This window comes from Odocoileus virginianus, chromosome 10 (assembly GCF_023699985.2).
Source record: "Odocoileus virginianus isolate 20LAN1187 ecotype Illinois chromosome 10, Ovbor_1.2, whole genome shotgun sequence".
NCBI lineage: Eukaryota > Metazoa > Chordata > Mammalia > Artiodactyla > Cervidae > Odocoileus > Odocoileus virginianus.
Genome location: NC_069683.1, coordinates 23,659,353 through 23,803,531, shown reverse-complemented (window position 1 = coordinate 23,803,531; position 144,179 = coordinate 23,659,353). Strand labels below are relative to the sequence as shown.

General features: G+C 41.6%; 1 protein-coding gene, 1 long non-coding RNA gene and 1 pseudogene across 4 annotated transcripts in view; 1 reads left to right on the top strand and 2 right to left on the bottom strand.

Annotated features, from left to right (window-relative positions):
• LOC139037098 (uncharacterized) overlaps positions 1–7,277 on the bottom strand; it is a 7,475-nt gene extending 198 nt beyond the window's left edge. The window contains exons 1-3 of one of the 2 annotated variants that reach the window (XR_011489907.1): positions 7,167–7,277; positions 4,591–4,882; positions 964–1,134 (exon numbers count right to left, since the gene is read on the bottom strand). This is a non-coding gene — a long non-coding RNA (uncharacterized lncRNA). Of the gene's footprint in view, positions 1–963; positions 1,135–1,319; positions 1,397–4,590; positions 4,883–7,166 lie in introns of both variants that reach the window. The other variant, XR_011489908.1, reaches the window with a different exon arrangement.
• EHF (ETS homologous factor) lies at positions 1,873–45,143 on the top strand. Of its 2 annotated transcripts, XM_020912253.2 has the most exons (9): positions 1,873–2,090; positions 23,659–23,758; positions 27,139–27,384; positions 30,114–30,176; positions 33,482–33,550; positions 33,670–33,738; positions 39,068–39,130; positions 40,829–41,024; positions 41,128–45,143. In XM_020912253.2, the coding sequence occupies exons 2-9, from the start codon at positions 23,662–23,664 to the stop codon at positions 41,225–41,227; spliced, it is 903 nt and encodes a 300-aa protein (XP_020767912.1). In that variant the 5' UTR covers positions 1,873–2,090; positions 23,659–23,661; the 3' UTR covers positions 41,228–45,143. The 2 variants fall into 2 exon arrangements, with proteins under 2 accessions (XP_020767912.1, XP_070329293.1); XM_070473192.1 differs by lacking the exons at positions 1,873–2,090; positions 23,659–23,758 and adding an exon at positions 25,750–26,208.
• Positions 45,144–70,194: 25,051 nt separating this feature from the next.
• Positions 70,195–122,108, bottom strand: LOC110149676 (protein kintoun pseudogene; annotated as a pseudogene).
• Positions 122,109–144,179: the final 22,071 nt, after the last annotated feature.

Below are 144,179 nucleotides of genomic sequence, written 5' to 3'. Positions count from 1 at the left end.
CTGGGACTGGATCTGAGAATCACATCACTTTTGGAGTTGTTTTTGAAGTTAACCACTTTTTGATCACACACCCCCTGCCTCCCACATATGTCCCTGCTGTCTCAGGTTAACCTCAGGCAAAACTGTAAAGAAGATCAAGTTTGCTTCCTGGAGTTACACTGGTACTCAATAACACCCTACCACCCCTTCCCACCAACACACACGCACACCCCTGCACACACACGCGCGCGCACACACACACACACACAGAGCACCCCCCCTGAAGTGGGTGGGGCTGCTAGTTCAGATTGCTCCTGATTCATTCTTTAAGCAAAACCCAGTCTGTTCCCTGAGGGCCCTGCTCTCAGATCTGGAGCTGATAGACTAATTAGGGCTAATGTGATAATGGGCAATAATGACATTTACTGTGTTTATCAGATATGTGTGTTTTAACAAGGCCTTTGGGAAACACGAAGGTTGAAGGTAGGGAATGGTGGGAATGTTTAGCGAAAGCCAGGGAGATAGAAGCATTTTTCAGAGCCCCCTTAAATTAAACTTCTAAAACCTTCAAAACCTTCAGGACCTGCCTGAGTTCTGAGACCCTCCTGGACCTACCCTCCCACCAAGTCTTTTACACCCTCCAGAACCTCAGCAAACACAGCGCCCACACAGGACAACCAGCAAAAAAGGAGTGCTATCGTCCACTCACTAGCCCACCTCCTGTTGGGCAACGGCTTACTTTTTGTTTTATTCAGTCGTTGCCCATATACAGACTTTCCTTTTTTGCACAAGGAACTTCTTGGTTTTGATCACAAAATCTTTGTCTCTTTGCCAAAACTCAAATTCCCTTTCCCCTCCCATAGAGGGGAGGCCTGGTGAGTTAAAGAAATCTGCTTAGACACTTAGCTCATGCCAGGCCAGTGTCCAAGGAGACCCAAGGGAGAAAGTTCATATTATTTTTCCTTGCCAGGAACTGACATTCACCTGTATTGGAGGAAGGGCATCTGTGAGCCAGTGAAGCAGGCCTTTGGCCATGGGGGTGGGGATTGTGTGGGTATTTGAAATCCACGGATCCTCCCTCAAGTTCCATCTTCTTGCCCAAAGTGTGTTGTCGTATTTCTAGTTTCAGCATCTTGGTTTTTCTCTCTCGAGCACCTATAGGGAGGGTTGATATATAGTTAAAAAACAAAAGACCATGGAAGTGTCAAGAGGAAGAATCTGGCTAAGCAGACAACCAGAGTCAGGCCTTTGCGTTGTTGACAGCTGACTCTTACACTTTTTCAACTCAGGGTAGACTCTCCCTCCCAGGACTCTTCCTTCAAATTTTCCAAAGCTCCTACCTGGGGCCAGGGGGGATGGGCTTCTCAAAGTCCACTGAAATGTCCAAGGGTCCGTGTCAAGGAGGTAATGATGGCGCCTGGAGAGAGAATTTATGTTTCCAGCAACCTGGCCGGGAGCCCCATAAAAACCTGGTGTCTGCGTGGCCAGGAAAAAGATCTTGATTTTGAAGCAGAGTGGACTGAACACAAATTAGTACATGAAGACAGAAGTTTAAGAGAGCCCCTGAATCCCCTATACCACCATCTCCTCCAGATTTGAGCTTCTGCTCACATCACTTTTACATTCTCCCCTCCTGGTGGTATCTTTGGGGAGCAAGCCTGGTGTTTTTCACCTGAAACAGCCTCTAAGCTGAAAAGAACAGTCACCACCAAATCAATTCCTCATCCATTAACAGGTTGTCTCTCTGTTCTCGAGACACAGGCATAACCTGGTTAGACCTGTTTTGTTTGAACACTAACGTGTGAGTTGGCCAAATGCAAATGAGCAAATGTTTGTAATCCTTTATTTTATTTTTTTAAAGGGCCCGGCAGCCAATCAGAAGAAGGGGAAGTGACTTAGGGAATTCCCGGTTGGTGGCTTATTGCTTAACATCCTACAAAATGATTTAAAATTATTGTCATGTGCATTGATCTTCACTCTGATGAGGGCTCAGACGTGATAACACTCCTGGTTCCCTGTCCCCGTACAAGCTGGCGTGAGTGCTTCCAGCAGTCTTCCCTCCATTCGCCACAGCTATTGGATTTCCCACCCAGAATCTTTAGGTAGATGAGGTAAGTCCTTATTTTTAAACCTTCTTTGGAGTCTGGAATTCAAATACCTGAGTGGAAAGAGAAACCTGCCTTGAATCAGACAGAGGAAAATAAAAGAGACTCCCGGAGGCAGCTGGCAGGAAGTGAACGCGCCTTAGCTGTGTTCACCTCACTGGGTCGTCTTAGGACTTGATTTTGGAGGGTGGCAGGCTGACTTTGAATGCTACCTGAAGGGGCTCCCAGTCACTGAATTTAAACGTCCCCTGGTTTCCCTCTCTTTTTGTGACAAAGCCATTTCCCTGGATTGAATTGTGAAATTCTGAAAGCTGGGGACAGGTTCTTCTCAGTGAAGCACTGATTGGCTAAATTGCTGTTGGGGCTCAGAACACACATTTTCATTTTCTAGAGATGTTTTCTGTTGGTGATTTTCCTGACTCATTCCATTAGTTGTAGGGAAAGGCAGATTCATCTTCAGTATATTCTGGTGTTGGAAAATGGCTGGAAACAGGCAAAGTTGTAATGCACCCACATTAGAAAAAGTGTTCAGGCAGCGTGGGTAGGCAAGGGTATTGGGGAGCATTGCACACCTCTGTCCAGAAAACAAACACAATTTGGGCAAAGAGTTTCGCCATATCACAAGGGGACAGACTAGCCCTTTGTTCCATGATGGGATACTGTGACTAGACAGGCAGACGTGAGTCAGCAGCACCAGATGTCTTCTAAGAGAGGGGTTCTTTTGATTTCGTTTGGCCACAGTGCAGAAGTATTGGCCTCCAAGTGGCTAGAACTGGAAACAGTGGGGAGATAATCTTCTTGTTGGTAAATGACAATGCCGAGTCAGAAAAGTGACATTTTCACCATCCGTCTTTACCAAGATTTAGGATACTGTTAGGATTGTGGGAGCATGATCTTGTTAAGACGAAGCGTAAGCTTCTGGGTCTAAGTTCACAGGTGTCTCGCCACACTGACCTTAGTAACAGGGATAAAGTGAGGGAGTGTTTGAACTGGAGAACTTTTCAATGGAAGGTCTAATTCAGGAGTTTGTTCTGTAGGCATGGCTGAGAGGATGTATTTAGATAGAGCTTTTCACTGCATAAAAGTGTAGTTGGGGCTCATGAGTGGCCATGCGCTAATTCCACTGAGGTCGAGGGAAGAGTTGATTTCCAACAGGAGAGATGAAGTTGTGTTATTAGGAAGAATTTTAGGGGTAAGGGATGCTACCAGGAAAGGCTATTAAGAGATTTTAAGAATGGCTTTATGTATCCCTATAAAAGTGAATACTCTTTAATTCTGAGAAAAGGAGAATGACTTTAATAGCTATGTTTGGATTTTGTAAAAGGCTCCATTTATCTTCTTTTTGAGAACTTGAGTCCTGAAACTCTGAAATAACTCATCAAATTCATCTTTTTATAATCTGAAATTGTGTAGGATTACATTATTTCTGCACCATCGCTAATGGCTTATGTGGACAGACTTTAAAAGTTAGACAGTGGAATGTGAAATGAAGGTCATTCAAAAATGTGTGATCACATTTGAAAAAATAATAAATATAATGGAGATAATCCTCCATATTTCTAAACTGTTTTAGAGAGGCACTTTAGAAGAAAGTAACGTTGAGGGAATAACTGTGCTTTCAGTTTTCTTGCATTACTGTTCAAGATAGCGGCATTATTTGGAAATTTTTAGGGTGATTGTGGGTAGTATGATGCCTTAGATCCAGGCCTCATACATATGAAAAATCTCAAATTCAATTATATTTTTTTTCTTTTGAGTTAAAAAGCATCTATTTGTTAAATTCAAACAATGCCCTTTTGATTTTTTTTCTTTTTTTTTTTTTTTCTTTTTAAAAAAAATATACTCTGAGTGCCCCCAGATGGAAATGCCTTGTGCCTTTCTGGACCTCTGAGAAGTCCTATGTTCACACTCATGAGTCCACATCTGTGCTCCCTTTAATTTACTAACTTCATGCAGATTCTTTTTCAGTACGTTTTTGATGATTTCAAAGGCCGAAACAAAATGGAAACTGAGAGGCTAAAATATTTACTCAACTGCATTCAGTTAGCTAACCAGAAACTGGAAGGAACTCATATCAGGTCCTAGGCCAGAATGTGAGTGCTGTGGGTCAAAGTTCACTTCTAGGAAGTAGAGTTTAATGTTGTGGATTCTTGTAATGTTTTATTTCTTCCTCATCCCCACCTACTCCCCACCCCTAAATTAAGGTTAGCCCTGAATTGTGTTCTTTAGACCATCTTGCTTTTTGAAAACTCAGTGTAGGAACCCTGTTTAATGTTCAAGCATCAAGCCCAGTCGTAGAGGTTTACACGAATCATTCAAAAGTGATTCAGTCTTTGCCTCGCTTCCTCTAAGTCCTTTGGAACAGATGGGATTTTCAAAGACCTCTGGGAGATGGGGTGGGGTGGATACCGAGAACGCCGTGGTAGAAACTGCTAACATACTTGAGAGGCAATGCCATGGTTTGGAGGAATCAAATACAAGGTCGGAACCTGATTTTCGGTGATACCTTTTTCTGCCGTTTCAGACCATTTCTCTTGTTAAGATCCCTCTCTGGTAGAATTGAAGTGACAATCATTTCTGTTGTGGGAGAGGCCCCAGTTGGGAGGCTTCGGCTCCATGCGGCTTTGGCGTTGGAGACTTGGCTTCTCACCCTGGTTGTGTTACTGGGTAACCGACCGCGCTGAGCTCTCAGCCGGGGGTGAGGCACGCCGGCAGTGCTCGGGGGATGGTCGTCTGAAGACTGAGGCAGGACAGCAGCCGTGTCATGGTGGGGTTCTCTTAAATCTGTTGCACAATCACTGAAGGGACAGGGAAAATAATAAACTTTATTTAACATTTTCTTATCTAATTTTTCATAATAGGATTTTAAATCATATGATTTGTTTTGAGGAGCAGCAATTGTGCTCTTATTAGATATATGTGACTATTATGTTTATTTAAATCGGACAGGGCTTTAAAGGTCCAGGCTATTAAGCTGTGCAGAAAAACAAAGAGTGCAGTGAGGGAGAATGGGTCATGTTAAGATGGAACATATATTCAAGCCAAGTGGCTTTGATGTCAGGAAGCTAAGATATGCCGGAGTAGAAGTTTTCATGGGTCCCTCAGAGTTATTTGATTAACGAATTATCGGACTTCAGAGGGGAAAATAATTTCTTTACGGATTCTCCTTGAAGAATTCCAGACTCGTGTTTTTGAGTGGCGGGAGCACGGCGTAGACCAGGCAGGGTGCCGGACGGCCCCCTGACCGGCAGTCAGGAGACCTGGGTTTGTAGTCCCAGCAAAGCTGTGTGCCCACAGCAGCACACTCCATCTCTCTGGGCTTTTGATTCCCCATTTTGAAACCTGATCATCCTTAAGATACACTTCGGTCCTCAGACTCTGGTGACTGGGGAAAGCTAGCTACGTCTAGAGGTCAGCAGGTTTAACTTGGGGCTGTGAAAGCTGAGAATGGGATGAGAGATGCCCTCATAAGGATGAGACAGGAAGGAAGACCAGTGGGAGCCCTTAAATGGCTTCCTTGGGGTCTTCAGAATTTTGACCCAGGGATATGCCTTGTGGAGGTGCTGCAGACTGGATACCGGGAGACTTTCCCAGGGGTGCTTGAGTCAGTTCCCACGACAGTATCCCATCTTAATTCATTGTCTCATTTATCTGAAGTCAGCGTGGGTATAGCAGCAGCTGCAGCTGACTGTTCCGTGGCTGCTGGCAGCCGCTGGCACACCCCGGTAGGCACTCTAATGCCCTCTTCTGTAAAACCCCGAAGCAGCTGGCTGAAAAGTGGATATTCAGGCCCCCATGGAGGCCACTCGGGTTGTGTGGTGCCGGTCAGCTCACTTGACTGACTGTCCATGAATTACTGGGTGGACTGGATGGGTGTGGGCTCACCTCCTATAGAGGAAGACCTGAGGGGTCATCAGAAGAGGAACATGGCTGGCCTAGCCACTGGGCAGCCCACCTGGAGACGCCAGTCTTTCCAGAGGCCCTTGGCCTGAGTCTGGAAAAATCAGAGCTTGTAATAGAATCAAGCAGGATGGCCCATTTAAAGAGGCTCCCAGGGCTTTAATTGGCCTTGTTTTAAAAGAAATACCCTGTAAAATACTCCTTTGAAAACTGATTTCACTAGCACCTAACCACATTCTGTCTTTGGTCTGTTTTACAGGGCTGAGCCCCTTGTTCTGGTTCATTGGATTAATATTATGTCTTCTCTTCCAATTTTCCCCCACACCCTGGCCCTAAGAGTTTCCTTCCTGTCCTTTTTCAGCAGCATCTCCATTATTATTAAGGATATCTATTTATTTTAAATATGACCAGCATTTTAAACATGCTTCGTACATTCCAAATGTGCCTCTGATGAAAACCAAGTCCCAAATCAAAAGGAGCCAAAAGGCCTACTATAATATTTTGATTACTGGACTATTAGACTACTTCATGAACCCCACTATTATAATAACTACTTATTTTTACTTTTGTAGGTCCTTGTCCAGATGCACACTTGTTTTTTGATGTTGTGATTGTGGTGAATTTAAAAGTTCCTATTTAACCATGTACCCCTCACTCTGTATCCTAGTCACCACATAAATGGCCTGGGGGGCTAGGCCTTTATGGGCGTGATTGTGGTATATTTAAAAGTTCTTATTCAGCCACATACCCCTCACTCTATATCATAGACACCACATAAATGGCCTTTGGCGCTAGACCTTTATTGGTCCAATTGTGGATCTGAGAAATTTTAGCTCACCTGCCATCCCTTTCTTGACCTGATGCAGACTTCTTCCAAAAGTCTATCAAGACTTTGTTGGACTATGAAAGAGGTCTGCTACTTTTATATATGACAATGGGGCTTGGAGCATATGACTCTCTCAAAGAGGTTTTTGAGGGTTCCCTCTGAGGAACCTTTAAAAAAATTCTGTCATAAGGACTAATGATATACTCTATTGGAGGTAAAGATTATTTCAGCCTTGTCTCCGTGGTAACTACTGACAAGACTTGTTTTGTTCCTTGCAACTGGACTTTAGATTTGGCCTCAGTTCAACCTCTGTCTCAATTATGTCCACTGAGAAAATCAGAGGACACCTAGCTTACCTTTCTAACTCCCTTGACCAGAGGCTGTGGCTTGAGAAACATGGGTGAAGTGTAGACTTTGGCTGCTTGTGTATCTCAAGAGGCAGGAGGCTATGGGTTTTTGTTGCCTGGAAGCAGTTGGAATGTGGTAGAAAGAACACAGGTGTTCTGGTAAAGTCAGGACACCTGGGTTCACATTCAACTCTGTCACTGGGCAGCTGAGTGATACTGGGTGAATTATCTAAGCTCCAGAATATTAGTTTCCTCATCTGGAAGATGGGGGTAATAACATCTGCACAGGTTGTTATAAGGATTAAATTAGACAAAGAATCTGAAAGCATCTGGACCCATGCTTGTGAGTAAACAATTAGTAATTGTGGAATGGAATTGGAGGATCAGTCCTCAACCTGGGTGTTTTCAGGGAGTCTCTCTTGAGGAGGAATGGCTGGATAATTCTGGGATTTTGTTTAGTCAAAATGATTGATGTTGGTTCTGCGTTGTGACCTTGGGTAAGAAAGGGAGCGGAGTTTTCAGTGGGGAAGGTAGGCAGCAGGGAGGTAGGATGAGCCATGTGAAGGGGGATCTCTTAGTGGAGCCTTGTGTTGAGCTGGCTGCAAACCACCACCCACGGGAGCCTCAAGGAAGACCTGGGAAAGGTACATAGCACTTTTTTTTTATCCTTTCTTGATGCTTGGCATGTAGAAGCCTCTAGAAGAAACTGATCTCCTTCCCGGCAGTCCACATGACTAATCACAACTTTATATGCATTGCCCACCCCTTAAATTCTTGAGTGTCTCCAGATACTTAACTGGCCACAGCATCTAAGGCATTAATCACTCTGGGTATTTTAGAGGCTTTGAAAAAAAATGCTACTTATTTTGGCAAGGCACGATGGGGTCTCCTCCTGTAAGTTGTTCTAATGAGGCTTCTGGCCATGTAGAAGTGGTAGCTAGAGGCTCTTTGAATTTAACAAGCAGTCCTTGCTACAAAAACAGGATATGTTCCTAACCTGGGATCCAGGGATCTTTTACTGTCCATGGGGAGAAATCAGAGGCTTTGTGGACTTGGATGTGAAAACAAATAAAATTTTTATTTTCAGTAATTAAAAATTCAATCTTCAATGTGAATTCAATTCAATTTCAGTACGAGTGTAGCGTACTGAACTCCTCAGTAGCAAGAGCTGTAACTGATTGTCACCCAGAGAAATTACAGATATTTCTGTATCACATTGCACTTGTTACAGATATCTTAAAATATCAATATTCATCACTAGTTTGATATCATGGAAGTTATTGAACCTGCACTAGCTATTCTTGTTTAATGTACTAATAAAGAAGCACATGGCATCACTGACTCAATGGACATGAGTTTCGGCAAACTCCGATGGTGAAGGACAGGGAAGCCTGGAGTGCAACAGTCCATGGAGTTGCAAAGAGTCGGAAATGACCGAGCAACTAAACAACAACAACAACAAAGAAGCACATATATTTTTATGTTATCACACATTTATTTCTAAAAGTATTTTGAAAAAAATTGTATTTCAATACAAACTTCCTTTCTAATCTTAGTATTTTACTTTGTCATTTCAAAAGTGTTGTTTTGAGGAGTCCATAATCCTCAGTGGACTGCAAGATGGGTTCACAGTATAAAGAGAAGGCTAAGATTCCCTAACTCATAGCACTCTCTTACACACAGCTGATGAAATGAACAGCAGTAGCTAATAAATAGTTTCTATCAGAGTGGGGTGTGTTTTCTTCCCACCCATCGTTCTTGTCTATGGGTAGCTTTGGAGTTGTCAAGGGACCTTGGCATCATGAAGATAATAACAACAATAATAATCATGCTAATAACAGCTAAACTGAGTTGAGTGCTGCCATAAGCCAGTTACTATTACAGGCATGCTCCATGTCATATTTTTTTTTGATTCTCCTAACTACTTTAGGAGCTTTAGACAGCAAAATGTCCCCTTGCCCTCCATGGCGATAGAGCAAGGGCATAGGTAAAGGCAAGAGCTGGGACTGACCCCCTGGGATAGGGCTGCGGAATACAGCCACCGCAGTTATACAGGGTCCAACACTTAGAAAGCACCTGTGATTGGTTTAACACTCTGTTGTTGCTGGCTTGAAGTTCTTAACACATTTGGGACAAGCGGCTCTGGATTTTCCTTTTGCACTGAGTCCTGCCAGTCACGTAGCTGGGCTCCCTTTGATATGATGAAATTATTCAAATGTGTGACAACTCCTGATGCTGGGAAGCTGCAGGGAGAGCCCCGGCTCCTTCTTATCATGTTCATCTAGCTGACCTTGGCTGTTTTGATTTGATCATTTGGAGTGTCAAAGATGTCCACTGAAGCAAGGGGAGGAATACCTGAATAATCAGCTGGAAGGGATTTGATCCCTGGGAAAACCTTTCTGATTGGAAGTCCCTTGCCTTGTTGAGGAGTATTTTCATGTGTTATTTTCCAGAGGGCTTATTCCACAGGTCAGAGAGCTAGAGGAAGCAGAATAAAATGTGTTCTGGAAGGGAAAATGAGACCCAGTATGCCTAGAGTCTATCAGTCTTGCAGCAAAACTCTAGAAAGGAACACGACTTTTTTGTCTATGGTTGTTTAATGATTGTACAAAGAGAAAACCCTACTTCTTCTAAAGAGGAGATGCTCTAACGCATGAGAAAATTCATTTATTATTTGTTTCTTAAGTTGCAAAGATGGTGAAGTCCTGTCTGTTTTATGGCTACGTTTTTACAAACAGTTGCAGGGTCATGGGTATGACAGAAGTCGGGGAAAACTTTCCTAGACTTCTCAGAGGGATGGAATGCAGGCTCCCAGACCCCTCCCCTCATCAGCGTGAGGTCCATGACACAGTGGGTCTGACATCAGGACCCATGTGTGATGGCTTAGTCGTCAGATGCTTTTCTAAAGGAGGCACAATTTCCCCTTAATTTTTCAATTTCCTTGTTATTATTACCGCTCTTTTATCATGGCTAATAAGTCTGAGGTGACTTCAAGCAGCCAAGCCCAATTGCTGAGTCAACCTGGGGCTTTCAACTGGAAGCCAGGCTGAAGTTTTGACAGATGAGTTTGGGTGGACATGAACGGGTATTTTGGTAGCATCCACACGGATGGACACTAAAATAACTTTCAACTCAGGGCACAAGGATGCTTAGTATGCTTCATGCTCACATTTGGGGGAAAAAATTATACAGCTGTACTTAAAGGAGCTCAGCTTCAAAAATAAAAGTGTGTGATCCTAAAAGAGAATCACCTTGACTTTGGAAATACAAGGGTCCATTTTCAAAGCTACGAAAAGTTATATGGCACTTTCCCTCCACACCCCAATACAGTTATTATAATACATCCAACCATTTACTAGCTTTATGTCTTTGAGTAAGTTACTCAAGTTCTCTGTGCCTCCTTTTCTGTAAAAATGGACATAATACTAATATCCACATCTGGGGTTATTGCAAAGAGTGAATGAGACAATTCCTGTAAAGTCTAACTCAATGCCTAGCACATCATAAACACTCAATAAATATAAACTGTCATCCTCATCATAATTTTGACTGCTGTTTTGTAATTATACCATCTGTGAGATCCCAAATTGGCGGCTGTTGATTTTTCCCTGGCTGGGGCATCTCAGTCTTTCTCTGGGAAGAAACTTTAATCTCAACCTGGTCAAATCCATTGTCCCAGTCCATCCCAACCCTTCCTGGCTCCAATTCCAGCCTCTTAACCTCCCTCCACCCTTCCCGCATTCCTGCGTCTTGGGTCTTATTTATTTTTCAGTCAACTGAGGGTGTTGTTAAATCTTTTATTTTTCTGGCTGCCCAATTTGGTTCTGAGGCAGTCCACTCCCTGCCCTGCTCATGACAAGAATGCTTGGGAATGTTCAGCCAGCCATATCCCTCCTCTTGTCAGAACACCCTGTTCTTAATGCTCCTTGAGAAGAGGCGTTTCGGAGGCTTCCCCCCCACTGCTTGTGACCTCCCCTCCCCATTAAGCCAGTGGTCTGGTGATAATGAAAGCCCAATGGCTGAGAGAAAGCTGCGGGGAGGTGGTAATCTCGGGGAACATCACGCATTGCCCGCACATCCCAGGTTTTCTGCTCAAGGCTTAAAAAAAGAGATATTAAGAGGCTCCGCCTGACAGTGTGTTGAAGGCTGGGTGATGATGCCACCACTTAATTAGTGTTGTCATGATCTCCATTTGAGTGATTTGTTTAGCTCTTTGTACCCTTTTCTGGCTTGAGCACATCATGTGATATCGACAAACTGTTGGGAAATGAGAGCGTGGTGATGCTTGAATTAATGCGGGTATCATACAGTGAACATCTTAGGTCCTTTCGACAGGACACCTAGGATCTCAAGTCACTTGGCAAGACATGAATGAGTCTACACAGCTTGCCTTGGAGGTAGGTATGGCTAACCTCCTTTCCCCATTGGGAAAGCTATGGTCCAGGGACCGGGGGTTTTCAAATTATGCTCATCGCCCAGGACTGGATGAAAGAAGCCTTTGGGAGAACCACGCTGAGTCTCTGCTTGGGGAGGTAACCCAGAGACCACACCTACTCCCCAAACTTACTGACTTTCGGAAGTCAACCATTTGGAAGAGTGTGGTTTGGGTTATGATCATACCCTGGCAGCCCCTTCTCTGGCCTTGTTAATCTGATTCAGGATCTTAACCTGGGCTGGCTGGAGGCTGGCCATGTCATTCTGCAGATCTCAGATACCCCTCAGCGCCCTCGTAGAGCCAGCCAATGGAACAGTACAGTGTCTTCTGGCTCCTGGGCCCTGCCAGCTCTGGCTGGTCTCTTCGATACCACCTTTTCTTCTCAGGGAGTGGGAGGATAGCATTCAAACTGAAAGCGCTGGTTTTTCTTTGGTTTTTATAGGAAAAACAAATTGGCATGAATGCTCCGTCAAACCAGCTCAGGCTGTTTGGGCAGATGCCTTTCTTTGCTTTTTTTCTGTTTATTTTCCAACAAATCAATGCTTAACTGAGTTGTTATTGGAGCAGAGCAACAGGTGCAAAAAAATAACTCTGCTGCCAACTCAAACGAAAAGGTAGGGCTTATACCCTCTGGGAGGTATTCAGAAGATAACAGAAGCCCCTGCCAGCAACTGAATTAACAGCTCTGTTTATGGTGGGTTTTATGTTAACCTGCCCCTAACCCTCCGACACATAAACACGCTATTGTCTCAGGGAGAGACATGCAGCCATCCAGACAACCAGCTGCTTTATTCTGTCCTGCATGGAGATTGGTTTTGGCTGAGGCTGCTTTGTGAAACTCATGGCTGCCAACTCCAGGTCTTGATGAGGGTTTCCTGTCAAGCCAAGGGCTTGGGGTTGTTGGAGAAAGGAGGACCAGTCCTGGTTTTATTTCTTAAATTAATTAATTAATTTATTTTTAATGGGAGGATAATTGCTTTACAATGTTGTGTTGGTTTCTGCTGCACAATGAAGTGAACCAGTTATATGTAGACACATGTCCCCGCCCTCTTGAGCCTCCCTCCCAATCCCCCGTTCCTCCCGTCTAGGCCATCACAGAGCCCGAACTGAGCTCCCTGTGCTCTAGAGTAGGCTCCCACTAGCTATTTATTTTACACACAGTAGTATATATATATGTCAATGCTACTCTCTCAATTCGTCCTATCCGCTCCTTCCTCCCCTGTGCCCACGAGTCTATTCTCTACACCTGCATCTCTATTCCTGCCCTAACCCTGTTTTTTAAGGGAGTTGAAGTTCTTTCCAAGCGTGGTCATTTCCAAATGCCAAAGCAGGTCACCTGGCTCTCTCTGCTCTTGTTCCACTGTAACCCCAGCAGGAGATGGCCAATGAGGCCAGATGACCTTGGAAAGAGCTATTACATCATGTTCAGAAGGGGTGCCCTTGCTGGACAGTCCAATCGAGCAGGGCAGCTTCTGTGTTTTGTTCACTCTTATGCCCCCAGCACCTAGGATATTGCCAACATCTAGTAGCTCGTCAATGAATATCTATGAATTGGAAGGGATCAATATCTATACTAGCAGGGCAAACATTTCTTGATGATTGTTTCTCTCCACTGAAGGCTAAAATACCAGTTTTCTTCGGTATGAGGTCTAAAAGCCAGGGTGGTTAAGTAATCTTTGGAAGAGCTGTTATGGGGGTAGGATGGAATAAGGGGTGACTCAGCCAGCTATGAAATCCCCTTGATGGAAATAATCATTACAAAAACCCTCCGCAAACGCTGTGTTCTGAGGACTTTGTTTGGCCTTCACAGACTTAATGCTTGTTAAGTTGCTGAGCACTGTTGCATTGAACAATTTGGTAGTACTAGATGTTAGGAACTGCTTTACTTCAAGTTAGGCAATAAGACAGGGAGAGAATCTCCGCAGATGAACTGAAGCTTGAGTTCTTTGAATTGAAATGTGTTGCCTCTGACTTTACGAGGACTTCCTGGTGTTTATGGATGTTTATTTTAGGGCCAATATCTGCTGGAGTTCGTTATCTTGTTGTGGGAACTTGAGGGAACTCAAGTAGATGAGTCTTTAACCAGAAGCTCTTAATGGCAAGAGTGCTTAAGGATTGGTGAAGGTGGGGTCTTAAAAGCATAGATTCTGATTCACAGGTCTGGGTAGGACCTCAGGAAACTCTAAGTTTAACTTCTTCTTGGGGGCTGATGATACAAGTGGCCTGTAGACCAATCATGTGGCCTCTTCGGTCAAGTAGGAAAATAAGCATTGTAAAATTAATCTCCCAGTTCCCATACCTATGCCTTTCCAAAGACTTATGGAGACCTCGGTTGTAAAAGTAGGCTGGGTTTTGTTTGTTTGTTTTTGCTTTTATTTTCTGCTATGTGTTGTTTATGGTTACTTTGTTTTAGAAGGGAGATCAAGGATTAGTCAGGAGAGAGATACTGAGGTTCAGGGTGGTGGGTAGACGGTGAATTTTTTACTACATTGCCAAGCAGAGGTCTAGAATGGCTGTCTTGGATGCAGCACAGTCCTACTTCAGCTGCTGATAGAGTGGGACAGGCCCTTCCTGCTGCCATTGTAGGAAAACTATGCAACACTCATGTCAAGTAAGAGCAAGAATAAAAACTCTCAGGGCTTCTCTCAGAGGTCAGGGTAGGCTTTCTTCTGACCCTGACTCCATTACAAGTTTTCTTTTAATTTCAACCCTAAAGGAGTGCAACAGAGATTTTGTTTTAAAGATCCACGGTGTCAATAGATCTGTAGGGGGTCAGTGGATGGTCTTTAGAGGGCCTTTTGCACAAAATATGTGCAAAACTTGGTGTGAGTATGCAGTTTGGGGAGGAGAGAACCATAGTTTCTCTTGAGATCTGAAAAGACTCTGTGACATTCATGTTTCAAGGCTTGCCCTATTCTTAGGTTGTCATAGCTGAACACAATTGATAAAGGCCCCTGAGGTCATGTAAGGGAATCTTGTTTTTTGATCAATTTTGGTTCCTGTCCCCTGTCAGTGTCTGTTTCTTGTTTGAACTGTCACTGAGACTGATAAAAATCAGCATAAGATGCATATTTTCAACTGGCTTATCGTCAGTAAAGTGTATCTATAATGAATCGACTCTCAGGCTCCCACTATAGCATCATGGCTCAAGTAAACCCTTGAAAGCCCAGGAATAATGCTTCCAATGTTGCCCCTGGGAACACGAAATGTCTGTCTTGAAACACATTATGAGGGTATGAAATTAACCTGTGATGTAATCCCGAGAGGATCAAATACATTCCCCAAGCTTGATTCACATTTTGATTCATTTGGAAACATGAATTATCATCTTTGTTACATTCAGTTAGATTTCACATGTACTTGAATTTTCTTTTCTCCTCACTGGGAGTAGTTCTCTTGAAATGACAGTCATATTGAAACAGGAAGTCAGTAAGCAGTTGCAACATCCTTTGGCAAATGCTGTGAATTCACCTGCTGGTAACTTTGATTAAGGACCGAGAATGGTCTGGATAGTGCTGTCATTGCAAAAGCGATTATTGAAAATGCCTAATTGCTCCTTGGGCTTGAGGAGTAAAAATACCCACATGAGGCAGTATTCTGAGGCAGTTTGGGGATGATGTGGTTGAATGAATCAGGGATCTGGGAAGAAGGCAGACTGTGGCTTTGATGCTCAGTCCCCTAGGGCTGGGAACAGAGAATGCAAGCAAAGCCCTGCTTATGATTTGCCCTGTGGCCCTGGTGGCTTCCAGTGTATCTTCACCCTCCCAGCAGAAGAAAACCCTACTTTTTGAACTAATTCAGTTGTAATTCAGATGAAGCATAAAGCATTGTGGATTGGTTTATTTCTAAAATATAAACTAAAAATCATTTTACTGAATCATACACGGAATATTCATATGTGTATGCAAATATATTCATGTATTTACATGTATAGATTAATATATTTGCATGAATATATAAATACTCCTTTTATGATACCCGGGTTTGATCCCTCGATTGGGGAAGATCCCCTGGAGGAGAGCACAGCAACCCACTCCAGTATACTTGCCTGGAGAACCCTAGGGACAGAGGAGCCTGGCAGGCTACACTCCATAGGATCGCAAGGAGTTGGACACGACTGAAACAACTTAGCACACATGAATCTATTTTAACGGCTAAAAGAGTACCATAGATAAAACTGGCCCTAAATATTCCTATCTGAGTATATTGTAGGTATGGAAAAATGATAACGGAATTCTGCCCTTTCATTCTAAAAAGAACTCTTGAATACATTGAGAAGAGAGATGACTTCAGGTTGCTCTGGAAAAAAAGGAAACGTGTTTCAATCAGGGTCCCTGCATGATTGAATGACACAGAGAACTTTGGAATCTAAGAGAAACCTGGCAAAGGTGTGAGGCCCCAGGCGGCACAGGGAGAATGCTGTGACTGTGTGTAGGATGGGGCTGGGGCTGAGGATGAGCTGAGGGTATCTTTCTTCTTTGGCAAAGCACCCCCATCTCAGCAGAAAGTGCCCAGGGTTTGTTGCTAGACACTCAGAGTTTGAATTCTCTGCTAGTTTCAGTTCTTTCAAAACTGTGTGAGCTAGAACAAGTGACACAACCTCTTGGAGCCGCAGATGAACCATTTGCTGAGTGACATAATGCCTTACAGAGCAATTGTGAGTACTGACTGAGATAATGGATTTAAAACTTCGAGCACAGAGGCAGCACATTTAAAATGTTCAATAAGCCCTAGCCACTATAGTGTGTAGCCACTATTATTATTATTAATTCAGCACTTGGTCTTAGGTCTCAGTAGCCCCACCAGAGAGCAAAAGACACACCTTGCTTTAGATGAGGGAGCCCAAGCTGGGCTGTGTTTGTCTTTGCTGGCAGGTCCTCTCTGTATGCTTAAGAGAGACCAGTGGAGCAGGGCTTGGCCTTGTTAGGAGTCCCGAGACTGGGCAGAGCCTCCTGGGCTCCAGAAGGCATGGCTCTGGGCCTTTGCCAATGTTCCAAGGGAACCTCCTTCTGCTCACTTTTCTGTCCTATGAGCTCAAATCCCAGACCCCTTTCTTCTAGTAATTGAGCAGTTCGTGTGCGAAGAGACTCTGTAGGACAGAGATCTGCAGGCCGTCTTCTGCCGGGAGCTCCTATCTTAGACGAGCTGCTGTCTTGTGCACCTGCAAACCAGCTATGGCGTGTGGGAGCAACACGCTGGGGCGGTAACCCAGGGCCTGCGGAGGTGTGCCCTCCCACTGCCGCTGGCAGTCTCAGGCAGCATGTGTCTGGTGGCACGGAGGGGAGCAGGCAGCGGGCGGAGGGGCAGAGCGCGGCTTCTGTGAGCCGGGGCTCAGAGACGTGCCCATCGCTCAGACTAATGGTGTTCCACCCTGCAGAGCGGGATGGGGCTGGGGAGGCCCGAGCCAGCCCTAGGCTAGAGTGTGGCAGCTCACTGGGACTGCTGAACATTATGGAGATGGTAGAAGTTAGAAGCCTTGCTTGAAATGAACTTAACCCTCAGTTTCCACCTTGGAGGCTCAATGAAATAATAAGTCACAACACAATAAATAAAAGATAATAATAATAATTAGGGACTTCCCAGGTGGCTCAGATGGTCAAGAACCTGCCTGCAATGCAGGAGATCTGGGTTCAATCCCTGCGTTGGTGAGATCCCCTAGAGAAGGAAATGGCAATCCACTCCAGTATTCTTGCCTGGAGAATTCCATGGACAAAGGAGCCTGGCAGGCTACAGTCCATGGGGTTGCAAAGAGTCGAACACTACTGAGTGACTAACACTTACTAGCTCGTATTCACCAAGTACTTAATATGTATATTGTGATATGTGTAATATGTATCAAGAATTCTACTGGTATGGTCTCATTTTGTCTTTCAACAACCCTTTTCATATCACCCCCATCCTATCAACAAGGAAACTGAGACCCAAAGAAATTGAATTACTTGTCCAAGTGATTAGTCAGTTGGCAAAGCCAGGCATTGAACCATGGCCATTTGACTCCACAGCCTGGTGCTTCTCACCATTGCACCATCCTGCCTCTGAAGAGTCTACCTCAACCCTAAGAATATTGCCCAAGTCAACCAACGCAGTTCAGAGAGAGACTTCTGGGCAGGGACCACGGTGACAGCTAACATTTCCTGACATACTATGTGAGAATTTTACAAATATCCTCATTTGATCCACACATCAACTCCAATTTCTCCCACCTTTTATCATAGGGGAAAGTGAAACTTTAAACAGGATGGTACTTCCCCAAGGTCAACACAGCCTGCCAAGGAGCAGAATCAAGATTTCAATCCTCACCATCTGAGTCACCATGAGAACTGCCCTTCAGAATAGCAATGTTGGGCTGGGTTTGAAGCTCCTCACACCTTGCGTATGTCCTTTCAACCCAGATATTAGTGAGATTGTGTCTCTGTGGCTGGTCTCACCCAGTATGTCCTTTCAACCCAGATATTAGTGAGATTCTGTCTCTGTGGCTGGTCTCACCCACTCCCAACTGAGCTGCTGAGCAACAGTTAAAATGTGACACCCTTAAACTTTAGGGTCAGGCTAGGTGTTCTGCTGGCCCCCTCCCCAATCCATTGGTCTTCCTGGTGCATGGTGGTCAGGCTGGGGCTGGAAGGGAATCCACCCTTGATGAAGGTCTGGTAGGGTGGGTACAGACGTGCTGGGTTGTCTCTATATGTGGGTGGCCCAGAAATAGTCTGAGTCTGTAGCAATTTAGGGCACTGTGGGTGCTTGTGTTTAATCCCAAGGGGCCCCTTACCCAAGTGGGGAATAAAGAGTGATTCTGGCCACCCCAGCATAGCACAGTGCTGCCTCTCTGCCAAATTGGGTTTGGATTGGCCAGACCCTAGTGGCCCAGGGAGTTGCTGCCTATGGTAGAAGAATGTCCAACTGGACGGCTGGCATGAGGGACCATCTGCTGTAATTGATTGGATCCCACCCATGGTTCCTACTCTTGAAATAAAGAGCAGACTTCTATCATCCAAAGTGTCAGTCTTAGAATTGTGGTGCAAAGGGTGATGTCTTGGGCAAATGTGGAGGAATCAGTGAAGAGAATGCAGGTGGAAAAACCTTGTATATCTCAGTGCATTTCAATCTTTTGGTTTGAATTAAATCTTACTTTTTTCTTTTTCTGATATGTAGTTTTCAATACTCCAAGTAACAATTTATGCTGTGTTCCCAGAATACATACTATGTGAGAATGGACAAAGGGGGTCCAATAGTCAGTGCATTTTCATAAACTTCCACCTAGGAGGCAGTTACCGGGTATGGGTATGATGAGGCATTGTGCCAGGGGCCCCATAGTCCTAATCTCCTCTGTCCTCCAGCAAGCCTAGGTGGCAGTTTCCCAGGAGAGGATATAGAAGCTCAGAAGGGCTAGTCCAAAGTCACCACACCAGCAAGAAAAATATCTGCGCTGCTGTCTCCATAGGCTCTGATTTGACTGGAGCTCATGACGAGGCATGATCTGACTCTGGGACTTTTTTCCCAGGGGTAATGCATGAGTGCTGCTAGAATCTAGTAGGAAGAGGCTAGGATGCAGCTAGGCATCCTGCAGTACAAGATAGCCCTCCCAACAAGTACCATCCTGGACCAAAATGCCAGTCACTCCCAGGCTGAGAAACTCTGCTTTTCACCCTAGAATTCTCTCTCTAGCTGGAAATGAGGTGAAGCGGATCCTTCTCCAGCTTGCTTTTAGCTCAAATGGTGGAGCTGTTTTTGCTTAGACTCTCAATTTACTGCTTCCCATCTTGGAAGAAGTAAAATGTGTTAGAGAAATACCTTGAGAACTGATGTTTAAGAAAAGGGAAAGAAACATATTAAAAGAGCATGTTTGCTGGTGCTGTACTATGTGCTGTGCTTACTAGCTCAGTCATGTCCGACTCTGTGTGACCCCGTGGACTGCAGGCCGCCAGGCTCCTCTGTCCATGGGATTCTCCAGGCAAGAATACTGGAGTAAGTTGCCACGCCCTTCTCCAGGGGATCTTCCCAACCCAGGGAGTGAACCCAGGTCTCCCACGTTGCAGGTAGATTCTTTACCATCTGAGCCACCAGGGAAGCCCAGGGATCTTTAACTTCGTAGCATTACTTATCCTTCCAAATAGCCCTTAAGCTTGGAGGACATCCACGGTCCCCTGACTCCCTCTTTGGGATCAGTGAAGATGCTGAGCTCGGAAGGAGTAACAAACTCAAGGTCACATAGCTCAAAGACAAAGATGGGGAGTCTGGGTTCCAACCCAGACCTCAAAGTCTCCAAAGTCTCAACCTCCCATAATTGATACTTTTTTTTTTTAAAGAAAATAATAAAAGTTATGCTGAAGGTAAAGTAAAAAGATGAAAGAGACGCATTAATACTTCTGAATTAAAAGGATTGCTTTTCATACCTCATCAGGTAATCACCTGGGCTTCCCTGGTAGCTCAGCTGGTAAAGAATCTGCCTGCAATGCATGAAAACCCAGTTCAATTCCTGGGTCAGGAAGTTCCCCTGGAGAAGGGATAGGCTCCCCACTCCAGTATTCTTGGGTTTCCCTGGTGGCTCAGATGGTAGAGGATCCACCTGCACTGTGGGAGACCTGGGTTTGATCCCTGGGTTGGGAAGATCCCCTGGAGGAGGGCATGACAACCCAATCCAGTATCCTTACCTGGATCCCATGGACAGAGGAGCCTGGCAGACCACAGTCCATGGGGTCACAAAAAGTTGGACACACGACTGAGCGACTAAGCACAGCAGAAGGTAATCACCACGTACCACGGAAAGTCTACATTTGTATATGGGAGTGTGGGTGAGTTGGTTATAATAATGCTTTTTCTTTCTTTTTTTTAACCATTCTCAAAAGGCACATTTATTATCTATTATCTCGTTTGATCTTCTCAACCATCTTGTGAGGCTGTTGGGGGGCAAATGTCCTCATTTTACACCTGAAAAGCTGGGCCTCCAAGGTGGGTATAACTTGGTGAAAGGCCTTCAGCCGTGCTGGCCCCAGGGGCCTTCTGTGCCCACCCTGAGGGCATGGTCCCTGCCGCCCCAAGCTGGGTTGAGAACACTGACCTTCTCTCCTCAGCAGCCTGGGTGAGCTCAGTGAACTCTGACTCACTGAGGAATAAGCCACATAAACTCTTTTATGGGTGCTAACCATTTACTGGGCCCTGTAAAAAGGGCCCCTCATTGTCCTGGCCGCTTTCCCTTGGAAAGGGGGTGCCAGCTGGGAGTGCACTCAGCCTCCTGGGGGCCCAGATGGAAATGGGGCAGCTGTGACCTTGTAGTCCTCAGGACTTCTCTCTGGCTGAGAGTAGTTCTGGATGCCTCATGGCGAGAAATGATTCCCGCCTGGAGGAGAGGGGCTCTTGGGGCATTTGGTCATAAGCGGGAGTCTGGCCCCCATGTTCCTGCGACATTTATTGAATTCTTAGTACCCGCTGAGCTGTGTGCACAAGTTCATTTGATGCCCACAGCCCTTTGAGTTTGGGTTGTTCCCGTTTTACAAGTGGGGAAAGTGAGGATCAGAAAGATTCAGGTCAGACAGACTTGAACTTGTTCAAGGTCACCCACGGGGAGCAGGAGAACTAGGATCTGAGCCCACCTCTCCCCAACTCCAAAGCTGGGTGTTTGGTCCTCACCCCACCCTGTCTTCTAGATTTTGGGGAATTGGTGAAGAGAAACCCTGAGCCAGCTGGCTGAGGAAGTAGGTCATAGTTGGCCCCAGCGGGCCTGACTTCCACTGAAATAGCCACTTTGAAACAGCCCTGCAGGCAAAACCTTGTGAAAGAATTTCAGGGAAGCCTCCCCTGCACACCCCACCCCCACCCCCAGCCTGGAGGGCACATGGACTGCGCTCTGAGCTTCAGCCCTTTCAGGGTTAAACAGTAACCTTTCTACTGCTTGTAGTTGAGCAAATGCTGGCAAGGGACAAGCCTAGCCTTGAGCAAACAGGAGCTGGTGCCCTGTCCTCTCCCTCTCCCAGCCACCCCTCTGGGGACCTGGAAGCTTTCTTTTGCCTTCAAGTACCCCATCTGATTTCTTAGCTTAGGGCTATTGCTCTAGAAAGCTCGATGGGGAAAAGAAAAGGAGGTTTGACTTGGGTTGGTTTTCTCTGAGAGTGAGAATCCAAGACATTTCTGGAAATGAGCTTCAAAAGCAATTTACTAGCCCTTCACGTTCCACCTGGGGAAACAGGCCCACGGTTACTTCTGGTTCAGGTTGTCCAGAGGCATAGTGTCCCTCCTCATCATAACATACCTGCTATGCAGTCATGTCCTATTTGGTGCCAAGTGCTCAAGGTATGGAGACTCACTTAAGCCCCAACCAATACGTACGGTGGGTATAATAGTCTGCATTTTACATAAAAGGAAACTGGGGTTCAGAGAGGCTAATAACTTGTTTGACTTAGTACAAACCTTAGCTGGTATTAAGTGGTGGAACTTGGGATAAACCCCAGCTCTTTCTGATGTCGAAACTCATCTTTATGGCACCACCACATATAACTCAGCTCGGCTACCTCCCCTCCCTGTGGTCTGTTACAGTGCTCATCATTCCCACCCCATCTTGCCTTCTACCTTCTATTCAGGCTGGATTCAGGTCTAGTTATTTGCCAAACAACCGGGATGATGATGTTAATAATCATCATAAATGTTCCTGTTTAGCCTAATTCAACTCTTAATCACTGCTCTACTCCCTGTTCCTAGAACTGTGCCCAGCCCATTGCAAGGTTAATAAATATCTGTTGAATGAATGAATACAGGAGAGAATTTTCATGCCTTTTCCAGACCCCTTTTCTCCCCTCTTAAACCCTACATTGACCCAAAGGAGCAATAGTTAAATTAGAAGAAGGGGTTTTGAGGGAGTGGAATGGCTCTGGCTGGGCAATTTCTATCCTGGGGATGTTGGTGACACATGAAGATGCAAGTTTTCGCCCAAACAGGCAGGGAATTTTCCATGACCTTCTATTGTAATGGTAGCTTCTCCTGACTCCAACATTTAGAAAGAGCAGGTTACCCTTAGAGGTCCCGGGTAAGGCTCAGTCACCTTCTAGAAACAGGCTGCTCATCCTTTGAATGATTGAACACACTTCTGAGGCTTTGAGTCCAGCATGAGGGTAAGAACGTTGTAAGTGCTGGAGGACTGAGGTGAATAATTTCTAAAGCGTAAAATTTTCATACGGTTCAAAAAAATCCAAAAGCAGGCTCATGGAAGAAAGGCTCTTCTCCTTGATCCCTTACTGAGAAAACGAGCCCCATACTGAGAAAGTCCCGTTCAGATCACCTGTGAAGCTTGCAGTATTCTCCAGATGAATGGCGTCATCGACTCAATGGACATGAGTTTGAGCAAACTCCGGAAGATGGTGAAGGACAGGGAGGCCTGGTGTGCTGCAGTCCATGGCGTTGCAAAGAGTCAGATATTGACTGAGCAACTGAATGGCGACAACTAAAAGGAAAGGGAATGTGAGGCTGAACTTCTTACCAAGAAGGAAGGGAAGGGTCAGTGTCTTGGGGAAACCAGTTGATTTATAACATTATCCCAGAGCGAAGTACTTGAAAAGCTCTAGGTCAAATATGGCTGAGGTCCCCTGAGACCAGCCCATCTCTTGGCAGATATCCTCGCTGAGGAAATTCACTGGATGCCGAGGTGCAGGCTGCGCAGGTGTGTCAGAACTGGTACATGTCTGATGTCAAGTCTGGGTTCCCACACGGCGATTCCTCTTTCAACAAAATCTCTCTGACATTTTCACTTTTGTAGAAAAAAAGAAAAAAGTTGGCTGCTAGCCAAACTCACCCGGTGAGCAGGTATTACATTTTCCTCCTGTTTCATTCCCGAGCAGAGATTATTCATTTATGAATGGGTGGCTGTAAAAACTTGCCTCATGCATATGAAAATTGAACCTGGAAATTTTTAATTGCCAGTCAGTTTTGCTTTTACTGAAAGGGCTGTGGCAACATGCTTGGCAGGCAGTGGATGGGAGGACACGTTCTTTCTTCCTTCCTAAATTTGCTCTATGATCCATACTCTGAAATGACGTTTGTCCCAGAGGCACTGACGGAACGGCCTGTTTGATCCCCTTACAGATCATGATTCTGGAAGGAAGTGGTGTAATGAATCTCAACCCCAGCAACAATCTTCTCCACCAGCAGCCGGCCTGGACAGACAGCTACCCCACATGCAATGGTAAGGGGGCTGCGCATGTCCTTCCCCTTGCAGCTTCTTCCAGCTTCTTCCTTTGCTTTGATTAGACTTCATTCCCCAACTTCATGAAGCATACAGGGGGAGTGGGAGCTAGGAGGCCTGTGGGAAATACAGGGGATGTGGAAGCCAGGCGACTGGAGAAAACTCTTCATGCAGGAGACCCCCAGAGGTCCCCGGAGCCCCAGCCAGAAGCCCACTTGAGATATTACGTGGTTTCCTCTCAATATTCAAAGTTCCAGGTTGGCAAGCTGACAGAAAGGGTGAGAGAAGAGATACCCCAAAGTAAGGCCACTTTAATAGTGTTGGCTGGGATATGAAGATGGGATAGGAGAGAAAACTCTGTGTGTGTGGGGGGGGGTGGGGGGCTTGGAAGCATGGACGTTAAGGAGAAGAGAGTTAGAGCAGCTTCATTGCTCTGTTTCATCTTCCGGTGACTTCCCTCTGTAAAGGGTGGGTAGATTTGTTAGGAGACCATGTGCCTGCCTGTGGTGCTTTAATCTGGGATTGGTGGATTAGAAGAGGGAGGGCTTAACTCTGGGGCCTACAGAGGGTTTGGTGGATCCAGCCCATGGCTTACTGTAGAAGCCAGATTGAATACAGTCGTTGCTGATCAGGGCCGTGCACCTCGTTGTGAAGGCAGTCAGTTGGGGCAGACTGCTATGCACTGGACCGCAGCAGGCATAAGGATGTCCGGGCCTTCTCCCACCCTCTGCCTGCTGCTAATTTCCTCCCCGGAGACTCTGCTGCTCTTGCTTCCCGTGAACATCATGAAAGTGGCTCTTGGTGAACAGTGTCTGGGAGGCAGGAGTGGGATGCTAATTGTAAGGGTTGCATTCTCCAAGAAGCCGCCGATTCCTGGGCAGCTCCACATTTCAGTTTGGAATCCCCAGCCACACAGCATGGAAAACAGGAAGGGGAGACCTTCTCTTATTTGATCACCTGTCCTCCTGAACTGCTATCTTTTCTGGGCATGAACTTCCCTATGGGGACCTTGAAGGATAATTCTAAACAGGGTAAAGCTCTTCAGGCCGGAAAGTCTTTTGCATCCCAAGCCCTAAGACCCTCCATTATGGCAGCATTCCTCTTTGCTCTGCAGGGAGTGGAATCCACTCATCATTGTTACATTCTCACTTCCAGAAGCTCCTGGTCTTGATGAATGGGGTTGGGGAGACCAGTTGAATGCCAGAGCGGAGCTGAACTCATAGGCTTTTCAATGCTTCTCCCCAAACTTCTGGAGGCTAGTGGGGAGTCTGCCCTGTTCAACTTCAGACAAAATTCTCTGGTTCTGCCAAGTTCTAATAGGCTGCACTGTCAGGAACCCTCCTCTCATCTGAATCATGTGACATTGAAAGAAGAAAGTACTGGAGGCCCGGTGTGGGGTTATTGAGAGTTGTCTCTTGTTTGCAACCTCAGAGTTGCACAGTTAACAAAATAATTAATTTAAAGATAAAAGAACAGAGACCTGGGGAGCTGCAAAAAATATAGCCCACCCTTCAACAGCTGTATTGGTGAGACACCAAAAACAGTGGAGAGAATGAGAGACATCCCGTCTAGGCTCAGTGTGTTAGTATATTTGGGAATATTTCTATGTATTTAAATGTGGGGACTAGACTCTTCCAATCCTTGTCCCTTCCCCCTTCAGTGTTGGCTTCCCCTTTAGGACCCCAGCTGAGGGTTCAGGCCTGCTTTTGTGTGGTTGTGAGAAATGAAGAGTAAGGCATCTAATGTGAATGGCAGGTATGACCCAGGACAGTACCTTTGTGCCCATGTGATCTTGACCTCCTGCTCTTAGCAATCCTTAAGTCTGGAGCAGTGGATGAAGTCCAAGAGGGTGAGCAAAAACAGGAGTGGGTTGGAAGCATTCCCCCTTCAGCTTCTCCTCGGGGAGTGTTGAGGGCCAGGCTGTGGGTATTATGGGGATCAGACCTTTTGGAGCTCTGTATCTCCTTGCCATGCAAACTGTGTCCACCGACAATCATCATCATCATCCCCATCCCTGGGACACTCACCAGGAATGCAGAATCTCAGGCCTCACCCCAAGTCTATGGAATCAGAATCTGCATTTGAACAACATTCCCTGGTAATTCATAATTACTTTAGAGTTTAGAGAAATACTGATCTAGCAGGACCTTGAAGAAAAAGTTAGGGACCATTTTCTCGTGCCACATTTTCCTTTATTGGTCTGTCCTTCAGTTGGTGGGAGTATCTGTGTGTTATGCTCAGTTAGATTTCCCCTTCTTCAGCTTGGTGGGCTATAATAGGGTCTTCCCCTTGTCCCTACCCCTAGCCTTTTCCAAGACAGTGCTCCCTTCCTTGGTCCCTGCTTTAGAAGGGATTGTTAGAGCTCGAAGCCTGGTCACATGCCAACAGAAGCTGGCTCTCTCTTCTCCATCCCTCCAGCACTCTGGGTTGATTTAGTGATGTTCTCTTAAGTGAGTATGAGAGTCACATGCATAGATGGTTAGTTCATAGTGAGCTCAGTAATATTTATTGGCTTGAAGGAACTCTTTTTCTTCACTGGTACTTGAATCAGCCATCCTGTGAATGAACCTCACAGCTCTTCCAGGTTCCAATGTTATTTCTTCTTCAGCAACAAATTTACTGATGAAATAGAGAAAGCACCTATGATGGCAAAAGCCCTGAGTAGTTTTTATGAGATACAAAAATGGGTAAGATGGATACAAGGATGGGTAAATTGAGCATACAATTTACAAAGAAGAATAGGACTGTAAAGACCTATTAAAAAAGGCAAAAACAGGACAGAAGTCATGAGAAATGGGAATGTTTCCTGGAGATTTAGAGATGGCAGCCCTCGTAGTCGGTCAGGCTTTATGGGTGATGGCTTTATGGGTGGTCGGAGTCAGTGAGCTGGGCAGGAATTCAACAGGGAGCCATAGCTAAACCTCAAACTGGCCTAAAGGACAATATAGAAAAAAGGCAAAAGGTCACTTGAGGGATAGTGAAGAGCTTCAGTACCTGACTTGGAAGTATGTGGGTGTGGGCAGAAAGCCAATAGGTTGCTGAAACTGTAGCAATGCTTTAGCTTTCATGGTACTTTGTGGAAGATGGGGAAGAAGCTCATGATCTCAGGGCGTTTCAAGTCTTGTGTCCTTATCCAGAGCCCAGGGATAAGTATACAAGGAACAACAGGAAGATGTGGGGAGGCTGAATGATTGGCTCCCACCACAACTTGGGAAGGAATTGCATTTCCCAGAGCCTCCTCTCCAGAGCCCATCCAACCTCTGCTGATGCATGCACACCTCGGCTGCCATCCCTGTGACTTCTGGCGGTGCACCTCCGCGTCTGGGATCATGCTCAGAGACAGACACAGGTCACTCACGGGGCTGCCTCCTCTTTTGCAGTTTCCAGTGGGTTTTTTGGAGGCCAGTGGCATGAAATCCATCCTCAGTACTGGACCAAGTACCAGGTGTGGGAGTGGCTCCAGCACCTCCTGGACACCAACCAGCTGGACGCCAGCTGCATCCCCTTCCAGGAGTTTGACATCAACGGCGAGCACCTCTGCAGCATGAGCCTGCAGGAGTTCACCCGGGCGGCGGGGACGGCGGGGCAGCTTCTTTACAGCAACCTGCAGCATCTCAAGTGGAACGGTGACTCTCTCACCCTCTCTACCCTGCTGGGAGCCAGCTGGGAAGGGCAGAAGCTCCACGACTGGCAGGGTTCCTGCGTAGGGACATCTGAGGATGCTCTCACCTCCAAATGACTGTTTCCCAAGACAGGGAAGTAGAAGGGAGGTGAGAGGGGACAGGCTTGAAGCCTAGGGTACAAGGTGTGCCAAATCCCATACAAGTCTAGGGTAATGTAATTCTCTCCTTATGGTTAATTCCCAAGGAGACAAGGGTTAGCTGGGTGTTCACAGAATACTTGGTGCTCTCAGAAAACCACTTCTTTCTCTTACAAACGGGGTTTGATTGTTTCATTCCCAATCACTTGCTGGTTAAGATCACCATGGCTATTTTAAAAAACATTTCTATTCTTAGGTTCCTACAATGGGACATAAGTATGGTAAAAAAAAATAGGTGAAATTAGATCTAGTTTGTTTTGGGGGAGGAGAGAAACCTTATGTTATTACAACAGATTCTTGCTGCTGCTGCTGCTGCTGCTAAGTTGCTTCAGTCGTGTACAACTCTGTGCGACCCCATAGACAGCAGTCCACCAGGCTCCCCCGCCCCTGGGATTCTCCAGGCAAAGACACTGGGGTGGGTTGCCATTTCCTTCTCCAATGCAGGAAAAGTGAAAAGTGAAAGTGAAATTGCTCAGTCATGTCCGACTTTTAGCGACCCCATGGACTGCAGCCCACCAGGCTCCTCTGTCCATGGGATTTTCCAGGCAAGAGTACTGGAGTGGGGTGACATTGCCTTCTCTGACAACAGATTCTTAAAAGGTCCTAAATAAAAAACAGGGTGAGAACTAATGGGCTGGACCGGTTTGGGATGTTTCTGCAGTGACTTTTGGGGTTGGGGCTATCCTAGAGCCCCAGATATCTCTTCTACGCCTCACCCAGAGCATAGACAGGAAGCATTCAAAGGCTACCCACCAGTGATAGTTGGTTCACACACGCATGCATGCTTCACTGGCTTGGAAGACTTGGTAAGGGAGACAACTATCTTGCAGAATGCCCATGACACTGGCCTAAAGTTCTGATAATGCTTATTTAAAAAACAGCTCCTCTGAGAACCCTTTTGGGAAGCAGTGATATGTATGAATAGTGGGCTGGCCTGTCTACTTTGGAACGGGCACATCTATCCAGGCAGAACCTGTGTTTGGACGTGGAGCTGGGGCTGTAGGAAACATGAGCTCCAGGGCTGGGGACCAGATTCAGATCCCAACAGCTGCCATCAACCCTGAAGAGACCCAATGCCTGGCCGCTGAGCTGGCAGCAATGGTGGCCGTTTGAGATGACCTCATTCAGCTCCAGGGCACTCCCTGCTTCCCGCCCTCCTCAGAGGTGGTTGCTCATTTTTCTTTTACTAGAACCAAACCAAACAAGGCTCTAAAAATAACGCCCAGTAGTCTTCAGAAAGAGCAGACTTATACCTGAAGAATTAAAAATATTTACCTCCCCACCTCCAATTAAATCCACTCCTTTAAAGCTTTGCTCTGATTGAAGCTTAAGACAGGGAGGCGTGGGAGGGGATGTGGTCACCCTTGACTTCCCAGCTCTGGCCTTCCATCTTTGGCCTTCCATGGCTTGTCTGGTCCACGGCATACCGCTGGTGCCTCTGACTGCCTCCTGGCCAGATTTCTCGCCTTGTTTTTGCCATTTGCCTTTTTGTAGACATTCTACTAACTTACATTTATTGAGTATTTATTTATACAAGGACTCCAAGTAAATGGATTCATTTGATGACCTTACGAGAAAATAAACATTGCGCCCATTTGATAGGGGAAGTTTTCATCTGGGAAAACTGAAGGTCAGAGACGTTAAAGCATGACCTCTGCTCCTGAGATATCTGTAATCTGGCTGTGGAGGTCAAACATACAAAATGAATTTGCATGTGTATATGTGCTTTAATGGGGTGCTTCCAGGTGGCGCTAGTGGTAAAGAACCTGCCTGCCAATGCAGGAGACATTAGAGATAAGGGTTTGATCCCTGCATCAGGAAGATCCCCTGGAGGAGGAAGTGGCAACCCACTCCAGTATTCTTGCCTGGAGAATCCCATGGACAGAGGAGCCTGGCGGGCTACAATTCATAGGGCTGGACACATCTGAAGCTACTTCGAACATGCATGCATGTGCTTTTATACATGATATGTCTGAAGAGAAGTTGTAAGGCATACATAAGAGAAGAATCATTGCACGTACCCAGATGTCTCACAGATTAGATCTAACCAAAAGGGGTTTCATTTAAGATCAAAAAAGAATTAAGATGGTTTTGTGTTTTTGTTTGCATTTTGTGTCAGATCTTAGTATGGGAAAGCACCTTAGAGGCCATCTAATGACTTTATCTAGTTTAATCCCCTAAATTTACAGTTGAGGAAACCAAGACCGAGAAAGTTGAAGTGACTTGCAGCTATTAGTGGAGAAACTGGTCTTCTAACATCTAAAGTTCTAGTTCCCTTATACTGGATGTCTTCTCTTTGAAAGGCCAAATAATTCCATCTGAGGTGGGTGCCTCAGCTATTGATTTTCTGGGCCAAGGACCCCAGGCTTGAGATTACAGATGCAGAGAGGGAAGCCCCCTCTCAGAAGTGAAGGATAATGATCAGGCAGCGGGCTTGGCAGAAACTGTTCCATGAAGCCAGCTTCGTCCTTGGCCAAGCAACACATTTTGGCTCCGTGTGGGCCTGCTCTGACTTTCCCAATCTGCCCTTCACAGGCCAATGCAGCAGTGACCTGTTCCAGTCCACGCACAATGTCATTGTCAAAACCGAACAAACCGGTGAGTCGTGGTAGATGAAGGGAGCCAACTTGGGAAGCAAAGGCCTGGGGAACACAAGCTGGGAGCGAGTGTGAGGGAGAGTGTGGGAGCAGGATACAGCCAGTGTTTTGGCAGGAAATCCAGGGATGCCTCTTCCCTGGCTGTCTCCAATGGGCCTCCCACCTGCCACGAATCTCATTCCTTGTCCTTGGGACCATGACTGCCAACTGTTTCTGACTTCTAGACTGGTGGTGAGCCTAATTCCTCCCACACGTCTCTGCTTCCCGTGGTTGGTCAGCGGAGCATCCAGGCTCTGATCCAGGAGCCCAGAAAAATGCAGAGTCTAAGCCGGCATCCTCCTCACCACAGAGAGTCAGGGGGATGGACTTGGCCGAGTCAGGAGAAGCAGGAGGAGAGAAGAGGAAGCGTCAGTGTCTCCTCTCCCTCTTCTCCCTTGGAGGGAGTGTGTTTCATAAAGAGGAGGAAGCTCCGGACTGGGTGTCGTAGTTACTCTACGAGGAGATAACAACAGGTGTATGGGGTGACCCAACGAGGAGAGAAGGTGTTACCCCAAGAGACTGGACTTGGGGAGAGATTGGGGACCTTGGAGTTTCTTTCTTTCTTTTTTTTTTTTTGGAGTTTCTGTAGGGATATCCAAAGCAGCTGGGGAACTGACTCCTGCCTTAAGAGCACTTTCAGACAAAGGCTGCTGTTCTGAGCTCCGAGTAGAGTCTGCAGTCCCAGAGCCATTACATTCATCTTGTTCTCCTTCTGCCCGATCCTCCCTCCTTCCTCTGTCCTGAACTCTCTCTCCTGGGGACTTTCTGTCTCCCCACCTCCCCCACTCGCCCCCCTGCCCCAGGGGACCTGCAGAGAACAGTAGCTGCCTCCAGAAGTTGTGCCCCAGAGCCTGGTATCAATCAGAGTTCCCTGTCATATTGCCCTTCTATGACCTCTTAGTCTAGGGAGAACTCTGCAAGTCCCCAAGTCCACAGGAACTGCCCCTGCTCCAGGGTCTCTCCCCATGACCACATCAGCGAGAATGTGGGTCACATGGGCCAACCACAGAGTCTGCCACAGGTCTCCCTGAGGCTTTCGTGCCAGTCACCAAGGACAGAATTTGACCTGGGGTGATTTGTGAGTCACTAGGGGCAGAAACTGGCCCCATGCAGTTATTTACTCTTGTATAAGGGGGCTGGTCTACCATTATTAAAGAAAAAACAATAGCTGCTAAGCATGTTAATTAGGTTTTCCAGCCCTGCCCTTTCCTCCCCCAAGAGACCAGGGGTTGAGTTACCCAGATGGTTTGTGCTTTATGGGCCTGACTGCCTTAGAAGCAGGAATAGAACTTGGCCAAGAGGATGGTGGCCCCTCACCTCTAACCCCCATTATTGACCAGACAATAGCCCCAGTGGAAGAGCCAGAAGCTGGTACCAGTGAGGTCCCAAGTACCTGACAATTCCTCCTCGACCATCCAGACATTCTTGTGTTGCCAGTTCAGGAAAGCTGAGCTGAAGGGTGGGGAAGAAGGTGCACCCTGGGAGGAGGGGAGAGGAGGCTCACACAGGGGCCAACACCCCCAAACCTTGTTTGGTTCAGTTTGTTTTCAGAAACAACAACAGGTGTACCAGGTAAGCCAACGAGGAGAGAGGGTGTAACCCCAAGAGATTGGGCTTGGGGTGCCCAAGCACGTAGCTATTAGTTCAAATACCAGCTAAATCCCTATGTCATAAACAAGAGGACTTAGCCAGTGAGTCAGGTTTTATACCGTTTATGCTATAAAAACAAAATGAAACTTGGCCAATGGCTTACCACTCCAGCCCTGAAATTCAGATGCTGGGCAGGAGGGAGCTGAGGGCATCTCCATCTGTGAGGAGGGGAGAGCAGGAAGTTCCTGGTGGGGACAAGGTGACAGCTCCTGCCAGATCGCTCAGCTCTTGGCCAGCCAGGAAAAAAAAGAGATCTTCTGTTGGAGATCAGCCCAGATGTGGGGGGTGTGTAGGAGTTGGGCTGCTTTTGGGGAAGGTGGAGGGGAGTTTCTGTTGAGTCTGAAATCTAAAGAGTCAAGAGATGTGCTTAGCCAGCACTCTGAAGAAAGAAAGAACTTCTTTTCCAAGATGAGGCAATGAAGCCCTACTCTTTTCTTTTTTTAATGTTTTATTTGGTATTGGGATATAGCCGATGAACAATGTGATAGTTTCAGGTGGACAGCCAAGGGACTCAGCCATATATGTACATGTGTCCCTTCTCTCCCAGACCCTACTCCCTTCCAGGCTGCAACGTAACTTTGAGCAGAGTTCCATGTGCTATACAATAAGTCCTTGTTAACTATCTATGTTAAATATAGAAATGTGTACATGACCATCCCAAACTCTCTAACTATCCCATCCACTCCTGGCAACCATAAGTTCATTTTCTAAGTTTGTGAGTCTCTTTCTGTTTTGTAAGCTCATTTCAGATTCCACATGTAAGGGATGTCATATGATATTTCTCCTTCTCTGTCTGACTTCACTCAGTATGACACTCTCTAGGACCATCTGTGTTGCTGCAAGGGGCACTATTTCTTTCTTTTTAATGGCTGAGTAATATTCCATTGTATATATGTACTGCATCTTCTTTATCCATTTTAATGAGGCTCTACTCTTAAAAGCTGTTTATTTGATTCAGTTACAATCTCCTCTTCTTCTCTTCAGTTTTATTTTGAAAACTTTATGTCCACCCCTTAAGACTATTGAAGATGTCCTGGAGGGAGGGGGCTGTCACCCAACTTAAGAAGAGTTTCACTCTGGATTTTAGCAATAAAGATTCTATGATAAGACTGAGCAGACTTTTTATGAAAGAAACATAATTAATTCTCCCAGGAAGATATTACTAGGAAAAGATGCTCATTCATCATGAAATTGTTTGTCCTTACCATTTTTTAAAACTAGTATAAAAGTATTCTGGTGACAGTACAGTAGAATGTATGACAATGCCAGGCCCCTGAACTCCCCCACCCCCAAGTGCAGACTGGAAATATCCCCAGGAAAGCACTGGCCTAGGATAGGATCCCACTGTTGCCACTGCTCTCACGTCCCTCAAAATGCAACAGGTGTAGAACACCTGGATGAGGCTGTAGCAAAGTCCATCTCCCCCAGGGCGCTGGAAGAAAACCTGGGCTAACATTGTTGTAAATCAACATGTGACTAAAGTAGAATCTGATCTCTTCTCTCTGAAAACCACCTACTTGTCCCACACCTTTTTGATAATGAACAGTGAGTAAGAAAAGGCAAACTCCCCACCTGGGGAAGGTGACTGCTGACATTTCCATTTTCTGTCCTTTGTAGACCCTTCCATCATGAACACCTGGAAAGAAGAAAACTATTTATATGACACCAACTATGGTAGCACAGTAGGTAACTAACTCCCCAACACTTAAGACCCCCTTTACATTCTGATTCTGTTTTTCTAAAAGCCAAAATTTTATGTCATAAGGAGGGGGATCTTAATGCTCCTTATGTTTTCACTGCCACAGATTTGCTGGACAGCAAAACTTTCTGCCGGGCCCAGATCTCCATGACAACCACTGGTCACCTTCCCGTTGGTAAGTTGTCCTGACACCCAAGGCTGAGTGTACCTTATACAAGTGCTTACTGAGAGTTAATGAGAGTTACCAATGCTCTACATTTCCAGCTTCGCTGGAGTCTTTCCCAAAGAAGGTCTGGGAAAGGTTTATAAAAGAACTGCTTTTGAGTTCATATTTATCTATTGAAAATGACCAGCAAACATGTGTCTAGGAAAAGTGTTTTTCTCCTGTGAAACCAAATCACTCTCTTGTGACAAGAAAAACTCTCTTTTCAATAAAAACTTACTTTTGTGAAATTATCTGATAAAATTATTAATAAATGGGTATATTTATGGGGGAGAAGGCTCTATTTAGTTTTCAACAAGCTTTCTTTGGCTTTAGAAAAAGAATGTCTCACAGTGGAATCCAGAGGTCAGTCAACTTGGGAAGATGGTCTCTGGGTTGAAGGTGCAGCTGCTAAAAACTTCTAGAACCTTGGGAATCATGGGTCAGTTTTAAAGTCTGCACTTGAAGGTTCATCAGGACTCTCTAATTAGTCAGACCACCTGCACATTATGAGTTATGTTCATATTAGTTGTGTTCAAGATTGGATGTATCCGAAGGTTATCCATGACCCAGTCAAAGTCACAGTGAGTGAGAGGGTGGGTCTGTTGGGAGTCTGGGAGAGGGGCTTTCAGGTTATTCCTCTCCATCCACTTACAAATAGGTCTATTGGTAGGAATGAATGCACTGGGAAGTTGAAGAGATGGTTTCTTGCCAACTCTTGATCTCATTGCGAACTTGTGACTCTGTCTGGCTTTGTAAAATAGACCTTAGACCTGTTACAAGTGACTCTATCTTTTCCTGGAACTTAATTTGGGGGCAGCTTCAGAACTGGGATTTAAAAAGAGTGTTTGTGAAAGGCAAGAGTCAAACAACAACCCTTTCTCTTGCTCTCTCTCTCTTTTTTTTTTTTGGCTTTTGTTGAGTGTGTTGTTGAGAACTGAAAAAACGAAAGCTTTTGATTTGAGGTTTTGTTTGGTTCAAGCCCCTTGATTGAGACAGGGCTGGAAGCCAGTGTAAATGCTTCTGGAATTGAGGTGAAGAGCGAAGGCCAGTTCGTTTTTTGACTTCCCCCTCCCCCACGGTGACCCCTCGCATTATGTGTCACTCTAAATATTTGTTGAAATTAGGGAACTGGAAACGTTCTGCAGTGGATTTGCCATTCTGGGGGAATTGAGCTAGTCAGGGTAAAATTTTGTTGCCACTCAGTCAAGACTAAGGTTTTCAGAGCTGAGGAAACCACCCCTGTCACCATCTAACTTCCTGCCACACTTCCTAAGGTCTCGCCTCCCATGTCCTGAGTCTTTGGCTTAGGGCAGAAGATAGCAACTAAGGATGCAGTTGAACCAACCACTGCCCGAGCCTCAGTGGTGGTTAGCTCTCAAGGCACCTGGGAAACCAAAAGCAGAATCACAGCTCTGCTGCCCTCACGCCAGGCGACCCTGCTCTCTTTTGCATCCTGACTTACCTGCTAGAATCTCAGAATCAATAGCGACCAATGCCCGTTTTCATGTTTGTGGGCTTCCCTGGTGGCTCAGGAATAAAGAATTCACCTGCAATGCAGGAGGCAGAGGAGACGTGAGTTCGATCCCCAGGCGGGGAAGATCCTCTGGAGGTAACAGGGAACTCACTACCTTCTGAGTTCACTTACTCTACTTTTGAATAGTCCCTCTTAAAATGAGCTTTATAAATCCACTCTCCTTCACACCTCTTGATTCTTTTTTTAAAAGTTGATGTGTTGTACTTTCATTTTTATTCAGTTCAAGAAATTTCCTTTCCTTTTTTCTGGTATGGGGCATTTTGGATCTTAGTTCCCTGACCAGGGATTGAACCCATGCCCCTTGCTGTGGAAGCACCGAGTCATAACCACTGAATTGCCAGAGAAGTCCCTTCATTGATTCTTAATCTCTTTATCCTGGATTCCTATCCTGAAATTGTAACACAGGCTGAAAAAAGAGATAAGCCATTCAGGAGGTCTATCAGAATGATGACTTAATCAATTCAGTGTCTGGGTTGGTAAATTCTTTGGGGTAACAAGCCCTCCAGGTAGGATAGTTAATTACAGCCTTGTAAGGATCAATCCCTTTCAGAATAGTTTAGTCTCTACCGAATGGGACCAGGACCCCCCAACCCCCCAGCCCTGCCCCGAAGACCTGTCATTCATCTGAGTCTTCAGATTTCCAGCTCCCATGAAATGGAAGGCAGTTAAGTATCTTTATGTGTTTTAATGCAAGTTACAAGCCACACTGAGGCGAGGCCACACATAAACTGATGCCCTCGCTGATAAACACAGGTGGGGAAGCGGGCCGTGTTTTGATTTCTCTGTCATCTGCTCATTTCATAAAATGGCTGCCGCCAGTGTTCCTGATCTGCCCGATAGTCCCCAAGCCAATCATGCCAACGCAGGCTTGATGTGTTTATTCACCGACTGGCTGAGCCTAGAGCGAGGGTGGCATGGTCTATTATAACACTGAAATTTGTATATCCCGTAAAGAAATGGCTCACAGCTGAATCATATGCAAATACTTCTAAGCTTTGCTTCTTGCGAAGCAGCTTAGCTGAAGTCATGCTCTGGAACTCTTCATAAAGTTGTGCCTTGGTGCTGCCCCGGTCCAGACTGGACCTTGGCCTGAGGTGCCTGGAAGAAGAGCAGGAGAAAGCCAAGCTGGACAACTTCCTCAGAGCAAGCTATTATTTTATAAGGATGAGTCACTTAACCACACGGCTAACTTCAAAGGTTCTGACTTTTATTTGAGGGCCAGGGGAACAGCCAGGGGGAGAGGCCATCATATTAAGGTGAAGTTTCAGATCAAAAGATTTTAGTGCTGAGGCAGGTGGGTGATTCTACAGATTGACCCCCATGCACTGGGGACTGGACGAAGAGGCTGGAAGAAATTTGAGGTGTTTTTTTTTTTTGCCTGTGGCTGCATATTCTTCCATACAATGATGGTCACATTTTTATTGAGGGGGTTTTTTTGGCTGAGGTTCTTCCTTAAGATGGATGGAAGTCTAGCTTGGGTAAATGGTTGACATCTCAAAAAGAACATTTCCTCTTGGTGTAGCCGGTCTGGGGGTTCTTAATCTGGAATCCATGGACAGCTAAATGGCCCACAAACTCCTGAAATTGCAACAGAATTTCATGAGTGCACACACATATATGTGCCTTTTTCTGGGGAGAGGGTCCAAGGTTTCCAGTTTATTCATAAAGGTACTTTAATCTCCCAAAGTAATTGATTCTTGCATTACATGTGTTTGCAGCCCCTAAGTAAGGATTGAGGCCAGTAAGCTGAGGGACACTTACACTTGGGTTTTTCTGACTTCAACCCTGGCTCTGAAATAATGGCCCTGCACCACTCCTGGATGCCATTTGAAAATAAGCTTTGCTTGTGGCCTGCTGGGTAAATGCCACTCTTTGTCTGCAGAACAACGTGGCCCTGTCAGAGTGATGCATCACTTGGAAACCGGAGTGGGTGCCAACCTGTCGCAATATTGTCACATCCTGATGGGATGTCGCAACCTCACTGTGAAACCTACAAAGAGGGAGAGTGGAGTCTCCTTGCATTTTCTGTGAATTTGTTTTTCCAGGTTTCAGAGAAATCTGAGTCAGGTGCAAACCCTCCTGCTGACATTGTTGTAGTGGGGAGGGAGTGGGGGGGGGGGGCGGAGTGGAGGGTGGCGATGCATTTAACCACCAGAAAAAGAGGCTTCTCTTCTAACCAGATCTTATTAAAACTCTTTCATCCACCCCACCACGACTTTCAAGCTGCTGGGAGCTCCGAGCTGTGACAGTCTGGGTGCTCAGATAGGTGAATGCGTCTATGCACGTTGGGAAATACAGAATCATCAAATTGGAATGATTTCTCCCCACTGACTAGAGTGTTGCAGAACTGAACCTGATTCTTGGCAGGGAAAGCATTTATGAAATCTGTTATGTGGCACCATCTTTGTAAATGGCATAGAATAGTGGTTATGAGTAAAACCTCTGGATCCTGCTAGTACTTTCCTCATAGGGTTATTGTGTGAATCACATAAGGTGCTTCATGTAAAGTATTGACCAAGTGCCTGGCATATAGTAAGTGCTAAAGAAACAAGAGTTAGTCTTTACCATTTTCATAGGAGCTAGTGGTGTTCAAACCTTACTGAATAGTTGACCACTCCTGCCAATCTCGAATGCTTGGATCCTCTTCCTTTGCCAGCAGTGTTGGTCTGATTAAAATGCTCTTGAAAGCCACATGTGGGTCAGCAAACCCTAAGTTAGGGAACTCTGATGTAATGCCCACAGAAGAGATGTGATATACTGGCCCAATTTCTTATTGGGATTGGCTACCACTTACGAGCAGTTCTGTATTCAAGTTGGCAGATTTTTGATGGTGGGATTTTTTTTTTTTTTTTTTTCGTAAGATCTGCTTTAGTTCTCCTGAAACTGGACATGCCCACTGACATAAATACACACACACACACAGAGGCACACACACACACAGGAATACACACACACACTGCTAAGTCATTTAGTTTTATTTTTAACAAGTTTTATTTCACAAATTTGCCTCTGTCATTTTCTCTTGTTGATAATTTCAAGGGTCACCATAATGAGTCATTTGTTAAACTAATTTGTGTTTCCACAGTCCACTGTGGCCCTCTGTGCTGAGCTCAGGCCAGTCAATGGCACCTTTGTCTGGCTGATTAAAATGTAACTTTGCATGCCAAAAAAGGCACTCCTTTGGCTTAAAAGTCATCTTTCTTTGTTTTAAATGTTTACATTTTGGTATTACATTAGAAAAAAAAAAAAAAAAAAACTGTTCGATGACCTAAATCCTTCAATGACTTCTTATCTCTCACAGAATAAAAACTAAAATCCTCAAAATATCCTATAAGGCCTTAGTGATCTGAACATCACTGTTTCCCCTCTGCCCCTTGCTCACAGCCACACTGGCTTCCTTCTATTCTGTGCACATCAACCTCAGGGTCTTTGCACTTATTCTCAGGCATAGAAGGCTCTTCCACAAGTTCTCTGTGTGACTGTCTCCCTCACACCCTTCTGGTCCCCTTATCAGTTCTTCTGTGACCACCTTATATTTAATTGCAAATTATTCCCATTCCCACATGTCTACCCTTTTTTTCTCACCCTGAGATTTATTCTCTGGAGCACTTATCATCTCTGCTCTGTTTTGTTCACAACCAACTACCTGAACAGTGCCAGGCATGTAGTAGGTGCTCAATAAATACTGGTGAAATGAATGGATGAATGAAGACGATAATTGTAGGAAATAGGGAAATGAAGCAGCTCTCCTTTTTTTCTCTTTAGCAGAGTCACCTGATATGAAAAAGGAACAAGACCACCCCACAAAGCCCCACACAAAAAAGCACAGTAAGTTGGCTGGCTTTCAGTTGCCTCCTGGCCTTTTATTCCGTACAATGGAGGGTTACTGGAGGCCACCAGTTTTAAGGCAAACACTGTCTCTTCCTGCTGCCTGCGTTTCTTCACCTCAAATTGGGTGGGGAGTGAAAAGAGAGGCGTCACTTGCTGGCCAAGCAACCCCCACTGCAGTGGTTTCTCAAAGTAGAGTTTCAATGGCTATTTCCTCCTCACTCTGTTCTATCTGTTCTAACACTGAGACCTCTGTGAGTGGGAACTTCTTACAGGCCTGGGGTGGGCTATCTCCCTTTCTCCAGGGGAAAAAGAGGGGGGTGGGATGAGGAGAAAGGTGGGAAGAAACAGCTGAGGTGCATTCTCTTTTTCTTTTGCTGAATGTTGGCGTCTTACTTTTGTTGAGTTACTGTGCTAAGAGATATTGTTTATTCTTAAGTGTCAGCAGTGCTTTTGCGGGGCTGTATTTCCCCCAATAATAAAAATCTTATGAAAGTGTATGAAATATCGGAGATGTGGAGTTGGTGGGGGAAAGAGATCAAGGTGGGAAAATTTGGAAATTGTAGGGGCTGGAATCTTTGCTATCTTCTACTCCAGGGCATCCTGAAGGACTGAATGAACACAGCCTCTGTAATTGGGGCTTGGGGAGGGAGCTGTGTGTCACAAATCCAATGGGGATAGAATTGAATTTGGTTGCTAATGTCATTACAGTCGCTGTTTTATTTTTAGATCGATTCCCTCAACCCCTGTGAGACCCCACGGCAATATATCCTAGGCCTAAGAGTTCTAGAACCCTGTGCATTTGGCTGACACACAATTGTTGAGTTGCAGCTGTCTAAGTGGTTGAGGTTCTATTAATCAATAAGAGTGGCTGAGCATTGTTCTTCTGGGAAGTAACAGGCTGAAACGAATCCCCAGCAATCTGTCAACCATATTTTGAAGATACTCCCACTAGCCTAGGTGATCTAGACTGATTTTTTAAATTTGATTTTTTTATTGAAGTTGATTTACAATGTTGTGTTAATTTCTGCAGTACTGCAAGGTGATTCAGTTATACATATATGTATATATCTATATACACATTCTTATTTATTATTTTATTTATTTTTTACTGGAGGATATAGCTTTATAATATTGTGGTGGTCTCTGCTGTGCATCAATGGGAATCAGTCATAAACACACACACACACATATATATATATATATCCCCTCCCTCTGCATCCTTTTTTAAAATATCTTTTCCACTATGGTTTATTTATAGGATATCAAATATAGTTCCCTGTGCCATAAAGTAGGACCTTGTTGTTTATTCATTTTATCTATAACAGCTTACATCTGCTGACTCCATCCTCCCACTCCATCCATCCCCCAACCCCTTTCCCTTGACAACCACAAATCTGTTTTCTAGGTAAGACCTATTCTTTTGTCTTGACTTTGCCACTGATTTGCTGTGTGACCTTGGTCAAGTCAGTTAACTTCTCCATGCTTCAGCTTTCTGATTTGTAAAACTAAAAAACTGTGTTAGTTCATTCTTAAATACTCAATAGTGGGGATGCTGCGATGTGGTGTCATAGGTGGGTAGCAAGGTACTGAGTATCTCTTACTTGATGGAAGATGTTTCGGCTCTAGGCTTCCTCAAGCTGTTCTTTGCTGTGACTTGAGCTGCCAATAAACTCTTTCTTTTCCACTTGGCCTCAGATCCGCGAGGGACTCACTTATGGGAATTCATCCGCGACATCCTGCTGAACCCAGACAAGAATCCAGGGTTAATCAAGTGGGAAGACCGGTCTGAGGGCATCTTCAGGTTCTTGAAATCAGAGGCTGTGGCCCAGCTGTGGGGGAAAAAGAAAAACAACAGCAGCATGACCTACGAAAAACTCAGCCGAGCCATGAGGTTAGGAGTTTCACGTCTCCAAACATGAGAAGGCCACATGACCATTTATTCCCCCAGCCGTCTTAATTAGACCAGCCCCCTTACGCAATGTCTTTTGTTACAGATATTACTACAAAAGAGAAATTCTGGAACGTGTGGATGGCCGAAGACTGGTATATAAATTTGGCAAGAATGCACGTGGATGGAGGGAAAATGAAAACTGAAGCTGCTGACACCTTTGAACACAAAGCTAAACACCCCCCCAAATGATAACCAACCATGAAGTTCCCGGACGTAAATATTTCAAAGACTACTTTTTTCTGATATTTATGTACCACAAGGGGGAAAAAAAATACATCTACTTCTAACAGGAAGAAGGAACATGACAGTTTATAAAATTATTTTGTTACTTTTGAAGTATGTCCTATATGGGGAACAAACGTACACAGTTTTCTGTGAAATATGACACTGTGTCTGGTTGTGATTTGTTTTTGACTCTATTGTGAAGTTCTTTTCTGCTGCAAGAAGGACAGTGTCTTGTGCTTCTTGCTAAGAGAAAGAAAAATAATCAGAGGGCATTAAATGTTTTTATATGCAAAATGATTTAGGAAAAGGTGACGTGTCCTCCACACGTAAGCATTCACGTGGCCTCCTCAAGTGAGGTGGATGTGGTCCCCCGGATGAACTTCAGGGTCTCAGATTGATGGGATGAACCAGAAGGATGCTGGGATGTTTACCCTGACCTTCAGGAGTGAGTGAGTAGAGACTGAGGACTTCTGTGGTCCAGGCTGGACTGTAATCACTGCATAATCACATAACTTGCCTGTTTAAATCAGAGAAGAATAATGGTGCAAGGGGCTTTATACTCATTCAGGAATGATTTACCTGGTGTGAAGTCTATCTTCCCTCCTCCTTCTCAACTCATTGGTGAAAAACTTCAATTGCCACCTCTGCTCACCTTTGGTTATTTAAGAGAAGGCCTGGCCTTGGTTATTTTTATATTAATTGCTTAAAAAAATCAGTGGGAAAAGGAGATGATGAGTTTTCTCTTGTATTCCCATTATCTGTGGTTTCAGAATTGGCACAATTGACATTTTTGGCTGAATTCTTCTTTGTTGTGTGTTATTTTGGCTGTCGTGTGTATTTTGAGATGTTCAGCATATCTATGACCTCTACCTGCTATATGCCAATAGCACTGTGGTCATCAAAGTTGTGACAACCAGAAATGTCTCTAGACATTGCCAAATGTCCCCCAGTTTGGGTAGGTGTGGGGATTGCCTTTGACTGAGAACCACTGGTTTAGCCAGTCAAGATGAAGATGGTGATTTACTCTCAGAACAACAGCAACAATATCCCTGGAGTGAAGGCTTTAAAGTCAACCTATTTTTCATTTTTAAAATGTTGGGACAATGGGTTGAAATCTCTAGAGGGACTTCTTTTCAGAACCCCAGATGAGAGCTAGAATTAGATAACTTAAACAAGAGCTAACAATGCAACACATTTTCAGTAGCATGACAAAACAGAGAAAAAAATTATATGGTAGAAGGAAACACAGAAGAGAGAGGAGACAGAGAGAGGTTATTTCCAGGGAAATATATTTGCAGATATTGCTTCTTATAATCTTTCCTCTTTTGGATAACCTTCCTGTCTCATTTTAACTCATTCCAAAGTGAATGATGTCTTGTCTAGATTTGGATCTAGAGGAATGTTAAAACAAACAAGCAAACAAAAAAAGGCTAAAGAAAGGAAGGATGAAAGAGAAAAACAGAAAACTCAGTTCAGAAGCTGTGGTCAGGAAGGAGTTAGAGACTTGCCTCAGTATCTGTAATTTGACAATGCTGAGTAGTACCTCTGGAGGTTACCAAGCCAGGCAGAAAGAAAAACAACTCAGTTGTACCTTCAGAAGGTCATTCATCTCACTAAGCTGTGCTCCAAGGTCACTGGCCATAACGGCTATCATTATAAGGACGATGAGCAGCCCAAATCTGAGGCATTCCCACAAGAAAGACAAACCCTGCTCTCCAAGCAAGGCTATAGAACCGAGGCTTTCCCAGCAGTTGACCATACTTCCCACAGAAGAGATTTAACTTCCAGATATTTGAATTAATGTAAACATGTGAATGTTTGCATGTCTGTGTGTAGTTATTAAGAGACATCTGCTAATTTGCTCTCTGCTGTCCTCTGGCTTGGCCTGTTCATCATCTAAGCTGCCTGGATCATTCTCTGAGCTCTCCCTTCCTCAAAACTGTAAGTTTCTCATGTTCCTCCAAATTGGTCTTGGGTCTTTCTTCACCCTCTCTGTTGAAGAGCAACCCCTGCTAGGTAGTGAGTCTGGGGCGTACTGACTGGAACACTGCAGATAATTAGCAGATTGTGTTATTTGTTGAAAGTGACGGTTTCTTGGCACCTGGTTCCTACTTAAATAGGTTGGCGTATTAAGTTCTCAGCATATCTCTCTATTGTCTTGGCTTGAGTTTGATGCACTTTCTATGTGCTATTCGTGACTTGGAGAACTCAAGGTAATTGAGCCATGCCAACTTGGGGTGTGAACAGAATCTTTCCCACCCCAGTGTTGCAAGGGAGAGCAAAATCTCAGCAACAAGCCAGCAGTAGGTGAAGCCCCCTTCTTTTGGCAACTCACAGCTTCTCACTTAAGAAGCTCTCATCTGAGCCAACACTCCTATGGTCACTACACATGGCCTTCTGAAACCCCTCTTACACTAAAGGCTTGGGCTCTTATTTTATTTTTTCATGGGAACCCGAGGAAGGAAATGTATTGCTAAGACTTTTCTAGATTCAGATCATCTTGGGGCCTCTAGTTAATTGACTTGATGAAACAAGCAAAGCCCTGATTCCCAGTGACGTGCCTACAACTTCTGGAAGTTGCTTTCTGAGCAGCACAGACCAGGGCAGTGAGTTTTTCTTTGAAATGTGCTTGTTCTTCTTCAAACTCTTCTCATGCTAGGCTGTAAGCTCTGTGAGGGCAGGGATGATATCTTAGCAATACTGTTTTTTCAGTACCTACATGAGATAGGTCCTTAGTAACTGTATGATGAGTTCATGAATAAATGTCTTCTGGAAGACTCCTCGGATTGGGAGCCCATATCCATAATCGTGATGTAAATTGTTTCTTTACTGGACAAAGAGCACAACAGCCAAAACTTCAAGGACTTACTATCGGTCAGATGAACATTTTACTGTGAGATTCTTTACTTTGCTTTCCTACCTGAGCTGAAATAAAACCAAAACAGGTTATTTGGTTCTGCAAATCAACCTAAGTTGTGTGAGAATTCTCTCACCTCACTGGGAACTGTGAGAATTACCTGGTATATGAGAAGCCAGTCGTGAACCTTGAACCTGTCTTAAACGATGAAGATTATGAATGTTTATACGATGTAAATTTCTATTTAAGTGTAAAGCAGTTCTAAGTTTTAGTATTTGGGGGTTGGTTTGTATTTTTTTTTCTTTTTGAAAAATATTGAGGGATCTTTTGATAAGGTTAGTCGTGCATGTTAGATTTTAGTTTTGCAAGTGTGTTGCTTTTCAAATGTATAAAATATAGGAGAAGTTAAAATAGTAAGAGGGAAAGACAATTATATTATTCTTCTATCGTTAAAAAAAAAGTTGAGTGGCTACCTGTGTGCACAGCATGGAACCATCTTTGGGAGGAGTGTATCTAACCACGTAGGGTGTAAGAGATGATCCACAGAAGCCCACGGAATGGCTACTTCCTGTGTGAAAGAAAGTACGTGAGCTGAATTAGCCTCAGCATTGCTTCTCGGGATTCCATTTCTGGAATAAGAGAGAGAACATTGAATAAAAACGTGTTGAGACTGGGTGTCGCAAACCACTGAAATGTGTAAGCCTTCACGAGTTTAGCTTAATTGGGATTAGCCTTTCTGTAACTGTCTGCCTAATTCTTGCTTTTGTTCCCATCTGGCTTCTGGGTTGACATTTTTTGGGGAAGCAACCCCACTGCCACTATTTTTTAACAATCAGAAACCTTGCCCTTGAAACTGTGTTAAATTCAAACTGAGTATTTCTGTTTTATGAAAGAATTATTTTTTTTCAAAATACAGTTTTTGTTTGTTTGTTTGTTTGATGGGTCCCAGAAAACACTAATAAAAACTACAGAGACCAGCCTGTAACTGTGTGTTTCATGCTTCAACAAGCCATCCAGAACTGGGTTAGAGGAATGCACTTAGTCTGTAGCAACACAACTTAGGCAGTTTCTGCATGTGTTTACTCAATAATCATTTACGAGCATCTGTTCCTACGTGCCAGGCATTGTCCTAGGCACTGAATTATGGCAGAAAATGAAAGAGACAAAAAAAATTCTGCTCTTGTGATATTTATGTTCTATTGGATGGAAACAGACAAGAAACAAAATATTGACAAGCACGACATGGCATATCAGATGTGTCGTCAAGAGATGTAGAGCAAGGAAGAGGAGTAAGGTATGCTGGGTATGTAGGGGTGATTGTGAGTTTTGGCAGGGTTGAGAAAGATGGAAGGAAAGGATCCGTGTAGATAGCTGGGGTGGGGAATGGTACCCTATTGGAGGCACCAGCAAATGCAAAGTTCCTGAGGTTCTTGACACCTGTTCCTGAGATGTCCAAAGAACAGGAAGATAGTCTGTTTGCAAGATAGACTCAGCAATAGTAGGAAATAGCGTTAGAGAGCTTGGAGGCCATGCTGAAGGCTCTAGTTTGAGTGAGATGGGGAGCCAGAGAGAAATACCATGCTCCACTGCTGGTGTGAAAGGGTCTTTCTAGCTGTTCTGTTGAGGATAAATTGCAGGAAGCCATTCAATGCTTAGTGTACATTCCTAGTGAAGGATGAACAAAGGGAGGCAGAAAAGATCACTGTCACATCCAGCTTTCCAGTACCACACTTAAAAATATTTCCAGGCAGGACATACGTTCTACCAGTTCATAGCATATTTCTCCTGGGGGCGTGGAGTCTTCAGTCCTTCACTTAAATTCTTAAGTCACAATGAAAATAACTTGGGGAAGAACCAGTTGATCCCAGGAACTGGGATGCGTTCTTTGGATACGTGATTGCATTTAATCTACATGCATCTTGTTATATATAAATATTATCTCCAATTTTCAAATGAAGGAAATGAAGGTCAGAAAGCTTAAATGACTTTCTTAATGTCACACAGTTAGTAGTAATTGGTAGAACTGGCATTGTTCACCCAGCTCTCATTTTCCAAAAGTCCACATTCTTTTTTTTTTTTTTGGCTGCACCAGGCAACTTGCAGGATCTTAGTTCCCTGACCAGGGACTTAACAGGGGCTATGGCAGTGAGAGCACCAAGTCCTTACCATCGGACCACCAGGGAATTCCCCCCAAGTCCATACTCATAACCCTAACATTTCTTTAGTGTCTCAGAACACTAATGTTTTACACACACATACACACAGAGTTTCATGGTTAAAGACATTGAAGAAACTGTACTGAGTCAAATGATGTATTACAGAGTTATTTACTGTAGGCTTTTCCAGAGCCTTTGTGTTATGACGTGCATTATGAGTCTGTAAGAGAGGTAAACAAGTGTTCCCAATTCTCCAAGCCCATTTGACAATGGAACTTTTTCATCAAAGAAGACTTCATGAAATCAGCACCCTTTGGAACACTCTTAGGGAAATGATGATCTCTTGAGATTACCTCTCTGAGCTACAAGAAGCAGTATTTTCATTTTCAGGCCAAATTAGTATGCTGATAATATTCAAGCATATCAAACTCAGCCCACTTAATATAAATCCCAGTTTTTTTCCATGAAGGAGAAATTCCCTCATTGCCTTGGGAATTATTTGCACTGACACATGTCTCAGTAATCATGAAGAGTTTGCAGAGTATCTCCCCTTTGGGAATCAGGAACTCTCCTGAATTTTAACTTTTTAGAAATATCTGTCTGTCCAAAATTATAACTGCTAGCCACATGTGGTGATTAACATTTAAGTTAGTTAAAATTATAGAAATGAAAATATAGCTTGTTAATTGCACGACCACATGTGTAGTCACATTTGGTTAAAGGTTTCTCTATTGGATAAACAGATATAAAACATTTCCATAATCAAAGAACATTCCAATGGACAGCACTGCTCTAGAATCTGACTTGGGGGAGGATGGGGTAAGGGTGGAAAGGGGAAAGGGCAGTGAGCAAAACTAAGCAACAGTGAAATAAGATCCACTAAGCCTGAGAAACCAGAGGTGACCCTGAATTCTAGAGAACAAAAAATTAATAAAGATCCAAAGCAAATATCTCTGTGTTTGCTGGAATGGTGACAGTTATCTACGAGTGCAAACAAGTTCCATGCTGTCAGTAGAGTCTTGGAGTGGGAGGAATTGACTATGCTTATCTCCAAATCCCACAAATACTTTATAGTTATTAATGTGAACGTTCCAAGAATGTGGATCTCTGGTTGAAAATTTTGGTATTGAGGAGATATCACTGAAATGGGAAGGGAAACAAAACATCCAAAATAGGAATAGCTGGTATTGCCCACTGTTGGCTATAAATGTCATGAACACATTTTCCTCCTACTTTTCAGGACTGACTTCTTGAGTGAGTACTTGACCAATGGTGGTGGTGGTTTAGTCACTAAGTTGCAACCCCACGCACTGTAGCCTGCCAGGCTCCTCTGTCCACAGGATTTCCCAGGCAAGAATACTGGAGTGGGTTGCCATTTCCTTCTCCAGGGGATCTTCCTGATCCAGGAACTGAACCTGTGTTTCTTGCCTTAGCAGGTGGATTCTTAACTGTTGAGCCGCTAAGGAAGCCCAGTTGAATTATAGACTATTTTCTTATGCCTCATTTCTCTTCTGTTAACCCATATTCTGGCCTCTGTTCATATCAAGTCACTGAAAATGCCCCGTGAAGATCACAGTCAAACTCATCCATGTCTCAGGGACTTGGTTTCAGTCGTTGCCTTCACCTAAAATACACTTTTGATGGCCTTGTGGTTGGCAGATTCCTAAAGCCACCTTTGTTAATCACTTGAGCTTCAGCTGCTCACCCACTGTCTCCACGACTTGCTATTGTACTATCCTCATTTTATCTTCTTTTTAGAACTATCACTGCTTGAAATTACATTTTTAGGTCATTATGTTACTCTTACAGTATTTGTATTCCCTGCTAGAATGGAAGCTTCAAGAGAGCAGGTATTTGTCCACCACATTCACCAACATATTCCTAGCGTTAGGACGTGCCTAACATATGTATCTGGCTCAATGAATATTTGTTGAATAAATGAAAGACTTTTTTTGTTTTCAAATTCCAAGATCTTTCTTTTGACTTCATGATTTTTGATATTGCTGACCTCCCTCTCTACTTTGGAAAAGATCCGTTTCCTTTGCTGCAACAGTTTTCTTCTCCTGCTTTCTTCTTCCTTCAGTTCTTACTCGTCCCATCCTTCTAACGACATGTGCTCCCCGAGATTAAATCCTTAGCCCTTACCCTCCTCTCTTTACACTCTCACCCTCAGAGCTTAGGCTCTTGAAAGCCCAGTTTAGAGACTTTGTGATGATATGAGGGATGAACAGGCTATTTTCTTTCTGGTCCTGGCTTCAACTCTAACTGGCTGGAGACTGCAGCCATGTCATTTAACTTCTCCATCCTTTAGTTTCTTACTTTCCTAAATGGAAATACACACTTAATGCCCAGCAGTGTTGTGGGAATGGAGTGGACAGAATCTAATATTTATGGAGGTTTTATACAGATAGGCACTATGCTAAACACTTTGCATTTGTTTATTTATTTGTTTCTTTAAATCTTTGCTCATGAGATAGGTTCACTGTTATTTCCATCTTGTAGTTGAGGAAACCGAGGCTTAGAGAGGCAAAGAATCTTACCTGACTTCACCCTGCTAGTGTGTGGCAGAGCTGAGATTTGAACCTCTGTCTGAGTGGTAAAGAACCCACCTGCTAATGCAGGCAGAGGTAAGAGACACCAGTTTGATCCCTGGGTCAGAAAGATCCCCTGGAGTAGGAAATGGCAACCCACTCCAGTTTTCTTGCCTGGAGAATCCCACGGACAAAAGAACCTGGCATGCTGCAGTTCATAGGGTCCTGAAGAGTGGGACACAGCTGAAGCCACTTAGCATGTCCAGAGTTGGTGTCTCAATCATGATGTTCTATTGTCTCTCTTGGAGACTGTTATGAAAAGAATTAACCACTAAACAATGTAAAAAAATTAATACTAAATTTGTGACAACTATAAGAGAGGTATTTAAGGTCTTTAGTCTAGGAACACAATGATATCTAACCAACAAGGTTGTTTTCAAGCCATTTTACCTTGTGTTAAAGTCATACTTGATCATCCCTAGCCAGAGATGATGATTCAAAGTGTATTCAGCGTCGGATCTGCCTTAAGATCTCAGCCCCAGAGATGGTTGGAGCTGGAAGATCATTTGGTTTAAACTGCCGTCAGAAACCCCAGAAGAGGAAATGGCAACCCACTGCAGTATTCTTGCCTAGAAAATCCCATGGAAAAAGGAGCCTGGCAGGCTACAGTCCATGGGGTTGCAAAGTATTGGACGTGACTGAGCAACTGAGCATGCAAGCACACACACTATAATAAAAGTGCAGAGAGCTTGATGTGCAAAGCCAAGATGGTCACCCAGGCTCTTAACTAAGAGCAGAAGGCAGTCTTCCAGTTTTTCTGTTCATGAATCTTTTCACGCAAATGTGAGCTTTCCTGATTGTGGACTCCACCATCCCCCGCAACATGGAGATATCCTTTACAAAGTTTTTTTCCTCCGGACCTCCATGGTGATGCCATATGACCTTCTTATGTTGATTCTTTCAGTCTTATGCTGGTTCTTCAACATCACCTCCCCTCTGAGTCCCAGACAGGTTCAATAGGAAAAATTGCACATCCTGGATATCAGTAGAAGAGCAGATGTGAAACCAAAGGAACCAAGTCAGAGTTGCTAAAATGTGATGAATGCAGAGATCCCTCGCGCTGGGAAGGAAGGAATATAAGAGATTATGAAATCTGGTAAAAATTCCATTAATCACCTGCTCTCTGACGTTGCACGTCGGCATCATTGTGTGTGTGCGTGTGTGCGCTTACGCACGTGTGGGCACGTATATGAGCCTACCCTCCTCTCTTTCACTGTCTGTATCGCTTTCAGAGTCCCTGTTTCTTTCCCATACCTTCCCTTCCTCTTGGTCACCAATCCTTTTCAGACTCCTTCCCTCTCCAAACCTGTCTTTCCAGGTTGCTGAAAGACTGAGGGCTGACAAGACGACAGTTCCAGTCCAGGGCCCGGAATGGTGCCATCTCTCTGAAAGCCTCAGTGGTGACAATAACAAATGGTATTTACCTAAGAGTTATTAACACATCAACTGTTCTCCCCTTGACTATTTAGTCTTGTCATTCAGCACTAATGGACTTTTCCAATGGCAAACAGAGAGAGAAAAAGGAAAACAAACAGTGTATTCACACTTGATAGAGCCGGTGATCCCTGCTGAAGCTGGGAAAACAGGCGATCTCTTCATTTTGACCTGAGGCCACGCCTCACCTGAGTGGGGAGGGAGAGACAAGATTCCGGGCTTGTGAGGGACTCTCCACTGAGGTGTCCTGCGAGAGGGAAAACAAGAAGGAAAGAACGTGGCTATGTGGTACTGGGGGAAAAGGGCTTCCCAAAGTCAACAATTTTCAGCTCCATATGGATCAGAGCCCAGGTGCCATACACTGCACTAGAGGCTGCCTCAGTCTTGCTGCTCAAGACACAGTACAAGGCAAAGTCAGAGGACTGGTCCAAGTTCACGCAGCAGGTCAGTGCATGAACCCACCTGACTTCCTGTTCTACACCACTGTTCTGCATCCACCGTTGATGTTCATTCTTTCTTGAGAAAGGAGATATCTTTAAGTCACTGGATAATAGGCTATTAGAATAAAAAGTACAGGCTTCTGAATGGGAACAATCTAAGTTCCAAATCTCATACCTTCACTGACAAGCTGGGTGACCTCGGTGACCAATGACTTAACCTCTAAACCTCACCTTCCTCATGAACAAGCAGGTATTCTAAGCTGGTGCTTATACTTTCTGGGGGAGACAGCCAATTAACCAGCATATTACATGGCAAAGCAATCCATAATAGGGACATGCAGGAAGACGGGACCTGGGTTCCAGGCAAGGCTCCATTACTAACTAGCCATGGGCCTTTAGGCAAGTTTCTTAAACGCTCTTGCTTTGGTTTCTTCATTTGTAAGTCAACAGGTTGGACTAGATCACATCTGAGGTTGCCCCAGATAGAAAGTTCCAAGAATTTATGAAAGTAAGTTTGAATGTAGTCTGAAATATATTTAAGTATTTATGACTCTGGCCTGGGAAGCATTGATGAACTAAGGTAAACGTGAAATTATCTCTGATGGTTTTTTAAGGCCGTGGAAGTGGGAGGGGAGTCAAGACAAAAGCAGCAGAGCCTGGATCCTTGGACATACGTGGTCAACTCCAGGGAAAGCTGCCCTTCAGGATCTAAGAACTATGTCTCCACCTGGGAAAGCAGCCCCTGGGAATATGACTCAAGGGTAACAGTGAGGGCTGATATTTATGGAGTGCTTACTCTGATTGGGAGAGTACCATGCACTTTACTTATATGATCTCATTTAACTCTATGAAGTAAGTAAACAGCACTGTTACCATCTTTCCCTTGGGAGGAGGAAGTGGAGACTTAGTATGGTTAACCAGTTTGCCCGGGTGGCAGAATTGGGACTTGAACACAGCTCCCAAGCAATGACATTTCTATTGCAAGAACGATTAAGCTCCTAGAGGAAGAACCTCCTGAAATTTAAACAGCTGAGCAAAGTCCCTTCTTTTGTTGAGTAGGCTTTCTTAGAGACAGGAAGTCAAATTTTACCAAAAATGCAAAAATAAACAGCTTCCTGGGGCGCTGAGTGTAATGTGAAACTCAAAACTCATGATAGATATCACCTTTTCTTGAGGTTGATTGGTCCCTGTAATGCTAACTGTGGAACCACAGATTGGACATCCAGGGAGCTGCTACAGCAGGAATGCATTGCATGTCTACAAAGAGCATCAGTCTCAGAGAATATGTATATGGCATGCGAGTGCTGCAGAGTAAGGGGTATGGATGATGGAGAAGAAAAAAGTAATTTCTGGTCCTGACAGTCAGCAAAGTCTTCACAGAAGAGTGGGATTTATATTATATCTTATCACTATTTGAAAAAAGAAGTATGGAAAAACATGAAGAAATTAAAAAAAAAAAACTCAAATCCCACCACTCCAAATAATCATGTACACATTTGGTGGATGTCATTCCAGGCTTCTAGACTAATAAAAAGATAGATGAATTAAGGGCTGGGAGTTGGGAGGTTGGAAGGTTTTGGTGAAAGCATGATTTCACACTGTAAAATCTTACATATAAACTTTACTAATGGATGAGCTATTCAGTAAAAAAGAATATATAAGTTATATAGATGGAATTGTTTTATATTATTTTTATAATTTTAGTTATTTTTTGGCTACACTAAGCCAAATACTGAAAGGAATTCTTCGGGAACAAAAAAAAATTATTTCAGTCTGGAAAGAGCTGAAAAGTCTAGTCTTTTGCTCTGTCTCTGGGAAAACAAAACTCCCTGCTTTCAAGTAGTTTGGAGCCCAGAGATAATCCATGTAATGTCTGCACATTGCATAGAGTAAGCACTCAATAAATGCAATGAAGAGTTGCACGGTCACTATATTTTATCTAAAATATTTACCTTTCTGGTCTCACTGGATGAAGAATAGCAGAAAAATGTCTTTGTTCTGGTACATAAAGTCTTGGAATTCTACCATATCTAAGTTGGGAGGGTGATGGTCTGGTTCACTGCTTTGGTGTTTTTCCTGCTCTGACAAGAACTAGAGGAGGGATTCCCAGAATTCAGGACTTCAAGCTGCTTCACTGTCATCATTTGCCACACTGGGACGAGTTTGGAAATTTTTCCTCTGTGTGTGTGTGTGGTTGTACACACACTGGACTGTAAGATCTTCCGGGGCAGATGCTAGTCATATTCCTTGTTGCATCTTGGTACCCCACAGTTCTGGGCACACGGAAAATGTTGAATGAAGGCAAGGATGTGCATTTAAAAAATATTATTTATTTATTTGGCTGCACTGGGTCTTAGTGGCGGCACACTGGATCTTCAATTTTCGTCGAGGCATGCCGGATTTTTAGCTGAGGCATTCTGGATCTCTCAGTTGCAGTGTGTGAACTCTTGGTGCGGCACTCATAATCTAGTTCCCTGACAAAGGATCCAACCTGGGTGCCCAGTGTTGGGAAGTCTTGGCCACTGGACCGCTAAGGAAGTCTCAGGATGTGCATTTTTTCAGGTTTTGTGATTATATATGCTTTTTTAAAGGTATATTTTCTTTATTCATTTTAACCCATAAAAATTTCTTCTTCCTTTCATGAAAAGTAAAAGAAGCAAAACCTCAGATTGGTGATCCAAGAGCTAACAGTTGTTTCCTTTCTTTTCTGTGTCTTTTACTGTTTGAGGCCGTTTTCACCAATTATTCCATTTTTTCTCAACAACCTTCTCAGATTGGGATCAGGGCTCCATTTTACATGGGACAAAACATGCTCAGAAGGATGATTTTCCTTGCTCAAATCACACATGGGTTAAAGAAGGGAGATGTGATGAGAACCTAGGTCTATCTGATTTCAAAGCCCCATGCACTTTGCACTGCCCATATTTTCTCCATCCATATGCAGATGGCATGGTCCTTTGGTCCCCAGATGCATGACCTCCTTTCTCACAGTAAGAGGTGCATATGTCAGAGTTTCTTGGAGGAGGTGAGGCTCTGGCCCTCCCATTCATTTTCAACAGAGTGGTTTCACTTTTGTTGACTTCACACTTCAGGCTTTCCTATAAAATTTCATTTGAGCAAAGCGTTCCAAAGCAAAATCAAACCAAATCAAACTGGAACACACAAACCAGTCTACTGACCTTGAGATCAGGAAACCTCTAAGGATTCTCCTGTAAAAACCGAGTTCAGTTCTCTCCCGAGCCACCAGCCTTCGGTCGGAGAGGCTCCTGCAATGCAGAGGAGGGAGCCGGAAGGCCTGGCATTTGCTGCATTCCTGCTGATCTGTTGAGGGCTCAGCACAATTTCCCCCGGGAAAGAGGGACCTCTGCCAGCATTACACTGAGACTATGTGTTACACTGAGACTATTACTATGAGCTACTATGTCCTAATGGTTAAAAGCACAGGCTTTGGACTCAGATATATCTGCTTTAAATCCTGATTTCTACTGATGGTCAGCTTTTTGTCTGTGACCAAGTTCCTTTATCCACTAAGCCTCAGTATCCTTAATGGTAGTGTTAGTCACTCAGTCATGTCCGACTCTTTGAAATCCCAGAGACTGTAGCCCATGAGGCTCCTCTGTCCATGGAATTTTCCAGGCAAGAATACTGGAGTGGATTGCCATTCCCTTCTCCAGGGGATCTTCCCAACCCAGGGATCATACCTGAGTCTCCCACATTGCACGCAGATTCTTTACTGTCTGAGCCACCAGGAAAGCCCGGAGACTTTGATAATAAGCAATTTATAAAGTCATTGCAAAGCTGAAAGGGCGCTGTATGTAAAGTACCCAAAGCTACCATGAATCGAACACTTACTGTGGACCACTTGCTCTGGCCAGTGCTGTAGACACGTTGTCTTATTGCATCTTCACAACAACCTTGTGAAGGGACATGTTTGGCTTGTGACTGGCTACACGGGAAGCAGTCTGTAAGTGGGAGCTGTCATTGTCTGGTTGTTGCTGTTACAGTGACAGGGTCCTGGATCAGCAGTGCCGGGTGACTGCAGGGCGCACACACACGTGACGATGCTGGGCTGGAGCCTCCATGTGCTGCCTCCACCTGGTTCACTGGCTGGGGAAGCTGACAGCAGCCCCGAACTAAGGGCTCTCTCAGTGAGCGCTTCCTGTTGGATTTTCTCCTCCCTTGTCCCTAAGAATTTGTGCTCCCCTCCTCAACTCCGGTTCTGATTAGGCCCCTACCAGTTGGCATTGCTTGGCAAGAAGGCAAAAAGAATTTTCAGAAAAATGCATTTGATTTTATTTTTGTAAGCAATTTTATTTATGTTGTTTTCCACATTGCATGGCATCTGGGATTGTAGTTCCCCAACCAGGGATCAAACACAGAATTTCAACCACTAGAGCACCAGGGAAATCCCTTGATTTTAAAACAGGAAACTAACTAGATTCTAGTCCTAGTTCTCCCACTCTCCAGACAGAAAATGGAGGTCACCATTCATTCACCATTGATGTGGGAGACCTTTGCCAAATCATAGAATCTCTCCTAGCCTAAATTTCCATACTTGAATAAACTGGAAAGAGAATGGATAAGGAATGAAACATTCACTGAGCACTTCCTATACGCCAGGAGATTCATGTAAACTCCCTGAATTATCTCAGCACCCTGGAATTACTGCCACCAGCTTACAGATGACGAAACTGACAGTCAGGGAAATTAAGTGACTCCCGCAAGATCATACGATCGTTAGATGAGGGAAGCAGAACTTGAATGCAGGCTTTCTGAAACCAAGTCACAAGTTGTCTCTGCCACACCAACCAACAATTCCAAAGGCCGTTCAAGAGCCCCCTCTCTGGGCACATTGAAGACAATATCTCTTCTTCAGTCTTTTCATAGGGAAACATCTCTCTGCCAGCTACCCGAGACACTTGGGGACAGGTGTCTGCAGTCTTTCAGTGGAATTTCAAGAGCTGTCTTATCTCCACCTGCAGGCCGCCTATCACTGTCTTTTGCAGGTAATTTGGAATAATATGAGCCTCTGGTTTTTTCCTGAGATTTTTTTTCTTCTCTGAATCTACAAGCTTGGAACAAATGTAGCTTTGGTCCCTGTAAACAAACAGTGACACAGCTATATGACTCACTCACCAGTCATTTCCAGTGGCTTTCCACAGCATGGGCATGGCCTGGCCCTGACCACCTGTTCTCATGTTCTGGGAAACTGGCTCCAGGACACGTCTGGGAGGACTAGTCTAGTTCACACATCAGGCAGAGTGGGCTGTGCTATCCTGGTAGAAGAGGTCTGAAGAGGTGAGGCACGATGTCTGAGAGTGAGGGGAAATTTACGGCTTTGCTAGGAAGGGAAGAAGTCTTTTTGCTAGAAGAAATTGATCACTGGGCAACCAATTGATTTAGCATCTGCCAAGAGCCAGGTGCCTGGGATATAAAAAGGGGTGAGTTCACAAGATCTTAGAGGTAAAACCAAAGTTGGAGCACAGTGCCTGACCAGCACAAGTGGTAGAACATTCAATAGTAAGACTGCTTAGGGAAATCCAGAATCCTGCCAGAGGTTTAAGGACATGAAATTCTGCTGGTAAGTATGTAGTCTTTTGGTAAAAGAAAATGAAGGTGCTGTGGTTGAAAGGTCCTTCTTTCCAAATCTCCTTTCCCCAAAACTGGACTCCTAAAATTCCACCTTGATTTTTTTCTTTTTTGTCTTGAGCCTGAAGTTTTGATCTAGTGATCAAATATGTTAATAGTTAATGTATAAATATCCTGGGGAGGAATAATGCATGAGACAAAAGATAGGCTTTACCAGTTTGTGCTATTTCAATTGATTAGAAGGAAAGAGCTGGACTATTGTTATAAGGATTGTAAATATCAGGTATTAATAGAATCCAGGGTGAGAGTCACAGGTTTTGTTTAACTAGCACTGTCCTCAGGCTAGAATAAGAAGTGGCAGGACTGATGCTTTGTAGCTACATTGAGGGTGCATTTGTTTCCTCATTCAATGGTGGTACCCAAGTATGAAAAAAGCATCTAGGAATAAATCATAAAAGTAATAGAAGAACTTTTTCCCATTAAAATTAATTTTATAGAGAAGTTAGGAAACCAGGAAAATACAAAAAGAAAAAAGAATCCATAGTTTTACCTTCCAAACATGTGTTATATATGTTAACACACACATGAAAATTTTTGTATATTTCTTTTCAGTATTTTTCCTACACATTACTTTTAAAAAATATAGTTGAGATTATAGTAATGTTATCTCTTGTTTTTTCATTACATTATACTATGAGCGCATACTGTATTATTACCAACTTTTGGGGATTCCCTGGTGGCTCAGATGGTAAAGAATCTGCCGCAGTGCAGGAGACCCGAGTTCAATCCCTGGGTCAGGAAGATCCTCTGGAGAATGCAACCTACTCCAGTATTCTTACTGAAAAATTCCATGGACAGAAGAGCCTGACTGGTTATAGTCCATAGGGTCACAAAGAATCAGACATGACTGAGCATGCTAACCCTGTGAGTGCAGTCTATATTCTTACAAACTTTTCATTCATCCTAAAATTTCTAATATATTTTAAATATCAGTGGTCATTATGTACTAGTTCAGTTCAGTTCAGTTGCTCGTCGTGTACTACTCTTTGCAACCCCATGAACTGCAGCACGCCAGGTTTCCCTGTCCATCACCAACTCCCAGAGCTTGCTCAAATTCATGTCCATTGAGTTGGTGATGCCATCCAAACATCTCATCCTCTGTTGTCCTCTTCTCCTCATGCCTTCAATCATTCCCAGCATCAGGGTCAATGAGTCAGTTCTTCGCATCAAGTGGCCAAAGCATTGGAGTTTCAGCTTCAGCATCAGTACTTCCAATGAATATTCAGGACTGATTTCCTTTAGGATGGACTGGTTGGATCTCCAAGGGACTCTCAAGAGTCTTCTCCAACACCACAGTTTAAAAGCATCTATTCTTTGGTGCTCAGCTTTCTTTATGGTCCAACTCTCACATCCATACATGACTACTGGAAAAACCATAGCTTTGACTAGATGGACCTTTGTAGACAAAGTAATGTCTCTGCTTTTTAATATGCTGTCTAAGTTTGTCATAGCTTTTCTTCCAAGGAGTAAGCATCAATTTCAAGGCTGCAGTCACCATCTGTAGTGATTTTGGAGCCCAAGAAAGTAAAGTCTGTCACTATTTCCGTTTTTTCCCCATCTATTTGCCATGAAGTGATGGGACCAGATGCCATGATCTTAGTTTTCTGAATGTTGAGTTTTAAGCCAGCTTTTTCACTCTCCTCTTTCACTTACATCAAGAGGCTCTTTAGTTCCTCCTTGCTTTTTTACATAAGGGTGGTGTCATCTGCATATCTGAGGTTATTGATATTTCTCCCAGCAATCGTGATTCCAGCTTGTGCTTCATCCAACCCAGCATTTCTCATGATGTACTCTGCATATAAGTTAAAAAAGCAGGGTGACAATATACAGCCTTGATGTACTCCTTTCCCAATTTGGAACCAGTCCATTGTTTCATTATGGTTTAGAAACCATGCTAAACACTGTGTTTTCTTCTTGTTTAATCTCTACACAGACTTCTCTACTGTTTTTTCACTACAAATGCTGACACTGGGGCTTAGAAAGGTTAGTTCATGTGTTCACAGCCGTGTAGCTAGAAGTAGAAGGGTTGGGACATACACTCCAGCTTTCCAGACTGCTGTATTGTTTTTTTAAAGACTCCATTATGTCATAATTACATTGACACTATTTTTCTTACTTAATGATACATAAAATAATGGAGTATCTTACACTCAATTAACATAGATGAAATCAAGTAGTGCTATGCCAGAATTACTTATGTTGCCTCTACAAATCTCTATGCCCTCATCCAATCAGTCTTGAAAAAATATTTTATTATACATATTTTTTCCTGCATGATCTCCCTCTGTCAGCAAAAACCATTCTGAATTCCTAAAGGATTGGTTGAGGTGTGGAATTTGTGAAATACTGCTTGCAATGCAGATGAGACAAATCACCAGAGATTCCAGCCAGATCAACTCATGGGGAGAAACTGAGATCTGCCTGTGGACCTATGTTTCCAGCCACAATGTATCATCCCCTCCTTAGTGCTTGTTCTTCCTCTTCTACTTTAACATAATTTTCATGAGTCTATAATAGTCTATCAAGTGGGAAACATCATTGGCTTAGCTATTCCCCTATTTGGGGGGCATTTTTGTTATTTCAACCTTTTTACCATTTAAATAAAGTTGTTATTGTTGTTCAGTCACTAAGTCATGTCTAACTCTTTTAGACCCCATGGACTGCAGCATGCCAAGCTTCCCTGTCCTTCTCTATCTCCTAAAGTTTGTTCAAATTCATGTCCCTTGAGTTGATGATGCTATCTAACCATCTCATCCTCTGCTGCCTCCCTCTCCTTTTGCCTTGAATCTTTCCTATCATCAAGGTCTTTTCCAATGATTCGGCTCTTCACAGTATGTGTCCAAAGTATTGGACCTTCAATTTCAGCAACAGCCTTTCAATGAATATTCAGGGTTAATTACCTTTAGGATTGTGAATCAAGTGAGTGAAGTGAAAATCACTCAGTTGTGTCCAGCTTTTTGTGACCCCACAGATTATAGCCCACCAAACTTCTCTGTCCAAGGAATTCTCCAGGCAAGAATACTTAAGTGGGTAGCCATTCCCTTCTCTAGGGGATCTTCCCACCCAAGAGATTGAACCTGAGTCTCCTGTATTCCCGGCAGATTCTTTAGTGTCTGAGCTTCCAAGGAACCCCAGTAAATCTTTAGTATTATTCTTATTTAATTAAAGTTGGAAAAGTATTAAAAGATAATGGAGAAATTCTAGAGGTGGGAGAGAAAAGAGAGCAAAGGAAAGGTTCATTTTCTTTGTTGGTACTTTTTTCTTCTGTAAAGTCATAACATCTAAAAACTTAGACAAATATAAGTAATAAACAGTTTATTGATACTGCAAAAGATATAGACTCACATTTCTGTCACTTATTATCCAAAGTGCTGATGAAGACTGCAATGCCTTAATGCATTTCCATCAATTCCCACACATGCATCTCTGATGTGTTGTGCTTAGATTTTTATTGAATAAACTGTTCCATTAATATACTTCCAGAAGAAGATACCTAGGGTCTTCTGTCTGTAAAAAAAAATAGATGTTAGTCACTCTATATTATGCTGTGATACATCCTATATGATGGCTTTTATTACAGTCTGCCTGGCTTAAATAGGAGCATCTGTATAATGAGTATCTCTTCTTTGCCAGATGGCGTGTGAATTCCTTAATACATACACAATTTCTTTAACATTTGTAGTATCTTTTTCCCTATGAGAGTATAAGCACTTACAGGGCAAGTGTATCTTCAGTTGCAGAGTTAATCATACTCTTCTGTTTATGGGACATAATTATTAGTGGCCCCTCAAGGTTTCTTTTTTATTTAATTTATGTATTTATTGTCTTTTTTTGTTTTCATATCCACTTCCATGAACAACCATTCTGTTCTATGTGTTTGTTGTTGTGGTTTACATTTAGGTTTTTTTTTTAAATATGTGTTCTTCAAATATACATTGTATGTGTACTCTTTCAATTTTATGTAAATTATGTTTGATTATACAGTAGGGCTTCCCTGGTGGCTCAAATGGTGGAGAATTTGCCCACAATGCAGGACACCTGGGTTCAATCCTTGGGTTGGGAAGATCCCTTGGACAAGGAAACGGCAACTCACTATAGGATCCTTGCCTGGAGAAGTCCAAGGACAGAGGCTACAGTCAATGGGATCATAAAGAGTCAGACACAACTGAGCGACTAACACTATGTGTATTATTTCTGTTTTATGTAAATTATGTTTGATTATATACCTCATTCAATTTTTTATTTTTTACACTAGGTATGAAAGTGAAGTGAAAGTGAAAGTCACTCAGTTGTGTGGGACTCTCTGTGACCCCATGGACTACACAGTCCATAGAATTCTCCAGGCCAGAATACCTGGAGTGTGTAGCCTTTCCCTGCTCCAGGGGATCTTCCCAACCCAGGGATTGAGCTCGGGTCTCCCACGTTGCAGGCTGATTCTTTACCAGCAGAGCCACAAGGAAAGCCCAAGAATACTGGAGTGGGTAGCATAGGTATAATAGCGTTTTAAATTCTCTCCATATTCTACAGTTTATTCTGTTAATTTTATAGTTTTAGTGCTCACATTTAGGTTTTTCAGTTCAGTTCAGTCACTCAGTCATGTACGACTCTTTGTGGCCCCATGGACTGCAGCACACCAGGCCTGCCTGTCCATCACCACCTCCTGGAGTTTACTCAAACTCATGTCCATTAAGTAGGTGATGCCATCCAAACATCTCATCCTCTGTTGTCTCCTTCTCCCGCCCTCTATCTTTCCCAGCATCAGGGTCTTTTCCGATGAGTCAGTTTCTTCACATCAGATGGCCAAGTATTGCAGTTTCAGCTTCAGCATCAGTCCTTCCAATGAATATTCAGGACTGATCTCCTTTAGGATGGACTGGCTGGATCTCCTTGCAGTCCAAGGGACTCTCAAGAGTCTTCTCCAACACCACAGTTCAAAAGCATCCGTTCTTCGGTGCTCACCTTTCTTTATGGTCCAGCTCTCACATCCATACATGACCACTGGAAAAGCCATAGCCTTGACTAGATGGACCTTTGTTGGCAAAGTAATGTATCTGCTTTTTTAATATGCTGTCTAGGTTGGTCATAACTTTCCTTCCAAGGAGTAAGCATCTTTTAATTTCATGGCTGCAGTCACCATCTGCAGTGATTTTGGAGCCCCCCAAAATAGTCTGTCACTGTTTCCACTGTTTGCCCATCTATTTGCCATGAAGTGACAGGACCAGATACCATGATCTTAGCTTTCCGAATGTTGACTTTTAAGCCAACTTTTTCACTCTCTTCTTTCACTTTCATCAAGAGGCTCTTTAGTTCTTCACTTTCTGCCATAAGGGTGGTGTCATCTGCATACTCTGTCTAAAATCTACCCTTATTAATGGGGTTAGTAATCTAGCTTCAGTATTTTTTCCTATAATAGTCAATTTTCTAGTTTCTCAATGTTATTTATTAAGCAAGTGTCTCAATAAATCTTTCAGACTATCTATCTGTCTTTATATAACACTAGTTTCTTCTCTTCCACTGATTGATTTATCTGTTTCTGTTGAATACCATACAGTTTCTATTATTGGTCTTCTAATGTGTCTTAAAACTAGTAATGTCTTAATTAGTTGTAAGCTAATGTAAGTGTTAAAAGATAAAGTTCCTAAAAAACAATCTGACTGAAATTTTTATTGGGATTGCATTACTTTTACAGTCTTCACCTGAAACCTCATGTGACCTCATGACCGTGGGCAATGGGCTGGATGTGGCACTAGGTGTTGGGGAAGGGTTGGTGATGCTAGCACACCTGGTGAAGCCAGCACTTCAAGGCACTCCTCAGACTCCTGGAAATCTCCACCGATAGAGATGACTCATGGTTTCGTGAAAAGCTGCTGATCTCATTAGTTTCAGAAACGATTTCAAGGCTGGGCAGGGCCTCTCAGGTAGAAGCGGTGCTGACTGGGTGTCTCTAGAGCAACACCTCTCACCTCTCCTGAGATGGTGAAATAGCCAGAAACCGGTTCTCATCCAAACCCTGGAAACCACCATGGGTGGGGCCATTCCGCACATGCCACGACCTTTGTGAGGTTACCATCTGCATGATCCAGAAAATCCTTTTCCACCAAGCATTCTAGAAAACTGATGGAGAAAAAAAGTCTCCAATTGTGTTGTCATTGTTACTATTAAGAAATATGTGCAGTATCACACATACACACATATATACATGTTATATCACACATACACACATAGATGTATGTGTATACACACACACATATGTATTCATATACACATCCAAAATATTCAGGTAGGGGAAAAGCCTAATTATTTAATATTCAGAAAGAAAAGAATTTCTTTCTTTGAACAACAATGAAAAGGAGAAATCCTAAAACAACAATAAAATAAATTCATATAATTCAGAGAGAAGCACTGTCAACTCCTTGATTTTACTTTTCCTTCTGAATTTTTAAATCATTGTGAAATATTTCAAATATAAAGAAGAAGATAGGCTTTTTCCTTTTTGAGAAATAGAGAATTACATTGACAGATACAAATGGAATCCCCTGGGTGCCTATCCCCTATTCTATTAGCTTCTTTCTCTTCTGAAAGATAACCACTCTCCTTAATTCCCATGCTGAATTTAATACTTTTGCTATCTATGTATACATCTCTAAGCTGTAAGTAGAGAATATTGCACAATTTAAAATTTTATATAGATGACTTTATGCTGTCTGTATCATCCTGTAATTGATATTTTACCTATATATATGTGTATGCTACTCTCTCAGCTTCATTTAAGGTGCTGAATGATGTTCCTTTATATAAATGTATCACAGTTTATCCATCCTTCTGATAGATATTTAAACCATTTCCAAGTTTTTACTCTCATGTAAAAGCTGCAATAAGTATTCTTGCACATGTTTTCTTGCACTCATGTGTTAAAATTTCTCTAGAATGTTGTATTGGAGAGCACAAATATCTTCTGTGTTCCCAGGTGATGCCAAAATGTATTTTCTCAAGCAGTGGTATCAATTTACCATCCCACCAACAGGCATGAATGTTACCATTTTTCCACGTTCTCATCAACACTAGGCACTGCCATAATTTTGAATTTTCATGAACGTGAGGGATATGAAACTATATCTCATTTTTGTTATAATTTGCATTCCACAAATGCTAATGAGGTTGAGCATATTTTCATTTACTTACTATCATTCAAGTTTTCTTACCTGTGAATTGCCAGCTCATTTACATGAACATACTTCATTGCATTGGTTATTTTTCTTATTGATTTGTAAGCATGTTAAATAACATGCTGGATAGGAACCATTTGGGGTTATAACTGCAAGTATCAATGTATTTATAATCAGTACATGCTTTGCTTTTTTTTTTAAAAAAAAAGACAATATTTTTAGAGCAGTTTTAAGTTCACAGCAAAATTGAGAGGGCAGTACAGAGATTTCCCATATACTTCCTGACCCTACACATGTACACCTTCCCCCGTTATCAACAACCCCCTCTGGAGTGGTACCTTTGTTACACTTGATGAGCCTACATTGACGCATCATAATCACTCAAAGTCTATTATTTACCTTCAGATTCACTCTTGGTGCTGTACATTCTATGGGTTTGGACAAACGTATAATAACATATGTTCATGATATTCATTATCATACAGAGCATTTTCACGACCTTAAAAATTGCTTGCTTGCCTATTTACTCCTCTCCCTCACTTTAATCTGGGCCAACTGTTTTTCAAAAAAATTTTTTTATTGGAGTATAATTGCTTCACAGTGTTCTGTTAGTTTCTGCTGTATGATAATGTGGATCAGCTGTATGTATACAAATTCCTGTTGCTCCATAGACTTGTCAGCATCTGGTGTTGTCAGTGTTTTGAATGTTGGCCATTCCAATAGATATGTAGTGATATCTCATCATTTTGATTTGCATTTCCCTAATCACAACACATAGACTGGTTTCAAATAGGAAAAAGTGTACATCAAGGCTGTATATTGTCACCCTGCTTATTTAACTTATTTGCAGAGCACATCACAAGAAATGCTGGGCTGGAAGAAGCACTAGCTGGAATCAAGATTGCCGGGAGAAATATCAATAACCTCAGATATGCAGATGACACCACCCTTATGGCAGAAAGTATAGAGACTAAAAAGCCTCTTGATGAAAGTGAAGGAGAAGAGTGAAAAAGTTGGCTTAAAGCTCAACATTCAGAAAACTAAGATCATGACATTTGGTCCCATCACTTCATTGCAAATAGATGGGGAAACAGTGGAAACAGTGTCAGATTTTATTTTTTGGGGCTCCAAAATCACTGCAGATGGTGATTGCAGCCATGAAATTAAGACGCTTACTCCTTGGAAGGAAAGTTATGACCAACCTAGACAGCATATTAAAAAGTAGAGACATTACTTTGCCAACAAAGGTCTGTCTAGTCAAGGCTATGGTTTTTCCAGTGGTCATGTATGGATGTGAGAGTTGGACTATAAAGAAAGCAGAGCGCCGAAGAACTGGGGCTTTTGAACTGTGGTGTTGGAGAAGACTCCTGAGAGTCCCTTAGACTACAAGGAAATCCAACTAGTCCATCCTCATTGGAAGGACTGATGCTGAATCTGAAACTCCAATACTTTGGCCACCTCATGCGAAGAGTTGACTCATTGGAAAAGACCCTGACGCTGGGAGGGATTGGGGGCAGGAGAAGGAGACAACAGAGGATGAGATGTTTGGATGGCATCACCGACTCAATGGACATGATTTTGAGTAAACTCCGGGAGTTGGTGACAGACAGGGAGGCCTGGCGTGCTGCCATTCATGGCGTCGCAAAGAGTCGGACACGACTGAGCAACTGAACTGAACTGAATGTCATATTATGTAGAGCATCTTTTCATATGTTTAGTTGTCATTTGTATATCTTCTTTGGTGAGATGCTTGTTAAGATCTTTGATTCACTTTAAAATCAGGTTATTTGTTGTTAAGAGTTCTGTATATATTATGGATAACAGTCCTTTATCAGAGATGTCTTTTGCAAATGTTTTCTCCCAATGTGTGTTTTGTCTTTGCAGTCTCTTGACACTGTTTTTTTTTTTTTTAGGGCAGAAGTTTTAAATTTTAATGAAGTCCAACTTATTAATTATTTCTTTCACAAACTGGTCTTTGATCTTGCATTTAAAATGTCATTGCCACACCCAAGGCTGTCTAGGTTTTCTTCTATGTTATCTTCAAGGAGTTTTACAATTTTGTGTTTTACATTTAGTTCTGTGACACATTTTGAGTTAATTTTGGGGAAGGATATTTATGTCAGTTAAATTTGAATTTCAGATAACAATGAGTAATTTTTTAGTGTAAGCATGTCACAAATATTGTATGGGACACATACTAAAACTTGTTATTTTTCTGAAAATCAAATTTAATGGGTTAGCCTGCAATTTATCTGGCAATGTCAGTTTGAAAGCAGAGGGGAAAAAAGTCATGAAGTAGACAATGGTTCTGAAACAGAACCACAGAAAGTTCCTTTCAGTGGTTCTGAAAGGTTCTGGAAGTAATGTATATTATTACCAAATACATTGCAATGGCCAAAGAAGTCCAATGACCAAGCCTAATGTCAGTAATTCAGAGAAGTATTATTATTTTAAAAGCAGGGAAACCTCACAAGAAGCATAAATTTTGTTGAATAGAATTACAGCTTGCCATATATACACAACTGTAAATTTTTTCTGACAGTCCAAAGTTAATCAATGCCTTATATGTCTACTTTTTCATACACAAGACTCAGAACTTAGCATGCCTTAAGTTTATCCACTGCATATTCCTCATCTTGTTTGTGTTGTGTGAAGTTTTATTTTTACCTTCTAAAATAAGCAAAATACAATTTTAAAATAAAGTAAAGTATGTAAAGTCACTCAGTTGTGTCCGACTCTTTGTGACCCCATGGACTATAGCCTACCAGGCTCCTCTATCCATGGGATTTTCCAGGCAAGAGTACTGGAGTGGGTTGCCATTTCCTTCTTCAGGGGATCTTCCCGGTCCAGGGATCGAACCTGGGTCTCCAGCATTGCCGACAGACACTTTACCGTCTGAGCCACCAGGGAAAATAAAATAAAAGTTATTAGTTAATTTAATTTATTGGCATATTTTACAAGTTTTGTGTTTGTCAATGCCATTCTTTCTATGGGTTTGCTTTACTTCTTGATGAAACATATCTTTTAATAGTTCTTGAGGTTGGTGAGGTAGTTTCTCTTGGTACTTTTAGGTCTAAAAATGTCTTAATTTTGCTTTCACTCAAATAATTGTTAACTGTTTATAGAATTTTAAATTAATGGTATTTTTCCTTATTAGTGTGAAGAAATTACCCTATTGTTTCTGGAAATCAGTATTGCAGTAGAGAGTATTGCTATAGACTGTTTTTCTTTCAGTAGCTTTTAATATTTTTAGTTATCATTAATACTATACAATTTTACCACATTTTGCCTAAAGGGTAGATTTATTTTTATTTATCCTGCTTGACTTCAAATCTCAAATGTGAAGATTTAGTTTCTTCTCCAATCATAGAAAATTCTTAGCTTATTCGTTCAAATATTGCTTCTCTACTATTACCCCTTTCTCTCTCCTTTTTGGAGGCTTGACAACCTGTCTTTCATGTCTCTTATCTCCTCTCGTAATTTTTCAGATCTTTGTCTCTTTATGCTATGTTTTCGAAGAGCTTCCCAGCACATTATAGTGAACTGATATTCTCTTTGTGTTAACTTAGAGTTGATTCTATCTTTTGCATTTCTTTCCTTTATGGCTATATTTATTTTTTTACATTCTATATTTCTAACTACAGTTGACCCTGAACAACTCAGGGGTTAGGAGCACTGATTTCCTACACAGGAGAAAATCCACATTCAATTCTACAGTCAACTTTCTTTATCCCAAGTTCTGTATCCTTGGATTCAACCATCTGTGGATTATGCAGTATTGTGATACTTATTAGATGAAATTTTTGCTCCTTTTACCTCCCAGGAACAGACTCTCAGCTGTTACTATGTGCTTCAGGATCCAGAGCCAAGTGCATCTTTGACTTTAACTACACTCATAACTTTACATTTGTTGTGTTTCTAGTACATCTTATTGTTGAGCTCAACAATGTCTTTTCAATAGTTATTTTTAATATGAAAAGTCATTGTTCTGGTCTTGAATAAGATGGTTCCATCAAACGTATGGAAGTCACTGAGATTCTTTTCTGTTTGTACACATATATATATTTTCCCCTTTAAGAGATACTCTTTATGACCCGATATTTTCCTCCAGTCTCTTTGCTAATGTACTTCTATGTAAATGGACACATTTCTACAGCATCATTTTTTTTTTTAATTCAATCTGCTAGAATTTTGTTGAGGATTTTTTATGTATGTTCATGAGAAATACTTATCTGTTGCTTTTGTTCTCTTTTCCTCTTTGAAATATCTGTGTTTGAAATTACGGTGATGCTGGCTTCATAAAATAAATTGAGAAGTAGTTTCTCCTCATCTGTTTTCTGAAACATGTTTATGAATCAATGTGTTAGTTACTCAGTCACGTTGACTCTTTGTGACCCCATGGACTGTAGCCCACCAGGTTCCTCTGTCCTTGGATTTTCTCAGGCAAAAATACTGGAGTGGGTTTCCATTTCCTTCTCCAGGGGATCTTCCCTATCCAGGGACTGAACCTGGGTCTCCTGCATCGCAGGCAAATTCTTTACCATCTGACCAGGGAAGTCCTTCTGAAACATGTTTTTGGTTGATACACTTTCTTAATTAAATGTTGGAATATAGCAATGAAGCCATCTGGGCCTGGATTTTAAATGTGGGTACATTTTAGATTACAAAGTAATTTTATTTGATAGTTACAGGACTATAAAGATTTTAAAATTTCTTCTTGAGATACTCTTGGTAGCTTTAGATTTGTTTAAATTTATTATTACAGTTGGTTATTATATGAACTTGTTATAATTTTAATGCCTGTAGGACTTGCATTATTGCATCTTGGATTGTTGATATTGATAATCTATACTTTTTCTCTTTTGCCTTGATCAGTACAGATTTGCCAAATTTATTAATCTTTCAAAGACTCGGATTTTGGTTTCATGATATTCTCTATTGTTTGTCATTTTTCCATTTCATTGATTTTTGTCTTATCATCATTATTTCCCTCCTTCTTGCTATTTTGGGTTTAATTTACTCTTATTCTCTAGCTTCTTAATTTGAAAACTGAGACAAATAGCTTTGGATCTTTCCCCTTTTAATATAAGCATTTAATAATGTAAATTTCATTTTAGTGAAAATGAAAGTGTTAGTCGCTCAGTCAAGTCTAACTCTTTGGAACCCCATGGACTGTAGCCCGCCAGGCTCCTCTGTCCATGGAATTTCCCAGGCAAGAATACTAGAGTGGGTTGCCATTCTCTTCTCCAGGGTTATCTTCCCCAGCCAGGGATCAAACCCAGGTATCCTGCCTTGCAGGCAGATTCCTTATCTTCTGAGCCACCAAAATTTCATTTTAAGCATTACTTTAATTATATCTGACAGGTCTTAATATATTTTGTTGTCATTTTTACTCAGTTAAACATTTTCCAGATTCCTTTATGACAGCTTATTTGACCCATGAGTTATTTAAAATATATTTTAAAATTTCCAAATGCTTTATTTCCAAATGGCATTATCCATATATTTTTATTAGGATTTTCAATTTAACTCCATTTTGTTCAAAACCAACCTCTGTATGATATCAATGCTTTAAAATAAATGAAGCAGATTTCTGACCAGGAATGTGGTCTAGTGAATGTTTCATGAATATTAGAAAAGAAAGTATATTCTGCTGTTGTTCTATAAATCCAAGTTAGTTCAGGTTAGCTTGATAGCATTATTTAGGTCTTCTTGGAAATCAGTCCTGAATGTTCACTGGAAAGACTGATGCTAAAGCAGAAACTCCAATACTTTGGCCACCTGATGTGAAGAACAACTGACTCATTGGAAAAGACCCTGATGCTGGGAAAGATTGAAGGCAGAAAGAGAAGGGGATGACAGAGGTTAAGATGCTTGGATGGCATTCCTGACTCGATGCACATGAGTTTGAGCAAGCTCCGGGAGTTGGTGATGGACAAGTAAGCCTGACTTGCTATAGTCCATGGGGTTGAAAAGAGTTAGACACAACTAAGTGACTGAACTGAACTCTGATGATTTAGGGCTTTCCTGCTACCTCTGCTGGTAAAGAATCCACCTGCAATGCAGGAGACCCCAGTTCAATTCCTGGGTTGGGAAAATCCACTGGAGAAGGGATAGACTACCCACTCCAGTATTCTTGGTCTTACCTCATGGCTCAGCTGGTAAATAACCTGCCTGCAGTGCTGGAGACCTGGATTCCATCCCTGGGTTGGGAAGATCCCCTGGAGAAGGGAAAGGTTACCCACTCCAGTATTCTGGCCTGGAGAATTCCATGGGCTGTATAGTCCATGGGGTTGCAAAGACTCAGACACAAATGAGTGACTTTCACTTTCTGATGATTTGATCAATTTTATAAAATAATTCCTATTTGTGCCTGGTAATATTCCTTTTCATACTGCTCATGGAGTTCTTAAGGCTAGGATACTGAAGTGGTTTGCTATTCCCTTCTCCAGTGGACTACGTTTTGTCAGAACTCTCTGCCATGACCCGTCCGACTTGGGTGGCCCTACACAGCATGGCTCAGAGTTTCATTGGGCTAGACAAGGCTGTGGTCCATATGACCAGTTTTGTTAGTTTTCTGTGATTGTGGTTTTCATTCTGTCTGCCCTCTGATGGATAGGGATAAGAGGCTTATTGAAGCTTCCTGATCACTACCATTTTGCATATTGGGTTCTTTTATGTGGTCAAAACCAGGTGTACTATGAACAGTGGTTTTGTTCAGTAATGAAGATGGGTGCTTTCCATCCAATTCTTTCTCTTCAGTTATTACTGGTTCTTTTTAAATTATCTTTTTCTTTTCATTTGAATAAACAGTACTTTTGTTTTTTTTATAAATTCAAGTTCCTTTTCTGACTTAGGTTGCTGAGACTTTGCAAACCACTTTTGAGAAACATCAAGAGCCCCTTGTTGCAAGCATGCAACTGAACCACGACTATCTGCTTCTAGTACTGTGACCACTACAGATGAATCAGAATCTGTTGTTGAGGTGGTAGCATGTTCTAGATTTTCTTTTTCTATTAGAGGACTTCCTTCATTGACTCTTTTTTTCTTTTTCATGAAGCTGCTCAGAGTTACTGCATTCTTGCAACTTTGCATGTATTTCAGTCCTACTATCAGTAACTTGAAGAACTTCAATTAATGGTGGCATCAGGGGCATTGTCTCTGAATGGAGGGCTTAGGACCTCTTCAAGAAACTCATTAAAGTTGTCTTCATTGACAAATAACCTTTCCTCCAAACAATCATTGTTTAAGCAATCATCTCACATGCTAGCAAAGTAATGCTCAAAATTCTCCAAGCCAGACTTCAACAGTATGTGAACTGTGAACTTCCAGATGTTCAAACTGGATTTAGAAAAAGCAGAGGAACCAGAGATCAAATTGTCAACATCCATTGGATCATCAAAAAAGCAAGAGAGTTCCAGAAAAGCATCTACTTTTGCTTTATTGATGCCAAAGCCTTTGACTGTGTGGATCACAGCAAACTGTGGAAAATTCTTAAAGAGATGGGAATACCAGCCACCTGATCTCCCTCCTGAGAAATCTGTATGCAGGTCAAGAAGCAACAGTTAAAACTGGACATGGAACAACAGACTGGTTCCAAACTGAGAAAGGAGTACATCAAGGCTATATATTGTCACCCTGTTTATTTAACTTATATACAGAGTACATCATGAGAAATGCTGGAAAAGCAAAAGCTGGAATCAAGATTACTGGGAGAAATATCAATAATCTCAGATAGGGAGGTGACACCACACTTATGGCAGAAAGTGAAGATTGATGAAAGTGATGAAAGTGAAAGAGGAGAGTGAAAAAGTTGGCTTAAAACTCAGCATTCAGAAAACTAAGATCATGGCATCTGGTCCTGTCACTTCATGGCAAATAGATGGAGGAAATAATGCAAACAGTGAGAGACTTTAGTTTTTGAGGTTCCAAAATCACAGCAGATGGTGACTGAGCCATGAAATTAAAAGAAGAAAGTTATGACCTTGGAAGAAAATTTATGACCAACCTAGACAGCATATTAAAAAGCAGAGATGTTACTTTGCCAACAAAGCTCCATGTGGTCAAAATTATGGTTTTTCCAGTCGTCATGTATGGATGTGACAGTTGGACTATAAAGAAAGCTGAGCACTGAAGAATTGATGCTTTTGAACTGTGGTGTTGGGGAAGACTCTTGAGAGCTCTTGGACTGCAAGGAAATCCAACCAGTTCATCCTAGAGGAAATCTGTGCTGAATATTCATTGGAAGGACTGATGCTGAAGCTGAAATTCCAATACTTTGGCCACCTGATGCGAAGAACCAATTCATTGGAAAAGACTCTGATGCTGGGAAAGATTGAAGCTGGTAGAAGGGGACAACAGAGGATGAGATGGTTGGATGGCATCACTGACATGAGGGACGTGAGTTTGAGTAGGCTCCAGGAGTTGGTGATGGACAGGGAAGCCCGGCGTGCTGCAGTCCATGAGGTCACAAAGAGTCGGACATGACTGAACCACTGAACTGACTAAATATTCCTATTGCAAGTTCTCTTTTGCTTGATGAAAAGATAGCCATTCCAGATATCTTTTGCTTGGTGCTTCATGATGTACCACTTTCTGGCATTTTACTTTTAATTTACCTGTGTCTTTTTATTTAAATTATGTTTCTTTAGACATAGTTTAGTTGTGTCTTACCTTCTTATCTATTTTGAAAGACTCTGCATTTTAAGTCAAGTGATTAGACCAGTTACATTTAGTATCATTATCAATTTTATATGTTTAAATCTACTATCCTGTGATTTATATTCATGCCATGTCTCCTTTGTTCTTCTTTTCTCTTTTTGCTTGTCTTGCCTTATTTTGGGTTAAATGATTTTTTTTTTAGGATTTAATTTCATCACTAATACTGTTTTACTACTTATACTTCTTGGGCTTTAATTTTAGTTTTCATTTCTCTTCATTCTTTAAAGTAGGTCCAACTTTTCTTCTAGTTTCAATGTCCTTCCACTTGATAAACTTCGTGTATCAATTCTTATAGTGTAGATGTGATGACAATAACAGCTATGGTTTGCATAAAGGAGATATTGAAATTCATAAAACTAAATGAGATCATCTGAGGTGTTAATGTAAATATAGAAGACATTTTGAAATACACAGGTCATGGTTTTACCAGTGTATCCAACCTGGCAGTGTTGGAAACTGCTTTCCTCTTTGTTACCACTGTTAGTACCTAGACCGTAGTCACTTTCTATGGTACTGACCTTTAGTTGCAAGTAAGAGGGGTTCCTGACCCAGCCCCTACCCTTTGGAAGACTTTACTCTGGCCCTTGTCTGGCTAGGACACCTGGTCCACGAGACCAAAGGAAGGAGCTCACCTGAAGCCCAAATCCTTCCTTCAAGACGAAGCTTCTAGACCCAAGAGGTCTTGAACTTGCTTCTGGGGATTGCCCAGCCTTCTTCCCTAGTAAGCACTATTCCTGAGGATAACCTCTGCCCTTGGGAGAGTTAATCAATGGGCACCACTTTGTGAGAAGTATGGTGCAGCTTGAATGCGTGGGCTAGGATATCTACATTTATGTGTATGCAAGACACTCTTGGTGTAGGATGGAATCAGGGGGAGGAGGGTTCCTGGAAAATACCAGGGACTGGTTTTTCTTGAGCACCATGTTGCAAAGTGCTGGAGTATTCCAAACTTGAACCTAGTCTTCTATGTTGTTCTCAGGGTTTATTCGTCAAGGTAGGAGGATAGAACATATTTTAATTAACTGTGTATGATTATAATTTACAAATTTTAAATATTTAAAAATACGGTGTGTTGGTCTTCATTTTAAATTTTGCTTTGATTTTACCTAAGTGTACACCCACCCAAGATACCTTGTCCTCCAACCCAGCATGGTTGGGGCAGATAGTACTTGGGATCTATTCCTTATGGAAGGAGCAGGGAAAAGTTAACCATTTCACACTAACTCCTTGCCTGCAGACCTGGATAGTTGGTGTTATCCAACATGACCAAATCAAGTTACATAGTTTGGGGTTTTTTATTTCATGCCAGATCAGGGGGTTCATAGTGCTAAGGAAGCTTGAAAAGGTCTTAGTCTTGGCTACCTGTCCAAAATGCTGTGAACTTGTGGTTTGGCATGGTTGGTTTTTAAAAAAACTCTTCTCTTGGTAAACCAGTTTGAAGTTCTTTTCTGACGTTATTGCGGTTTCTGGTCTGGCACAATCTGGTTATAACCTTGCCACAGAAGTAAACTGTGGCCAAATTGAGATTTTACCAAGCACAAACCCATCAAGCTGAATAAGACATATTGCTTGCCCTCACGTAGTTTGTATACAGAGATAAGTGAATTATAAGATAAACACCATAATTGGAGATACCAAGTGGGAACAAGCAGCAGTAAAATCATTTCCAGACCAAGGGAGACCGCAGGGACAAAAACCTTTAGGAAAGGAATAGGATCCTGATATGTTGACAGATAGAGGTGGAGGGGGATAAATGAGTGATAAGGACAGGTCAGGCAGAGGGAACAAGTTGAGCCCAGATATTACTGTGGAGCTGTTTGGGGAACAAGGATCGTCCTTTGCTGCTGTTGCAGAGTCGGTGAGAGGGAGCAGTGGGTATATTCACCAGGTGCTTTCTTGTTTCACAGCCTTCCCACCTGGGATGCTCTTCCCACATGCACATCACATTTCACTATCCTGTAGGGCTCCTATCTCTCCTTCACACCATTTATCACAATGTAATTTAGTATCATGTAACTACATGTTAATATTTGCTCCCCTTTGCTAACATATTCCACAAAGACTGAGATCATGAAGATATTCCCACTTCTGGGCATGGAGTCTTGCCTATAATAGGCACTCAAAAAACACTTGGATAATGAACAAATGTATGAATGAATGAGTTAATAGAGAATTGATGCACTCATTAATAATGCATTAATTGAATAATAAGGCTGGAAGTGTGGGTTGCAGTTAGATTGTGGAGGTACCTGAATGATATGCTAATGAGTTTGGACATCATTTGGTGAATAAAGATGTTTTATTTATTTCTTTATTCACACTCAAATAAATATCCATTCAAGTGTTTACTTTGTGTCCGGCATTGTGTTAAATACCAAACGTAAAATGATCATTAAAACACTCTGCCAGGATCTTGCAGAACAGTAGGAGGAAGCAGATAAGCAAATCACTATAATAAAAAATGTGGGAGATCTTTATTAGACGTATGTTCCAAGTATTTGAGAACATAGACAATGGGCTCATTTATTCTGCTTTTGGAGTGGGGGAGAGAGAAAGAGAGAGTGAATGTTACCCAGAAGAGATGACATCTCAGTGAGAAATTTAAGGATAAGTGAGGGTTCTACATCTGAGAAGGAGATGGGAATATGTTATGGAGACTTCTATTTCTAGAAATAGAGGACTGGATAGTGTAAAATCCTTCTGACAAAAAAAAAAAAGAAAGAAAAGAAAAAGAAAGGAGGGGGAAAATGAGAAATGCTAGCTAAAAGGTAAAATTAAAAAATTATACAGAGTGAAGTAAGCCAGAAAGATAAAGAACATTACAGCATACTAACACATATATATGGAATTTAGAAAGATGGTAATGATAACCCAATATGCAAAACAGAAAAAGAGACACAGATGTACAGAACAGACTTTTGGACTCTGTGGGAGAGGGCGAGGGTGGGATGTTTCGAGAGAACAGCATGTATATTATCTATATGAAACAGATCACCAGCCCAGGTGGGATGCATGAGACAAGTGCTCAGGCCTGGTGCACTGGGAAGACCCAGAGGGATGGGATGGAGAGGAAGGCGGGAGGGGGGATCAGGATGGGGAATACATGTAACTCCATGGCTGATTCATGTCAATGTATGACAAAACCCACTACAATGTTGTGAAGTAATTAGCCTCCAACTAATAAAAATGAATGAAAAAAAAATTAAAGCAATCTAGCAGATTTTTTGAGAAAAGAACCCCTCAGAGGCTAAATCCAAAGTTGCAATACAGTCCCAGAGAGTTAAGCACTAAATCTGGCAGCTTCTCCAACAACTTACAACCTACAGTGTTTTGTTTGTTCTTGACAACTATCCTGGTAACACATGAGGATGAAGACAGGACTCGAGAATGCTCAGAGTAGGAGTCAGAATAGAGATTCCTATATAAAATCAGGACCCCAAGAGGGCTGCTCCCTCAGAGAAACAATATCTAGGAAAACAAGACCCACCCAGTAAGCAGGTTGGCAAGGAGCAAGGTGTATTTCATCTATGACTCTGAGTAAAGAGAAAAATTGCTTCCTCCAAGAGTTTCTATTCATAAGTAAGTCATCATATGAACTTGGATTCAAATTCATACTACCTGTGTGTTTACAAAAACACCTCAAACCAAATATCAAAAGTAGTTCCTGAGTTCATTCTCTCGAGTAACTGGCAGGAGAAAATACTAATTTTCTGTGGTGGATTGCCATTTAAACCCGAGCACAAAGGACACCCATAGGTAATGTTTTAATATCGTGTAAATAAAACTTCCAATGTACATGAGAAAACAAGCCACAATAAATGAGAACTAGGCCCATATTTGGCTCATGCTGAATAAAAATTAAATATTAAAAGCCTGATGAATGGTAGAGACGAACTTATTTGCAAAGCAGAAATTAAGTCACAGATATAGAGAACAAACTTATGGATACTAAGAGGGGAAGGGGGTGGGATAAATTGGGAAATTGGGATTGAATTAAACACACTACTATGTATAAAATAGATAACTAATGAAAACCTACTGTATAGCGCAGTGAACTCTACTCAATGCCATACAGTGACCTAAATGGGAAGGAAATCTAAAAAAGAGAGGACGTATACTTATGTGTAACTAATTCCCTTGGCTGTGCAGCAGAAACTAACACAACATTGTAAAGCAACTATAAAAATTAATGAAAATATTTTTAAATGTGATGAATGAATATGATGAACAGGCAGGTTTGGATAATAATAAAATAGAACTTCTAGAAAGTAAGAAAACAGCAATGAGTCAAAATCCTTATAGAATTAAAGACAGATCTAAAGAAATTGTCTTAACACATTATTGACTGAGGGATCTTTTTTTTTTTTCAGAAACTAATGCCTTTGGTTGGCAATTTACTATGTAGGTGAATATTGAAATGTCTCTGGTCAACGAAGTTTGGGTAACAAAGGACATATTAATACACCTCTAGTCAGTAAGTTGTAAATAGCCTACAGAGATCAAGATGTGGAAAATATGAAAAAAGTAGAGACACAAAAGGATGTAAGGGGAAATTCGGTTAGTGATACATTGGGAAAAGCTAACATATCTAACTGGAGTTGCAGTACAAGAGAATAGAAAGATTTGTAGAAAGCAATATTAAGAAGATATTGAGGATTAAAAATTTTCCGTATTTTAATAAATAAACCAATTAGATTCAGAGAGTTCTATTTCAATAAATTACAAGCAGGATAAATATAAAGAAATTAATAGCTAAAATGGTTGTAGTAAACTTCAAAGAATCCAGGAATTAGAAAAGATAACAGGGATTAAAAAAAAAAAGGAAAAAGACCTTAAAAAAAAGTTAGAAATAACAAAAGAGGACCAAACTGAGATGCATCAAAGGCTATGATGATAATAAGACAAAGTTGATATTGTAGACAGAATGGACCAAAATTATAAATACCAAAGAATACAGATCAACAAAACCATTTATGAAGAAATTACAGATCTGAACAGCTCTGTGACCATTAATGATAACAAATCAGGTGTTAAATTTTATCCCCAAACAAAAAGAAATTTGATACAGATGGTTTTACAAGAAATTCTATCAAACATATTCAAGGAACCCATCATTTTAATTCTTGTGCAAACTCTTTTAGAGGGTAGGCTAAGAGGTAATATTCATCAATTGATTTTATGAAGCTGGTATAACCATTAATATCAAAACCAGGTACATGCAATATGAAAAGAGAAGTACAACTAATTTCACTCAGTGTGGAGGCAGTATTTTAGTGAATCACATGAATAAAAATGACATGACTCTATGCCATGAATGCAAAGCTGATTTAACATTAGGAAAACAATATAACTCACCACATTAAAAGATTTAAAAAGAACTTATATCTTTAATAGATACTGAACAAGAATAGGTAAAATTTAACACATAGTCATGTAAAAATATCTTATTAAATTTAGTCTACAAGCAAATTCATTATCCTAAAAAAAAGTTTATCAAATTAAATCTATAACCTAGATCCTATATAATGGTAAAATCAAGAACAAGACAAGGCTGCCCATCATCACCACTTCTAATGAACTTTCTGCTGTTCATCCTTACAAAATGGTAGGTCAGGAAAAACAAATTTTAAAAAATATAGAAATATTGAAAGACAGAAACACAAATATTACTACTAGTCAATGATATGATTGTCTGGGCTTCCCTGGTGACTCAGCAGTAAAGAACCTGGCTGCCAAGCAGGAGATGTGAGAGACACAGGTTCAATCTCTGGATTTTGAAGATCCCCTGGAGAAGGAAATGGCAGCCCACTACAATATTCTTGCCTGGGAAACTCACGGACATAGGAGTCTGGTGGGCTACAGTCCATGGAGTCAAAAGAGTTGGACACAATTTAGTGACTAAACAACAACAAAATCTTTGTCTCCCAGAAAACCCAAAAGCAGTTACTAATAAATTACTAAAATTAATGAGAACATTAAAAAACGTTGCTGTGTTTAAATATTTAAAAAATTTTAAAGATAATATATAAATAATATTATATAATTTCAGAGTAGCAGAGAATGTCTTAAGACACAAAAAGAAAAACCCTTTAAAATCTATTAATTTAATATAGTAAAAGTAAAATATGTTCATTGAAGGGCATAATAGAGTGAAATGCCAGCCACAAAATGAGAAAAAAAAATATGCTATACATATAATCCACAAAGAGTTGGTAGCCAGATTATCTCATATATAAAGAGCTCACACAAATCAAGAAAACAGATGATCCAAAAGTAAAATTGGAAACTATGCATAGGGGTTTTACTGAAGAGGCAACATGATGGCCAAAATCCATGAAAAGTAGCTCAGTCTTATCAGTCATCAGGAAAATACAGATGAAAACCACACTGAGACATCATTTTACTCTACTAGACTGGAAAAAATAAAAACTTTCACAAAGCTAACTTTTGCCTAGAAAGTAGAACAAGCAATTTTTCTCTCTCTTTTTTCACAGTCTCTCAGGGTAGCTATTTTAGTCGATACCACTTTACTTAGTAAAGATGAAAATGCCCTTCACTAGAGGAAACAGAAATGCTGCTTCTAGATGTATTACATAGAGAAAGTCTCGTTCATGGGCCCCACTAAAACATGGATAGAAGTATTTATAAGTAAAAGTCGCTTCTAAGGGTTTAGTTTTCATAGAAATTTGAGAATAAATAGCTTTTTTTAAAAAATAAAAAGATACCAATTGATAGCTTTTGTGTACTGATGACAATGCCTCTTACATGGGCTTTAAGGACTGGCAGACCGGGCTTGAATCCCGGCCCTCCTCTTTGCTGCATGCTCATGTCCAACTCTCTGCGACCCCATGGACTGCAGCCTGCCAGGCTCTTCAGTCCTTGGGATTCTCCAGGCAAGAATACTGGAGTGGGTTTCCATTTTCTTCTTCAGGGGATCTTCCTGACCCAGGGATCAAATATGCCTCTCTTATACCTCCTGCATCAGCAGGTGAGTTCTTTAAACTGTTTTGACCTTGGGCAAGCTGTTTATACCCTGGAAGCCTTGGTCTGTGCCTCTATAGACTGAGGATATGAGACCTATCTTAAGGATTATGGTGAGAATTAGATATACTACAGACAAAACACCCAGCACATAGTAATGTTCCAAGGATGTCAACTACTATTATTATTCCTCCATTGAACAGATTGGACATGACCTACTAAAAGGGAAAGGAGAAGAAAGGAGACAGCTACTTACAGAACATTCCCAATGTTTCAGTCATTCTCTAAGAGGTGGACAGATAAAATCTTTAGGGCTGGGAAAATTGAAATTAGACAAGAGTATTCTCTCCAGGTAAAGTGTGAAGTGCAGGCACGAGGATGTGGTGGAAAAGCACAGACTTAGGGACTCAGGACCTGCATCTGAGTCCTGTCTCCACCGTGTATTGGATCTGTCATTTAAGCTTCTAGATCTTAGTTTATTCTACTAAAAGGAAATAATAAAAAGAAATTCTAAAAAGGAAATAATTCTAGAAAGGAAATATTAATAATAATGTACTAGACTCCTGTGAGGATTTGGAGAGAAAATATGCACAAAGGCTCCAGTTTAAAAGGTTATACAGAAGTCTTTTGCTTTAAAATTTATTTTTATTTGTAGGAAAATTGCCTTACAATATTGTGTTGGTTTCTGCTGTGCAACAACATGAATCAACTATAAGTGTATATATGTCCCTCCTTCTTGAACCTCCTTCCCAGCCCTCACCTCCATATACAAAAGTCTTAATAGTATTAGCAACACATGTTTCTATTTTTCATCCTTCTCTTTATAGGATTCTCCTCTCTGAACCTTTTGGGCACCAAGCATTCTTGCTGTTCTATTGTTGCTGCTTCCTTGAGCTCTTCCTCCCATTCATTAAAAGTTACAGATACCAAGTCCCATAAGTCAGGGTTATGGTGAAAAACTGGCTCATCTGATGAACCTATTTGTATTCATCTATACCCTGCCCACAATGCGGGAGACCCGGGGTTTGATTCCTGGGTCAGGAAGATCCCCTGGAGAAGGAAATAGCAATCCACTCCAGTACCCTTGCCTGGAAAATCCCATGAACGGAGCCTGGTAGCCTACAGTCCACGGGGTCGCCAAGAGTCGACATGACTGAGCGACTTCACTTTCACTTTCACTATCAATAGATAGGGACTTCCTAGGTGGCACTAGTGGTAAAGAACTCACTTGCCAATGCAGGAAACATAAGAGATGCAGGTCCAATCCCTGGGTTGGGAAGGTCCCCTGGAGGAGGGCATGGTAACTCACTCCAGTGTTCTTGCCTGGAGAATCCCATGGACAGGGGAGCCTGGCAGGGTACAGTCCACAAGATCTCAAAGAGTCGGACAGGACTAAACATGAATGCATCAGTAGATAAATATGGATTCTCCCACTCCTCCTCCATCTTGTTGTCATGTTGGCTATTAAGCAGGCATTTTAAAGATGAAGCTTCAAGAGGGAAAGTCCTTTAATGAAAACACAGATAAGTGCTCAAAATTTTAGGTGGTCATGAAAGACAGTTGGGTGAGATTCAATGGATCAAATAAAACTTCACATGATACCCCTGAGGCATCTTCTTCTTCATTGATTCATCATGTCAAACTTAAAGACTTCTCAATCTCCAAGTAAAATTTGATAAAGCTTCTGGAATAAATAGGTACAGTTTCAGACACTGATATTAAAGATCAGTTATAAAGATGGTATCCTACTAGCATTTTATGCTGCATGATGAACTTTTGTATCTGTTGTCACATTTGGTCTTAATATCAGTCCTCAGAGAAGGGAAGTAAAATGGGGCTTTCAACTCCATTTTGCAGATGAAGAAGGTGAAGCACAGAAGTTTAAGGAAATAATTTGCATAAGATCCTACATCTCTTTAGTGGCTGAGTTTAACCACACCTTTCTTGGGCTCCACCTCCCTGTCTGGTCTCTGCAGTACTTGGTCACACCTACCACCTGGGCCATCCAAAAAAGGATGGTGGTATGAGTTGCTAGGACCAGTTCCTCCTGTTAAGTGCTTGGTATTCCTAATTCCTGGGAAAACTAATTGCCAGGGAGGATGGTGGTGAAAAGACCAACAGCCAAACCAGAAGTCTAGAAAACTCATTGCAGACTGCTGGTCCTCATACATCCTGATACATACTAACATGAAACGACAATCTGGTTACTCTGGATGCAGAAAGACCAGTTTTCCATCATAGGCTGAGAGCAAGTGGTGAGGGCTACACCTGTATCCCTTCCATCTTCCCATCCCATAGCCTTCTCAAAGTTTTTCCCATGGAGTGCAATAGGTGGTTGTCCCTTCCACTACCAACTTTTGAAATAATAATTAGCCCATCCTCCTAATGACTTAATAATCATGCCTTGCATGTCAAAGAACCTGGTGTTTTCAGGTCCCTTTCATAGTCATTAATTAATTCTTCACCCAGCTGCCTGGAGCTGTAGGTCACCTCAATCACCTTCAGGATGTGGCTTAGTCACCAAGACAGGCCATGGATCTGCCGAAGGTCACCCAGCAGTGCCTGCAGCTCAGTCACCCTACCAGTCAGTGGAAATCAAGTTTATGAAGTCAGCCCTGCTCTCATACCTTCCTCCCCAGGGTCCAGTGCTCTCCTACTGTCTAACTCCCCATTCCAGTTATCCTGGTAAAGCCTCCCATTCAAACTTCTGTGTCCTGATGCCCTGAGGGCCATGTTAAATAATGAGGCCATCCAATGCAATAATTTACATGAATGCATTACTAGTTAATAAGCCTTACATTATTCCCCCACAGGTATGTGCATCTTATTTTATTTATTTATTTAGGCCACACTGTGGGGCATGTGGGGATCTTAGTTCCCCTACCAGGGATTGAGCCTGTGCCCCCTGCATTGAGAGTGTGAAGTTTTAACCACTGGACTGCCAAGGAAGTCCCAGTATGTGCATTTTAACAGATGATATTGTGCTACTCTGAAGCTTTCAACCACAGGGATGAAGTTCTAATGGTAGAACTCCAGGCATCAGTAGACAAACCATGTTAGCAATGCAGCTCTCTGGGCAGAAGTTCCTCACACAGCCCCACAGGCCATTAAACATGAATTTTGTCCTGGTGCGGCCTCATTCCCCTTGTCTTTCTTGGACTTGGTCTTGGTCTAAGAGGAGCAACACATTTGGATGCAGGTGTAACACATTAAGAGCCAGAAACTGGGTCTCCCTTAACCTTAATTAATTCCACCTGACTCTACATCCCTCAGACAGCCAAGCTGTGTGCCAAGTCAACCTCTACCTGGTATGATCTGGACCAGCCCAGCGTGAGGTGCCAGATTTTGGGAGACTCAGACACATGACTCGAGTGGCTCAGTGTGTGCATTTGTGTGTGTGTCTTTGTGTGTGCACATGCACCCATGCACGTGTATCTGTGTGTGAGGCAGGTCAGCAAGGGCCACACCTGCCCAAGTCTTTCTAGCCAGGAGGCCTGTGGGAACCCAACAAATGAAATCTAATGAACTGCAGATGGATGACAATGATAGTTGAATTTCCTCTAAATCTGTTCTCAACTTTGTGTTCTAATGAGGAGATTGGGAGATGCAAGAGCTCAGTTGTTAATTCCACAGCATTTCCAAGGGGTTGAGGGGGGACTGAGTGGTTGCTGGAAGATCTCTTATTTATGGTGAAGTTATTAATATCAAAAAGGAATTGACCAAAGCTAGAAGTTAAGAGAAACAGGCAATAGTGGAGGTGACTACAGTTTGGAAAAGCCGTCTTGAATAGTTGTGATTTTCTTGCAGATCCTTCTCTGAATGGAAGATTTGGAGCAATTAATCTGGGTGGAAAAAATTGGCCATGAATTAGTGCAGCTGATGAAAGAAGATTCTGAAGCAAACTGTCTTATCCTAGACTAAAAAAATCTCCTGTGGAATATTTGCTCTCTCTTTTTCTCTTTTAGGGAAGCACTGACTTTGGGTTGTAGATCAAATGAATTTGGGTTTTTATAAATTCACTCCTTCCAAGTTATATACACTGATTACATGACAATTCTCCAAGCCTCTGTTTTTTTCTGTAATGATTTGGCAGAGTTTCTGTAATGATTAAGCAAGACAATAATAGTTATGATTCTTGTTTATGATATGATCATTGTTAACATGTATTGACTATGTTTATATTAGTAGTACTAGTTTACAAATACCTTTGAGTTACAGAGCAGGAAGCTAGGGTTCAGGAGGTGACATACAGGTACTTAATAAATATTCGTGTTCTAAAGATAGCATATGCAAAGTCATTCTATTCTGGTAAAATTGAAAAGTATTTGTGTGGAAATAAAATGGAAAGGATATTGTAAAATACTGTGATTTATCTAGGAGGTAGGTCAGTGCATAAATTTTTTCTTGTTTAGTAACCTGTATCTTCTAAAATGATTACCTATTACATTGTTAGGATGAAAACAGTCATCCTTCATCACGGGGTAGAGGGTTTGGGTGGCAAGGATTAAAGGCTTTGCTCTCATCTACTGCCTGCGTCATCCGGGGCAGTTTGGGCTCAAAACCCTGTTCTGTTCATTTAGCAAACCATCACCACAGCCACATATGAGCTATATAGCCTTGCAGAAAAAATTCAAAATTGGGCACTCACTGTTAATTCTGCTATATGTGTTTTCCCTCTTTCACTTGCTTTTTAGCTTAGAATTACAAAGTGTATCAAAATCAGTAATTCTGCAAAGCACATTTGCTCTCTTTATGTACACATACATACATACACAAAAGCCTATTTATTCCTTCCCCACTTCTCTGAAGATGTGTTCTGAACATTTGACCAGAGTTCAATTATCTGTGACATCCATGTCTATATTTAGGGTCCAGAATTTTTAGCCTGAGAAAAGAAGATCTAAACACAAGCTCACTGCCTTGGATCATAGAAGAATGAATTGGTAAAAGCATCTGGGCATTGAAGAGGTGCCTAAGACCCCTTTGAGGACATGGGAACATGATTTTGTTTGAGGTCTGATCTTGGTACCATCTTTTTGTCCATCATAGTTAACCACAGTATCAGGGCAAGTTCAGAGCATAAAAAGAGAGAGTTCTTGTAGAGGTGGGCTCTCTCCTTAAGGTATAGTATGGGCATCTGGTGAGTGGGAAAGTCATCCATGCAATCCATGGGGTTGGCTTTAGTGGTAGGAGAGGAGGCTGGGAAAAATTCTCCTGCAGCCCACCTGTCCGGTTCTCCCACCCTTCAGGGCAGGTGACCCAACCACAGCCAGGAAAGACATGGCTGGTAATATTAACAATGGTACCCTTCATTAAATTTTAAACACCTTAAATGTTATCATAAATAAGCCTCTGAACAACCCTATGAAATAGGCATTATTGTTAGCAGTTTCTTTTCACAGTTTAGGAGTTGAGGTTCACAGAGGTTAAGTCAGTTTGCTCATTATGAAACAGCTAAGTGATAGAGTTGAGCCTCAAACCCAGGTCTGTCTGATTTCACAGCCCCCGTGCACTTTTTCTAGCAAGTCAGCCAGTCAAGTCTGCTTCAACCTCCTGTCCTGCCTTATGTCTCCTGAGGCTTCACTCCTTTGCTGCAGGCACCCACGTTCGGTTCCTTGAACACAACAGGCACAGACTCACTGTTCTCTTAGTGTGTGCTTGACCCTCAGCCTGGAATCCACCACCACAAAATATACTAAGTTATAAATAAATATATATACATGTACATATGCATATATATACAATTTATATTTATGTATATATAGCTTTTAAAACTCCCTGTGGGAAGAAGAAAAATAATCCTCCAAAGACATCCATGCCCTTTTCCTTGGAACCACTGAATAAGACACCTTACATGGCAAAAGTGACTCTGCAGATACAGTTATGATTAAAGACTTTGTGATGTGGGGATTGTCCTGAGTTATCTGGGTCATCTCCACATGATCACTGTGTCTTTAAAAGCGGAAGAGAGAGAAGAGTGAGTGTAAGGGATAGTTAGGGAGTTTGGGTTGGACATGTAGGTAACTGCTCTTTTTAAAATGGATGACCAACAAGGACCTACTGTGGAGCACAGAGAACGCTGCTCGATATTATGTAACAACCTAAATGGGAAAAGAATCTGAAAAAGAATAGTACAGGTACATCCAGGGGGCTACCCAGGTGGCTGGGTGGGTAAAAAATCCACCCGTGATGCAGGAGATGTAGGAGACGCTGGTTTGATCTCTGGATTGGGAAGATCCCCTGGAGGAGGGCCAGAAGCCCACTCCAGTATTCTTGCCTAGAGAATCCCACTGAAGGAGGAGCCTGGCAGGCTACAGTCCACGGGGTCACACAGAGTTAGACACGACTGAAGCAACTGAGCGTGCACACACACAGGTATAACTGAATCACTCTGCTGTACATCTGAAACTACCATAACATTGTTAATCAACTATCCTCCAAAATAAGACAAAAAGTTTTAAAAAAAGTAGAAGAGAAAATCAGGAATGTGGGATGTAGAGCCGTGAAACAAGAAGGACTAGACCCACCACTTTGCTGGCTTTGAAGGTGGAGGAAGGGGCCTATGAGCCAAAGAACATAGTAGTCTCTAGAAACTGAAAACTGTCCTCAGCTGACAGCCAACAAAAGGTGGTACGGCAGTCCTACAACCCCAGGGAACTAAATTCTGTCAGCAAACTGAATAAGCAGGAAATGAATTCAAGATCGTCCAGAAAGGAATGCAACCTGCCAACACTTTGGTTTTAGTTTAGTGGGACCTATGTTAGAAGTCTGACCTACAGAACTGTAAACTAACACATTTGTGCTATTTTAAGCTGCTAAAGGTGTTGTTATAGCAGCCATGGAAAACTAACATACTTTCATAAGGTGTAATAATTTTATTAGAGCACGTGGGTCACCGTAGCCACGTAAATTGCTTGAGCATGTATATATTCTCTCACTAATATTTTATTAAATTGGCCAATTTAATAAAAATCTTATCCATTTTTATATTTTTCTCTAAGGCCTCAAAGAGCACCTGAATTCTATTGCATTGCATTATCTTCTGTACTACCTGAGTGACCACAATGTGCCAAGCATCATCCCAGGTTTAGAAACAGGAAGTTGTCAGCAGGTGAATCAGCTGGGGACTCCACAGATACTCTGGATGCTAGCTCCTTCCAGACACATGGGAAGATTGCATCTTTCTGCCTCCTTAAGTTCAGAGTGGCCAAGAAGCCTGAGCAAACACTTTGTCCCTCTCTCTTTTCCCTTCATGTGTTACCTGGTAATGTTCAAGATGGCAGTGGTCTGGCAGCCTGCATCCCTTCGAGATTTTGATGTTTAGAGCCAGCCAAGCCCACAACGGACATGTAACAGAAGCAAAAAAATAACCTTGCTGTTTCAGCATCTGAGATTTTGAGGTGGTTACCACTGTGTAATTTAGCATCCTAATGGGTAAAATCAGTTTCTGTCTTTCAGATTGTTACTGTTTGTTGGGAGGAAAGTAAATATTTGTACAAATAACTATTACACTATAATACATAGTATGAACAAATACTATTATACCATTCGGTCATGATGGGATTAATTGTACGTGTTAGTACTTCAGTGTGTGTTCTTTCAGACTTTACACATACGTTCTCTCACAAAACACTTGCAAGTAAGTCTACAAAAAGAAATGCCTATTTTTAAAAGAGTAAGATCATACTGTATTATTTTGTCATCTGACTCTTTGACATTGGCATTTTGAGAAAGGGCACTTCTTAGTTCCCTTTCATGACAACTTAGAAGGTGGGCATTGTCCCTTTTTAATAGATTAAGAAACTGAGCCTGAGAGATTAAGCCAAGTTTTCCAGGTCACATAGGTGGAACTGAAAATTGAAGCCAAGTCTCTCTGGCTCCAAAATCATTGAATAGCACCTTATAGTAGCCAAAGCAGGACACACAAACACCTTATATGTATGAGACAGCACATGCTGAGTCACACCAGCGCCATGATTGCATGTGTTCCAAGTATTTTGAGTGAAGAGTTCATTCTGAGGCCCAGGGCAAGAGAGGAACGGCTTCACAGAGATGGTGGGGCTGGACCCGGCCTTGGAGGAAGGGCAGGACTTAACTAGATGAAGGGGGAGGCATTCATTCATCCACTCGTGGTGCATTCATTTACTCAGCAACTCTTTATTATCTCCTCAGTGTCAGGCAATCTAGGTGGCAGACACAGTGGGGACACAGCCTCAGATGTGGGAATGATGAAGAACAAAAGACAGCTTGGGCTTGAAGACTGAGGAGGAGAAACATGGGTAATAAGGCAGAACAGGTGGATAAGGAAACAGCCAGAGGAGATCTTGGTGCCCTCCTCCACCGCTGCCCAAGAATGACCTCAAGCATTGGAAGAATGTTTAATATGACCACAGGCATTTAGGAACACAACTCCTACTCGAAGACTGCTGAGAGATGATGGAGCAGAGAACAGAGCGAGGTGGAAGATTAGAAGTTACGATTTTCCCTAAACCTGATTTCACTAGCCTGGAACTTCAGTTTCTCTCATCCACAATTCTCTAGTCCATTGCTGGGCACTCCGTGGGACCCAAAGGAAGGGACACATAGCTCCTGACATGGCTAAAAACAATAGAGTCATCCACAGGCAGTATATGTTTGCTGCCGGAATGGGGGCTCCCAACCAAAAGCCAGAATGGTGGAAAAGCAGCCTTTTGCACGAGAAGTCCACAGACTTCTCAAATCCTGGCTCTGTTCCTTCATGGGAAGGGCAGACAAATCACAGAGTTCAATTTCTGTTGTTGAGAAAATAGATATAATAACATCTGGCATGCAGAATCATAACGAGTGGGAAACAACGTGTATAGAAAGTTTAGCAAGGTGTCTAGTGTATAGTAAGTGATCTATAGCTGAGACTGATGGTCAATGTCTTGCTCTGAGAATGAGCAGTTAATTTTGGGCAGATAGTGCCACGTTTCAAGGATGTGAACACGGCTGTACCTAAGCCATAAGCTAATTGGAAGGCATGTGAAATGCAGCTCGGGACTGTGGGGGGGTTTCCAGAATCTGCCCTAAGGAAAGGCTTTGTCTACCAGATGGCTCCTGATGGGAGACGACCTCTCTGTGACCTCCCGGCTTGATGCTTGGATGCTTCTTACAACAGCACAGAACAAGCCCTGACTCACCAACTTACGTGGGTGGCTGGGACCCTTGCGGCCACAGCCAACAGTTAACCTCCGGGCCACCTGTAGCCAGGTGTGCTCAAGCCTGTGCTACAGAAACTATAAACTGCAGGAGCGAGGGATGCAGAGAGGAGGCTGCTAGGAAATTGTACCTCTGGGGAAAGCGTCTTTCAAGGTTTACCTTTGGCTTGCTGAAACCCTTTCTTTCTTTTTTATCCTAGGTACTCAAAATACCTTTTGGTGGATTCTTTTTTTAATTGCAGAGCAAAGCATTGTGGAAAATAGAGATAAGCAAAAAAAAAGAAAAAAGAAAAGGCCCAACCAACCTTTACTCTACCAGTTAACTGCTGTTAACTCCTGATATATTCTTTATCAATATTTTTGAAATACATGTAGTTATATATACACACATATGCATTCATGCACATATACATATATAAAAATAGTATATATCATAAATATCTTTCTACATCAAGGGACACGTTTCTCTTACATAATTTTTAATGGCTGAATGGTATTTCACTGAGTGAATGCACTGCCCCAATTTTTAATTGGGGAAATACATAGGCTATTTTGAACAGTATTAATTTTCTAGCAGTATTTCAGTAAATATCTTTAAGATTCTATCTTTTTTCATGATATCATAGTTTCTAACAGTGATACTTCATCTCATTTATTATTTCCTAGGGATAAATTCTAGAGTAATGTTGTTGGGTTAGAAAGGGAATGTATTTTTTAAGCACACTGGCTCTTATTTTGGTTGGATCCCTTTCTTGTAGTTTTACTTACTGATAATGAAAAATACCTCTGGGAAGCAAAGCAGAAGTGAGCGTTCTATCTTAATGTTACTGAGTGCCTAGCACAGGGTTAGTGTCCCAAATAGCCACATGAAAGCAGTATTTCCCTTATGGCTTTATTAGCAAAATAAAAACAATTATTATCATTGTTGTCATTGTAGCTATTGCTGTGATACTATCTTCTGTACTGTTTTCCTGCTCTGAGGTCCCCTCCAGTCGGTCTCTCGAGAGGGGAGTGGGCCGTTTTCTGGGAGCTCCACTGACTTCCCTTGGAGCATAGTACAGAGGTTCTGGTACATTCTTTGTGTGAGCAGGTGAGGTAAGCTTTTCCTGAGCCTTCAGAGCCCCTCAGCTCTAGACAATAGGTCTTCTATGCTGTTTGCCCAGTGACACCTGCAAGAGTCCAGTGTTCAGTGCTGTGCCCTTCTCTTGGCAGACTCATCTATTGAGTTTGGCGTCTGCTGACTAAAGCAAGGGAAGCTGACCTAGTTGAGGAGAATAGCTTGAAAGAAAAGTCTTAGTGTTGCTATATGGCCTGAGGCCTCCATGTGAACCTGTCAAAATAAATACACATGAATTAATCATCCCACACCAAAACAAGTCCCAGCATTGAGCACAGTACATGGCACACAGTGCCGGCACCTTTCCACAAGTGTTTGCTAAGTGAAAATGGATGAAGGACAGGGTTAATTATCTCTTGCCTTGTCTTGCGACAGATGGCGTGTCATGTACGCAGAGCCAGATATTTATGTCTCCAGGAATCCTTTCACAAGAGAGGTGGAGGATCATGCCTCATGTGTGGGGTTAAATATACATCTATTCTTCAACTTTCGGGCAAAGAGCAAAATACATGGATCTAACAAGTGCCATCGAATTTAAAGCAAGGAAAATGATTGATCTGCCAACTATAAGTTGTGTGAGCATATAGTAAAATTATTTTCAGATATGCATGTTCTCAAAAAGTCACTTCTCAAGCATATTTCTTTGGGAAGCTACAGGAGGATGTGTTTCACTGAAAAGAGGGAGTAAATCAAGACATAGAATCTGGGATCCAGGGATCCAGTTGAGAAGGGAGGTTCAGAGGATTCCTGTAGTAGTAGTACTGTCAGTCACTTAGTCGTGTCCAACTCTTTGCGATCCCACAGACTGTAGCCCACCAGGCTTCTCTGTCCATGGGATTCTCCAGGCAAGAATACTGGAGTAGATTGCCATTTCCTTCTCCAGAGGATCTTCCTGACCCAGGAATCGGGCCCAGGTCTCCTGTGTTGCAATCAGATTCTTTACCGTTTGAGCTACAGGGAAGACTCAGAGGATTCTTGGGATGATGATAAAAGAAAGACTGAAATACTAGCAGCACAGCAGAATGAAAAAGCAACCAATCCAGAGGAGAGGTGGACCGAGGATCTCTGTAAGGGATGTAGTGCCAACAAAAGAAAATTGAACCTTTTAGATGATCTTGATTTCATTGAGAGAAGTTTTCAATTCTACGTGAGAATTTGTGAGATTAATTAATGTTAGGTACACAAAACCACAAAGGAAAAATGAGTCAATAGGTAACTATAGGAAGAAATATACAAGAGAAAAAATATAATCGTGGTCCATTATGTGACTCATCTGTGAACAATATTTTTATAGATGTGATCAAGTAAATAGTTGATATTAGATTAGATTAAGGAAAAACTAGTGCAGTTCTATGTGGATGAATAGGGGAGGGCAAGTGTGAGCGTTGTACGGGGACATGGGAGGAGCTAAAGAAAAGTGTTGTAAAGAGCTGGATGCTTATCTTTCATCATAGAATGTCAAAAGATAAATGTCTGAGATTGAAAAATCAAAAATCAGCAGTATAAGCTTGCCATTTCAAGATAAAGAGGTTAATTCCAAAGAAACAGCTAGAAAGGTTAAATGTTATTGCCTTTGGGGAGAACAACTCAAGGGCAAGAAGAAGTGGAGTGGAAGCTGCTGTTTTCCATTTTAAGACTGACTTTTAAAAAAGTAGGCACACAAATGATTTTTAAAAATTAAATTAATATAAAAGTGCCCGAGGATGAGTAACTGAGGGAGTTAATGCAAACTTCTTTTCTTTGAGGCTCTTGACAGCTAAGTCTGTTTTGTTTTGTTTTTTACATAATATTCCAACAGTTGCTTCAGGGACAGTCACAGCTCTTCAACACTTTTTTTGGTTTAATGTGTTGGGGTTCCTGGTGAGATTTCGCTTACATTAAAAACTCAATTATTTTAAAAACATTTTTTTTGAAGTTTGAAAGCACAGACCTAGACACACCTTTCTAGGGACTAGATTTTCTGATTGTCCAGTGGGTCCTTGTATCAAGCCCAGAGGCTCCCTGACCAGGGGCAGGAGAAGGACCTCTCCATCACCACTATGACCTTGAGTTTTGTTTTGTTTTGTTTTCCCAGTGGAAGAAAAGATTCATGATGCCCTGTTTACTTTTTTTTTAATTTATTTATTCCCTTCTGGGACCAAAGACCTTTGTCTGTGAAATGAATGGTTTGGAATTGAGAATGTGGTATGATTCCAAAAAGAGACAGAACTAACAGACAGACATAAGACCCTGAGCTTGTGGTCAGCCTCGGTGTCCCACTGCCACACCTGGCTGACCCAAGCCACTGAGAATTCAGACCTGGGAGCACAGTGATGTTGCTCTTATAGCAAAAAAGCAAGCAATCATTGCCTCTTTGTACCTTGTTAGGCACTGTTCTAAGCCCTTCACATTACTGACGCCTTTAATCTTCCACAACTAAATGTGCTATTACTCTCCACATTTTACAGGTGAGGAAACTGAGGCCCAAAGGTGATGAGTTGCAAGGGCCAGGGAGAGGATTTAAACCCAGAGCTCGTGCTGTCAGTAGCTTCACTCTTCTGACCCTCTGATTCACACACTTTAATATTCTTTTCCTCACAAGCACCCATATATCCTTTCATGGAGACTTTCAATGACTCTCTCAATCATCTAGCTTGTTTTTAATTAAGTCGGAGTTTTGGCAAACATGAGACTCACACAAAACCAAATCCAGGAGAGAAATCCTTCATTGACAAAAAATGCCTGGCACTCATAAGCAAACCATTTGAAGTCATCAGCAGCTATCGGATACCCATGTTGTAATGGTTTGGAATTAAGAGTTTAAGTCTCACACCCAAGGGCTGACACTCAGAGAAATCGTTCACTAATCTCTGTGCTTGGTACTGCAGTGGGGAGGCAGAGAGCTGGCTTTCTCCTGAGGAGGCCATGTGGGGCTCTCAAAAGGTCCCCCTCACAGCAGGAATCACTTTCCAATCCAGCCCCAGATAGTCTCAAATCGGATGCACCCAGGCACTTAGTAAGGGGTGGGGCACTCTTGGGCTTAGCAGCTGGGGGAGGGAGGCAGCAGGACGTAGGCTGCAGGGGGGCCCTGCCTCTGTGACCTCTTGCTTCACCCTCCATATCCCTGTCTCTCATTCCAGCCTCAATGAGACTTTGTATTTCTCCAACCTGCCAGGCCCGCCCCTACCTCCGAGCCTTTGCACCTGCTATTCCCTACGTCTGAGATGCTCTTCCCCTGCCTCTTTCTCTCCGTGTGGGTCTCATTTCAATGTTACCTCTTCAGAGAGGCCAACCTGTCCACCTAAATTTAAAGTGGCCACCTATTTCCCACGCTCATATCCTGTTTTAGAGAGAAAAAAAGGACTTCATAGCACTTATCACTAGCTGAATTTATGTTTTTATCTTACTTATGTATTTATTTTATGTCTTTTCCTCTGTGTGAAAACAAGGACTTTGTCTTGTGTAAATTTCATTACCCCCAGAGCCTTAGAACACTGCTAATACACAGTAGAAATCTAATGACTATTTCTGACATAAATGAGTGAGTGAATGAATGAATGATGTCCACAAACCAGATAGGGGGAAGGTTCAATCTTGAGTCTGTGTTGTAGGAGGGAGAGCAAGGACTTTCCAACTGAGGAATTATCCTTCTCGTTGGCTTTAGCAAGTCTCCTCTGTTTCCATTCTCTCTCCTACCTACCCAGCATTGACGGTCTTGCTTCCATGCTCAGGGAGAGAGCATAAAGCCTTCCTGTTGGGGACCCTACGACTCTTAATCCTGATTAAGGTTGGGATTGTGTCAAGACAAAGAGAGGTCTCAGTCCTTTTTAGCCCTATTGTTAGAAAGTATTTTGTAAGGGATCATGAAGGGGAAAGGGCATCCTTCACCCTGCCTCCCTAATCCCAAGCCTGTGACGTGTCTACACCATGACAACATGGCTTCGTCATTGATCTTGGGCCGTCCAGTCAGTGTCTTCCTGACGCCTGTTCCCCTCCTCTGAGTTCTTTGGCTAAGGACATCTCTAAGCTGACAAGCAAGGCCAGGCATCTCTTGAACTAGCAGCTGTAACTTACTTACATCTGGAGATGTTCCTCTCTCTTTCTTCATTCTGATCTCCACAGTGAAAATACTCATCCCTAAGACCTTCCTGCCCAGCCAGGATCATGGGGGCCATGATAGTTGGGGAGTAAAACCCAGCTTCAGTGGGACTTTCAGCGTAAGCCTTTTCCCTCCCTCCCCTCCAGCCCCACCCCAGTATGGTGCAACCTCATCCTAATAGGTCACCAGACTGGTGAAACCTGAACAGTTGGAGGCCAAAAGAAGCACTTGATGACAAGAGGGTGGGAGGAGAGAGAATGAAGGAGCAGCGGGGGGCTTCTGAGGGGGGCCTGGGAGAGGCACCAGGGCTATTTCTTTTCAAACAGAGATGGATTTTCTATTTCAGCCTCATTGTTTTTATCATAGTGAAATCTTATGAGGTTGATGTGAACGGAGCCCTGTATGCATTGTTATGCTATTTGGTTTTGATAAAAAGTGGCATTGTACAAGATGTTCCTTGGCCACGTAAAATCTCGCTGCATAGGTGATGGTGGCACAGAGCCACACCACAAGTTGTGCAACGCGGTGGCAGGGAACACAGAGCCGCTTCTCAGGGATTAACTCTGGTATTTCAATTTGAACTTTAAAAAACAGGCTGACAGTACAGAAGCAACAGCAAGAGATAAAAAAGAAAAGAGAGAGAGAGGAATGAAGGGCAGGCTTAATGGAAGAAAGGACTCTAAGGAGAACTGAAAGAGCAAAGGCAAGAAAAAGAAAGCAATACAGACATTTAATTGTGGAAGAAATTTTTGTAAAATGGGAGAGAGCTGGTAGGTTCTGAAAGAAATGACATTTTTTTGCTCTTTTTGCTCATTTCCTTCCTTTGTCTACCTTTGTTCCAGTACATTGCTCTACCTGTAAGTTTGTCTTTTTCCCCTCCTTTTTTCCATGAAAGAATAGGAGTCAAAACATCTAAGGCGCTTCTCTTAGTTTTATACATTTAGGATAGTCTAGCACCGTTCTTTCATTAGCTCCAAAGCCCAGACTTTATTCCTCACTTAAATCCCAACCTGGAGCCATGGATATTTGTCAGTGGCCTCACTATGTAAGAGGAGACCACTTTCTTCTCATTGCCTTCCTTTTATTTTTGCTCCTTAGAAGCCAAATGCTAAGACGTGCCCAAGGTTCTACGAGAAGACCCTTCAGACGCAAGGCAAGTCAAGTGGGATGAGTATGTTTTGGAGTAGGCAGAGTGTTGCCAAAGTTAGAAAGCAGCTCGTACAATTTAAGTGTTAGACAACTTTTGGTTTCCTTATTGACAATTCACCTCGACTCACCAGAACACTGTGGATCATTGCCTTGTTTTAAAAAATTCTATTTTTAAATCTGTATCTCCTATCCTTCCACTTGAGCAACTAACTTGCAGAGAGTAAAAAATCTGGCCCCATTTCTAAGAAAAACTCCACCACAGTGTTGGAATTCGAACAAATGGCTTCCACCTGTTGCTGTCTCTAACGATGATGATCTGATATAGAAAGAAATCAATCCAATTGGTGTTGAGTGCCTAGAAAACCATGTCCAGATTCATCACATGCAACAGAGCTATGACCTGTCAAGGTCAGCGGTTGGCAGTTGAGTTGGGCCATAGTTGAGTCTCTCTTCTGTTGTCACCAACAATCGTGCAGCATCTGATGTCCTCCCTTTCTGAGCAGATCTACGTTGGCTTAAAGAAAACATGTCTAGGACTTCCAGCTCCTTCTCTCACTGGATCCTCCACACTGTACCCTCCACTCCTACCACCCTGACCCACTTGCGTTTCCAGATTATGCAGGACTACTGTATGTACCCAGGTCTTTGCACACACTGTTCCTTTTGCATGCAGGTCCCTTCTTTACCGCTTCCGTCTGGTGAGTCCCTCCGCATCTTTTACGATGCAAGCCCAGCCTCCACTCCTCTGTGCAGCCTTCCTGACCACCCCCTGGAAGAATCCACCACATGCTTCTTTGGACCTCTAATGCACCCTGAATGGACTTCTCTCATAACCCCTGTGCCTCCTTCCAGTTACCTGGATGATTTTTGTGCTTGATGACATCTGATTCATATCGTATCTGTATAACCTAGCACTATGCTTGACACATAGAGTGGGTCAAAATTTGACTGTCAAATGAATCAATGAATGAGTGAAGTGAATGATAATTTTACCCACTGAAGAATATTTCAATCTACTGATAGATCTAAAAAAGCAAGAGGTCAGTTTTAGCATTCTGAGCTAGTTTACCTATGTAATAATTACAAATTTATTTGAACTTTCTTCTAATGAATAACCAGTACTTTTACCAGGCATCAGTACTTGTGACAGACAAATATACAGGTTTAAGACCCACATGTGCTTTCTAAATAAATGGAGGAAGAATGTGAGTTCTTAAAATTCTATAGAAATCTGTTATGCTAGTATGTGTGAAAATCATTCAGTTGTGTCTGACTCTTTGCAACCCCATGGACTATAGCCTGACAAGCTCCTCTGTCCATGGAATTCTCCAGGTCAGAATACTGGAGTGGGTAGCCATTCCCTTCTCCAGGGGATCTTCCCAACCAAGGGATTGAACTGGGTCTCCTACATTGCAGGTGGATTCTTTTCCAGTTGAACTACCAGGGAAGCCCCATTACGCTAATAGAGAGGGAGGGAAAAAGAAAGAATAGAAGAAGAGAGGAAAGAAGATTAAATCTTTGAACCAGAAACTATAAGGAGCTTTTACACAGTTTCATTCACTCAACAAGAGCCTGTTCAGTGGATATTATTATCCCATTTTATGCAGAAGAAATTCTGGCCCAGAGAATGTTTATACCTGGTAGATATTAAAAGTTGATCAAAACATGTCTGCCTCTTCATCCCAAGGGTTGTAGAATTCTAGAAGTTGGGATGTGAAAGGTTGAGCATATCATCTAGTCTTACTTTTGAATTGACAGATGAGAAAACTAAAGCTTGGGGACATAATCTTGCCTCAGGTCAGCAGTTGGTGGAAGAGGTAGGATTCAACCTTGTGTACCTAAAGCTCAAACATATGAGGCTGTAGAACAATTGTTCCCGAACAGGGCAACAGTCTAAGCCCATTCCACTATGGTGTCTGGGTTAGATTTATGTACCTGGAATAGCTAACATCAGAGTTTGGAGACAAAAACAATCTCAGAAATGTCAGAAATCAAGCAACTTTAGGTTGATTCTAGGAAAAGGGAGAGAATAGCCTGCGTCTTTGAGTGGCCCAAGTTGTTTTTTTCCCACCCTCTTAAAATAAGTATCTATTTACACACAGCCAGAAGGTATTAAGGGCTTCCCTGGTGGCTCAGATGGTAAAGGATTTGCTGCAAAGCAGGAGACCGGGGTTTGATCCCCGGGTCGGAAAGATCCCCTGGACAAAGGAATGGCAAGGCACTCCGGTATTCTTGCTTGGAGAATTCCATGGACAGGAAGAGGAGCCTGGTGGGCTACAGTCCATGGGGTCACAAAGAATTGGACATGAAGATACCATAGGTTAAATTGCCATTTTAACCCATTACCTGTCTCTATTTTTCACTTTGATATGAGCTGGTCTTGTCATGGTACATTAGAAGATTTGCAATTATTTCAGTGAATTTAACATTTCCTGCATCATCTTCCATTAAATGATAAATATCAAAATTTAGGAATGCATGAAGAAATTTCCTTTTTTTTAATCCAGAGTTTTGTAGAATCCTTTTTGGTTTCCAGAGATGTGCACACTTGAATGAGCTGACTTGGCAAGAAGAGCAAACGCTCACCTGGGCTGACTGTCTCCTAGGTGATGTTCCAAGTGCCTTATTAGTTAATTTAATGGTAATGAGAACCCATGAGGGCTTCCCAGGTGGCCCTGCTGGTAAAGAACCTGCCTGCCAATGAAGGAGATACAGAGATGCAGGTTTGATCCCTGGGTTGGGAAGATCCCCTGGAGGAGAGCATGGTAACCAAATTCAGTATTCTTGCCTGGAGAACCCCATGGACAGAGGAGCCAGAGCTACAGTCCATAGTGTTGCAAAGAGTAGGGCACAACTGAAGCGACTTAGCACGCATGCATATACAAGAACCCATGAACTAGTTATCTTTCTGAAGTCAGTTTTATAGAGCTATAATTTAAGTACAGGAGGGGTCACATTTTAGGTGTATAATTTGATGAATTTCAACAAATATATACATGGATATAGCCACACCATAACTAAAACATAGAATATTTCCATTACTCCAAAGAGTGAGTCTATGTCCTTTAATGATCAATCCTGTCCCCTCAACCCCCAAGCATTTACTGATCTGCTTTTTGTTGTTTTCCAAAATATCATATAAATGGAATAAAATAGTGTGTAGCTTTTTGTTCTGGCTTCTTTCACTTACCATAATGCTTGTAAGATTCATCCAGGCTGTGAATTACTTACTTTTATTATGCCACTTTACATATGAGGAAACTAAATTTCAGGCTTTAATGACTCACTCAAGCTTGTAAGTGGAGGCAGAACTCAAACCCAGCCAGCCTGATCCCAGTGCCTGTGATCTTACTCACCTCTCTGTTCCTCTGCACTGAGAGTCAGGGCCCCTTGCCTTAACCTTGATCGTGTTGTAACACACTGAGTGGTCTGGGCTGAAATGCCTCACTTGTTTGGGGTTTCCTCTACTGTATAATCATGATGCTGGTTTTACTCATGGACCCCCAGATGTTGTGCAAAAAGCACGAGCTGCTGCAGCTTTTTTTTTTTTTCATTGTCAGGTCTGAGCAGAAAATGTTTCCATATAAAGCTATATCATGGAGAAGGCAATGACACCCCACTCCAGTACTCTTGCCTGGAAAATCCCATGGACGGAGGAGCCTGGTGGGCTGCAGTCCATGGGGTCGCTAAGAGTCAGACACGACTAAGCGCCTTCACTTTCACTTTTCACTTTCACACATTGGAGAAGGAAATGGCAACCCACTCCGGTGTTCTTGCCTTGAGAATCCCAGGGACGGGGGAGCCTGGTGGGCTGCCGTCTATTGGTCACACAGGGTCAGACACGACTGAAGTGACTTAGCAGTAGCAAAGCTATATCAGAACAACTTGGTGAAGAAAAATGAACTGTTTGCCTGCACCCTAAGGAGAGGTCTGTTCTCTGCCCTCTGAACCCCAGTCCTTAGCTCTGGCTGCCATGCAGTTAGAATCAAATGAGTGTTTACTGAATGGTGAATCCTATGCCTATTCCATTGCAAGCTAGTTCAGCCACTTGCCGACTGGGGGATCTTGAGCAAGTAACAGACTCTTGGAGCCTCAGTCTTACCTGTAATATGGGGCTCAAAGGCTGTATTGAATGTTATGTGACACTATGCTTATAAAGCTCAGGGCCAAAGTCTAGCAATACTTCCATCAGCATTAGGCTCTTCGTGTTTTCTCTCTGTCACAATTACCTCTAGAACTGAACTCAAGTCCAGGTGTGATGAAATGTATAAACAACTATGAAAACAGAAGATGTGATAAATTCACTCAACAAACATTATCCACCACCTATTATGTGCTTGACCCTGGGCTAGCCTACGGATGCAGCAGTGAACAGACAGGCTCATGCTATCAAAGGAGATGATTATACTGCTGTCTTAAATTACTTATGACCACGAAAGACCCCCAGCATATTAATTTTGTCAAATATATATCAATCGTGAGGGTCATAATTGCTAACATTTGTCAAGCCCTTTCTGGGTGCCAACTATGGTGCTTAGAGCTCCTTGCATACTAGTTATTTTATTTAATCCTCCCAATAATCCTCAGAGGCTCCAAGATTCCTGTTTTCTAAGTGAGAAAAAAGAAGCTGAAAGTCCTGAATGGCATTACAGGCAACTGGCTGAGCTGGATTTGGAACCAAAGTCTAAGTTTTAAATTGATGTATTCAATGGTTTTTAATTATCTCTTATTCACTAGAAATTGAATAGTGAGAGCTGCCAGCAGGGCTGCTGTGATGCACAACGCCCAGGATATACCATTGCCTTCACTATCTGCATGACTCATTTTTCTGGAGTGATGCAGGGCAAGGCTGAGCCTATGGGAAGCCCTGGCTGCCAAGAAGAAGGCAAGGGCTACTCTTGGCAAACTAGTCAGGTAGGAGGTGCTCAACACCTGGTATGTCCCTAATAAATAGTAGTTGAATTTTAAAAAATGAACTTGGCTTTCTGCTGGTTTAAGCATTCACACAAAAGTTTACAGTCTGAAATAAAGACACCAATGCTAGAGAGAAGAAGAGCATACAATTACTGAAGAGTGGAGGTCACCAATACCAGCTGAGTTCACCAGCTCTCAATCCTGCCAAGGCGCATAGCTCTTGTTCCTGGTGTTTGAGAAGGTAAGGAGAAAGATACAAAATGATGTGGAAAATTCTTTAAAAGATGGGAATACCAAATCACTTCACCTGTCTCCTGAGAAACCTGTATGCTCCAGCTCAAGAAATAACAATTAGAGCCAGACATGGAAAAACAGACTGGTTTCAAATTGGGAAAGGAGTACACCAAGGCTGTATTGTCACCTGTTTATTTAACTTATATGCAGAGCACATCATGAAAAATGTCAGGCTGGATGAAGCACAAGCTGGAATCAAGATTGCAGGGAGAAATATCAGATATGCAGATGACACCACCCTAATGGCAGAAAGCAAAAAAGGAACTAAAGAGTCTCTTAATGAGGACAAAAGTAGAGAGAGAAAAAGTTGGCTTAAAACTCAACATTCAAAAAATTAAGATCATGGCATCTAGTCCCATCACTTCATGACAAATAGATGGGGAAACAATGGAAACGGTGACAGACTTTATTTTCTTGGGCTCCAAAATCACTGCAGATGGTGACTGCAGCCATGAAATTAAAAGACCCTTGCTGCTTGGAAGAAAAGCTATGAAAACTCTAGATAATGTATTAAAAAGCAGAGGTATCACTTTGCCAACAAAGGTCAATATAGTCAAAGTTATGGTTTTTCCCGTAGTCATGTACAGATGTGAGAGTTGGACCATAAAGAAGACTGACCAGTGAAGAATTGATGCCTTCAAACTGGTGCTGGAGAAGAGCCTTGAGAGCTCCTTGGACAGCAAGGAGATCAAACCAGCCAATCCTGAAGGAAATCAACCCTGAATATTCGTTGGAAGGACTGATGTTGAAACTGAAGCTTCAGTATTTTGGCCACCTGATGCAAAGAGCCACCTCTTTGGAAAAGACCTTGATCCTGGGAAATATTGAAGGCAAAAGGAGAAGGCAGTGACAGAGGACGAGGTGGTTAGACAGCATCAGTGACTCAATGGACATGAGTTTGAATAAACTCCAGGGGACAGTGGAGGACAGGGAAGGTATGCTGCAGTCCATGGGGTCATAAAGAGTCAGACACAACTTAACGACTAAACAACAACAGCTTTCTATTTTCTGCCCATGCTCCCCTGATCCAAACAGATCCAGAAACCTTACAGGAACTGATATGGATGCTGAATGAGGGACTCCATCCTAAGGAAGACATAAACTTGGGGCTACCAGTCGCCATATTTCCCTCTTTCAGAGAGAGCTTACCTGAAGAGTGGGCTAGGGTAGAGAGATGGGGGAAAGAGGGGTGGGAGGGGAAGAGGGGAGAGAAAGACTGATGAAATAATTCTAACATTCTGGATCTGACTCTATTAAATCTATCCAGGGGTTACTTAAGCTAATAACATTTCTGTTTTTATTCAACCCAGTTTAAGCTAGTCCTTACTAAGCTGGTTTGAGTTGGGTTCCTGTCATTTGCAGTTGGAAGGGTCTTGACAAATGGGCTACAACCTGGAAGCAGAAAAACTCATCAGGGGATTCTCTTTATATTCTCTCCTCATATCTGGCTACAGGCTGGGCCTTCATGGGCTTCAAGGCTACCTGCCCTGGCTGCTGGGGAGAGAAACAGCACTTTTCTGGAGATTTCCATCATCCCCACCTTAATCTTCATGTGCAATCTGAGAGAGGCATTGATTCTCACCCAGCTGGCTGGATGGCACCCACTTCCTGTCCTGTGAATGTCGGCTGCCTTCCCAGGCTGTTATCTGACTCCACTATCAGCCAGTGGCATCCAGGAACACATTGGGCTTCTAGGAAAAGTGATGTTCTACAAGAGCAAATGCATGCAGCCAGACCTGATGGTAACTCTAGCAGATGTGCACACAATGAAGCCCTGGATGTTGTTCATGGCCTCTTGTGTTTGGGAGCCTGGCATGAGCTCCAGCAGGCAAGATAACCAGTACATTGATGGGCATTTCTGAGCTGGCTAAGGCAAATCTTTGGAGGCTGTAGGAGCTGATCAAGGTAGGACATATCACTGCTTGCAAGGAGTTTCACCTGAAGATTTTAGCATGTGTTATGTCCCAAGCCAGCTGGGAAAGTTACTTCACCTCTCAAGAGTGTCTGCTTCTTCAGTTTTAAGTAAGCTTGATAACAGTAGGTGTTAACATATATTGAGCACTTACTGTGTACCAGGCATGCTAAGCACTGTACATGTATTCACCTCTCTCTGCAAGGGCTGACACATTTTGGGATTTTTTTTCCCAAAAACTTTAACATTTTGAGATTTTATTCTGGATTGGTCATTGTTATTGTTATCTGTGATAAGCATAGGAACCATCAACTTCAATTCAATCATTTAATAAATAAGGAAATTGGCACCAGGGAGCAGTAGAATGGCTTGCCTAAACTCATAGAGCATAATCAGTGACAGAGTAACATTAGAACCCAAGTCGCAACCAAATTGTTACATGCTCCAAAGCAACAAAGGTTATAGGGTATCTATAAAGAAACCTGGAATCCATGTGACTTCCACAGAGAAACATTTTAAATTCTATAGAAAAACATAAAACCTGACCTGAATATGTGGCGATTTGAGATATTTTACACTCTTCAGTGGGTGTTTTGAGATTATAATGGTAACAGTTATTCCTAGATTAATCCATACATTTAATGTGATCAGATACCAGTTGGGCTTTTGGAGGATGTTGAAAATATGTTTTTTGTTCGTTTGCTTTGACCGCACAGTGAGGCATGCAGGATCTTAGTTCCCCAACTGGGACTGAACCTGAGTCCCTGCCCTGAAAGCATGGAGTCTTTACCACTGGACCAGCAAGGAAGTCTCAAAAAAATGGTTTTTAAAATGTCTTTGGAGGAAGACAGATCCACTAAGTCAACTTTAGGAAAGAATAAAAGGGAAGGATGATTGCCTTATTTTGTTAACTTTAGGAAAGAATATAAGGGAAGGATGATTGCCTTACCAGTCATTGAGATGCATCACAGGGTGATAGTAATAAAATACAGTTTGGGATTGTGAAAAAATGGATAAATAGATCTATGAGACATCCAGAGAGGCAAGAGTCAGACACATGTGTGTATGGAGCATCATATATGGCATAGTAAGGCATTGAAGTTCTATGGAAGAAAGATTGTTTAGTAGGAGTACAGGAATGTACTTCACCGTTTGGAGAAAAATAAAACAGGATCCCTATAAAGAGGTTTCAGATGAATAAAGCATTTAAATGTGAAAGACAAAATATCAAATGTCAGGGAACAAAGCAAAACATCTTTGTGGTCTAAGGGTAGGAAAAAATCTCATGAGCAAAAATAAAGATTGCTTTTCAACGAAGGACATTATGGACAAATATACTTGACAAATGACAGGAAAGATAAAGATTTTCATAATATCTAAAATTAAAAATGTATTTATACATGGCACATCTCAGAGATATTGCAGGTTTGGTTCCAGATTAAGTGAATATATCAGGAAAGTGAATCACATGAATTTTTTGGTTTCCCAGCACATATAAAAGTTATGTTTACACTGAACCGTAGTGTATTAAGTGTGCAATAGCATTATGTCTAAAAACATGTATACCTTAATTAAAAAATAAGGTATTGCTAAAAAATGCTAACAGTACCACAGAGTCCATCACTGATAAAACATGGCACACACAATATAGGATATTAAGAGATCAGAGTATGCAAAAGATTACACATTCACATGAAAGCATGGCTGAACCTCAAGAATAGTGTTTACTGAAAATACTAAGAAATAAACTCATATGTATAACCATTAGCATAAAACACAAAACTACAACTATTTATTTTGCAATAATACATACCTATAAAAAGATTAAGACAGTGGCAGGATTGTCTATGGGATGAGAGAGGTAGGAGAGTGAGATATGGAGATGAATTGAATTTTTAAGTGTCCAGTCATTTTAAAATGTAGAGTAATTTGAAAAAAAGAAAAGGAAAACGGAGCTATAGCTCTGATGATGTTTGATGCTTTTTCTTCATACTTCACTGGCTCTTGTATTAGTCATATTCCCAGAATAACAATAATGCTTTAAATCATAAACTGCTTAATATGTTTTAATTACAGTATTTCCTCTGATCTCCAGAAGAACTCTGTAAAATGAGGAGGCCAAATGTCATAATTCTCACTTAACACATTTTTAAATGGGGCTGGGTGTCCACTGGTTTTGCTAGTAAGAGATTCATAACAGCTCACCCTGACATAGCACACAGTATGTGACAGGTGCTATTCTGAGCATTTTATAGGTATTAACACATTGAAATCTCACAATTTCAAGGGTAGGTCCTTTTATTATCATTATTTCCTTTTTATAGCAGAGGAAACTGAGGCACAATGGAGTGACTTGCTATAAAAATGGTATGTAGTCAGTATGGGATTTGAGTCTAGACAGTCTTGACTCTAGAGTTAGAGTGACTACATATTTTAAAGCCCTCATTGGGATAGTTCTAAGAATTAAAAAAGGAGCTAATAAGAATTACTTTGGGGATACATCGATATAGTAAGATGTCTTGGGAAAAAATAGGACATATGGCATAAGGCCAAATCCAAGCTTCTAGACACTCTGCTATGCTGCCTCTCAAAAGGAAACCCAGGCTCCTGAGTCCTTCAGCTATTGTCCTTTCCATCACAGCAGAACTGTTTAAAATCAGATCTTGCCAATTCCCTGCAAAAACAACAATAGAAATTGGCTGCACGGATATTTAGAAAATGGAAATGGGAAATATGATCTGGTTTCAGAGCTGAAAAGCAGTTGAGTTGGGCCCTTGGGGACTTGGGAGGAGGCTGTCGTTAGCAGGAGGATAAAGCCTCATTCAAGTTTTGGCTCCAAGCCAAAGAAAAAAAGGATAAAGAATCTGGAGATGTGAGCTCTTGCTCCTGAGCAGGAACTAAATTGGCTGGTTGATGGAAATCACTTATCTCTAACACATGCACTCCACCCCTGTAAAATGGAGCTATTAATACCCCTCCTTCCCCACCTGACCACCTCAGGAAGAGTGAATGATTACAGTGTGATAGCTACTTTCTCTCACTGCTTTATATCCATAATCTCCATTTATCATCTCATTTATGCTATGCGTGTGTGCATGCTAAGTTGCTTCAGTTGTGTCCAACTCTTTGTGATCCCGTGAACTGTAGCCTGCCAGGCTCCTCTGTCCGTGGGATTCTCCAGCAAGAATACTGGAGTGGGTTGCCATGACCTCCTTCAGAGGATCTTCCCAACCAGGGATTGAATCCCTTTCTCCTGGGTTCCTGCATTGAGGGTGGATTCTTTACCCCTGAGTCACTAGGGAAGCCCCATTTATCCTATGAAGCAGGTATTATTATTGTTATTATGATATTCATTTTACAGATGAAGAAGCTGAGGCTAAAAGATGCTCAATTGCTTGCTGAAAGCTATACATCTTATAATAAATCCAGGTCTATCTGCGTTATAGCCCATGTTCTAGGACACATATTGGCTCTCCATGATAATTCATTTTAGCAATTCTTACCCATTTCTCAGAATGATACCTGGTAGGCAAAATGGGGATAACAATTTCTCACTGTAACTCATCTATGAATGGTGGTGGTTCCAAAGATTAGCTTAATTTCCCACTCAGTTTTAGGAAAATCAATGCACTCTCAGACTTGAAAACAAATATGTGTTGATTTGGAATGGAAACAAATATCAAGAGAACCTCTTGGACTAATTTTTTAGTACAGAAAGAATTGGGGATGAATAAAGTTACAGAAAAGGAAAGTCTCCTCTCAGAAGGGAAGAAAGGAAGGTACCATGATATAGAGAAATTGAGTCACCTTAACTGGCATAGCGTTAATGCTCCATGCTGGTGAGAAAACTTCTGCACAACACTTGAAGCTATTGACTGCAGCATCTCAGAGCCCGTTGGGCATCCTTATATAATCATTCAAATTAAGAACAGCTTTTCATTGGCAGGTCCAAGGAATCTCACACGACTCCAGTTGACTTCTGAAGCTCAACAGTCTTTATTATTTTGTCTTAGTGGTTCAGACGGTAAAGAATCTGCCTGCAACGCAGGAGACCCAGGTTTGATACCTATGTTGTGACGATCCCATAGAGAAGGTCATGGCAACCCACTCTAGTATTCTTGCCTGGAGAATTTCATGGACACAGGAGCCTGGCAGACTACAGTTCATGGGGTTGCAAAGGATGGGACACAACCAAGTGACTAGCACAACACACTTAGCTTCTGAAGATGGATAAATATTAAAGGACTTGGTGTTGGTGTTTAAAACACTTAGGCAAATAATCCTAATAATTCATGTGGAACCACAAAAGACCTGGAGTTGCCAAAGTAGTCTTAAGAAAAGAGATTAGAAAGTATAAAGCTGGAAGTATAACCCTATCAGACTTCAGACTATAGTTATTCAGACTATAGTTATCAAAATAACATGATGGTAGTGATTTAGTCGTTAAGTTGTGTCTGACTCTTGCAACCCTGTGGATTATAGCCCACCAGGCTCCTCTGTCCATGGGATTCTCCAGGCAAGATTATTGGAGTGGGTTGCCATTTCCATCTCCAAAATAACATGATACTGGCACAAAAATAGACTCATAGATCAACAGAACAAAATAGAGAGCCTAGAAATAAATCCTTACATCTATGGCCAATTAATCTATGACAAAAGAGGCAAGAATATACAATGGAGAAAAGACAGTCTCTTCAGTAAGTGGTGCTAGGAAAGCTGGACAGCTATGTGCAAAAAAAAGTGAGATTAGAACATTTACTCACACCATATATAAAAATAAACTCATAATGGATAAAGACCTAAAAGTAAGACCTGAATCCTTAAAACTCCTAGAAGATAACATAAGCAGAACACTCTTTGACATAAATTGTAGTAATATTTTTGGGGGGAATCAGTCTTTGAAGGCAAAAGAAATCAAAGCAAAAATAAGCAAATAGAACCTACTTAAAAACTTTTGCTTATGTACATATCGTATGCGTATGTACATTGCCATGTACGATATGAAAAGACAATCTACAGAATGGGAGAAAATATTTGTAAATGATGTTACAGACAAGGAATTAATATCTAGAATGTACAAACAGCTCAAACAACTCAATAACAACAACAAAAAGTAACCCAATCAAAATATGGGCAGAACACCTGAACAGACATTTTTCTAAATAAGATATATAGATGGCTAACAGGCACTTGAAAAGATGCTCCATATCACTAATTGTTAGAGAAATGCAAATCAAAACAATGATATATCACCTCATACATTTCAGACTGGCCATCATAAAAAGTACAAATAAAGATTGGAGAGGATATGAAGAAAGGGATACTTGTACACTATTGGTGGGAATGCAAATTGCAGCAGCCGCTATGGGAAACAGTATGGAAGTGCCTCAAAAAACTAAAAATAGAACTACAATATGATCCAGAAATTCCACTCTTGGGTATATATTAATGGGAAAAAATGAAAACACTAATTCAAAAAATACATAGCCAAGTAGCCAAGACACAGAAGCAACTCAAGTGCTCATCAACAAATAATATGATTAAGATGATGTGACATATAAATATTTTCTTAATTATGAAGATATGATATATATTATATGATATATATATATAACATAGACTATTTATTGCTCAGCTATAAAAAAGAATGAAATCTTGCCATTTGCAGCAATGTGGGTGAACCTAGAAAGTATTATGCTTAGTGAAGTCAGTCAAAGACAAATACTGTATAACTTACATGTGGAATCCAAAAAAATTAAATAAAACCACCAAATGAATGTATACATAAAGCAAAAACAGACTCACAGATATAGAAAACAAATTTGTAGTTATCAAAGGGGAAAAGAAAGGGAAAGAGGGACAAATTAGGGGTATAGGATTAACAGATATATATCTTAATGTATCAAATGGATAAGCAATATGAGTATACTTTAAAACACAGGGAATGTCATTATTTGGTAATAACCTTTATTTTGTTTTTAGTTGTTAAGTCATGTCTAATTCTTTGCAAGCATGTGGACTATAAAGACTGCCAGGCTCCTCTATCCATGGGATATCCCAGGCAAGAACACTGGAGCAGGTTGCCATTTCCTCCTCCAGGATATATTTCTGACCTAGGCATTTCCCGCTTGGCAGGCAGATTCTTTACCACTGAGCCACCAGGGAAGCCCATAATAACCTATAATGAAGTATCATTTGCAAAAAATACTGAATCTCTAGATTGTACATTCGAAACTAATACTGTATATCAACTATACTTCAATAAAATTTTTTTAAAATTTTAAAAGCACACTAAGGTTTATTTTTCCAGTGTCAGACAGTGATGATCTCCTTCCCTTATAGAGGTTGCATCTAGGATAATCCAAAGGGATCCCCATGTTTCCTTGCTTGTATGTGTCATATTGCAGCTTCAGAAAATGACATTTACTCCTGTCTGCTTTGCAACAGGATAAACCTTACAGACCTTCCAATCTCAACTCTTCATTTGTCTCATTATTTTTTTTACCTTAAATTCAGATCTTAAAAGCTGAGAAATGGAGAGAGCTACAGTCGACTTAGTTCTGTTCCCCTCATCAACTATAACTGAATGACATAACCTTTTTGTAACTTGTTTCCTTGTCTTGCTTGAAGAGGAGAAAAAAATGAGATTTTTTTAAAGTTTAAAACAATTTAATTAAAAAAAAATATGACAAGACCCACTGCAATGTTGTGAAGTGGTTGGCCTCCAACTGATGAAAATAAATGAAAAAAAAAAAAATCAGAGAAAATCACTTTGAGAATCCTTTAGCTGCTTTGGGGTAAATAAGATTAGCTTCCTAATAGCAGTTTTTGGCACAATTCCCTCAGCCAAAATAACTAAACTGAATAAAAAGCTAACCGATGTGGTAATGTGAGGGTAAAGTCCTGGTGGCTAGGAAAACTATTTGGCAGCTTCCCAAGGAAACCACGCAAATTTACAAAGGCAGTGCTGACCCTAAACTTTATATTAATAGGTAGAACAAAATTATTATTCCTTTTCACACAGTTTAACTTCCATAACACTCTTCAGTTTTGGGAAATTAGCTTGGAAAATGTCCAAGTAAACAGAAGACCAGAGCTAACTTTTAAGATATTAGAATTACCAAAAGGCAGAAAAGACAGTGTTAGATCCCAGAGACAGAAATGCCCCAGCAGAAATGCTGCATCACTGATCCATATACACCAAGACAAGAGGGTTTCTTCTCTCCAAATCACTTACTTAATGTCATATTTCTGAAGAAGAGACCCCTGGAAAGCAACTGGTATTCAATTGGTTAGGACTTTACTGATTGGAGGAAATTCCCCCAAGGCACAAGCATCCTACCTTTTGTTTTCTTCTCCCTTTGAATATTAATACACCAGAGCACAAGAGGAATCTAAATATCAAGTCTCCAATTCTATGGAAGTAGCAAGATGATATTTTAACTGTACTGTGATTTCTTATTTCTACTTGCTCAAGCAAAAGTGATCCCTTGTCTGAAGAGAATTGGGCAAAAATGACAGAAAAAGCAAAAACTTATTATATATATATATATATATATATGCATTCAATCAGTGCTTTTTAAAAATTATTTGTTTGGCTGCACTGGGTCTTAGTTGCAGTACTTGGGATATTCAGTTGAGGCATGTAGGATCTAGTTCCCTGACCAGGCATTGAACCTGGGTTCCCAGCATTGAGAGTATGGAATCTTAGCCCCTAGACCACAAAACAAGAGTCTTTCTTAAGGCCTTGGCAATATTCTGACCACTTTATACCTTTGTGATTTAGTTGCTAAGTTGTGTCCAACTTTTGTGACCCCATGGCAGGTAGCCCACCAGGCTCATCTGTCTATGGGATATACTGGAGTGGGTTGCCATTTCCTTCTCCAAGGGATCTTCCTGACCCAGGGATTGAGCCCACATCTCCCTAGAAAACTTATGAGATGAGAACTATTATCTCCATTTTATTGATGAGGAAACTGAGACACCGAAAATTTAAATAAATTATCCAAGATCAAAGAGCTAGGAAATTCAATGTTCAGTTTTAGAAACTAGTCAGACCTGACTTAGTGACTAAACAGAAGGAGCAGTTCATTTAGGAAATGCAGAGAAAATGAGTAGAGAGGCGAGGAGATGATAAAGGGAAGGGTAGGTATCCAACAGGGAGCTACTCAGGTGATATGCAAACACATTCTATTCCTTTTGGATTTCCCCACAGTGATGAACATGCTGCTTTGCACTCATCAGGGATCCGCAAAACGGGGAGACAGACATTAGTGCAGGGGAAATCTTCTGACACCTAAAGAATGTCAGTTGATCTAGCAAACAAATGAATCACCTCATGGCGCTGGAGAGGATTTAAGAGTCCCTTGGACAGCAAGGAGATCAAAGCAGTCAATCCTAAAGGAAATCAATCCTGAATAATCATTGGAAGGACTGATGCTGAAGCTGAAGCTCCAGCACTTTGACCACCTGATGCGAGGAGCCAACTCTTTGGAAAAGACCCTGATGATGGGGATGATTGAAGACAAAAGGAGAAGGGGGCAACAGAGGATGAGATGGTTGGATGGCATCAACAACTCAATGGACATGAATTTGAGCAAACTCCGGGAGATGGTGGACAGGGAAGCCTGGCGTGCTGCAGTCCATGGGGTCGCAGAGAGGTGGACATGACTTAGCAACTGAAAAACAACAGTGACTCTACAATCTAACATACCATTTTGTTGACTTGTTTGTTTTTCTCTGACTTCTCTTAGATGTTCTTTCTTCTGCTATTTTCCTCCTTGTGGGTGATGATTATCATGGCTCACATAAGTTGAAATATTTGCCCTACCTAGGAAAATAGCCGGATAAGTAGCCGTGATCAGCAGTAATAAGAAAGACAGAAGGGCAATAAAATGGTGGTAATGACCAGGGGTGGAGTTTGCATTCCTCAAATCCCTCTGTGACTAATTTGCTTTGAGCTGGATGCCTCAGGACTCTGGGCTTCCATTTGCCTGTTTACCTTAGGTACAGCACCTTGCACTTTGCACGTAGTTATGTTTGCTAAATGTTTGATTAATAGTCTATAAATCTCTATTCTGAAGAAAAGGTTGAAATACCAGTCCATTTCTATTTCCAAGGTCCTTCTTCCAAAAATGCTTCCTCGGTCTTCCATTGCCAAACATGTTTGAGGAAAACTTACTTCTTTCTTCTCTCCTTCCTTCCTTTCTTTCTTTCATAGGGAAGTGAGTATGGAGCTTAAACTTTAAGAATTAACAGTAGAATAAAACTTAGAATCAGCATCTATAAAAGAAGGTGATATCACTTCAGTGGTTCCCAGTTTGGGTACTCTGAATTCTTAGGGTTCCATAAATTTAAAAATAATGGTAATTGTTGAACTTTTGTGGCTGTTATCTATTGTAAGTTGTAATAAAACAGCACAGGTTAGTAGAAATATCTCTTTATTTAGGGAACAGGAAATTGCAAGTGATAGAAACCTAATTCAACTTGCTAAAGCAAAGAAGTTAATTTATTTGTTCTTATGACTAAGCAGTACAAAGATAAGCTGTCTTCAGACCCATCAAAATCCAAGTGTTCAAATGATATCATCAGGGCTCCATTCCAGGGTAACTGACCATTCTGGTTTAGTCAGGGACAATGAAAGTTTTCCATCTTGGGAAACTCCTCTGTCTTGAGAAAACTGGGGCATTTGGTCATCATTTCCCTTTCTTCATTCATCTGTGTAGTTGGTTGGTTTTATTCTCAGGTAGATTCTGACATGGTAGCAAAGATGACCACTGGCAGCTTTTGACTTGCACAATCCTTACAACTAGTAACTCCAGGAAAGAAAGACTACCTGTATCCTAATAATTTCAAAGAGTTTCCGGGGATCATTCTGATTGGCTTGCCTTGAGTTAAACGACATCTTCCAAACCAAGTACTGGGCCAGAGTAAGCAAATGCTCAGTTGGACAGCCTGGGTCATGTGGTCACCCTACCATGGGACACCCTGCAATATATATCAATCTATATCTATATCTATATCTATATCTATATCTATATCTATATCTATATCTATCACTTGTAAATATATATCACCTATCATACATATATATATATCAAATATATATATCACCTATCATATAGGATAGGGTAATTCCCAAATATAAAGGTGCTGGGGAAACAAAAAGCGTTAGCCATGATATTGGATTATTTCTTGATATTTACTCTGTGCCAGGAGTTTGTAATATCACTATTATTAAATAAATGTTTGACAGTGGAAATCTTTTAAATGACAGAGAATGGGGAAACATTTAAAGAATTCTTATCAGTGGAAAGTTGGAGAAGAACTGAACTTGACCCTGATGCACAGAGCTGTAGGAAAAACCAAGAAGTGAATTTTGCAAAGTACCATTCAGGCCCTTTATGGACAAGGGCACTTTTGGCACTTCTATTCTGCCCAGCTCACACACAAAGGATCAGGATCAGGGTACTTGTGACCTTCCTATATATGATTATTGGGAAACTATCACATCATGCAAATCAGAAAAGGCAAAATACTTGTATGATCCATCACATGGAAAGAATTTCAGAGCTTCCCAAGGACCACTTGTCTCCAGTACTTTTCTCATTTATTTCTTGGCTCCTTGATGATTAAAATTCCATTTGCAGATTTAGAAATATGTTCTAAAACACCTTTAGCTTTAAGGGAGCAGAGGTCCTTAGATTGAAAAATCAAACTAACATGATGCATGGCTGATATTATATCTTTCAAAGCTGATTTGGCTTTGGTGGGGCAGTGAGGTGATGCTGGAGAGGAGATAGCTGAGAGACTTGGGGAAGGTATCTGGAGGAACTTGGAAAACAACAGCCTAGGTTTATGCTGGACAAAATGGCAGAAGCCAAGTCATGATCAGGTCATGGGTTCAGGGGCTGAGACTCCCCAGAATTTTTGGAAGGCCTGGTCTCTGTGTTCTTTTTTCACACATGGAGGGTCTGAATATTAGATCAATTCTATCAGTAAGAAATTCCAATTCTTGGAAATAGGGCAATTTAAAAAAGAAAGAAAAGCATATTATGACTCATCTGGGGAAGGATAGTCCAGGGGAAACCCTTCCAGATGCCCATTATACCAGTGTACCCTCAGAAGCACACTGCTCATTCCCCCAAGTAGCGTGAAAAATCAACAGCACTTGAATCCAGCACAAAATGAGACCAGTGACTACATGGATGTCTTCAACATTAGCTCACTTGTACCTGACCATGGTTCAGTCATTTGCAAAATGTAGAGTTTCACACGGATTTACTGGTGGCTTGGGGGTTAGTACAAGCTTTAGTAAAAATCAAACAAAACACCCAATAGCAACCCTGTCTTATTAAATGTGAGCTTTCCTTCAAGCTTTTGGCCAAATGACAGATTCTCAGTGAGATATTCACTAAATGGCTGTTTGAAAATTGCTGCACCATATACCCAACTCTCTCAACCCCTTTGCCCAGCTTTATTTCAGCTGTGTAATGTGCTATATAGTAATAGTGTTGGTTGCTCAGTCGTGTCCGATTCTTTGTAACTCCATGGACTGTAGTCCGCCAGGCTCCTCTGTCCGAGGATTCTCCAGGCAAGAATACTGGAGTGGATTGCCATTCCCTTCTCCAGGGAATCTTCCCAATCCAAGGATTGAACCTAGGTCTCCTGCATTGCAGGCAGATTCTTTACCATCTGAGCTTCAGCAAAGTCCTAATGTACTATATAATCTGCATATTTATTTGCTTACTGACTTCCCCAAGGAGTGTAAGGTCCATGAAGACATGGATATTTGAGGGCTTTATTGGTTGCCCTATGTCCAGAACTTAGAACAATGCCTGGCCAAGGATTACATGGTTAAGAAGGATTTCTTAAATGAGTGAATGAATTAAAATATAAAGATTTTAGACAAATATCCAGCACACAGTCAGCATTCATGAATGTTAGCTTTTACTGTTTTCTTTGTAATGTTTGAATTTCAACAAAGTAGGAATATTTGTTATAAGTCCCTAATAATAAAAGAAAATGAAAAGTCTGTTTCATAATTTTTAAAAAATAAGGTCAATACTCTGTCCCTAATGCTTTCTGATGTTTGTACCTGTATTCCTTCTGGGTCCAAATCATTTTGATCTTACATTGCCTTAATCTCTGTTGTATACTGTCATCAGGGAGGGGATGTGTTTATATAACTATATAAAGAAACTCCATAAAGCCAATAATTACTTTTTTCTGAGAATTAAGGGCATCTATCAATGAACAAATAATACATTTCAATAAGGAAAATGGCTCCAGATTTGGTTTGTGCCCCAAGATGCTTGCCAACCTGAGGCATATTAGGAACCAGAGAGTAAAATGAAGCCATGCGCTCTATGTCAAATGAATGTGACCCCTTTCTGCTTCTAAGCTGTGTCTTTCTGGTTGGTTAGCGGTTCCCAGGCAACCTGTGAATCCTGTTTCAGATACCAAGGGGCTCTTTAGAGGCTTGAAGTGATCCTTTTGTTCACTGTGAACTCCTCCCTCAAAAGCAAACATGGTGAGAAATCAGGTTGTCAAAGCTTTGCTCTCACCCACCCTTTTTAAGAGTTATCAAACTGATTCATGGATGTGGTCTTTGCCAGGTCACTTAGAAGTAGATGGGGACAGGAGGTGAGGTACATAGGGAGGGTTCCAAAGGCCTTTAAAATTGATCAAAAGAAGTTGCCTAATAGGTAATGAGACTGTCTGGGAGAGGTTCCTAGTGTGGAGGAAGTGCCCAAGACTCAAGAATGGGGTGGAGAGTGTTGTGGCAGGTGACAGCCATTAAGAAGAAAGAACTGCTTCTCTGAAGCAGAACTGGGGAAGATGGTCCACAGTAGGGCATGGTGAACAGCATCATGGGGCTCCTTGGGGCAGGAACCTCGCTGACTCCCCTCGTGATCATTTCATATCAGGTTAGTCGGAGTCTCAAGAGTGGAACTGAAGCCAGCCTTATTTGTCTTGTACTTATTTGTGCTGTTTGGACTGCTGTCCATTTCCTATATATGCAGGAGACCGCCTCTACGGTCCAGGAATAAGAAGGGACAGTTCTCATCCCAATCAGGATTACTTTGTAGAGCCAGAGCTCCATTGTGGAGGTAAAGAAGGTGAGAAATGACTCAATTACTCATTAATTTGTTTGCACATATTTACAGGGCACTGGGCTAGGTGCTGCAGATAACAATAACAATAATAAAATGATGACTACATGTGCTAAGACTATATCAAGTGGCTTCCTTGATTAGTTTATTTGTCACAACAATCCTATGAGATAGGCACATTGTTCATATTACACAACAGAGAAAATTGAGGCATGGGGAGGTCAAGTAACTAGCCCAAAGTCGCATGTCTAGTGAAGGTAGAAATAGGGTTGAAATCCAAGTCGGTCTGATTCCAGATGCTCTGCTTTTAACCACCATAAAGACTTGGGTGGATCTCACACTCATGAGGTTCACATCCTAGGGAGAAAGACAGACAAACAAACATGCCAGAGATGTGATAACTGCTAAAGTGTGGATTAATTTCAGCCATGGTGCAGTAATTCCCATAGCGCAGAAATTACTGTCTGAAGCTTTTCATTATAGCTAAATACCATTTATATCCTCTACAATAGGGGTTCTAAATCTCAGCACTTTCGACATTTTGGCCCACATAAGTCTTTGACGTAGAGATTGTCCTATACACTGTAAAGTGTTTAGCAGAATCCCTAGCCTCTATCCGCTAGATGCCCATAGTTGAGAACTACTGTTCAGCTAGATATAAGCATTTAGAGGGCAAAATTATGCTTTATTCATTATTTTATTCCACTTTATTACTTTGCCAACAAAGGTCATCTAGCCGAAGCTATGGTTTTTCCAATGGTCATGTATGGATGTGAGAGTTGGACTATAAAGAAAGCTGAGCATTGAAGAATTGATGCTTTTGAACTGTGGTGTTGGAGAAGACTCTTGAGAGTCCCTGGGACTGCAAGGAGATCCAACCAGTCCGTCCTAAAGAAGATCAGCCCTGAATATTCATTGGAAGGACTGATGCTGAAGCTGAACCTCCAATACTTTGGCCACCTGATGTGAAGAACTGACTCATTTGAAAAGACCCTGATGCTGGGAATGATTGAAAGCAGGAGGAGAAGGGGACAACAGAGGAGGAGATGGTTGGCTGGCATCACCGACTCAATGGACATGAGTTTGAGTAAACTCCAGGGAGTTGGTGTTGGACAGGGAAGCCTGGAGTGTTGCATTCCATGGGGTCACAAAGATTTGGACATGACTAAGCTACTGAACTGAACTGATTCCACTTTAACATATATGCATTTATAGAGCATTCCACTCAACAGTGGAATACACATTCTTTTCAAGCACCCATGAAACATTCTACATGGATAGGCCATATTCTAAATCATTAAAAAGTTCCAATAAATACAAAAAATTGAAATAATGACATTTATGTGTTCTGGACCACAATTTAACTAAATGAAAAATCAACCACAGAAAGAAATATTGGAAATTTCCAACTATCTGGAAATTAACACATTCATAAATATCCCATGGTACAAGAAGAAATCACAAAGGACATTGGAAAATATCTGAACTGAAAGAAAATGTAAACATAGCATATAAAAGTTTGTAGTATGCAGGTACAGCAGTTCCTTAAACACTTACATTCTAAAGGAAAAAAATTAAAATTCATTAATCTGAGCTTCTATCCCAAGAAATGAAGGAGAGCAGATAAAATTTACAATAAATGGAAGGAAAATAAGGATCAGGGTGGAAATTAAAATAAAAACAATAAAAAATTAATCACACCTAAAGTTAATAATCTGTAAAGATTAACAAAATTAATAAACTTTAAGATAGGTTTATCAAGAAAAAAGAACAACAGAAAGTAATAAAATCATGAATAAAACCACTATACTATAACCATTATTGAACCTAGAGAAATTAAAATGTTGTAAGGAAGATTATGAAGAACTTTATTGCAATAAATTCAATAACTTAGAAGAAATGGACAAATTCTTAGAAAGACAGAAATTATCAAAACTGACTCAAGAAGAAATACTAAATCAAAATACTAGCAAGGAATACTCCAAAAAAAAAGATTAAGAAAATAATTCAATTCATAATAGCATCAGACAGAATAAATTCTTCAGAATAATTTAACATTAGCAGTGAAAGATACTCGAGCCAACAAAATATTGCTGAGAGAAATTAGAGATCTAAATCAATGAAAAGCCATTTTTGTAGATTACAGGACTCAGTATTGTTAAAATAGTAAGTCTTCTGAAATTAATTTCTAGGTTCAGCATAGAATCATACAAAATCCCTGAAGGCTTGTATGAATACATTGAGAAGTGGATTCAAAATTGATATAAAAATACAAAGAAAATAAAATAACCAAGAGACTTTTGAAAAAGGACCATGTTGGGAGATTTATATAACTTGACTTGAAGACTGACTAACTGCAAACCTAAAACACTCAAGACAGAGCAGTACTGGCATAAGGTAGACATATGAGGCTCTGGAACAGAATAGAGAATCTAGAAATAAATTCATATACTTTTGTTCCATTGGTTTTCAACAGAGATACCAAGATAACTCAATGGGAGGGGGCGGGTATAGTCTTTTCAAAAATGAAGCTGAAATAATTGGACATCCATGCGAAAAAATGAACTACGATTCTGCCTCCCTTTACACATAAACTTTTAATTAAAAATAGAGTGTAGACCTAAACTTCAGAGCTAACAATATAACATTTCCAGAAGAAAACATAGGAAAAGTTCTTTGTTGCCTTGGGTTAGGCAAATAGTTCTTAGATGTGACATCAAAACTACAATCTGTAACAACTAAAAACATTTGCTAATTGAACTTCATCAAAACAAAAAAAAAACTTTTACATCTCAAAAATGTGTCACTAAGAAAGTAAAAAGACAAGCCACAGACTGGAATAAAATTTTGCAAATGATGTGTCTTATAATGCAGATATGTCTAGAATATATAGAAAACTTTTACACTCAATAATAAGATGACAAACAACCCAATTAAAAATGGGTAATGTATTTGAAAGAGATACTTTACTGAAGAAGATATGTGGACTACAATAAACACAGGAAAAGCTGATCATCATATTTCATTAGGGAAAAACAATACCACAAGAAGATATGATTACTTACAAACTAGAATGACCAAAGGCTTCCCTGGTAGCTCAGATGGTTAAGAATCTGCCTGCAATGAGGGAGACCTGGGTTCGATCCCTGGGTTGGGAAGATCCCCTGGAGGAGGGCATGGCAACCCACTTTAGTATTCTGGACTGGAGAATCTCCATGGACAGAGGTGCCTGGCAGGCTACACTCCATGGGGTTGCAAAGGGTTGGACACGCCTGGGCAACTAAGCACATCCAGAATGACAAAAATTTAAAAGACCAACACTACTATAAGCTGATGAGGAAATGGATCGGCTGAAACTTCCATGCACCACCGGCAACAATGCAAAATGGTGCAGCTGCGTTGAAAAGCAGTTTAGCAATTTCTCAAAAAATTAAACATAAACTTACCATATTATCCAGAAATTCCACTCCTAGGTATTGGCTCAAGATAAGTGGGAAAAAAATGTCCACATGATGACTTGCACATTTATAGCAGTATTTTTCTTAATAAAAATTGTGTGTGTTTTTAGGCTGTACAACATGATTTGATACACAAGAACACAGTGAAATATTTACCATAGTCAACCTAATTTATGTATCATCTCCCCACAGTTAAACTTTCTGCATGTATGTAAGATGAAAGCACTTGAAATCTACTCTCTCATAAAATTTCCAGTATTTAAACAGTATTCTTAACCATAGTCATCACATACATTAGATCTCTAGACTTATTCATTCAACTCAGCTGCTAATTTTGTACCCTTTGACCAACATCCCCCCATTTCCCCTAACTCCCCAACCCTTATAACCACTATTCTACTCTTTGCTTCCATGCTTTCTACTTTTTTAGATTGCACATACAAGTGAGATCAAGCAGCATTTTTTGCTAATAGCAAAAAAAAAAATTTAGTGCTCATCCATTGGTGCATTGATAAATAAATTGTGTTGTATTCATACAGTGGAATCCTACTATTTGATGAAAAAAAGCACAACACAGGTAACATCATGGATATATCTCAAAAATATTATGCTAAGTGAAAGGAGCCAGATACAAGGACTACATATTATGAGTCCATTAATAGGAAATTTCTACAAAAGGAAAAGCTATAGAGACACAAGGGTCAGTGGTTACTTGCAGCTGTGGTTGGGAGCAAGGACTGAGTGCAAATAAGTATAAGAGAACTTTTGGCTGATTGAAATATTTAAACTGGATCATGGTAGACAATTCTGTGAATTTACAGAAATACATTGCAACATTCACTTACGAAAATACATTTTATGGTATATAAATTGTACCTCAGTAAATGTGTCAAAAATTAAAAATGGTCCAATTAAGTCCTGAGTGAGTGTAAGTTGCTCAGTCGTGTCCAACTCTTTGCGACCCCATGGACTATACAGTCCATGGAATTCTCCAGGCCAGAATACTGGAGTGGGGAGCCTTTCCCTTCTCTATGGGATCTTCCCAACCCAGGGATCAAACCCAGGCCTCCCACATTGGAGGCAGATTCTTTACCAGCTGAGTTATCAGGGAAGCCCAATTAAGTCCTAAAAGCAGATTATAATACTCGAGTTCGGGGCTATTATTTTCTGTTTGCCCCACTTCTGAAAACAAATGTTTTCTCTATCATACTAATTCTATGAGAGAAGAGATATATCAGAGAACAAGTCTTTGAGATGTGTGTTAACGATTTCTAGCTCACCTTTTTACTGCTTATCATTAAGTGGCAAAAAATAAGGGAAGTTTCCTTGAAGTTCAATATCTTATGTTTTGAGCTTACTTTTAAATCATAAATAGGGAAAAAGAATTAAATAATGATGCTAACCAAATTATACATAATTATAGATGATATCCAAGACTACTGAAAAGACTTTGGATCTGTAAAAAGTGTTTAAAAGATAACTTGTTATATAGACTACTTGTGCAAAGTTACAGCGACCTACCACTGAGTAGGTATGAGGCTTGAATGAAGTCCTTCATCACTTGGTTGGTCTACTTCTAGGTGTATTTCAAAGTGTGATCCCTAGACCACCTGCATCTGAGTCATCTAAAGACCAACTCCTGTCTTTAAATCTGCCAGCAAAAGACAGATTCCAGAACTTCATGCCAGAATTCATGAATCACGTATTAACTAGTTTGTGATCTCTGGTAGGGGTTTAGGAATAATATCCAGTATTTACATTTTTAACAAGCTCCTTGGGCATTTTTAATGAACATTAAATTTGACCTAGGTCTTGACCTAGGTCTTTCATCATTTGTGAAATGGAGGAATCGAACTAGAATTATGTCTAAAATTGTTTTTTAATTTTATGAAGTTGTGTCTTTTCCTTTTACCCATATATTTTACCAGTTTTTTTAAGCTCTTAATTTTCCTCTGATCAGATTTTTAAAACTTCACACATTTACTTGTAAAGAAAGGATTGGGACTTCCTTTCGGTGCATCATCCTTTACTCTGAGAAGTCCACTTTTTAATCACTGTCAATGCACTGTCCATCAGTTTGTGCTTTCAGCCTTTCTAGGTGTCTCTCCTGTTTTCCACCATTTAGGCAGAAGGATGAGCTTAGTACTTGACGATCTGTACTTCGCCATCTAGCTCTCTCAAAGGGGCCTAGTGAAGGGGCAGGGGATGGCTGCTAGGGATTTGGGACCTTCACTCCCCTTATCCTAGCTCAGACAAGCTCCTTGACTTTTATATTGCTGTTCTTCCTCTCTGAAATGAAGATAAGAGTATCCTTACCTCATAGGATCTTTATGAGGATTGGATTAATACTTGTAAAACACTTGCGATTGTACCTGGCCTACAGTAAGGGCTATGTAATTGTTTGTTAAATAAATGTACTACTTTGAGTTGGTTTCAGGTACATTTCCTGTGGGACAGTGTTGAGGTGTCAGGGTGGTGCTCTGGTACACGTGTCAGGTACAGAGGTTTGCTTTTGAGTTTCAGTATTTGGTGGTGGCGGGGGCGGGGGGGGGGGGTCTTAACCCAGCCAGATAGGCATCTCCAAAGCTACATTCCAAGGAGACCCAGAATTCCATAGTGTGTGTTCATACGTGTGTGGGAATGTGTGTATTTGGTTGGAGAGGGCAGAGAATGAACAAGTAACATGCAATGAACATGACCTTAGATAATAATATCAAGAGGTGAACAAAACGGAGTAATGTGATGACCAGCATAATTCTGGTCTTGCTGAATTGTTCCTTTGTTTCTGCCTCTGTCCCCTCCCTCTCTGATCCTACCTAACCCCTACCTCCCACCTCAGCCATCCCAAGATTGGCCAGCCAGGGCCAGTCTTGGGCCTGACACGTGGAGTCCACACTGGCACACTCGGTTTGGTCTGCTCCTAAGGGTCAATGGGCCAATTTCCCACATCCTGTGCTTCTCTTTATTTAAAAGCCCCAAATGACTATTCCAGTGACAACCTTGTGAAAAATTTTCCTTGAACTTTGGGCTAAAACCTTCCTTTATTTAATTTCACCTTAATTGCATCAATTAGGCTGCTTTCATGTTTGCTCAACAAACTCTTTTGTTTATTTCACTCAGCTCTGAGCAACAGCTGCCAAATGGAGCCTTTGTTCTGAGGACCTTTTCTAATAGTTTTCACACCAATTCTGTTTGTTTTCCTCAGTGGCAGCGCCTACCCAACCTGAAAAAAGTGTGACCAGTAAGCCTCTCAGGACAAGCTCAGTTGCCAGCTGCCATTTACCCCCCATTCAGTTCCTGGAATGGAAAATGATGCCTTTCTCCTCTCATTTTGAAAGGAGATATTTTTGGTTGTGTGGGGAAGGGTGTCAGAAGCCCTCAGAGAACTTGAAGTTTCCTCAAAGTCTCACTGTATGACACCTGTGTCCAATGCCCAGCCTTTATCCCTCCACCCCCAGATCACTTTTGCTCTTTAAGGCCAGAGTTCTGATCATAGCTCACTTCACCTCCCTGCCTCCCATCCCATCCCGCTCCACCCTGTTCTTCATAGCTGTCAGAGGTGGACAATTCCGAAATGAAATCCGTCATTCCACAGTCTTAACCTCCATGCCACTGCTTCAGCCTTCCCGTGGCTTCTCACAGTGCTCAGGGTAATCACTCTGTAGCTTGCTTCTCCCAGTCCTTCAGGCTCAATTCTCTCAGTTCCAATTTCTTCAACCCCTGGGGCCCACTGAGGAAGCTTTTCTTCAAGATGGTGCCTGTAAAATTTCTTTCCTTCTATAGCCAACCCATTCCCCCACTAAGGAAAGTGGCTATTTCTCCCCTTCCCTTGAATCTGGGCTGGCTATAGTGACTTGGTTGCTCATTAAAATACAGTGAAGGTATGTTCTGGAACCTCCAAAGCCAGATTGTAAGAAGATTTGCAGCTTTCACTTGGGCCTTTTGAAATATTCACTCTTGGAATATTTGCTCTGGGGAAAGCTGACTGCCATGGTAGAAGCCCAAAGATCCTGAACTGGCCATGTCATGAGCAGCCCAGACCATATGGAATGGCCGTGGAAAATGAGATACCATGTGGAGAGGGAGAGAAGCTGAGAAATACAAGGCACCAAGAAGTCGATGAAGAAGCCATCTTGGAGGTGGACCATCAGCCCCAGATGCCCCAGCTGATGCCAAATTATGAGAGACTTACCATCCAGCCAAGCCATTCCGTACCCTTTACTGATAAAATTACAGTGAAAGCAAAATGATTGTCTTAAGCCTCTAAATTTGGGGGTAATTTGTTATGTAGCAATGGACATCTGGAAAATTACTTCTTCAGACAATTCATTCAGACCTTTGTGAAGTCCACTCAAGACTTTGATTCATACTCCCATTCACTGTCCTTGAACCTGCTACATTCTGTCTGAAAGACCCTTCCCTCTCCTCTCTGCCTGGCTCACTCTTACTTTTTCCTTGAAAACCTAAGTAGCACTTTCTTCAACTAGACTTACTTTTTAGCCTTCCTAGTCTGTGTAAAATGATTCCTCTCTAAGATCATTCAACAAATATTTATTAAGCCCCTCCTATGTGTCAGACACTGAGGAGTCAATAGTGAAGCAGGCTGTCAGGAGGCTGTGTGCGTCCCTCTGACGTCAAGAACTCCGTGTTCTGTTTGAAATGGCTTCTACTTTTGTCCGCAGTGAGCTCCCTCCAGACAGAGGTGCTGTTTCTCTCTCCACATTCTGAGGATCTACACTAGCACAATGTTGGGATACAGCAGGTGCTCAATAGCACTCAACCCAAGGAGCAGACAAATTGTGACTTTAGTTTGCGTTTGTATGAGCTGTTGACTTTAGTTTTGGCTGAGTCAGTTCAAGCTGATTTTGGCCAAGTCCAGCTTCCTCAAGTGGAAACATTATCAAAACTCTGAAATGACAGTGGTGGGAATAAAGCCTATAGCAAATTCCCTGATTTGGGTATCCTTCAAATGCAAGTCACCAATACAACAACATTAAGAATCCAATGATAGAAACCCTATAGAAAGAATTGGGAAATGCTTGCCCAGAAATGCACAAGGAAATCTATTTTGAAGGTGAGATGGACATTTAGGAAGATTAGTACCATTCTTGTCACTCTGAATGGTAGGTATATCACGGAACCTCTGAACCCAGTCCCTCTGTCTCTTCTGCTTTAGGATAACAAATAAATAAGAGGATGAGAAGAGCCTAAATTCTGAAGGTTTTTTGTTTTGTTTTGTCTTGAATACACCAAGCAGCTGAGCAAGAGAACTAGCTCAGAAAGTCAGAGTCATATGCTCTTGCCTGAGGGTGGATTCAAAGGAAAGATTTATCAGAACTGAAAAACCAGATCTGCTGTTAGGTGGTTCTATCTTTTGGCGCTCATCACTGCAGTGTGTTAATAGCCTCCCAGATAAGGCTGCAGCTGCTTGTCAGTACAGTGCAGAGAAACAGCAAGCAGTTTGCTTGTCATTTCAACTAGGGGTGATATTACCTCCTTGACCCCAGGACACTTGGCAATGACTGGAGATGTTGCTGGTTGTCCCAACGATTGTTGGGTGAGGATGGAAGCTGCTGGAATCTAGTGGTTGGAGGCCAGGAGTGCTGTTAAACATCCTACAACACATTGGACAGCCCCTTTATAGAATCATTGAGCCCAAGCTGTCAACAGTGTCGAGGCTGAAAATGCTAGCATTGGCTTCACACTTTAGTGCACATCAGAATCACAAAACTTGTGAAAATACAGTTTCCTAATTTGGTAGCTCTGGAGTAGGGTCTGAGAATTTCCATTTTGGTATTTCTAGAGGTGACCGATGCTGCTCTTGGGACCACACTTTGAGATCTACTGGTCTAAAACTTCCCTTCCCTATGTGGCAGAAGCTCAGAGAGAGTGCATGATGGGAAAATCCAGGAAGGAAGTCTCCATGCAGGCCTTTTTGGGAACCTCTCTGATCTCACCATGGGTCAGTGAACTTTCTTCTAGTTCAGTCCAAATACCTACTTTGGGTTGGAACTGAACAAACAATACATAACACAGCAAAAACAAACAACAACAACAACAACGTTCCTGAAAAAAAAAAAAAAAAAAAAAGCACCCTGAACAGAAGAGGGAAATCAGCCATCACTCAGGTCAAGTTTTTGGCACATTCCATGGAAGGACTCTTGGAGCAGATAACAAAAGCTCCAGTTCTCTGGAAGGGCAGCCAGACCAACAAAAGTTCAATTAGTAAGTCTTGGCAAATAGACACAACAAACAGTTTGGCAATAATAAATTAAGGCCATGCTTGGCTGACACCCAGGCTCGATACTGTATCCCTGCCAGGTTTTGTGAAAGGGTAGCTTTGAAAGCTTCTGAAAAGGGTCCATTTCTCAAACAATTCCAGCTTTTGTTTGTGGCCACCTTCTTTCTTCACTTATGGTGAAGGGCACAGACATGAGAGGTAGGTTCTTCCATTCAAGACTTTGTCAGGTCCCTTCCTTACTTCCCAAGATGGTACCAGGAGTCCATTGCCCACCTCCACTGTTGTCATGGAAGACACCAATGGATGGGACCTAGGGACTGAGAGACTCAAAGAAATGAACTGGCCAGTTTAAAAATATCCCATTTCCAAGAAAAAAGAGAACAAAGGCTGCTTGCACTTAGAAACACTGTTTCCATTTTGAATCTGTGTTTAAGGGGTAGAAAAGGAAATAATTTAGTGAACTTGGTAAGCACCTTAAGCCTTGAAGACTGTAGTGCAGAATCCACATTTCTCAAAGTTATCTGCAACTTGTAAGATGCTGTTAATGACATTAATGATGATAATGACATTATCTAATATTTACTGAGATCTTGCTATTGCTTGATATAATTCAAAGTGTTTTACATTTTTAATTTATTTTTTGAAAAATCAAGACAGACATTTTATTATTCTCATTTTACAGATGAGCAAATAGAGGCAGAGAAAAATTAAGTCATAGAGCTAGAAAGTGAATAGTATCTCTGAGATGGGGATAAAGATTTGATTTCCCTGTGGAAAAATGCAGTCTGACTCCTGTCAGTTTTGTAATTATTTGTGTCAGGTGGCTATTCTACACTCCATGGAGGGCCCTTATAGCAACAGATATCCCTGCTTCAGGCAAATATGTAGCTGGACACCAACTCTTAGCACCATGGGGTGAGGTCTTGCTGGCAGGAACTTGGCATTACAACTGTGCCCTGGCTGCTGGCATTGACAGCTTGGGACAAGGAGTAATGCTGGGGTGTACTCAGGATGCACTAAACGCATGGAGATGAGAACGCAGAAAGGCAAAGGGCCTGCCAACCAGGAGGAAACGGCAAAACTGGTTTATTGCTGAAAATCGAACATAGTGACTTGAAGCTAAGCTTGATGTTAGTGATCCTCCAGGTCACCTCTCACCCTCATCCCAGTGTCCCCATGGGGCAATGGGGGCTCAGGTGATGAACCTACATGAGGATACACAGTGAATGGTAGAAGGAAGACTAGAACCTGAGACAACCAACTCTGATCCCTGAGCTCCTGCCCTTACCCCACTCAGCCTCCTACTGTTGGTAGATTAGTGGCATGAGCCGCGTGGAATTTCTGTACCTGGCAGGTTTGGTAAAATTCCCAGAATCTTAGCATCCAGAGAAATTTCACCTGGTTTGATGTCCTACCTTCTATGAAACTGAAGTGAGAGTGGCAGCGACATTGAAAGGATGCTCCAGGGTCTACAGTGAGAGGTATGAGCTTCATCAGGCAAATACGCTCAGGCCACTGACATCCAGGACTGCCGTGAGTTAAGTAAGGTGCTGCTATTGAAGCAGCTGTCCTACAGGACCCTAAGATCAATGAGACTACATTGTCAGCTCCCAGAGAGCATCAGGAAGACACAATAAACAAACATGGGGAAAGAAATCTAAGACTGAGTTGTGAGAGGTCTCAAATGTCTGACCAGGCAGGCTTGACTTCACTCTGAAGGCTACGGGAGACTTCCTGAATAGATTTTGACAAAGGAGAATTCCACTTTGGGAAAAGGTATATATATGGCTTGATGCCAGAAAATGAAAGCTGACAGCAGGTGGCAGGCATAGTAGCTAGGAGAATTCTGCAGCCATCTAGAGAAAAGCTAATGTGAAGACTCAGAAATTTTACATTTAAGATTATCAAATGGAAATGAAAACATAGGTCCATCAAAAGTTTGTACAAAAATGTTCATAGTAGTTTTATTCACAGTGGCCTAAAATAGAAACAACCCAAATAAATATCCACAATAGTAGAATGGATAAACACATTTATTCATCTAATGGACTGCTACTCATCACTATTTAAAAATGAGCTACTGATGAATGAAACTAAGTGGAAGAATCTTACAGACATTATCCTCAGCGGAAAAAGCTGCCACAAATTAGTACAGAGTGTATGATTCCATTTATATACATTTCTAAAACAGCCAAATTCATCTAAGAACAATAAGTCACAACAGTGGTAACTTTGGGAGAGGGGAGCTATTGAGCAGAGACAAAGAAACCGGGAGATAAAAATATGCTGGATCATAATAGAAGCCTGCATTAAATGGATGTCTTCATTTGACAAATTTGTACAGCAAAGATTTGGACTGTGTAAATTTTTCTTTACTTAGAAAATAATTATAAAATAATAATAATAATTGATCAGGGAATGGAAGATGGCATAATATTGGTAACTGTGGAAAGTGAGTGATAGTTACATAGGCTTTCATTCTGTTTATTTTGTATGTCTGTGAGACTTTCCGTAATGAAGTATTGAAAGTAAATAATGGGCTTAGATAAAGGCAGTAGAGAGAAGCCAGGAGGATGAAAGACATTGTAGAGGTGGATTCAAAGAATCTTGGCAACTACCTAGACACATGTGGCAGTTTTCAAAGGTGAGTGTTGAAAATGATGGTTCAGTGGCAGTATCTTTAATGAAGTGAGGAACAGGTTTCAGAGGGAGGGTGGTAGGTAGGTTCACTGTGAGATATGTGCATGCTCAGTAGTGTCCAACTCTTTGCAACCCCATGGACTGTAGTCTGCCAGGTTCCTCTGTCCATGGGATTCTCCAGGCAAGAATATTGGAGTGAGTTGCCATTTTCTTCTCCAGGGGATCTTCCCAACAAAGGGGTTGAACCTGTATTTCCTGCGTCTCCTGAATTACAGGCAGACTCTTTATCTGCTGAGCCATCGGGGAAGTCCATTGTGAGATATATTGGTTCTGAAATGCTGATGAGCAGATGGAGATGGAAAATGGAAAGGAGGAAGGATGGTGTCCTGCCATGAGCATCCTGGTTATTAAGTAAAAAAAAAAAAAAGTGGTAACTTACTAACTACACACATTTTAAAATAAAGCAAGGGAGGGGAAAATAAGTTATGACTAGGAGATCACAGACTTTTAACAGAGAAGGAAAGCAAGTTTGGGAAAACTCATCATCTCTTTAAGGTTGCATAGCTTTTAAACAATTTCAGTTGATTTCTTAGAATTCTGAGTTGTTTGATTCCAACTCGGGCGTCGTGAGCTAGGCTTCTTTGTCTTTAATTCAGTGCTGTTTCTGTGACAGTCCTCCAACTCTTCCATATTTACTGTGGTTGGAAACACTTGCTCATTCCTTGAGACTGCTTTTCCACCCCCTTTTGATGTCATGAACTCTGGCTACAAGGTCCTCAGAGTGGACAGAGGCCATTGCTGCCCTTAGTGTGAGCCCAATGCAATACATATGCAAGTCAACCTTAGAAAAATGGCACCAGTAACTTGCTATAGAAAGGCAATCTCCACATCAATTAGGTCCTTTACATAATCTCTGATTTGTGATTACACACGTTTTAAAAACACAATTAGTTATGGGCCAGAGATATAGAAGTCTTTGATGCATAATTTGCTCTGTTTCCAGAAAATTAAGCAAGGAAACAGTAATACTCTGTTGGCTCTACAAGCCCCCTTGCAAACACACACCCTAATCTCTGCATCTATCAATCTGGGATCAAGATTGCCCGGAGAAATATCAATAACCTCAGATATGCAGTTAATACCACCCTTATGGCAGAAAGTGAAGAAGAACTAAAGAGCCTCTTGATGAAAGTGAAACAGGAGAGTGAAAAAGTTGGCTTAAAACTCAACATTCAGAAAACTAAGATCATGGCATCTGGTCCCATCACTTCATGGCAAATATGTGGGGAAACAATGGAAACAGTGACAGAGTATTTTGAGGGGCTCCCAAATCACTGCAGATGGTGACTGAGCCATGAAATTAAAAGATGCTTGCTCCTTGGAAGAAAAGCTATGACGAACCTAGACAGCATATTAAAAAGCAGAGACATTACTTTATCAACAAAGGTCCATCTAGTCAAAGCTATGGTTTTTCCAGTAGTCATGTATGGATGTGAGAGTTTGACTATAAAGAAAGCTGAGAGCAGAAGAATTGATGCTTTTGAACTATGGCATTGGAAAAGACTCTTGAGAGTCCCTGGGAATGCAAGGAGATCCAACTAGTCCATCCTAAAGGAAATCAGTCCTGAATATTCATTGGCAGGACTGATGCTGAAGCTGATACTCCGATACCTCGGCCACCTGATGCAAAAGAACTGACTCATAGGAAAAGACCCTGATGCTGGGAAAGATTGAAGGCGGGAGGAGAAAGGGATGACAGAGGATGAGATGGTTGGATGGCATCACTGATTCAATGAACATGAGTTTGAGTAAGCTCTGGGAGTTGGTGATGGACAGGGAAGCCTGGCGTGCTGCAGTCCACAGGATCGCAAAGAGTCAGACACGATTGAGCAACTGAACTAAACTGATCCAGGATTAAAGGGCTTTGTGTTGAGTAGTCCCCTATTCACCCGTCCAACCCTGAGTTTTTCTAAATGTGTATGGGATTATGTCATTTCCTGGCTCAAAACCCCTCAGAAGTTCCTCCATTGTACTTGGGACAATGTCCCAACTCCTTGGCACAACCTATGAACCTCTTCATGCTCTGGCCTCTGTTTCCATCCTTATCATGTCCTGGCAATCCTGGCCTTTCTGAGCATGGAATCTCACTACCACGGCCTGTTAACAAAGCTATATTCGTTCATCTAGTCTTTGGTTCATTCCCTAATTCATTCTGTGAATATTCCGTGTGATTTTATTAGGTGTCAGCCTCAGTGCTAGGCACTGAGGATTAAGTTAGGCACTGGGGAGTCAAGGATCTTTCATTCTCAGAGGAAGACATTAGTCAAATCATCACACATCTGCATAATGACAAATTGTGGACACAGAGAGTTGGAGAAAAGACATTCCAGGCAAAGGAAACAGCTGGGGAGCAGAAGAGTTTGGCATAATTGAGGAAATGACAGCAACATCACAGTGAAGGAGGGAGAGGTTGGAGAAATAGCGAAGGACCAAATCATGCAGTGTTTTGTAAGTCAAGGTAAGGAGTTTGAATTTTCTTCAGAAGGTAGATCTTTAAGTAGAGACAACACATGATATCAAGGGATTGCTGCTGGCTACTGGGTGGAGAAAGAATTAAAGACCAGCAAACTAGGAACATGGGAGACTTGTTAGGAGACTCCTAGAGAAGGCTGGGTTAGTGGAGAGATCAACCATCCTGGTTTGCCTGTAGCAGAGGGATTCCATGGGGGTGGAACTTGCATCACTAAAACCTGAAAAGTCTCAGGCAAACCAGGAAAAATTAGTCACCCTCCAGGTAAGACATGATGATGTCCTGAATCATAGGATGACACTAAGTGGAAGGACATGAATGGTCTAGAGACAGAAGACTTTTGTTGAGGAACAGGACTAAAGGGATGGGGTGGGTGGGGGGGCGGAATAGACACATTCTGGCTTTTTTAACCAGTTGGTAGAAACTGCTATTGAGAAACAAAAGAGGAACCGTCAGGCTCCTGTGCCCATGGGGATTCTCCAGGCAATGATACTGGATTGGGTTGCCATTTCCTTCTACAGGGATCTTCCCAACCCAGGGATCAAACCCAGGTCTCCCACATGGCAGGCCGATTCTTTACCATCTGAACCACCAGGGAAGGCCAAGAATACTGGAGTGGGTAGCCTAACCCTTTGTTAGGGGAACTTCCCATTCCCAGGAATTGAACCAGGCTCTCCTGCATCTCTGGTGGATTCTTTACCAGCTCATCTACCTGGGAGGCCCTTTCTCAGGGCATTTTGAGCAGAAAGCAAGCTAACCTAGAAGAATAGCAAAATACAAACCACCTCCTCATTGTGTACTAACTTCCAAAACTTCAGGCAAATAAACAATGTCTTACACTAGGGTCAAAGCCGTGGTCAATGAGGAGTACACTTGGTGTCTTGTTTTCAGAGAGGTCAAAGCAATCTACAAACTTTTACGATGATCTTAAAATCCCATGTGGCACCAACGAAGAGACAGGCAAGGAGACAAACTGAAGGATATCAAGTTATCATCATTATTGCTGGTAAAGCCAGTGCTGCGCTATGTTCTCTGGATAACTGATAGCAGATGAGGATGCATCTTCTTGCAGAGAGCTGCTTCCTCCCCAAGGAGCACTGTGTGGTGCAATGAGCACAAGCTTTGGGCTCCAATCCGCCCTCAGTCACTTACCAGCTGTGTGACCTTGGGCAATTTACCTAACCCCATGAGCCTCTATTTTCTTGACTATAAAAGGAGGATAATTACCTACGTTGCAAGGTTATGATGAAAATTAGAGATAAGGTATGCTGTGTAATAGGCTTTCCATAATGGTACCTTTCATTACCTCTGTACCTCATCTGTCAAAGAAGGATGATCTTGCCTGTGTCTACCTTATAGGATCTTTGTGAGCATTGAGAGAGATTATCCATGTTCAGTGCTTAACACAGGTCCTGGCCCAAAGAGGGAACTAAATGTTAGCAACGACTACTGTTACTAGTAAGAGCTGCTGCTGGTCTCCTAACTCTCCATTCACTTCTACTCATGATTGATACTGGGCTTGTGTGGATTAAGAGAATCCTCACCCTGCACAGAAGTCATTTTTCAAAGGTAATATGCAAGTTGAAAGTCACAAGTATTCAAAATTCCCCTAGAGAATACTTTCCATTTCCCCCAAATTTCCATTTACTTGGTTTTGTACTTATGATTCTGTAAATTAATATTTACATATAAATGTATAATGCATTCAGCATCTTACAGTACATAATAAAAAATTTATATGCAAAATTTCCTTCTGCAATGCCACACATTGTATTTTAATATTTTTGCCAGTATGAATAGTTGAATTCTTACGGGTTAAATCACACATAATGTGATTCTACCATAATCATCAAGAGTGAGGGTGTTTTGTTTTGTTTTGCAAAACTAGTACTTTTCTCTCCAAAACTAGAGACAATGTATGCTCAGTCACGCCAGTAGTGTCCGACTCTTTGTGACTCTATGGGCTGTAGCCCAAGAGGCTCCTCTGTCCATGGGATTTTCCATGAGTGGGTTGTCATGCCCTCCTTCAGGAGATCTTCCCAACCCAAGGATCGAACCACATCCCCTGCGTCTCCTGCATTGCAGGTGGGTTCTTTACCACTGAGCCCCAGAGACAATAGCTCTAGTATTTCCTGTGTCTCAGATGCTTAGTCATGTCTGACCCTTTGCAACCCCATGGACCGTGGGCCGCCAGGCTCCTCTGTCAGTGGGATTGTCCTGGAGTGAGGTGCCATTTCCCTCCCCCAGAAGAGCTTCCTGACCCAAGGATCGAAAGGGATTGAATTCGTGTCTCCTGCATTAGCAGGCAGATTCTTTTACCAGTAGCGCCACCTGGGAAGTTCAATGCTGCCATAGTCATACCATTTTACAATTAAAATGTAAATAAGCACATTAAGTCATTCGGCTAACTACAAAAAAACAGCTATATCCATCAGCATATATTGAGCAGTATTTATTGAGATGTAATAAATCAGCATGTATTGTAATACATGCTAGACACTGCTAAATGCTTTACCTGTGTTTGTGAGAAGCAGCAAAGCTCTATGACTGATTTTTTTAATTAATTACTTGGGATCCAATCCTGGCTCCACTCTTTTCTGGCTGTGTTCGAACAGATGCTTATCTCACCTGAACTTCAATTTTCTAATCTGCAGAATGGGGATAATAACAGCATATGATTCATCAGGTTGTTATAGTGAATTAGTAATTAATGCAAGTACCTTAAATAATGTCTATAGAAGGCACTCAAATATTAGCTTATGTTTTCAGTACTTTGTACATTAAAACTATGAGGTAGGAACTATTCCTAGTTTATACACAAGATTGTTAGGACAGAAAGTTTATATAATAATGTTTCAGTTCATTTCAGTCGCTCAGTCATGTCCGACTCTTTGCAACCCCATGAACCGCAGCACTCCAGGCCTCCCTGTCCATCACCAACTCCTGGAGTCCACCCAAATCCATGTCCATTGTAATAATGTTTAGGTAGTATTTACTATAAACCCAAGATAGTCAGAGTGCTTTATATAGATTCCCCTACTGAATTCTTACAGCAATCCCAGGAGGTAGGTGCTGTGTCAATCCCACTTTTCAGATGAAGACACCAAGACTCAGAGGGATCATCAATGAAATCTAAGGAAGGACTTAGAGGATAGCCCACCTGAATTTCTAAACAAGGGGCTAGAATCTCTGCTTATTCTATAAGTAGCCCCTTTCAGTGTCCCTTCATTCTGAATCAGAAGAGATTGTTTTCTTTTTAAAAGTGTTTTGTCCCCTCACCTCTATCATTCTTTGCCTGACTGCTATATGTGTAAGAGTGTGGTGAAATCAGTGACTTATTCATTCTTTCAACAAGTTTACTGCAAGCCTGCTGTGCCAACTGCTGGGGACACTGCAATCAAAGATCTGTTCCCTGTCAACGCTTGCACCAGCACATTAGGAAACTGAAAGAGATTAACAATTTCCCATAAAGCAGTTATCCACACATAATCTCTTGAGATGCCTGATGGGAGAGGTTTCCGGGGTATGCATAACCCAGCCCCCGAGATATTGACCACGTGAGCTCTCCCTAACTGCTCACTGCTCAACAGGCTTTAATTAGCTCTCCAACCAAGAGAAAGCAGTCTTTGGTGATAGGACACTTCAACCAGAGAAAACACAGATAAGCCTGACGTGTTAGAACTCGTGGTGGAAGCTCAGTCATTTGATTTGTCTCTACTTCTACAGAATGATTTTTTTTAAGGTCTTCAGATTAAACTGGTTTACCTGAGGTGCTCTGATCTGCATCAGTGCTTCCAGGTTATTGACTAACAAACAAGTCAGGAGAGCAATATAGGGTTCTGGTCAACCCTGAAGTGTCAGCAAAATATCTGAGTTTTTACAGAAATGGTATTAGTATTCTCTCCAAATCTATACATTGTGATTATAGCATGAAACAAGAAGCATGGGAAGTTGAGCTGAAGTCTTGCTTCGCCTTGAAAAATCATGTGACCTTAAGTGGGCCATTTATCTCTAGCAGCCTCAGGTTAGTTTTTTCCCATTAGAGTCAGTCAACTGTTGGGTCTCTCTGAAGACCTCTATCAATATGATTCTTGGATTTGATTTATAAGTATGGTCTAGCCCCCTGGAAACCCCCACCCATGGGGATTAACTTTGCATATTACTGACAGACTAGACTTCTGTGCCCTAGTAGCTAGGAAGAAAAATATGGAAAGTACTCTAGAGCTAGGAAAACTGCACATAAACTCCTCACTGGGTGGTAAGAAAGAAGTTTTGTTTTTTTTCTATACTGGGTTACAATGGGCTATTTTTATTTGCCTCATCATAAGATGTTCTAGGAATACCCATGAGTCCAAACAAGCAGAAAGGTGAAAGCATTTTCTTAACATTGGCAACCCAACATACCTCTTAGTGCCAGAGAACATGGGCACTTTGACCAAGACGTGTGAGACTAGTTAGGTAGCCAAGGCTTTTCCCATCAGGTTCTTCTTCCTTACCTGCTTCACTCTTCTAAACCTAATTGGTAACCACAAGAGCATGGCAAAGGTGTTAAATGGGCATTTTAGAGCCTAGGATTCCAAGAACTGTGCCAAGCCTCTAACAGGACTGTTTTCAGAGCCAAACCAAGAGGAAATGACTTTTTCTGTTTCTACTCCACCAAAAAAGGAACAAAAGAAAGAAAGAAAAGAAAAATTTCCAAATCTGGTAATGCCAAAAAAAAGGTGCGTGGCTGAAAGGAGAAAGCAACAAAACTGAAACCACTACCCCTACCCCTACAACACATACGCATTCTCTCTCTCTCTCTCTCTCTGCTGCTCCACTTCTTTCCTAAGTTTGGCCAATGGACAGTTATATCAGTATTAAGCTCAGAAAAGAAAAATTGAGAACTCTTAGAATTTCCCTCAGATGACGCTCTAAAGCATAGCAAATAATTCCATTCATTACCACTGAACTCTGGAAAAGGACACTCTTAAATTCCGCCAAAGAAAACAACAAATCTCTTCTCCCCAACTCTCTTAATCTCATGCCAAATAAAACAGTCACTGTTTTTCCCAAACTCTAAACACAAACCTGTTTGTGATGATGAGGTTAATCGTTTGTAAATTTGAATTTCAAGTGCAATTTGAATTCATGAATCAGTGGAAACAAAACTTGATAAACTGATTATTCTGCTTCTAGATGACATTAAGTACCTTGTTCCATAGGGATGTTATGATCTAAACATAAGGAATTTAATATATTAAGTGAAATTCATATTACAGCCATTTATTTGCCATCACTTCCCCCCCACAGACTATATGCTTTTAAAAGTAAAACAGCAATTATTGGCTACAAATAAATGTCAACAGAAAAATAATTAAAAATTATACCTGTGATGCCAATCTTTTTATAAGAAATATTAACTTTAGGATAGAAGGCAGTGCTAAATGTCTAAAAGATTGGAATATTCAAAATCTCAGTACCAGAGCCAGCTCTGCAAAACTCAGTTGTGTGACTTCAGCTAAAATATAACTTGTCTGCATTTTCTTGGACCTTTCAGTCAGTTCAGTTCAGTCACTCAGTTGTGCCCAACTCTTTGCGATCCCATGGACTGCAGCACACCAGGCTTCCCTGTCCATCACCAGCCAGTCTAAGATGAAAGGCAGGAAGAGAAAGCGATGACAGAGGATGAGATTGTTGAATGGCATCACCGACTCAATGGACATGAGAGCTTGCTCAAACTCATGTCCATTGAGTCAGTGATGCCTTTAATCTTTCCCAGAGTCAGGATATTTTCCAATGAGTCAGTTCTTCACATCAGGTGACCAAAGTATTGGAGCTTCAGCTTCAGCATCAGTCCTTCCAATGAATATTCAAGACTAATTTCCTTTACGATTGACTGATTTGATCTCCTTGCATTCCAAGGGAATCTGACCTTATTCATCTGTAAATAAAAGATTTGGGATGGAAGGTTTCTAAGTTTATTTTAAAAATCTAGGTTTCAGTGACTATTTTAGTTATAATTAGGGCTTCTCTTGCTGCCTTTTACCATCAGTAGCTGTCACTTAGACTATACCAGACATTGATTAAAATTCTTTTTTGATAACACCTTTTTTATTATGTAATAACAATGGGATAAAATTTTGGGACTTCAGGTCAGCTTAATATCAAAAATCCTTCCCCATGACACCCCCTCCAGGTCTGACAGTTTCTAACAATTTCTGGGTAAGGTCCTTTTGTGTAAGCAATCATTCCCTTATCTGCTCTCACTTGTGGACTGTTACTGAAATGTGTGCAGGGGAGTTTCAGGTCCTTGCTGGCTCCTCCTTACGCCCACCTTCAGGGCTGTAGGAGAGACAAAGAGAGACAGAGAGAAAGGAAAAATCAATAGACACACAGGAGAGATTGTTCTGCCCTGCAAAACTCTGTGACATTTCTAATCATAAGTGGTAACTTCTACTCCTTTTTAATAAATATCTACTATCAGTTTTTCAATATGTCTTAAACTGGGAGCTGTTGGTCAGATGTTAAATGAAACGAATATATTGGGTGTCTCATAGAATATGCTTTTAATCTATCAATTTAAAAACCTTATGAATAAGAGAATATTTCTTAGGGGCTACTCTTAAAAGGAAATTGCCCCTTCTGTTGCAATACATTTAAATACACTAAACACATTTTTTAATGTTAAAAGTAATTTGTACTCCTTATAGAAAAGTCATAAAATACAGAACAGTGTGAAGAAGGAAAACTAAAATTACACGTATGTATGGGATTAATAGGTACATACCATAATATATAAAATAGATAAATAATAAGGATTTACTGTATAGAACAGGGAGCTATATTAATGTCTTGTAATAACCTATAACAGAAAAGAATCTGAAAAGAATATGTATGTATTAGGTATGCTAGAATTCTGGGATTTTTCTTCTTTATTTAATATGTGTATGCAGATACCTGATGCTGAAGCTGAAACTCCAATACTTTGGCCACCTCATGCGAAGAGTTGACTCATTGGGAAAGACCCTGATGCTGGGAGGGATTGGGGGCAGGAGGAGAACGGGACGAAAGAGGATGAGATGGCTGGATGGCATCACTGACTCAATTGGTATGAGTTTGAGTAGACTCCGGGAGTTTGTGATGGACAGGGAGGCCTGGCGTGCTGCGATTCATGGGGTTGCAAAGAGTCGGACACGACTGAGCGATAGAACTGAACTGAACTGATGCAGATACCCATATTTACAATGCAATGTATTTACCTGTATTTTCACAGTTGAGATCATACTGAGGCTATAGTTCTCAGTGATTCAATGATGACACATCCACCCATTTCTTCAAAACATCATATAAAGCAAGGCTTACTGCAGATGCATTAAGGCTAAGAGCGTGAGGACCATTGTCCAGAGTTAGCTGTCCCTGGGGAATTTTCTTGTACCAGGTGCTTTGCATTCCATTGATTATACTTATCACACATCATAATTTTCCATGCTTCCAGGAGAGATATGATGTAACCCAGACTCCTTCAAAGAAATGTCCCTAAACAAAGATGATACTTATACCTGCTAAATCCAGCACTACTTCTGCATGCATGTATGCTCCGTGACTTCAGTCATGTCCAACTCTTTGTGAACTGTGGACCATAGGCTGCCAGTCTCCTCTGTCATGGGATTCTCCAGGCAAGAATATTGGAGTGAGTTGCCATGTCTTCCTCCAGGAAGATCTTCCTGACCCAGGGATCAAACCCACATCTCCTGAATCTCCTACATTGCAGGTGGGTTTTTACCCACTGAGCCACCTGTGAAATGCAAATGTTTCCAAATCTTTTCTCAAATAGGTTCTTGACAATTTTGCAGGTATAGTAGTATTATAACACCTCATGTCTAGCCAGTCAAAAAGATCTTTCCAATTCTTCTATTCAATTACATTCAAAATTACACATAAATCTGTATCATATGAAATAGCGATTCATTCCAACTTTGATGTAGCAGGTGGGGGAAGGTCTATGAACTCCTTGAATTGAATTCCATGTTTCCTTATCACAAACTGCTACAAGGCATGAGCAATTTGCCCGCTTGCTGACAGCATTCTCCTTAGGATCCAGCACCATTCCTCAGAAAGGATGGTTGAATTGATCTTAACGTGCTCACCAAGGAAAGAATGGTTAGTGTTATCACCAAATATCCTACAGTCACTGTTTGGTTCCATCTTGGGAAACAGTTTCAAGGGAGGTGCAAGTGCCAGTGTAGTATGAGATGGGTGAAGAAAAACCCTAGAGAAGAAAGAACTTGTCTTAGAATCACAGCAGGAGGCTAGGGTTAGAATGCAGGATGCCGGGTCACTACTTCATCTCATCCAGTCACCATGATCTTTGCTGCATTTAACCATTTGGACATCCTAAAGAGTTCTGTTCTCTTTTCTACTTTGTTTATGGAACTTTTCAATTTAGTTATTTCATCAATTTCAGAAACATTTATTGAGGACCTAGTATGTGTACAGTATATGGAAAGTAGTTCATATAGTATGTAGCTCTGACATATATTCAGTATAATTTAGGCAGAACTGAATTCAAACCTCAGCTCTACCTTTTGCTAATTTATTAGATTAGGCAAGAAAATCTCTGTGTCTCAATTTCCTCATATGTACAATGAGGATAGTAGCAATATATAACCCTCAGCATTGTTAACAGATTAAATAAATAACAGATATCATTATTTTTTGTATTATGGCTTGTGCTAGACACCATGAATGGTACCAGAGAATTCAACCGTCAATCTCAGAAGAATAGACATCTTTTGAACTAAAAGAAATTAAAAACCAAATGGGGTAGTTTGTGCTATTTTAATTCAGAGAAGGGAGAGTAAGCAAAGGCTTGAGTAACAAAAAAGAAAGATTTCATGGAGAAGAAAAAACTTCAATTGTGTTATAGAAAAGAATGTATGTGATTTGGTTGAGAAAATTAAGCTTGGAGAATGGATGAGTGGATATGGCAAGGAATAAGTTTGAAGCCAGAATGGGGAAAGATTGACTATCCAACTAATGATTTTAGATTTCCATTTGTTAATTCATTCACTTATTCACCAAGTATTTATTGAGTAGACATTGTTGCCTTGATGATACAATCATAAGCAAGGCACAGTCCCTTTCTTTTTATAGATCAAATGAAAAAACCAAAGGCTGTTTATTCTGAGCATGCCATAGCAAAGGAGTCAGCTGCGTTTTGGGCTTCGTAGATGGCCCCGGTGGCTCAGCTGGTAAAGAATCTGCCTGCAATGTGGGAGACCTGGGTTCGAATCCTGGAGAAAGGTTATCCACTTCAGTTCAGCTAAATAAGGAGAATTCTGGCCTGGAGAGGTCCATGAATTTTACAGTCCTTGGGGTTGCAAAGAGTCGGACACGAATGAGCAACTTTCACTTCACTTTAGGTGGTGTCAGTGATAAAAACCTGCCTGTCAATTCAGGAGATAGAAGAGACGCAGGTTCAATCCCTGGGTTGGGAAGATCCCCTGGAGGAGGGCAGGGCAATCCACTCCAGTATTCTTACCTGGAGAATCCCATGGATAGAGGAGCCTGGCGGACTATGGTTCATAGTGTCGCACAGAGTTGGACACGACTGAAGCAGCTTAGCAGGCAGGTAGGCAGGCAGGCAGATGCATTTTGGCAGAAGCTCAAGGCTGATAGGGGAGTGGGAAAGCTTTAGAGTGGAAAGAAAGGAAGACTTCATGTATGGCCTGATTGGAGGCTATTAGCATAGGGAAGTTACAGGCACCCAAACTAGAAGCAGGGCATCCTATATAACTGATTAGGGATGCATATTTGACTTCCTTTGATTTAGTCCTAAGTTGGAAGAAACCTACAAATTAGAGTTATTAACCAACTCTTGGCATTTGGGGCCAATTGTCACAGAAATATTTTTTAACTCTCTAGCTTGTCATTGGAGATAGAAATCTGGCTTCCTGCAAGTCTGACTTAAAGCAGGCTGGCTTCCTGGGTTGTTTATTATAGATAAAGGGATTGGTTTACTGGGCTGTTTGCTATAGGTTGTAAGTCAAAGTTCTATTTTTATATGTAGTATGGCTATTGTCCATTTGTACATTCAGTCTAGAGGAGAAATAAACTAAAAAAGATTTTAGGAACAGAAGCAAAACAAAAGAGGTTAGACTTACAAAATCAATGACTTTTATAAGGAATTAGAGAATGACTTTGAAACAAAGTAGTCAGGGAAGGCATTACTGAGGTGGTGGCAACTATGCAGAGATCTTAAAGGTGAGAGAGAGCCAGACGTTTGAGGAGCAGATGAAGGAGCTTCCGGGCAAAGGGGCAGAGAAAATAGTCTGAGCCAGAAAGAGCATGTGATATTCAGAGAAATGAAAGATCAGTGCAGCCAGACAAGAGTAAGCAAGTGGAGAGTGCATGAAATGAGGTTTGAGAAATAGGCAAGATTCAGGTCAGATAAAGCTTTGTATGCCATGATGAATAATAGATTCCATGCATGCAGGGGCTTAAGCAGAGAAAATTAAGGAAGTCACTTCAGTAGTCCAAATAAAAGGTGTTAGTCATGGTCTTGATTGAGGAAATAGAGACGAAAAGAAGCAGTCAGTTCCTTGAGATGTCTTGAAGAAAGGACAAAGAAATCTTGCTGATAGCCCAAAGATGGAAGCAACAGAGGATGGAGATAAATGGAAGAAAGAAAGAGAATCCCAACAATTGTGGCACTTACTGAGGTGGGAATACTGGATAAAGAGAAAAAAAGGTTTTTAGAGGAGAGGGAAATTGTTTAATTTAGATACTGAGATACTGAGAAAGGCCTTAGTGTAATAAATGACATCTAAAGAGACAGGATGCGGATGGATTCAAGAGCCAGAGATCTCTGGGTTGGACTTCTGTTGACAGTTTGTAGTTCATTTAGTTGAGCAGATGATGCCCAGATAAAGGACAGGGAAGAAAGACAAACGGACAAGAGCTATAAAACTGAAGCTGATGATAAACTCCAGCTGGGAATATCTTGCCCCAAAGTTTCTGGTCAGTTCAAATAAAAAACAAATCAACAACAACAAAAAAAATGGAATTGCTTAACACTATGTGGTCCAATTAGCTGATCTATTGGCTGCACTTGGAGTATCACTTGGTGATAGCCAAATACAAGGCACGGTGCATTGCAGCCTGTAGTTTAGTGAAGACCTTTGCTCAGGTGTATTGAAATATAATTTACATACTGTAAAATTCACCCTTTTGAAGTACACATTTCCATGAGTTTCAAAAAATGTAATAAACAGTCACGTAGCCACCATTACAATCTAAAATACATAAAATAGCCATTACTTCAAAAAGTTCCCTTGTTCCCCTTCACATTCAACACCTTCTCCCCATCCTCATCCTTAGTGACCCCTGTTCTGATATTTGTCCCTTTATTTTCACCTTTTCCCACATGTCAAATAAAAGGATTCCTACAGTCCTACAATTTTATGTATGTGGTACGTTTCTCTTGCGTGTTAGGTTGCTTCAGTCGTGTCGAACTGTTTGTGACCCTGTGGACTCTAGCCCTCCAGGCTCCTCTGTCCATGGGATTCTCCAGGCAAGAATACGGGAGTGGGTTGCCACGTCCTCCTGCAGGGGATCTTCCCAATCCCGGGATCAAACCCAGGTCTCATGTCTCCTGCATTGGCAGGTGGGTTCTTTACCACCAGCACCACCTGGGAAGCCCCCTATCTAGGACATTTCTCCTAGCACAATGTTCTTGAGACTTATCACACTTGTCTTTAGTGTGTTCATTTACATTGCTGAGTAGTAGTTAAGTGTGTGCATGTACCAAAATTTGTTTATCCACTAGCCAGTAAATAGATATTTGAATTGCTTCTTACTTTTGTTGATTATGAAGAAAGCCTACACCAACATTTACACTTGCAGTTCTTTGCAAATATTTCCTCTAGTCTATGGACTGCATTTTTATTAGCATTCTCTTTCAAAGAGAAAAAAAACTTGAAACTAAATTTGATTATAGAAAATTAGTGTTTTTTTTATATCATATCTAAGAAATCTTTGTGTAACTCAGTATCTCCAAGATCTTTTACATTTTATTCTAAAATTTTATTGTTTCAACTGAAATTTATGTCTCTGATTCACTCAAAATTAATTTTGTGTATATGACCAAAAAAAGTTCAACATTTTTGCATATGGATGTCCATTAGTTTCTGCACCATTGACTGAAAAGGCTATTCTTTCCCCACAAATTACCTTGGCATCTTTGTCAAAAATTAATTTTCCTTAAATACATAAGTCTATTTCTGTGTTTTTATCCATATGTTTATCTTTACACGTAGGAAAAATTGCTTTAATTATTATAGTTTAATAGTTTAGTGTTGAAATGTGAGTCCTCCAATTTTGCCCTTCATTCTAAAACGCAACTGAGCATGCGTGCTTGGTAAGTTATAGAGACAATAGGACCACTTCATGGAGAATGGAGAAAGGCAAAATCACTCATACCTAACAAGCTTAGCATAATTGCTCTGAGCTTTTTAATAGAATTCCTTCCAGTCTTCCCTCCACCCCATCAAGTCCTCTGTATAACCTTTTAAGATTCTGGCAGGTAGGTATGAAGATCTACTCGTATTGCAGCCCCTCAAACCAAGCCATGTACTTAAGTCTCCGTGCTTATTAAACCTGCCACCTGCCCATCTAAAGTGGTCTGCCTCCCTCTTCTTTCTCTCCTGTGCTTCACGTATGGGGGCCAGTTTCAAATATCATTCAGGAAACTTCTGAGGTTGTGAACCAACAATCACGAATACTCAGATTATGACAAAGTCAAAATACTTTTCATGTAGAAACATATTTGTAAGTTTAATGTCCATCAAGTGACCATATCATAGTTTCCTTAATCATTTCTCCTACTTTGGAACATTTCTCTTGTTTTTAAATTTGCATGTTTATAAGCAAGGTGTGATAAATATCTTTGTACACAAAGTTTTTCTGTGGTTAGGATTATTTCCCAGAAGCGTAGATACAAGGTCAAAGATAAGAACATGTACTTGGCGCTGGATCCCATTCCCCAGTGGTTTTCCAAACTGGCCCACTTTCTCTCAGTAGCCAACAATTTCCTGTGTGCTTGTGTGCTAAGTCGCTTCAATTGTGTCTGATTCTTTGCAACCCTGTGGACTGTAGCCTGCCAGGCTTCTCTGTCCATGGGATTCTCCAGGCAAGAACACTGGAGTGGATTGCCATGCCCTCCTTCTTCCGGGGGTTCTTTCTAACCAGGGATCGAACTTCTGCATTGGCTGGTGAGTTCTTTACCACTAGCGCCACCTATGAAGCCCAGTGACTTCCTGACTCAGTCCTGGATGCTGAATGCCTCCCAGCAAGTTCTATTTTTACCAGCCCTTCTGGAGATTCTGATGTTGTTTTGGAAATGTTTGGCTTATCCGAGTGTCTTCCTTTTCTCCATAAACACTCTAGGGTGTTGGATGAGTTAATTCTTTGTCACCACCTTCAGGAACAAATCCATGAAAGTAACTCCAATTAAATAGAGGTGGTAGCAAGTACTAATTCATTCAACAAATTCACTGAACATATATGGATGTTGATTGAGGTGCCAGACATACAGTGATATAAGACAGTTCTTACTCTCATGGGGGTTACAGTTGGGTATGATTTGGCAGATGGTACACAAGAAAACAAATCAGTTTTGTTTTGTTTTTTTAAAGATGATTTCAGAGAGTGATTTATGTTGCAAAGGTAGCAAATGTGATGAGTGTGCTGTGGAAGTGCAGGATAAGGATGGTCAGAAGTGAGACTGTGAAATGATGGATGAATAGATGTGCAGAAAGTATTCCAGGCAGAAGAAACTGCAAACCTGAAGTGTTTGAGCAACAGAAGAGGCCAGCAGGATTAGAATGTGGCTGGTGAAAGGAAGAGTGATGAGGAGAAGAGAGGGAGGCAAGGACCAGAGGATGCAGGGCTCAGAGACCTAGATAAGGAGTGACTGTGGTTATATTTGGGACATTACTGAGGGGATTGAAACAGAGGAATGACATATTGTGATGCATACATTAAAAACAGAAAAATCACTGAAGTTTCTCTGTGTCAAGGGCGTGAAGAGGGCAGGGGAGAAATTGAGAGACTTCTTAGGAAGCTTCTGAAATTTCAGGCAAGAGATGATAGTGGGTTGGCCTAGAGTATGGTCATAGGGATGCAGAGAAGTGAATAGATGACAGCTGTATTTGGAGCAGAGGGATAGGAACACTCCACAGAAGAGCTTTTGTTAGGAGCAGACATG

Coding starts and splice junctions, on each gene's coding strand:
- EHF (XM_020912253.2), top strand. CDS start 23,662: ATGATTCTGGAAGGAAGTGGTGTAATGAATCTCAACCCCAGCAACAAT. Junction 39,131..40,828: donor GCCCCACACAAAAAAGCACA/GTAAGTTGGCTG, acceptor ACTTGGCCTCAG/ATCCGCGAGGGACTCACTTA. Junction 41,025..41,127: donor AAACTCAGCCGAGCCATGAG/GTTAGGAGTTTC, acceptor CTTTTGTTACAG/ATATTACTACAAAAGAGAAA.